Below are 125,289 nucleotides of genomic sequence, written 5' to 3' on the forward strand. Positions count from 1 at the left end.
GTCTTAGTTCCACTTTTCTGTTAGCCATTCTAATCCTTGATTTCTCCTGAAGCATTGTAGAAGATGCAAAGTATCCCATCAGGCTTGGCAGACAGAGCTCTTCCTGTCAAGGAGTTGGCTGAACTGAGGCTCTGGCTCAGGGACAATGGAGTGGGTGTGTAATTGCTGAACCATCAGGTCCGTTGAACGGTGCATAAAGAGTACAGATAGTGCCTGTTTGTCTGGTGGGTGCATAAAGACATGACCAGTGGTATTTGAAAGAAATAAAAAACAAGTCCATAAATGGACATGTGGAGAAACACATAGCAGCAGGACTGGATTGGAGGAACAGAGAAGTTTTTGGAGGATTGAAAGAAACTGGAGAGTACATCAGGAGTGATAATTCAGAAGACCAACCATTGCAAGGAAAAAGTAATTCCCACATCTGGTAAAATCCCTAATCACAAACCTGACCAGTTCACACTTTTATTGGTAATATCCCAGCACAGTATTAGAAAGTAAATGTAAAGTAACCCAATTATCCAAGGATTATTAAAGATCTTAAATAGCTGGCACCCGCCTGTAGTTGCTTCAGAAAAAAAGGTCATCTGTACACTTTATGGACTTGCCCTTGAAGCAATCTTGATCAATTAAAAATGTTTATAATCATTAACAAAAGAAAATCTGCAGATGCTGGAAATACAAGCAACACACATAAGAACATAAGAAACAGGAGCAGGAGTAAGCCATTTGGCCCATTGAGCCTGCTCTGCCATTCATTAAGAACATGGCTGATCTGGCCATGGACTCATCTCCACCTACCTACCTTTTATCCATAACCTTTAATTCCTCTACTATTCAAAAGTCTATCCAACCTTGTCTTAAATATATTTACTGGGGTAGCCTCCACTACTTCATTGGACAGAGAATTCCACAGATTCACCACTCTCTGGGAAAAGCAGTTCCTCTTCATCACCATCCTAAATCTACTCCCCAGAATCTTGAGGCTATGTCCCCTGGTTCGAGTTTGATCTACCAGTGGAAACAACTTTCTGCCTCTATCTTATCCATCTCTTTCATAATTTTATATGTTTCTATAAGATATCCTCTCATTCTTCTGAATTCCAGCGCGTATGTTACCAGGCGACTCAACCTCTTCTCATAGTCTAACCCGCTCATCTCTGGAATCAGCCTGGTGAACCTCCTGTACACTGTCACCAGGTTCGGATATGGCACCAAGTGCGGAGTGAGAGACACTGAAGCAGGTTGATGGTTCACAGACTTTAATGAGAACAATGTTAAAGGGAAAAGAAAACAATAAAGGCTTGGCCAAAACAGGGCTGTTAACTAAAACTCTCAAATGGAAAACTAAGTCTAAACTGCGGCTGAAAAGAACAACTAAGAATAAAATGAATACCGCTAGTCTTCAGAGTCAGGTGACCTGACAGTCCAATTTCTCAGGCAAGATGGAATGGGGACAACAAGGCATTGCTGTGTCCAAGTCTCAAAAAGCACTATGACAACAGGTATGGAGTTAAATACTATCACAATGAAATAATAATTAGCTGACGTGCATATTCACGAGTGTGATTGCCAAATCTGTGGTTGTGACATGTACTGCCTCCAAAGCCAGTATATCCTTCCTCAAATAAGGAAACCATAACTGCTGAACACACACAAAATGCTGGAGGAACTCAGCAGGCCAGGCAGCATCTATGGAAAAAAGTATGGTCGATGTTTCAGGCTGGAACCCTTTGGCAAGACTGGAAAAAAAAAGATGAGGAGTAGATTTAAAATGTAGAGGGAGGGTAGAGAGAATCACAAGGTGATTGGTGAATGCAGTAGGGGGAGGGGTGAAGTAAAAATCGGTGAAGTTGATTGGTGAAAGAGATACAGGGCTGGAGAAGGAAGAATCTAATAGGAGACTGAAGGCCATGGAAGTAAGAAAAGGTGGGGGGAGCCCCAAAGGGAGTTGATGGGCAGGCAAGGAGATAAGGTGAGAGAGGTAAAAGGGAATGGGGAATGGGGAATGGTGAAGGGAGGGGGGAGGGTATTACTGGAAGTTTGAGAAATCGATGTTTATGCCATCAGGTTGGTGGCTAACCAGATGGAATATAAGGTGTTATTCCTCCAACCTGAGCATAGCCTCATCTCAATAGTAGAGGAGGCCATGAATTAACATATTGGAATGGGAATGGGGAGTGGAATTAAAATGGGTGGACACTGGGAGATCCCACTTTTTCTGGTGGATGGAGCATAGGTGCTCAGCCAAGCAGTCTCTTAATGTATGTCGGGTCTCACCGATATACAGGAGGCCACTCTGGGAGCACTGGACACAGTATATGATCCCAACAGACTCATAGGTGAAGTATCGCCTCTCCTGGAAGGACTGTTTTGGGCCCTGAATGGTAATGAGGGAGGAGGTGAAGGGGCAGGTTGTTCCGCTTGCAAGAATAAGTGCCAGGAGGGAGATCAATGGGGAGGGATGAATGGACAAGGGAATCACATAGGGAAAGCAGAAAGTGGGAGGGGGTGGAAAAGATGTGCTTTGTGGTGGAATCCCATTGGAGATGGCGGAAGTTCCAGAGAATTATATGCTGGACTAATGTGTTGGAATTATGTGATGTTTATAATCATTATATATAACAATTCCTTCTCACAGGTGTACAAATGCATTTAGCATGGGAGTGAAAGAGAATGTTAAATTAACAGCTTATAAAGGTTATAGATTAAATGTTCAGAGTGCTTTGGTCTTGGGATCCTGTTATTCCATCATAAGGGAGAACAATAAATCTACAGTTGGACGATGAACACCCTGGAATATTTTGTATCATTACAGTTGTTTGAAATTTTGTTATTTAGATAGACATATAAAACAGTGAAGGCATCAAGAACATTGCAAGGATCCAGCAGAAATTTCTCTCAACTTCCAGCCTTGGCTGAACCAAATTATATGTGGATTTTTTAGGTCTCTTAATGGCAAAAGTAATGGCAGTAGTGATGGCAATAGTGATATAGCAAATTACGGCAGATAAAGCAGTTCCTATGAACATCCCAAAGTTCAAAGCAAATTTATTAACAGAGTACATATATGTCACGATATGCAACTTTGAGATTCGTTTTCTTGTGGGTACACTCAATTAATCTATAGAATAATAATCATAACAGAATCAATGAAAGACATCCCAACAGGTGTTCAACCAGAGTGCAGAAGACAACAACCTGTCCAAAAACAAAATGAAAGAAATAATAATAATAAATAAATCAGCAATAAGTATCAAGAACATGAGATGAAGAGTCTTTGAAAGTGAGTCCATTGGCTGTAGGAACATTTCAGTGATGGGGCAAGTGAAGTTAAGTGAAGTCATGAACTTTGGTTCAAGAGCCTGATGGTTGAGGGGTGCTAGCTGTTCCTGAACCTGGTGATATGAGTCCTGAGGCTCCTGTACTTCATTACTGATGGCAGCAATGAGAAGAGAACATGTCCTGGGTGATGGATGCTGCTTTCCTGTGACAGTGTTTCATGTAGATGTGCTCAATGGTTGGGAGGGCTTTACCCATAATAGACTAGGCCCTATCCATAACTTTTTGTAGGATTTTCTATTCAAGGGTATTGGTGTTTCCAAGCCAGGCTGTGATGCAGCCAGTCAATTTACTCTCCACAACACATCTATAGAAATTTGTCAAAATTTTAGATGTCATGCCAAATCTTCGCAAACTCCTAAGGAAGTGGAGGTGCTCTAATTGTGCCTCTTTGTAATTGCTCTTATGTGCTGGGCCCAGGACAGGTCCTCCGAAATGATAACACCGAGGAATTTAAAGTTACTGACCTCTCCACGTCTGATCCTCTGATGAGGACTAGCTCATGGACCTCTGATATCTTTCTCCTGAAGTCAATAATCAGCTCTTATGTCTTGCTAATACTGAGTGAGAGGTTGTTGTTGTGGTCCAACTCAGCCAGAATTTCAATCTCCCTACTATATGCTGATTCATCACCGCCTTTGATTCAGCCTACAACAGTGGTGTCGACAGCAAACTTAAATATGACATAGGACACTGCACATAATTAATGACATTTGCAGTTGGACAGGAATATCAGAACACATTTGGCAAAAACTGAGCTTAGTGTGACTGTAGGTTTCAGGAAGTAAAGAGAAATAACAACTTGAGCCAGAGCTTGTGAATTTTATTTTGAAGTAGTGGTTACTATAGTTGGATGAGACTTCAATGAGGAAGCAGCTTATCACAATATATAATTACCATAGAACTGTAGAACATTACAGCACAGAAACAGGCCTTTTGGCCCTTCTTGGCTGTGCCGAACCATTTTTCTGCCTAGTCCCACTGACCTGCACTTGGGCCATATCCCTCCAAACCCCTCTCATCCATATACTTGTCCAAGTTTTTATTAAATGTCAAAAGTGAGCCCGCATTCACCACTTCATCTGGAGGCTCATGCCGCACTCCCACCACTTTCTGCGTGAAGAAGCCCCCCCCATGTTCCCCTTAAACTTTTCCCCCTTCACCCTTAACCCATGACCTCTGTTTTTTTTCTCCCCTGGCCTCAGTGGAAAAAGCCTGCTTGCATTCACACTACCTATACCCATCATAATTTTATACACCTCTATCAAATCACCCCTCATTCTCCTACACTCCAGGGAGTAAAGTCCTAACCTATTCAACCTTTCTTTGTAATTCAGTTTCTCAAGTCCCGGCAACATCCTTGTAAACCTTCTCTGCACTCTTTCAACATTATTAATATCCTTCCTGTAATTCGGTGACCAAAACTGCACACAATACTCCAAATTCGGTCTCACCAATGTCTTATACAACCTCACCATTACATTCCAACTCTTATACTCAATACTTTGATTTATAAAGGCCAATGTACCAGAAGCTTTCTTTACAAACCTATCTACTTGTGATGCCACTTTCAGGGAATTATGTATCTGTACTCCCAGATCCCTCTGTTTTACTGCACTCCTCAGTGTCCTATCATTTATCTCGCATGTTCTACCTTGGTTTGACCTTCCGAAGTGCAATACCTCACACTTGTCTGCATTAAACTCCATATGCCATTTTTCAGTCCATTCCTCCAACTGGTCCAAATCCCTCTGCAAGCTTTGAAAACCTTCCCCACTGTCCACTACACCTCCAATCTTTGTATCATCAGCAAATTTGCTGATCCAATTTGCCGTATTATCATCCAGATCATTGATATAGATGACAAATAACAATGGACCCAGCACTGATCCCTGTGGCACACCACTAGTCACAGGCCTCCACTCAGAGTAGCAATCCTCCACTACCACTCTCTGGCTTCTTCCATTGAGCCAATGTCTAATCCAATTTACTACCTCTCCATGTAAACCGACATGAATCTTCCTAACTAACCTCCCATGCGGGACCTTGTCAAAGGCCTTACTGAAGTCCATGTATACAACATCCACTGCCTTCCCTTCATCCACTTTCCTGGTAACTTCCTCAAAAAACTTGGTTGGTTAAACATGACCTACCTAGATTGGTTAAACATGACCTACCATGCACAAAGCCATGCTGACTTTTTCTAATAGGTCCCTGTCTATCCAAATACTTGTAGATCCTATCTCTTAGTATTCCTTCCAATAATTTACCTACTACCGATGTCAAACTTACTGGCCTATAATTTCCTGGCTCACTTTTTGAGCCTTTTTTTAAGCAACAGAACTACATGAGCTATCCTCCAGTCCTCTGGCACCTGACCCGTGGATATCGACATTTTAAATATTTCTGCCAGGGCCCCTGCAATTTCAACACTAGTCTCCTTCAAGGTCTGAGGGAATACCCTGTCAGGTCCTGGGGATTTATCTACTCTGATTTGCCTCAAGACACCTCCTCCTCTTTAATCTGTATAAGTTCCATGACCTCCCTACTTGTTTGCCTTGTTTCCATAGACTCCATTCCAGTTTCCTTAGTAAATACAGATGCAAAAAAACCCATTTAATATCTCTCCCATTTCTTTTGGTTCCATACATAGCTGACCACTCTGATCTTCAAGAGGACCAATTTTATCCCTTACTATCCTTTTGCTCTTAACATACCTGTAGAAGCTCTTAGGATTATCCTTCACCCTGACTGCCCTGACATGTCTTCTTTTAGCCCTCCTGATTTCTTTCTTAAGTATTTTCTTACTCTTTTTATACTCCTCAAGCATCTTATTTCCTCCCTGTTGCCTATACATATTATACATTCTCTCTTCTTTATCAGAGTTCCAATATCCCTCGAGAACCAAGGTTCCTTATTCTTATTCATTTTGCCTTTAACCCTGACAGGAACATACAAACTCTGCACGCTCAAAATTTCTCCTTTGAAGGCCTCCCACTTACCAATCACATCCTTGCCAGAGAACAACCTGTCCCAATCTACACTTTTTAGATCCTTTCTCATTTCTTCAAATTTGGCCTTTTTCCAGTTTAGAACTTCAACCCGAGGACCAGATCTATCTTTATCCATGATCATGTTGAAACTAATTGATTGCACCATATTGGTTTCATTTGCAGAAGATTGGGATGATCGTGTATTGTAAAACCACTTAAGTCATCACACTGTCAAAAAATGTGTGGTTTGAGAATTTGCTGAAACATGAAGTTTTCTCATATTGTACTGATGTTCTGAAGGAGACACCTCAGAAAGGGATGCGTCATTCAGCACGAGTGAAGAAACTATCAGATGGATTAATCTCATACATATATTTGATCACTTGTTGCAGCATTCCATTTTTTGGTTGGATTTCACATATGCACATTTTCAGCACATTAAAGAAGAAGAGATGTGATACTTCTTTCAAAGATAAGGCTCTCTTACGAGAAGTAATTATGGTACAAACAATATCCTTTAATAGTTGAATGACAGCAGGAAATAAAATGAAAGTCTGCAAATGCTGGAAATCTAAATCAACACACACAAAACCCTTCTTCAGGACTGGAAAGGAAGGGGGAAGATGCCAGAATAAAAAGGTAGGGGGAGAGGAAGGAGGCTAGATAGAAAGTGATAGGTGAAGCCAGCTGGGTAGGACAGACACAGACAGACAGAAAGGCATACTTTATTGATCCCGAGGGGAAATTGGGTTTAGTTACAGCCGCACCAACCAAGAATAGTGAAGAAATATAGCAATATAAAACCATAAATAATTAAATAATAATAAGTTAATCATGCCAAGTGGAAATAAGTCCAGGACCAGCCTATTGGCTCAGGGTGTCTGACACTCTGAGGGAGGAGTTGTAAAGTTTGATGGCCACAGGTAGGAATGACTTTCTATGACGCTCAGTGTTATATCTTGGTGGAATGAGTCTCTGGCTGAATGTACTCCTGCACCTAACCAGTACATTATGGAGTGGATGGGAGTCATTGTCCAAGATGGCATGCAACTTGGACAGCATCCTCTTTTCAGACACCACTGTCAGAGAGTCCAGTTCCACCCCTATAACATCACTGGCCTTATGAATGAGTTTGTTGATTCTGTTGGTGTCTGCTACCCTCAGCCTGCTGCCCCAGCACACAACAGCAAACATGATAGCACTGGCCACCACAGCCTCATAGAAGATCCTCAGCATCTTCCAGCAGATGTTAAAGGACATCTTTAGAGGTAAAGGGCTGGAGAGGAAGGAATATGATAAGAGGGGAGAGTGGAAGAATGGGAAGGAGGAAGGGACCTAGCAGAAGGTGATAAGTAGGTGAAGAGGTAAGAGGCCAGAGTGGGTATTAGAAGAGGAGGAGAAGGGGAGGAAAAATTACCAGAGGGAGAAACCAATGTTCATACCATCAGGTTAGAGGATATGCGGACAGAATGTAAGGAGTTGCCCCTCTACCCTGAAGGTGGCTTTATCTTGGCATGAGGAGGCCATGAATCAACATGTTGGAACACGAATGGGAATGGGAATTAAAATGCTGGAAATAACATGGATTTGAAATAAAATGGCTTTGAACACAGAAGCATATATTGAAGAAAGAAACTAGACTTGAATATTGTTTACATAGACAAAATGGAAGGAAAACATGGTAATCAATTACTAAGGTATCTTACCTTGCCAAACTCAAGTTGCCACCCAATGGCCATCCTATCATCCAAAGTTCAGTGGGAAACTGAATGCCATCTTGTTACTCCTTTCATGCTCTTTGTACAAAAACTTAGAGGGAGCCAGGTGAGGGCCAGATATCCAATTCAATTTGATGAAGCAATATTTAGTCTTGTTTACCAAACTTCTTACATTGTCCTTACACCTTACATTGGGTGTGTTGTGGATTGTGTGGAGGACTGTCAGAGGTTACAGCAGGACATCGATAGGATGCAAAACTGGACTGAGAAGTGGCAGATGGACTTCAATCCAGATAAGTGTGAGGTGGTTCATTTTGGTAGGTCAAATATAATAGCAGAATATAGTATTAATGGTAAGACTCTTGGCAGTGTGGAGGATCAGAGGGATCTTGGGGCCTGAGTCCATAGGACACTCAAAGCTGCTGTACAGGTTGACTGTGTCGTTAAGAAGGCATACGGTGCATTGGCCTTCATCAACCATGGGACTAAGTTCAAGAGCCAAAAGGTAATGTTACAGCTATATAGGACCCTGGTCAGACCTCACTTGGAGTTCTGTGCACAGTTCAGGTCACCTTGCTACAGGAAGGACGTGGAAACTAGAAAGGTTGCAGAGGAAACTTACAAGGATGTTGCCTGGATTGGGAAGCATGCCTTATGAGAATAGGTTGAGTGAACTTGGCCTTTTCTCCTTGGAGCAGCGGAGGATGAGAGGTGACCTGTTAGAGGTGTATAAGATGATGAGAGGCATTGATCTTGTGGATAGTCAGAGGCTTTTCCCCAGGGCTGAACTGGCTAGCATGAGAGGGCACAATTTTAAGGTGCTTGGCAGTAGGTACAGAGGAAATGTCAGGGGTAAGTTTTTTACACAGAGAGTGGTGAGTGCATGGAATGGGCTGCCGGCAACGGTGGTGGAGGCGGATACGATAGGGTCTTTTAAGAGACTCCTGGATAGGTATATGGAGCTTAGAAAAATAGAGGGTTATGGGTAACCCGAGGCAACTTCTAAAGTAAGTACATGCTTGGTGTAGCATTGTGGGCCAAAGGGCCTGTATTGTGCTGTAGGTTTTCTATGTTTCTATGTCCAATGAATTTCATGTGGGATTATGAAGGCCAGTTTAGTCATCATACATCCAGTAAGTGTAATAGCTCACGGAGGACCCCCATCACCATGGACGTGCCCAGCTCTCATTGCTACCATCAAGAAGGAGGTACAGGAGTTTGAAGGCATGCACTCAGTGATTCAGGATCAGCTGCTTCCCCCCGCCATCAGATTTCTGAATGGACCTTGAACCCATGAACGCTATCTCACCACTTTTTTTTGCACTACTTACTTAATTTAACTACTTATATGTATTTACTGCAATTCACAGTTTTTATTATTATGTATTGCATTGTACTGCTGCCACAAAAACAGCAAATTTCATGAAATATGCTGGTGATATTAAACCTCATTCTGATTCTGAATCTACAAGGAAACTCTTTCTGAGGTTCATTCCAATAGGTAGTAACTCTAACTCAGACCATTAGAAACTGACCAATCAAAAGGGTGAGAACAATTTCCATATGTTTGCGTCATAATATATATGTGAATAATTCAGCAAGGTAAAAAATTTAAGTTCTTACAATCATCTTCTGGGCAACATGGCGCCTGCGTACAATGCTCCTTTGGTCAACATCCTCTGGATAGATCATGAAACCACCTTTTTCACTTCTTTTTTTGTCTTTTGCATTTGTTTCTCATCCTGAATGTGATTCTGGAACTGCTGGAGCCTGTGTTCTGCTGTTTGGATATCATCTGGGTGCTTCAGCGTTCTGTAGTCTTGAGAGGATTCTGGGAGGCAGTGTGTGTGAACCTCTTAGTGGGCAGGCTGCAGAATGGGGTGCTAGCTGATATTTGGCTCCATTTCACTGATTAAAACTTCCATTGTTCACTGATTAAAGCGATGAGGGAGATTGACACATCGAAGCGAGTGCAGAAGGTGAGCGCCAGCTGCATATCTTTTGGTCGGTTGTTCTGTACCGGAGAGGGGAGAGCCTACTAATGCGTCTGGGCCTGGGGAGTATTGTCCAGGTTTTTTCTGTGTTCTGGATGTGGACTATGGACTATAGACTCTAGTTTTTATGTTCTGTGTTTTTACCTCCGATCTTCTCATTTTTTTTGTCTGGGGAGGGGGATTTGGGGGTTAATGTGCCTGATCTGTTTTGTTCTTCTTTTCTGTGGGAGGAGGGATTTGGAGGTCGATGTGCCTGATCCATTTTTTTGTTTTTTGTGTGGGGAAAGGGATTTGGGGGAGGGTGTCAATGTGCCTGATCCACTTTGTTTTTTTGTGCAGCAAGAGTGATTAGGGGAATCAAGGTGCCTGATTCATTTTGTTGTTCTTTTGTGTGGCAGGAGGGATTTGGGGGTCAATGAGCTTAATCCGTTTTGCTCAGTTTTTGTGCAGGAGGAGTCATTTGGGGGTTGCTGTGCCTGATCTGTTTTGTTCATTTTTTTTATGCGGGAGGAGTGATTTGGGGTTGATGTATCTGATCTGTCTTTGTTCGATTTTTTTACGCAGGAGGAAGGATTTTGGGTTGTTGTGGCTGTTCTGTCTTTGTTCGATTTTTTTTACGCAGGAGGAAGAATTTTGGGGTTGTTGTGGCTGTTCTGTCTTTGTTCAATTTTTTTATGCAGGAGAAAGGATTTGGGGGTTGTTGTGGCTGTTCTGCTTTTGTTCGATTTTTTATGTGGGAGAAAGGATTTGGGGGGTTGTTGTGGCTGTTCTGCTTTTGTTCGATTTTTTATGTGGGAGAAAGGATTTGGGGGGTTGTTGATTGCGCTGCTTTTCTTTTCTTTCTTGGTTTCATGGCTACCCAGAGAAATGAAGAATTTCAGACTTGTATACCTTGATAATAAATGAACCTTTGAACCTTAGTCCAATTGTTTTTGTTAAATAGTCTCATCTTGTTTAGGGATTTGGGATTTCTTTATGCTTCATTTCCAGAGTTTTCTTCAACGAGAGCTTGTCTCAATGGTGTTCATCTCGACACTGCCAAACCATGAGTGTCCTTCAATGACTTCATCCTGTCTCTCCAACTCAGTCTGAGCAGAGAATCTGCTAACTTTTGATCTTTAAAAACTTTCATAACAAAATAATAAAAATGAAACCACTCCAGATCATCTTCCACTTTTTTTTGAATGAGAATTTCCTTCTCCTGATGGTCCCAGATCAAATCCTAATTTCAATTTTGCAGAAAACTCTTGTGCTTCAGTTGCCACCAACAGGAACCTAAAAGCTTAGCATGTGATTTATATATTGGAGACATTTGATGTGAGAGTCACTGTTGAGAAGAATTATTTATTTAAGTAGCGTAAATCAACCAGCTGACTTACATGAATGGTTTTCATTTAGTGCTGCAGATTTGTATTATGTTAAATGTTAACAAGTAATTCATTTTCCTTGCATGTGGCTTTTAAAGTCTGCTGGAAGGTATTTCACTTCCTCTCTGGGAAATACTTAAGATTTTATTTATTAATGCATTTTATTGACTATAACAGATTCCAGTTTCAGTAACAATGACTGGCTTGTTGACTGGAATCTAGTTAAACATCATGAGCATTTTTTCCCCTTTTTGCCAGAGTAACATTCGATCTTGTACTGAAGCCAGAGATGGTTCAGCTGCGGCATTCCAAGTGAACACACATCTCACTTATTTTCATCATCATATCCTGTCCTTTGGCGGTAACGGCTTCATTTTCTCTGACAAAACGTAGAATGCTGGAAGTATGTCGTGGGTCAAGTAACATCTCTAGAGGCAAAGATTGTATGCTGACATTTTAAGTCAACACCCTGCATTAGGACTCAGTTAGTGGGCATAAGAAAATAAGAAATAGGAACAGGAGTAGGCCCTCTGGTCCATCAAGCCTGCTCCACCATTCAATTAGATCATGGCTGATCTAGCCATGGACTCAACTCCACCTACCTGCCATTTTTCCATAACCCTTAATTCCCCTACTATACAAAAGGAGCAGGTTAATTGAGTCGGTAGTGAGGAAGGCTAATGCAATGTTATCTAGTTTTCATTGGATTCATTAGGACCTAACTTTCCACACCAACCTAACATAGAGTCATAGAGAAGTACAGCACAGAAACAGGCCTATATATAGCCAATGGTAACAACCACTTAAACTGCTACTCCAAATGATCTGCACTGGTATCATAGCCCTCCATATCCCTACTATCCATGTACCTATCCAAACTTCTCTTAAGCGTTGAATACCAGTTCGCATGCACTACTTGTGCTGGCAGCTTGTTCCATACTCTCATGACCCTCTGAGTGAAGAAGTTTCCCCTCATGTTCCCCTTAAAATTCTCACCTTTCACCCTTAACCCATGACCCTTGGTTGTAGTTGGCTGGTGGCACAGTGACATCAGCGCCAGACTCCGGAACGGAGTTTCTGGGCTTCGAATCCAGTCGGGCCATTCCCGAGTATGCTTTCCATCCATGCTGGGTTGAGTGTTGAGCTCGCAATTCGACCTTGTAAAATAGAGAAAAATACTGCAATATGTCTGTGTGAGGAGTGGCACGCCACACAGTCTTTCGTTCTGCACCTTGTAAGGCATGTAAATGCCTGACACTGGCCTCTCAGGCCTGAGTCAACGTCATCATCATCATCTGTTTGCAGTCCCGCCCAACCTCAGTGGAAAAAGCCTGCTTGCATTTATCCTATCTATACCACTCATAATTTTATACACCTCTATCAAATCTCTCAGTCTTCTATGTTCTAAAGACTACAGTCCTAACCTATTCAACCTTTCCTCAGAACTAGGGTCCTCCAGTCCTGGCAACATCCCTGTAAATTTTCTCTGCACTCTTTCAAACTTGTTTACATCTTTATATGGGACCATGTGAAAGGCCTTGCTAAAATTCAAATAAAGAACATCCACCGCACTGTCATCACCTATCTCTCAATCACCTCTTCAGAAAACACAAGGTTCATTAAGCATGAATTTCCACATACAGAGCCATGTTAACTCCTCCTAACCAGACTCTACTGTTAGAACTTGTAACTCAGAATTCCCTCCAGCAACTTCCCCACTACTAATGTCAGGCTGACCATCTGTAGTTCTCTGGCCTGTACTTGTTACCCTTTTTAAACAACAGAAAAACATTAACCACCTTTCAGTCTTAAGGGAATTCATCTATGGCTACCAATGAAGCAAATATCTCTGCAAGAGACTCCACAATTTTTTTCTGTAGCCTCTCACAAAGTCCAAGTATTTATCCACTTTAATGTGCTGTAATACCTCCTCTCTGGTAATGTGTGTATTCTCCATCCATCTCCCCTTCTCTTATCTCTTGAGCAACCATGATTTTTCTTCTTAGTTTACACTGAGGAGAAATATTTGTTAAAAACCTCACCTATTTCCTGTGGTTCGAGACATAAGAGGCCCTGATGATCTCTACGAGCACCTATTCTCTCCCTAACCTCCCTTTAACTCTTAGTATAGCACGAGAACCTCTTGGGAGTTTCCTTAAGCTTTCCTGCCAGACCCATCTCTTACCCTCCCCTTGTCCTCCTGATTTCCCTCTTAAGAGTATTCATAATCTTTTTATAGCCATTGAGGGATTCACTCAATCCTGTCCACCTAAACCTGATGTATACTTCCTCTATTTTCTTAATCAGAGCTTCAATATCTCTCCTCAACCAAGGTTCCCTAAACTTGCCAGGTTTACCCTTCACCCTAACAGGAACATATTGCTCGTAGACTCTTGATAAAACATTTTCAAAGCCTCTCACTTGCTATTTATTCCTTTCCCTTCAACTAGGCTCTCACAATTGACCTCTGCTAGATCCTGCCTAATCCCCCCCCAGATTAGTCCTGCAACAGTTTGGTACCTTAACCTTCCCTGTAGACCTATCTGATCCTTTTCCAAAACTGTTAAAACTAATAGAATTATGGTTACTAGAGCTAAAGTGCTCCCTGACTGTCACTTTAATTACCTGCCCTGCCTCTTTCCATAAGAGGAGGTTCAATACTGCATTTCCTCAAGTTGGGCCCTCTATAGATTGACTCAAAAGTTCAAAGTACATTTATTATCAAAGTATGTATACATTATACAACCTTAAGATTTGCCTCCTGACAGGCAACCACAAAGCAAGAAACCCAAAAGAACCCACTAACGAAAAAGAAGACCAACAAACCCCCAATGTTCAGAGAGGGCAAAAGAAACTGAGGAAACCTTCTGGACATGTTTCACAAATTCCACCTTGTCCAGCTTTAAATATTCTTCGTGGTCCAGTGAATACCAGGAAACATAAATTCTCCCACTAATAAATCCCTATTATTCTTACAACCAGGAGCAAGTGGCAGTACCTACACACCTGCTGTCATGCCTGTGGCAGCTGTATCCTGGAGGACTGATCTGCCAGTCCTGCCTTTCTCGCAGAATGTTTCTGTTATGGCTCTCACAATGAGTCCTCAGAGTCAATGCATGCTCTTAAGTTTGTTCGCCTTAAGCATTAAAATAAATGTAGTTCACTGAATATTTCTTTCTCTGCTTTTACTGTGCCCCTATCTGTCCTGATTATCAGACTTGCTTTCCCATGATTTGTTCCTATTCAAAGATCTGGCCTCTTAACGCCACCAGTCCAGTTTAAACCCCCATGTAACACTAACAAGTTTCCCTGCAAGAATATTGGTCCTTCTCTGGTTCAACTGCAACCCATCCCACTTGAACAGATTACCTCTAACCTAGGAGAGATCCCATTAGAACAAGAACTTGAATCCCTGCCCCTGCATCAGGTCCTCAACCGCAAATTCATCTGGCTTTTCCTTCTACTTCTGACCTCACATAGCACCAGGAGTAATCCAGAGATCACTACCCTCAAGGTCCTGCTTCCTAACTTATTACCTAAGTCCCTATACTTATTCTGCAGAACCTGAGATACCCTTGACCCTGGCACCTAGGACAAATCACACCATCTTGGCGTCTCTTATGTGGCTCAGGATCTTCTGTCTGACCCCTCACGATGAAGTGTCCTATCAACTTTTTCTTCTGAGCCTTAAGCTTTCAAAGTGCTAGATACCTGACTACTGCTAATCACCCCTGAAGGAATATTATCCCCCCCCCCCCCATCCCCAGACAGACTCCTATACCTGTTAGTGAGGGGACAGGACACAGCACAATCCTCCACTGACCTCATACCAACCTCAGTTTTCCTGATAGTCACCCATTATCTGGAGCCTGTTCCTTGGGTGTGACAATCTCAATAAAAGTCTCAACTATGAAGCTCTATGTTTCCCAGATAGTTCAGAGCACAGAGTTCCTTGTCCCCCATGTCAGGAGCTGGGTGCACTTCCCATAGCTGTAGTCATCAGGGAGTATGTGAGGTCTCTGTAATAAAGGTAACTATCAATAACCTCATTATTGTTATTATTATTATCATTGTTGATAATTATCTGGGCTGAAGTTTGTATAACAAAATGGAAATAATGTTTTAACTTAACATAGAAACATAGAAACCCTACAGCACAATACAGGCCTTTCAGCCCACAAAGCTGTGCCAAACATGTACTTACTTTAGAAATTACCTCAGGTTACTCATAGCCCTCTATTTTTCTAAGCTCCGTGTACCAATCCAGGAGTCTCTTAAAAGACCCTATCATTTCTGCCTCCACTACCTTCCCCAGCAACCCATTCCACGCAATCACCACTCTCTAGTAAACAACTTACCCCTGACATCCCTTCTGTACCTTCTCCCAAGCACCTTAAAATTGTGCCCTCTTGTGTTAGCCATTTCAGCCCCAGGAAAAAGCCTCTGACTATCTACATGATCAATTCCTCTCATCACTCCTCTATCAGGTCACCTCTCATCCTCCGCTGCTCCGAGGAGAAAAGCCCAAGTTCACTCAACCTGTTTTCATAAGGCATGCTCTCCAATCCAGGCAACATCCTTGTAAATCTCCTCTGCACCCTTTCTATATTTTCCACATCCTTCCTGTAGTGAGGTGACCAAAACTGAGCACAGTACTCCAAGTGGGGTCTGACCAGGTTCTATATAGCTGTAACATTACCTCTTGGCTCTTGAACTCAATCCCACGGTTGATGAAGGCCAATGCACCTTATGCCTTCTTAACCACAGAGTCAACCTGCGCAGCAGCTTTGAGTGTCCTATGAACTCGGACCACAAGATCCCTCTGATCCTGCACACTGCCAAGAGTCTTACCATTAGTACTATATTCTGCCATCATATTTGACCTACCGAAGGAGCCACCTCACACTTATCTGGGTTGAACTCCATCTGTCACTTCTCAGCCCATTTTGCATTGTATCAATGTCCCGCTGTAATTTCTGACAGCCGTCCACACTATCCCCAACACCCCCAACCTTTGTGTCATCAGCAAATTTACTAACCCATCCCTCCACTTCCTCATCCAGGTAATTTATGAAAATCACGAAGAGAAGGGGTCCCGGAACAGATCCCTGAGGCACACCACTGGTCACCAACCTCCATGCAGATATGACACATCTACAACCACTCTTTGCCTTCTGTGGGCAAGCCAGTTCTGGATCCACAAAGCAAGGTCCCCTTGGATCTCATGCCTCCTTACTTTCTCAATAAGCCTTGCATGGGGTACCTTATCAAATGCCTTGCTGAAATCCATGTACACGACATCTACTGCTCTTCCTTCATCAGTGTGTTTAGTCACATCCTCAAAAAATTAAATCAGGCTCGTCAGGCACGACCTGCCTTTTACAAAGCTATGCTGACTATTCCTAATCAAATTATACTTCTCCTAATGTTCATAAATCCTGCCTCTCAGGATCTTCTCCATCAGCTTACCAACCACTGAAGTAAGACTGACAGGTCTATAATTTCCTGGGCTATCTCTACTCCCATTCTTGTACAACATCTGCAACCCTCCAATCCTCTGGAACCTCCCCCGTCCCCATTAATGATGCAAAGATCATTGCCAGAGGCTCAGCAATCTTCTCTCTCGCCTCCCACAGTAGCATGGGGTACATCTCGTCTGGTCCTGGAGTCTTATCCAACTTGATGCTTTCTAAAAGCTCCTGCACATTCTCTTTCTTAATGTCTATATGCTCAAGCTTTTCAATCCACTGTAAATCATTCCTACAATCACTAATATCTTTTTTTGTAGTGAATACTGAAACAAAGTATTTATTAAGTACCTCTGCTAACTCCTCCAGTTCCGTACACAGTTTTCCACTGTCACACTTGATTGGTCTTATTCTCTTACATCTTAATCTCTTGCTCTTCACATACTTATAGAATGCCTTAGGGTTTTCTTTAATCCTGCCCACCCAAGGCCTTCTCATGGCCCCTTCTGGCTCTCCTAATTTCATTCTTAAGCTCCTTCCTGCTAGCCTTATAATCTTCTAGATCTCTATCATTACCTAGTTTTTTGAACCTTTTATAAGCTTTTCTTTTCTTCTTGACTAGATTTTCAGCAGCCTTTGTACACCCTGGTTTCTGTACCCTATCATCCTTTCCCTGTCTCATTGGAATGTAGCTATGCAGAATGATATGCAAATATCTCCTGAACATTTGCCACATTACTGCTGTACATTTCCCTGAGAACATCTGTTCCCAATTTATGTTTCCAAGTTCCTGCCTGATAGCTTCATATTTCCCCTTACTCCAATTAAACGCTTTCCTAACTTATCTGTTCCTATCCCTCTCCAATGCTATGGTAAGGGAGATAGAATTGTGTTCGCTATCTCCAAAATGGTCTCCCACCGAGAGACCTGACACCTGCTCAGGTTAATTTCGAAATACCAGGTCAAGTACAGCCTCTCCTCTTGTAGGCTTATCTACATATTGTGTCAGGAAACCTTCCTGAACACGCCTAATAAACTCCACCTCATCTAAACCCCTTGTTCTAGGGAGATGGCAATCAATATTTGGAAAATTAAAATCTCCCACCATGATAACTCTGTTATTATTAATCCTTTCCAGAATCTGTCTCCCTATCTGCTCCCCGATGTTCCTGTTACTATTGGGTGGTCTACTAAAAAATACCCAGTAGAGTTATTGACCCCTTCCTGTTTCTAACTTCTACCCACATACAATCCCTCCATGACTTCCTCCTTTTCTGCAGCCGTGACACTATCTCTGATCAACAGTGCCACACCCCCACCTCTTTTGCCTCCCCCCCTGTCCTTTCTGAAACATCTAAAGCCTGGCACTCTAAGTAACCATTCCCTCCCCTGAACCATCCACATCTCTGTACTGGCCACAACATCATAGCTCCAAGTACTAATCCACACTCTAAGCTCAAGCGTCGACTTTGCTTTTTTCCATAGATGCTGCCTGGCCTGCTGAGTTCCTCCAGCCTTTTGTGTGTGTTGCTTGGATTTCCACCATCTGCAGATTTTCTGTTGGTTGTAACTGTTTCTGAACCTGCTGGTGTGAGTTCTCAGTTTTCTGTATCTTCTTCCTGATGGCAGCAGTGAGAAAAGAGCTTGTCCTGGGTGGTGGAGTTTCCTAGTGATGGATTCTGCCCGTCATGTGACAGCATTTCATGTGGATATGCATAATGGTGGGGAGGGCTTTACCTGTGATGGACTGGCCTATCCACCGCATTTTTTGGATTATCCGTTCTAGGGTATGGGTGTTTCCATACCAGGCAGTCAATATATTCACCACTGCACATCTGTGGTTTACTATAATATTGGATGGCATAGTTCAAAGCTGCTGGATGGTCAAAAGGTAAATGATTTTGAGTTGTTGGTTCTTGCCTTGACTGCAGGTTTTCTGTTATTGTCCATAGAAGGAGAAATGCATTAATATCTAAGATGCCTTATTGCATAAACCTTTCCAATGTACATTCAGTCATGTGCCTTTCATGCTATTTCATGGTTTCATTACCCCTTTCAACAAAACAGCTGTTCTTTTGCATCACTGGTTTGTCTGTTCCTGTTCCTGTTCCCCTTTTGAGATATTTTCTTTCAGCACATAATGGATGAGTTTAAGAAACCAGGTGGTAATCTATTACAAAAAGAAAAATATCTGTAGCTGTGGTATCTGTAGAGAAGCAGTGAATGTTTCAGCCACCCTCCATGGCCTCTATCTATACTTCTCACCTCACTGGTAAAGCAGCCAACATAATTAAAGTTATCTTCTCACCCCCACCATCAGGCATTTGTTTATTACGTGCCGTGTCACATAACGTAGGTGATCATTGTCTTTCCATGACTGTGATTGTTCTTGGCAAATTTTTCTACAGAAGTGGTTTGCTACTGTCTTCTTCTGGGCAGAATCTTTATAAGGTGGGTGACTCCAGCCATTATCAATACTCTTCAGAGATTATCTGCCTAGCTTCAATGGTTGCATGACCTGGACTTGTAATATGCACCAGCTGCTCATACAACCATCCACTACCTGCTCCCATGGCTTCATGTTGCCCTGATCTTGGTGCTGGGGGGGGGAGGCTAAGCCAGTGCTACACCTTGCCCAAAGGTGACCTGCAGGCTAGCAGGGGGAGGGAGTGCCTTACACCTCCTTTGGTAGAGACGCATCTCCACCTCACCACCCATTACCATGAGGCAGAAGACACAAAAGCATGAATACACATAATAATAATAATTATTATTATTATAATTACTTACACAGACACAATTAAGTGACAAACATCTTTCTCCAAAATCTTGTTTTAAAATACAAACCCACAAAAGAATTCATTCTTTACTATAAATACAACCCTGATCCAGTTTTAGAGTCAGAATCCTACAAATTATATATGACCAATCTGTTATTACAAATAGGGCAATATTTAAAAACTGCCTAGATATAATAATACAGGATAATCAAGCAAGAACAGCTTACTTAAAAGATACAGCAATTCCAAACACACATAACTTACATAAATCAATGTGAAAAACACCAGAAATATGCTGAATTAAAAGAAGAAATTGAAAGCTTTGGAACATGAACTTAATTGTCCAGAGAGTGATATCTAGAACTGGCACTACATCCCAAGGGCATACAAAATAGTAGTAAGCAATTAGGATGACACAGCAATATCTATGTAAATCTTCAGAAAGCTATAATACTGAACACCACTAGAATAGTCCGAAAGTTCCTAGCATATTGAGAGATGAGTGTGCTAGTTTTACTAGCTTGAGCTGAGAGAAAAATAAATGATAATAATATTAACTTTATTTATATAGATGCAGGCTGAAAGTGCTTTACATAGATTGTAAAAATAAATTGGGTCATAACAGTAACGTAGTGGTTCATACACCGTGACCCCTGTTCAATTCCTGTCGCTGCCTGTGAAGAGTTTGTACGTTCTCCCTGTGACCACATGGGTTTCCTCCAGCTGCTGCAGTTTCCTCCCACAGCCTAAAGATATATGGGTTGGTAGGTCAATTAGTCATTGTAAGTTGTCTCGTGATTAGGCTAGGGTTAAATTGGATTGCTGGGTGGCGTGGTTCAAAGAGCTGATTCCACACTGTATATCATCAAATAAATACATAAATAAATAAAAACGTGAGACAAAATTAAAAAGCATAAGTAAAGACAAATATTTAAATATTGCAAAAGACAATTGTAAAAACAATTCTGTAAAGTGAAGATGCTTTCAAAAATAATGAAGAGAGATGTTTCTAAGCTTCACAAAATTACTATAAAGAGCAGTAAAGATAATAAACAGTAAAAAAAAACTTAAATCAAATCAATAATTAGTGTGACCACCCTTTTCCTTTAAAACTGCATCAATTCTCTTAGGTACACTGTTGTGCAGTTTTATAAGAAAATCGGCTGGTAGGTTGTTCTAATCATCTTGGAGAGCTTCCCACAGTTCTTCTGCAGACACTTTGGCTGTCTCGCTTGCTTCTGTCTTTCCAGGTAATCCCAGAGAGACTCGATGATGTTGAGCTCAGGGCTCTGTGGAGGCCGTACCATCTGAAACCATATCAAATGTCTAGCATGCCTAAGACTTTTGCATAGTTCTGTAATTGGAATAAAATGTAATTGAATATACCAAATTATATAAATGTGATTGGCATCAATAAGTTAAAAACACATAAAAATGTGGGTTTTTAGAAGTATTTTGAAACATTCCACAGTACTAACCTGGCATATCTCAGTCAGTAGAGTATTCCAGATATTTGGTGTATAAGAGCAAAAGGCTGCATCTTATATGCTTGGCTCTAGGAACACTAAGCAAACCAGTATTCATGGATCTAAACAACACACACAAGATGCTAAAGGAACTATCAGGCTAGGCAGTTTCTATGGAAAAGAGTACAGTTGATGTTTCGGGCCAAGACCCTTCGTCTAAAATGTTGGCAGTTCTCTTTTCCACAGATGCTGCCTGGCCTGTTGAGTTCCTCCAGCCTTTTGTGTGTATTGCTTGGATTTCCAGCATCTGCAGATTTTCTCTTGTTTGTTCATGGATCTATAGTTATGATTAGGGATGTAAAGGGATAGACAGTCCAAAATATACAGAGGATTTAGATAATTCAGAGCCAATTATACAATTAAGAGTATTTTAACGTTGATCCTAAAGGACACAAGCAGCCAGTGTAATGATGCCAAAACAGTTGAAATGTGCTCAAATTTTCTTTTTTTAGGTTGTGATTCTTGCTGCTGCATTCTGAACAAGCTGCAGCCGTTTAAATATATCTTAGGCAGTGCTGAAAGAGTGCTGAAAATTGGTCTCATCAGCTAAATACAAAAGTGTGTTTCATTTTTCTGTATTTTGAGACAATATAAGAAATCAAACTCTTTCAACATTCCTTAAATGAAAGAACACAGTCTTAGCAATATGGTTAATATGTTATTTGACATTTAACAGAGTCAATAATAACATTTAAATTCTTTCCTTCGGGCTTGGTTTGTACGGGCAGATGATTAAGTTTATTTCCAAGAATCACACTTCTTTTTATACTACCAAAAACCAAAATGCCTGTGTTTTTCACTTATTTGGTTTAAGAAAATATGAATTCATCCAGTCTGTAATGCTAATAAAACAACGGACCAAGGGGTTTAGAGCCTCAGGGTCACCTGACGTAATAGACAAATATAGCCCAGAGTCATCTGCATTGCTGTGGTAATTTACTCAACATCATGAAGTCAAAAGGAATGATATTTGACTTCAGGAAGGCAAGAGGTCCCAAACAAGCCCCACTATTCACAAATGGTGAGGTTGAGAAATCGACTCCAGTTTCAAATTTTTGGGATGAAAATCACCGAGGAGTTCTCTTGCTCCGCCGACACAAACTTAATAAGAACGAAGGCACAACAGCGAATATAGTACCTGAGGTGTTGAAGGAAAACCAGCCCTAAAAATTTTTGGCCAACTTTTATCGATATGCCAATAGAGAGCATACTGTCATACGGAATGGGAATGTGATACTCCGGCTGTAGTAAGATAGATCACGAAGCACTTCAAAGGGCGATTAGGACAGTTTAGCACATCAACAGGACTCAACTACTGGACCTTGTGCAGGAAGGCACAGAGTCGAATGTACTTCCTAAGAAGATTGGCGTCATTCAATGTCTGTAGTGAGATGCTGAAGATGTTCTATAGGTCAGTTGTGGAGAGCGCCCTCTTCTTTGTGGTGGCATGTTGGGGAGGAAGCATTAAGAAGAGGGACGCCTCACGTCTTAATAAGCTGGTAAGGAAGGCGGGCTCTGTCGTGGGCAAAGTACTGGAGAGTTTAACATCGGTAGCTGAGCGAAGGGCGCTGAGTAGGCTACAGTCAATTATGGATAACTCTGAACATCCTCTACATAGCACCATCCAGAGACAGAGAAGCAGTTTCAGCGACAGGTTACTATCGATGCAATGCTCCTCAGACAGGATGAAGAGGTCAATACTCCCCAATGCCATTAGGCTTTACAATTCTACCGCCAGGACTTAAGAACTTTTTAAAGCTATTATTAATGCCTTTTGAGATGGTGATTTAGATGCATATCATATTTTTTTTTACTGAGTTAAGTATTGTATGTAATTAGTTTTGCTACAACAAGTGTATGGGACATTGGAAAAAAGTTGAATTTCCCCATGGGGATGAATAAAGTATCTATCTATCTATCTATCTATCTATCTCTACAACTCTGCATGCCTACGGCGCGCTCGTGACATCATTAAAGCCCCATCCCATTCCGGACACTTGTCCGTTCAATCTCTTGCTATCTGGTAGGAGATACTGAAACATCCTAGCCAAGACCGTAAGACTGAAAAACAGCTTCTTCCCGGGGGCTGTTGTGCAGTTGAATGATGCTGCACCCTGACTTGCCAATGGCGTTTGAGTGTTACGGACTATCAAAGAGTCACTTACTTGTTGCATGTAAATATGGGATTAAAAAAATTATGCCGTATCGTTTGCATTGTAAATATCTGTTTTGCACGGACTGGAGTAGCACCGCAATCTCGTTTTGAGTAATGAAAATAAAGTTCTGTTCTACTCTATTTCTTCGAAATAATCTGATGAAATGGCGGCATTTAGATAAGAACAACAGCGGACCAAGAATTGATCCTTGCGGCACACCAAACAATATCATGGATTTTAGACGCTCAATCACCACGAGTTGACCAAGAATTTCCTTTACACGCCATCAGGCTCAAAGACGGATTCTATGCAGATTATTGAAGAGTCCTCTAGTTCAATGACCTCACCACTATCTACCTTGTTATGACTTCGCACCTTATTGTCTAACTGCACTGCTTTTTCTGTAATTATAACTTGTTATTATACACCCTGTTATTTCTTTCTGGGCGGCAGGGTGAAAATACGTCTGTACCAAAGAGGTGTAAAGCACTCTGTGATTAATTTAAGGTTAACCCTATTTCTCCAGAGATCCTGCCTACCTCACTGTATATCTCCATGAATTTCTACCTTTAATTTCATTTGATTCTTAACTTATTCACGTGGCTGTAGCACTTGTTGCCTTGTTATAATTATCCTTAGGAAGTTGGTGGTGAGTCGGCTTTGTGCACAAGGTTCTCAACGAGACGTTGGGGAAAATAAGACAGTATAGAAGACAAATAAATGCACAGATAAAACACGAGGAAATCTGCAGATGCTGGAAATTCAAACAACAACACACACAAAATGCTGGTAGAACACAGCAGGCTAGGCAGCATCTATAGGGAGAAGCGATATCGACGTTTTGGGCCGAGACCCTTCGTCAGGACTAACCTAAAGGAAAGATAGTAAGAGATTTGAAAGTAGAGGGGGGAGGGGGAAAACCGAAAGGAAAGATAGTAAGATTACCCAGAGGCCATTTTACCAGCCAAGTCAAGTGGCAGCAACTCAATGCCGACATGATGAAGAGGTTCAGTTGTTGTTCAGACCAATAATCAGAAAGCTGAAGAAAAATGTTCTACGTGACTTTGACCGTGGAATGATTGTTGGTGCCAGTTGGGGTGTTTCGTGTATCTCTGAAATTGCTGATCTCCTGGTATTTTCACACACAACAGTATCTAGAGTTTACAGAGGGTAATGAAAGAAAAACAAACAAAAAAATCCAGTGAACGGCAGTTCTTTGGGCAAACGCCTTGTTAATGAGAGAGGTCAGAGTTGAATAGCCAGACTGGTTCAATCTGACAGGAAGGCGACAGTAACTCAAATAACCACTCGTTATAACTGTATTGTGTAGTAAAGCATCTCTGGATGTACAGCATGTCGAACCTTGAAGTGGATGGGCTACAGCAGCAGAAGACCACAAGCATTTACTTAGAATTAGGAATAATGTGTCTATTTCTGTAGTCTGTTGTCTAACTTTTGTACTTACCTATAATAAAACCCTCTGAGAGTCACAGTGGCTTGGAGCGGTCACTGATGTTGATTTCCACTAATTATACCGTATTTAGCAATCCCAGGACAAAATCTCATATGTAATCTCTGCAATGTGCGATCAGTGGTTAGGGCGAGGAAATAGCTCGCACTGTAGAATTAATTTTCGCCGGGTTTCTCGCTTGTCGAAGCCTTAAGTACGTATGTATGGCTGATTTAGCTGTCAATTAAAAATCTGGGCTCTGGTTGGTGAATCAGTTTGATTTTTAATTCATGCCACTAGTCTATCGGTAGTACTTGGATTTCTGCTTCAGGCGTTGATTTAGGCATTTGCAGATAGTGAACACGTAGGAGGACTACGTTGTGTTAACAAAAGAACAAGGTTTAAAGATAAATTATAAGAAGTTTTATTCCTGTTAAGTAATTTGAGTGAACGGAAGTTTGGAGAACGGACTGTTACTACAACTTGAGTTTCGAAACTTTCACAAAACTTTTTGAAAGATGCTTCCAGGCACAAAGTTTCTGTGGATTTGGACGATGATTCCTTATAGTTTCAGTCTGGAATTCAAACACCACAACGCGGAAGAACTGGAATCGTTTTTACATCGGATCAACTCAAACTACTCGTCAATTACACACTTGTATAGCATTGGCAAATCTGTCGAAGGTAAGTATGGTTTAGAAGACATGTGCTATCATGAGAGGATGGATAAACTTGGGTTGTTTTTTCTGGAACGCCGGAGGCTGAAGGCAGATCTGACAGAGGTTTACAAGATTATGAGAGGCATAGACAGAGTGGACAGAGAGTATCTGTTTCCCAGGGTAGAAATGTCTTAATACCAGAGGGCATGCATTGAAGGTGAGAAGGTGAGAGGGTTAGGGTCAAAGGAGATGTGAGGGATTAGTTTTTTTACTCAGAGAGTGATGGATGCTTGGAATGCGCTGGCTGGTATGGTGGTAGAGGCAAATACATTAGAGGCTTTTATGATACGTTTGGATAGGCACATGGATGTTAGGAAGATGGTATGGATATTGTGTAGGTAGGAGGGATTAGTGTTTAGGTGCTTTTGATTAGCTTTTTAGCTGGTTTTGCACAACATCATGGGCCGAATGGCCCATTCCTGTGCTGATGTTCGGTGTAAGGGTGTGTATGAAAGAGTGCATCATCCGCGCATGGAAATACTTATTTACTGTACCCGTGTTTTAGTTTTACAGAGACATGACTAATGTGAAATATACGCAGATAAATAATGACCGGAACATTTAGCTCAGCGCTGTAATGTACGCCTGTAATAGGGTCAGTTCTCCTCTGTACTATCTTTTTACCAGCCCGCGATGTCCAACCTCAGCCCTGTATTTTTGTAGCTAACCTCCGATTCCTGTACACGTACAACTGAATACGTTGTAAAAAAATGTTTTCGATCCGAAATTGTTGCAAATTGATCTGTTTAAATATGTCGCTTAAAATTAAGATTTTATATTCTGTGCGTTTATTTCGCTCCAGTGACTTTTGAGCACAGGGAGTTAGGACGATGCTCTCCCTGAGTTTAACACACAAAATGCTGGAGGAATTCAGCAGGCCAGACAGCATCTATGGAAAAAATACAGTCGACGTTTCGGGACGAGACCCCTAAGCAAGACTGGAGAGGAAAAAAAGACGAGTAGACATAAAAAGATGAGGGGAGGGGAGAAAGAAATACAAGGTGAGAGGTGAAACCGGGAGGAGAATGGGTGAAGTAAAGAGCTGGGAAGTTGACTGGTGAAAGAGATACAGGGCTGGAGAAGGGGTAGTCTGGGAGAGGACAGAAGGTCATGGAAGAAAGAAAAGGGAGAGGAGCACCAGAGGGAGGCGTTGGGCAGGCAAGGAGATAAAGTGAGAGGGAAAAGGGAATGGGGACTGGTGAAGTGGGGTGGGGGGGGGGGGTCATTACCGGAAGCTGGAGAAATCGACGCTCATGCCATCAGACTGGAGGTTCCTCCAACCCGAGTGTGGCCTCATTTCGATATGTCAAGTAATATCCCCCCACATCAAAATGTACCCACTAATAGTTACATTTCCCCACGGGGGAAGGCGGATTAAGACTCTACCTACCCTTAGTCTCTAAGAATTTTGAATACTTCACCCCTTCAGCCTTCAGTGCCCCAGGGTAAGCAATCCAAGTGTGTCCAAGCTCTCCTAAAAGCTACTAATCTCTTATCCAAGCAATACTGTACCCTAGTAAGCCGATATTCTCTCTGAAGCCTTCACATCTCTTCAGTAGTGTGGCGACCAGAATTGCGTGGGTTACCTGAAAGTTTTACCAAAGTTTTACACAACAACAACATGACTTCCCAAATCGTATACAGTACTCACTGCCCGGACCCATGAAGGTTCATCATTCATTACGTGCTGTATGTTACGACGTGGGCGATCATGGTCTTTCCGTGACCATGATTGTTCTTGACAATTTTTTTCAACAGAAGTGATTTACCATTGTCTCTCCTGGGTAGTGCCTTTACCAGACAGGTGATCCCAGCCGTTGTCAATACTCTTCAGAGATTGTCTGGCGTCAGTGGTCGCATAACTAGGACTTGTGATATGCACCAGCTGCTCATATGAGCATCCACCACCTGCTCCCATGGCTTCGCGTGACTCTGATGAGGGGGTGGCTAATTAGGTGCTACACCTTGCCCAAGGTGACCTCCAGGCTAGTGGACGGGAGAGGCGCCTTGCACCTCCTTTGGCATCTCCACCCCGCTATCCGAAGGTTAGTATACTTTTTGCCTTTACCACCCTACCAGGGAGCTTTGGACGTGCACCTCAAGATCTCTGTCTATCAATGCTCCTAAAGATCCTTCTATTTATTGACTGCCTCATCTTTACAAAGACCAGGAGCTGGACGGTTGACAAACCATATTTGGGAGCATTGAACATGTCCGCATTACCACACCCGGCTATGAATCCTACTTAAAGAAAACTCGGTGGAACCGTTTCTATTGACAGGAGAAGGGGCAATGACGGGTTACTGACCCTTAAAGCCAGTCGATTCGGCCAATTGGAGCTCATCAGCCGTGGTTGGCAGCTCATCTAGGAGAAAGAAAATTCTGATCTCAAAACTCCGCAGCCTTGCGGCTATATCCACTCATGGGGAAGGCTTCGGGAGGCTGGGAGTTTGGGGGTAAAATCCGGAGCTGGAGTCCCTAAGACTGACTGGAAACTCCTGCGACACTGCTGGTACAAAAGTGCATCGGTTTCTGCCGTTCTTTTGGGTTCATCATTGCATGGAGATGAGAGCTTGCTAGGTGGGCAACAGCTTGCTCTCCATATTGTACTGACCAGGCTTGCGTTTCTAGACAGCTAGGACACAACATCCATGGTCGACCTGGACCGACGGAGGCTTCACTCACTCACTCACTCATTCTTACAAAATGCAACGCCTCAACATTCAATTGGATTACCACAAGCAGATTGCTCCACTATCAATATCACAATTAATTCAGAAAATTATCAAGATTGGCTATATAAGAACCGTTCAGACCTTGAGCTGATTTCAGCCCATTCCCTTTAAGGCATGTCAGAGATTCGATGGATTATTCTAATCTTAACCACTCTTCAGAAACAAGGCATCAACAGCAGCCTAACGGCGCACCGCGCTCCACTTTGTGCAGTCATTGCACCATCATTCTCTAAATTTGAGGAAGGACATTATTGCTATTGAGTGATTGCAGTGCAGTTTCACAAGGTTAATTCCCGGAGGCACCCTTATTTACAAAAGACAGGATTAAATATATAGGTGCTCCGAAGATGAAATAATTGGTTACTTGGGGAAAGAAATAAATATATATACTAAAGAATTCCATGGAGCATGTGGGGATCTTCCAATATCCAGGCATTCCTTTTTTTTCTTTCTTTCTTTCTTTCTTTCTTCTTTCTTTCAATAGGGATGTTAGGGGGGAGGGGTTAAGGGGAGGGGGGATGGGTAACACATATTTTCTTTTTCACACACTTTTATTCTGTAACTATTTGAAAACACAATAAAAAAAGTTTTTTAAAAAAGATTAATTCCCGGAATGGTGGGACTGTCATATGTTGAAAGATTGGAGCGACTGGGCTTGTATACACTGGAATTTAGAAGGATGAGAGGGGATCTGATTGAAACATATAAGATTATTAAGGGTTTGGACACGCTGGAGGCAGGAAGCATGTTCCCGCTGATGGGTGAATCCAGAACTAGAGGTCACAGTTTAATAATAAGGGGTAGGCCGTTTAGAACAGAGATGCGGAAAAACTTTTTCACCCAGAGAGTGGTGGATATGTGGAATGCTCTGCCCCAGAAGGCAGTGGAGGCCAAGTCTCTGGATGCTTTCAAGAGAGAGTTAGATAGAGCTCTTATAGATAATGGGGTCAAGGGATATGGGGAGAGGGCAGGAACGGGGAACTGATTGTGAATGATCAGCCATGATCACAATGAATGGCGCTGCTGGTTAGAAGGGACGAATGGCCTACTCCTCCACCTACTGTCTATTGTCTATTATCATACCTCAGAGTGAACTTTTTACAAGATAGACTGCAGCAAGTTCCCAAGTTTTATTATTCATCAGCATGTCATATCCACAATCTCAAGGACAAGAGTACATTGCGACTCTTCCAAGTCACACCCAATGGAAATAAATAACCTATTCGTCACTATTAATTTCATGGAAGCCCCAAATTAACAGCGGCAGTCAGGATTTCCTTCACCACAAGGACGAATGATTCAAAAAGGAACTCACCATCACATTCTCGGGACTAAATGGCGGTCCCCGTGTCCTGTGTATCAATTTAGAAAGCAGCCTCAAATGATACTGAAGACTTGTTGAAGTGTGATACCGCCTTTCCGCTGGGTCACTGTTCAAGAGAAAAAGCAGGCCTGAAGCCTGCTTAATGAATAGAAATGAATAAACAGCTAATGTTGTTACGAACCCCGTAACTGGGTCACTTACCAGCAAAGATAGAGAGGTCCGCTGAAGTCTTATGGTACTATTTTTAAACGTTTTTATTTATAAAGGGGCACAAAAGTAAGGTTAATACAAACATTCAGATAATATACGTCGTCAATACTCAATCTAAAGCGCGGGTATAGTAATAATCAACAATAAGAAATAGCTCTATCGTTTGTCTAGGGGTAAAACTATTGTCCGATGGAAATATAAAAGTCTCGCCAGTTCATGAAGGCTTTTAGCCATTTGAGGGACCGCTGGGTGTTCACAGGTTGGAGAGAGAAAATAAACTTGCCAGTCTTTTGGACTCAAAGCGTTGAATCGGGAACGTGAGTTCCCCGTTGTCAATTCGAACTCCTTTTCGGGGTTATCAGCCACTCAGTTCCCAAGCTAGGGGAACCGAATCACACGTGGCTCCCGAACAGCTTCCCGTCCTTACAGGAGCCTCCCTGCCCTCTATTGTGGACCTGTACTCTTCCAGGTTGAAGAAGAGGGCTGGGAACATCATAAAGGACTCCCCTCATCCTGCGCACGGACTGTTTGATCTGCTTCCGTCTGGTAGGCACTTCAGATCCCTCCAGACTAAGACTAATAGGCACTGGAGAAGTTTTTTCCCTACTGCGGTCACTTTGCTGAACAGTTAACTGCCGGTTAACTGTCGGCTAACTATTACTTGGATTGCACTACCTGTATGTATAATCTATATTTTCATTTATATTTATCATTATTATTGTTATGAGCAGAGAGACAACATCTGCCGGAAGTAAATTCCTTGTATGTGCATAGGTACTTGGCGATTAAAGTCTGATTCTGATTCTGATTCTGATATTGCGGATCGAAACCCTTCTTCAGAATCTGCATGATGCCGTCTCCAAACAAGTCCATTACAATGCATTTTAAATCATAGTCGGGGACTTCAACCAGCCTTGTTTGAAGAAAATCCTGCCCAATTGCCATCATCATATAACCTGTAGCACCAGAGGTCCCAACATACTAGACCACTGTTACCAACACACACAAAATGCTGGAGGAACTCAGCAGGCCAGGCAGCAACTATGGAAAAGGGTACAGTCGACGTTTCGGGCCGAGACCCTACCGAAGGGTTTGTGATTGGATAGACCACTGTTATACTCAGTTAAGGAATGCCTACCGTTTCATGGCCAAGCTAAAGAGCAAAACTCCAGAGATAAGGACAACAAAGAGGTGGTCGCGGGAGGCAGAGGATCGGCTATGGCATTGCTTTGAGCCAATGATCCGGGCCGTGTTCAAGGACTCATCTGTCGTTCGGAATGGACACGCCATGGTTGTCATGAACTTTATTGAAAAAGTAATGGACGAGTGTGTCTGTGGTAAACCATGTATACCTGTCTGGACAGGCCCCTCTGCTGACTGCTCCTGTGGCTCCTCCCACAGACCCCTGTATAAAGGTGATTGGGGTCTGCTTCTCCCACAGTCTTCAACATGGTCGTGCCCGTTTTCGCTGTTAATAAAAGCCTATCATTTTGTACTCTACTTCCAGTCTCCTAGAGTTATTGATAGCGCATCAGTGTCCCCACAAAATCATTCAGTCTTCCCCAACCGGAAACCCTGAATGAATCATGAGATCCGCCATCTGCTACATTCAAGTCCGGTGACCAAGAAAATTACATGAGGCTCAGGTACGATGTGAGGAAAGCCACCTCACGGGCGAAGTGGCAATTCCGGACTAAACTTGAATCAGGAACATGCTCAATAGTTGTGGCATGGCTTGAGTGCTATCACCTCTTATGAAGTAAAATCAAGCGTCACAGGCGACAATCGGACTTCGCTTCGAGGTGAGCTAATGCCTTATATACTAGCTTTTCCTGATAATCCTGTGATTTCAGTCTCAAAGGCCAACATGTGAGCACCCTTCAGGAGGGTGAACCCACGAAAAGCATCCGGCTTAGCCGGGGTATCTGGCCAATTACTGAAGACGTGTGATGACCAACCGCTGGAGTGTTCATGAACTTTTTAACCCCTCACTTTGTCAGTCTGAAGCACTCAACTGCTTCAAGCAGTCTTCAATTATCCCGTGGTAACCTGTCTCAATGACTACCATCCAGAAGCACTTACAACCACAGTTATTTTTTTTTATTTTTTTAAAACTTTTTTTATTGTTTTCAAATAGTTACAGAATAAATGTATATGGGAAAAAAAGTGTTACCCAGCCCCCCTCCCCTTAACCCCTCCCCCCTAACATCCCTATTAAAAAAATAAGAAAGAAAAAAAAAGGGAATGCCTGGATGTTGGAAGATCCCCACATGCTCCACGGAGTTCTCATTTTTTTAAATATATGTTAAAATTCTTTTTCTTTTTACTGGCCCATTAAGCCCATTAACATTAAAGCTTAAAAAATTTAGTAGATTAGTCATTTTTTTTATTATATTACTCCAATCTATAATAATACCTAATCTTTCCACTTTCGTGGTATCCTGGGAAATCTTTATAAAAATCTCCATGTTGCTATGTGTGTCCCCACCAATCATCCAGGCAAAAAGATAGAAAAAAATTAAAATATAAAGAAAAAAAAAACAAAATACCCCCCTACTAATGTTGTGGAAAAAAAACACAACATTACCCCCCTCTGTTGTACGGGTCATGGCAACCGCCATGATTACACATGTGAATCCCGCAGTAACCGATCCACAGCCTCCCAGCCCCCCCGCAACATAAAAAAGTATATGTATAAGAAGAGAAAAAAAATACTATTCTCATTTAGTATTTCTAAAATTTTGCTTTTCTCTTCTATAATATCCATAAATGTCCATCACTTCTGTTCCTTGGGTCTATCTTCATCTTTAATCCATTACGTTTGGAAGCCTCTATGTGTAATTAGCGAATAGATGGAAGTTCTTGTACAAACTCCTCCGCTTTTCAATAATCGGAAAAAAAAAATTTTCCCTCCTCCAAAAAAATTATCAGTGTTGCTGGATGATGCATTGTAAATTTATAACCCTTTTCCCATAAGGCTTTTTTCACTGGGTTAAATTCCTTCTTTCTCTTCAACAGGTTGTAACTTATATCCGGATAAAAAAGAACTGGTTTCCCTGCTATCATCAGTGGCCCATTTCTATTTTTGGCACTTTGGGCAGCGGCCTTCAGGATCTTTTCTTTGTCTTGGTATCGTAAGCATTTTATCAAAATTGATCGTGGGTTTTGATCAGCTCGAGGTCTTGACCTTAAGGATCTATGAGCCCTTTCGATCTCAATTGGAGTTTCTCTTTCCATTTTCAATTTTTTAGGGATCCATTTTTGAAAAAAATTTATTGGATCTTCTCCTTCTATATCTTCTTTAAGTCCAACAATTTTAATATTATTTCGTCTACTGAGATTTTCAAGCTTATCAATTTTTTCCATAAATTGTTTTCTTTCTGATGTCCAAGCAGTATTTTCCTTTTCCATTTTGTCCATTCTTTCAACCATGTCTTCCGTTGTAGTTTCCAAGTCCGTAATTCTTTTTTCCATTTTTTCCTGTCTCTTTGTCATTTTATCAAGCATAATCTCCATATTGGTAATTTTTTTTTCGAGTATTTTTTGATTATTTTTAATTACTTTTAATGTATCTAATTTACGCATTATTTGCCTCAAAGTCTTTTCTATATTTCTAGAAGGACTTTTAACTCCTTCTTCATCTGATCCTTCCGAGAGATTTGACTCTCCCTCCGATTCGCTATCACTTTCAGTTGCAGTGGTAGCTGGGCTTTGTAGTTCTTGTTGATCCCGTTTGCGCATGCTCCATCCTTCGCGTTTGCGCAGTTCACGATGGTCTTTTCCTTTGGAAGTGGCCAATGTTGCCACAGTCTCCTGTTCCATATCGCCGGTGGTATAATGTACCTGAGACCGCGGTTCCTCAGTAGACGTGGGCCTTGTTCTTGTTCCAACTTGCGTAGTCTTCCCGGTATTAGTTTTCTTCATCTTCCTTCCTTGAGGCATAGCTTGACACAGTCCGGAGTCGTTTATAAGTAACTTTTAGAAAGTATTGACTAACTTTTCTTCATTTAAACATTAATTTATTAACTTTTTACGGGAGAGCTGGGTCCCTGCGTCTCGATCCTACGTCATCACGTGATGTCCCTCACAACCACAGTTATGAAGTATTTTGAGAGGCTGGTCATGAAGCATATCAACTCCCGCCTAAGAAGGGACTTGGATCTGCTCCAATTTGCCTACGGGAGCACCAGAACCACAGTAGATGGCATCTAACTGGCTCTTCACTCAACCTGGGAACACCTGGACAACGAAGATGCATAGGTTAGGATGTTCTTTATTGACCACAGCTCTGCATTCAATACCATCACCCTCTCAAAACTATCAATAAATTTCAAGTCCTTGCAGGCTCCAGTCAGTTCAGATGGGCAATAAAATCTCCGCCACAATCTCCATCAGCACAGGTGCACCACAAGGTTGTGTGCTTGGGCTTCTGTTCTACTTGCTTTATACTTATGACTATGAGGGAAAATACAGCTCCAATGCCATAATTCGAGTTTCCTAATGGCACCACTGTCATTGGCCAAATCAAAGGTGGTGAATCAGTAGATAGGAAGGATATTGAAGATCTGGCTGAGTGGTGTCACAACAACATCTTCTTGCTCAATGTCAGCAAGAGCAAGGAGCTGATTAATGACTTCAGCAGGAAGAGACCGGAGGTCCATGAGCCAGTCCTCATCAGTGGATCAGAGTTAGAGAGGTCAGCAACTTGAAATTCCTGGGTGTTATCATTTTGGAGGACCAATTCTGGGCCCAGCATGGAAGTGCAATTATGAAGAAAGCACAGCAGTAGCTCTACTTCCATAGGAGTTTGCAAAGGTTTGGCGTATCTAAAACTCTGACAAACTTCAATAGATGTGTAGTGGGGAGTATATTTTCTGGCAGCCTAGTACAGAAACCCCTTCTTCGTAATCCTTTTCGCTCCTTATGGAGCATAGGGCCTTAACAAAAGTCCTCCACTTCCTGCGATCTCTAGCAGATGTTTTTGTAGTATCCCAAGTTTGGCCGGCGGCTTTCAGTTCATCCAAAAGCCTACGCCTTCAGGTTTGCTTTGGGCAACCTCTTCTTCTCTTCCCTTGTGGATTCCATTCAAGTGATTGTTGAGTGACATTCGACTGGCTCTTCCACAAGGTGTGGCCGACCCATCTTCACTTCCTCCTCCTTATCTGGAATACAATGGGCTCTTGGTTTGCTCTCTTCCATAGGTCTAGGTTTGACACTCTGTCGTACCACTTGAGGCGGAGGATCTGCCGGAGGCATTTGTTGAGAAAAGTCTGGATCTTGTTGCAGCTGGTGTTAGTGATTCTCCATGTTTTGGATCCATATAGCAGGATGGCTTTCACATTGGAGCTGAATGCCTAACCCTAACCCTAACCCTAACCCTCGCATAGTTTAGGGAGCTTAGTTTTGACAGAGATGGCCGTAGATCTCTAAACAGGTCGCAGGGTTGTGAAGGCATGTTGGGCTTTTCCGATCCTTGCTCTGATGTCCTCATCTGTACCTCCTGATTTACTGATTTTGCTTCCGAGGTAGGTGAATTTGTCTACATCTTCAACTATTTGTCCTTCAATCCGTAATGGCTCCTCTTGTTTGTTATTAATGCGTAGAACTTTGGTCTTCTCCTGACTGATCTTAAGGCCTACTCGCTGTGAGGTCTCTCCCAAGGAATCTACTTTCTTCTGCATATCTTGAAGCCGGTGTGAGAGAAGAGCGAGATCATCTGCAAATGCCAGGTCTTCCGATTTCCCTGTTAACGTCCACTGGATGCCTCTCTCTAAGCCAGCATAGGCTGTTCTTGTAGCCTAGTTGAGTACCACAAGAAAAAGTAGAGGCAACAGCAGGCATCCCTGTCTGACTCCAGTAGTGACCAGGAACTCTTCGGACAGTCTCCCATCGTGGATGACCCTGCATGAGAAGCCATCATAAAGCTGCTTGATGATATTCACCATCTCTTCCAGTACACCATAGTGTCATAAGATGCTCCACATTGACTTTCTGTCCAGGCTGTTAAATGCCTTCTCAAAATCAATAAAACACACATATAGTGGAGTTTGCCATTCTATTGTCTGCTCCACAATGACTCTAAATGTAGCTATCTGGTCAATGCATGATCTCTCTTTCCTGAACCCTGCCTGCTCGTCTCTAAGTCTCTGGTCAATGGCGTCTTTCATCCGCTCCAAGATGACCCTGGTGAGAACTTTGCTAGGAATGGACAACAAGGTGATCCCCCTCCACTTGCCATACAGTGAAAGATCTCCAGATTTTGGCAGCTTCACAAGGAGGCCCTTCTTTCAATCTGATGGGATCTCTCCTGTTCTCGATATCAAATTCAGCAGTATATGCAAATTGTCCACCATAACCTCTCCACCCTCTTTTAATGCTTCTGCAGGAATGTTGGCTTCTCCAGCAGCCTTGCCGTTCTTCAGGCTTTTCAGGGCTTTTCGAATTTCTTGCTTGGTGATTTCACCTATATTGATGTTGAGTGGGTCTCCAGGCTCCAGGTCAGGTGGGTTCTGTGGTGGTGGTCTATTCAATACTTCCTGGAAGTGTTCCTTCCATCTTGCCAGCTGATCTTCAACCGAATTGAGCAGATGGCCTGTCTTGTCTCTAACAGGTCTGTTGAAATTGCTTTTCTTCCCTCTCAAAAGTTTAGTTGTCATGTAGAGTGCCTTGAGGTCCCCTTTACTGGCCGTTGTTTCTGCTTGCTCTGCTATTTCATTGAAGTATGACCTCTTGTCCTTTCTGAGCTGTTTCTTCACCTCCTTGGCCATCATGCTGTACCTGTTGGTGGTGATTTGTTTCTGTTGCCGGGTTCTGGCCTGATTCAACTCCTGTTTGAGCTTTTTCCTCTCCTCCACCTTCTGCCATGTCTCGACCCTGATCCAAGGTTTACTGTTGACTGGTGGTCTTCCCAGTACTTCTTCGCAGGTTCCTACAGTGGCCTGCTTGAAGGTAATCCAGGCGTGTTCCGCTGTTCTCTCATCTTGTTCCTCTATTTGAAGAGCTCCAAAGTGGTTTTGCAAGGCGATGTGGAAATCTTTCTTGTTCTCTTCCGTCTGTAGTTTTCTAACATCAAACTTTATTCGCGTGTTCTGTTGCTTCTTCTTGGCTGACAGCTTCATCTTCAGCTTTGCAACAACCAAATAGTGGTCAGATCCAATATCTGCTCCTCTTTTGGCTCTCACATCTTGCAATGAACTTCTCCAGCGCTGGCAGACTATGATGTGATCAATCTGGTTCTCTGTTTGATGGTCAGGCGAGACCCAAGTTATCTTGTGGTAGCGTTGGTGGGGAAAGAGGGTACCTCCAATGGTCAGTTCGTTGAAGGCACAGAAGTCGGTAAAGAGTTCTCCATTTTAATTCATATTCCCCAAACCATTCTGGCCCATCTATCTCTCCCTGCCAGTGTTATCGCTGCTTACTTTGGCATTCAGATCTCCCATGACGATCAGCATATCTTGCTTAAGTACCTTTCCAACTACTGCTTGAAGCTGGGTGTAGAATAGATCTTTTTCTTCGTCCTCTGCGATGTTAGTTGGGGTGTAGCACAGGATAATGGATACCTTCTGGCTGTGATGATACGGTCGGACACTGGTTCCCATTCTATCAAACTTCTGGCTGCTTCTTTGGACAACATCAGGGCCACACCAGCCTTATGTGGGACTTCCTCTTTTTCTTTGCCGGAATAGAGCAGAGTTTCTCTCGTCTGCAGTTTGGTCTCACCAAAAGTATTCCACCTTGCTTCGCACATGCCCAGGAGTGTGAGGTGGTATCGGTTCATTTCCATATGAAAGATATGGTAAGATTTCCATGGAAGTCACTGGAGGAATTGGACTGATGCATTGCATTTGGAGCCAGCATGGATAATGGACCAGATGGTCTCTTTTTTGCAGACTAGTGTTCTTGTGTTTTTTGTATGACTGCTGTTATGAGTAATCAACAAAGGTAGTCTTGACATATCTGTATCATATTAAATATCATGGAGTTGCTAACCATTTATGTATCTTCACTTTCTGTTTAATATTATATTTTTTTGTAATCATACCTCTTTAATGTCAGGATATACCCCATCCATCAAATCCAAACCTTTCAGTAGTTCTAACAGTGCCACTCACTGATACTGGTTATCTCTGTTGAGCCCATGTATGTGACAAGACCCAAACAAAAATGCACAGTTCAAAACTTTTTTCTCAAAGTTTATTGAAATTAACACACACTATTACTAATATAAGTAAAATATAAGGATAGCAGGAAACTATAGAAGAATTGTGCGATAAGGTTATTTAAAACTATTATGAAGTACCACATACACAGCTACAGCTTTTAAGTTCCAACAGATTTGTGCAGCTTCTAACTCAGCTCCTGTAACTTCACCCCTATATAATTAGCTATAATTCTGATTCTGAACTCAACACCCTTGGTCTTTGTTCAAAGGTCCAATTTAATGTCAGAGAAATGTATGTGATATAAACGTTTGTACATCCTGAAATGCTTTTTCTTCGCAACCATCCACGAAAACTGAGGAGTGCCCCAAAGAATGAAAAACAGTTAAATGTTAGAACCCCAAAAACACCCCCCATCTCTCCTCCCTCCCACGCATAAGCAGCACCAAGCAACAATTCCCCTTCCCCCACTGGCAAAAAAAAGCATCGGCACCCGCGACTGAGCACCCTAAATGTGAGCAAAGCAATAGCAAAGACACAGCCTTGCAGTTACCCCAAAGACTTCGCGTTTCACCTGATATACAACATATCACAGGCTCTCTCTCTCTCTAAAATAAGGGAGAAGGAGGTGTCTCCATTTTTCCAGCGAGCGAGGAGACATAACAAACAACTCGCTGGTTTATGATGTTAAAGGTCTGTTATGTCGCATTTTTCGAGCTCTGTGCCCAAAGATCTCAAAGATCTTGGGTCTCCGGGCACATAGCCGTAGATATTTCGTCTTCCTTGGCAACACGTGGGTCTCCTACTGTGACACCGACCCTTGATCCTCCCGTCTCCAGTGCCCTGAGATCCCAGGTTTCCAAATCCAAGCAGGAATCTTAGACCAAGCCCTTGGCATGCCCAACAACAATGGCCGATTATGAAACCCCTGATCTAGAGTAATCAGATAGGGAGAGTAGGAACAAAAATAATCACAATTATTTGTTCCAAGGGTGTGCCATTGTGTTGGCAGGAAACTGTGCTTATAAGTAATAGCAAGTGGACATACTTGCTGGAGTGTAGAAGGATGAGTGAGATTTCATTGAAACATCAAATATTGAAAGGCTTGGATAGAGTGAAAGTGGAGAGGATGTTTCCAGTAATGGGAGAATCTAGGATCAAAGGACACAGCCTCAGAACAGAAATGATAAGGAATTTCTTTAGGCAGATGGTGGTGATCTGTGGAATTCATTGTCACAGGCACTGTGAAGGCCAAGTCATTGGGTATATATAAAGTTAATACATTCTCGATTAGCAAGGATGTGAAAGGCTAAAGGTAGATGGCAGGGGAATATTGTTGACTGGGAGTAACAAATCAGCCATGATCGAATGGTGAAGGAGATTCGATGGGGTGAGTGACCTAATTCTGCTCCAGTGTCTTATGACTTGTACATCTTCTTGCACAAGACATCCTTTTTCTGGCCACAAAACTGTAAAGCTTCCTGAAAGTCAAGTTCAACTTTGTTTTCACTTGGACTCTGGAATGCAATGCAGCTTCTTTTTCTTGTGATAGTTATTGCAGGAATGTATTTCTTCTGCAAAAGCAAGGCAGACTTATCAGATATGGATTAAACCAGCAGTATTTTCCAAGTTATTTAGCAGTCAAGTCCAGAATTACCAACAGAATAATAATCAGGTTTATTTTCACTGTGAGATAGCATGAAATTAGTTGTTTTCCAACAAAGGTGCAGTGCAAAGATAATAATATTGTACCAAAATATAGTACTGTGCAAAAGTCTTATATGTATATAGCTAGGGTGCTAGGTTTGCACAGTATTTGTCAGTGCAGAGCAGAGAGCGAGTTTGTAAATCTGGTAGGAGCAAAGGATGTTGGGAATGGTGAGGGCAGAGCACCACAGGAGGGGTATGGGACCTGGGAAGGAGTACCAGGGGCTGGGGGAGGGGAGTTGGTGGTGGTGTGGGAGCAGACATTCCCAGCCCTGAGATACCAGATAAGGTCAGCTGATTCTAAACAATTGGTTTATTGATCATTATGGAATGTTTCTCTGGTGCTTCCTGCTCCCTCCCCTCTTCCTTCCTCTTTTCCCAACAAAGATTCCCCTCTCCCTGCCCCCTTCCCACTGTCAGTCCACAATAGAGACCCATATCAGATTCAGGTTTATCATCACTCATATATCATGAAATTTGTTTTTTTTTACTTTGGCAGTACAGTGCAATACATAAAATTACTATAGTACTGTGCAAAAGTCTTAGGCACACTCACTTTATACTGTACATCTTCCTAACACTTTTGCACAGTAGTGTACATTGAAAAGCTTGTCTTGCATGTGGTTCATTACGTTGCATTGAGGTAGAACAAGGTAAAACAATAACAATGTAGAATTATGTGTAAGAGCTAAAGAGCAAGTGCAGTGCAGGTAAACTGTAAAGTGCATGGTCATAATGTGGTAGTTTGTGAGGTTAAGCACCTATCTCATTGTACAAGAGGTCCATCCAAGAGTCTGATAACGATGGGATAGAGCTATCCCTGAGATTGTTGGTACATGCTTCCAGGCTTTTGTATCTTCTGAGCAATAGGAGAGTCTGGTTTGTGTAGGATTTTTGATTATTCTGTTACTTTACTGCGGCAGTGAAGTGTAGACAGAGGCCATAGAGGGGAGGCTGGTTCCTGTGACCTGCTGAGCTATGGCCACAACTCTCTGCAGTTTCTCATGGTCACATGCAGAGCAGTTGCCATACTAAACCAGCATGATAGAGCTGAAGATGAGCCAACAGGTTTACATGTAGATGATGGATGTAACATGAATGTAAGGAAGGACAAGCTAATGACTGGATACAAATGCAGACAGAGCAAACAGTTAAATTGTACCACAGAGGCAAAATTCAAAACAATGAAGAATGCAGGAAGGAAGGTGCTGTATTTAAATGTGCAGAGCATTCGAAATAAGGTGGATGAACTGGTGGTAATTAGAGATTGGTTAGTATGACATTGTGGGCATCACTGAGTCGTGGCTGAAAGAAAGCCATAGTTGGGAGCATAACATTAAAGGATGTACTTTGTATCGAAAAGACAGGTAGGAAGGCATAGGCGGTGTTGTGGCTCTGTTGGTAAGAGATGGAAATACATCTTTAGATGGAGATGACATAGGGTCAGAGAGTGTTGAATCTTTGTGGATGGAGTTAAGAAGTTGGAAGGGGAAAATATCCATTATGGGAATTATATAGAGGCCTCCAAATAGTAGACAACATATAGATTTGAGATTACAAAGGGAGCTAGAAAGGGTATGTAATGAGGGTAATGTCACAATTGTAATGGGGGAATTCAATATGCAAAGGGATTGGGAAAATCAGGTTGCTGTCAGATCGCAAGAGAGGGAATTTGCTGAATGCTTACAAGATGGCTTCTTAGAACAGCTTGTGCTTGAGCCTGCTCAGGGAAGGCTATCTTAGATTGGGTGTTGTATAATTCTTTTAGAGAGCTTAATGTGAAGGAACCCTTAGGAGGCAGTGATTATAACATGATTAAATTCATTCTGCAATTTGAGAGGGAGAAGCATAAGTCACATGTATCAACATTGCAATGGAATAAATGGAATTACAGAGACATGAGAGAGGAGCTTGTCCAAGTGGATTGGAGGAGAATACTGGCCAGGATGATGGCTGAGCAGAGACAGCTGAAGTTTCTGTGAATAGTTCACAAGGTGAAGGATAGATATGTCCCACATAAGAAGTTGTTTTCAAATAGCAGCAAGACTTAGACAATTGGAAGAATGGGCAAAAAAGTGGCAGATAGAATACAGTTGTGAATTGTATAACTATGCATTTTGGTGAAAAGAACAAGAGTGTGAACTATAATCTAAACGGGGAGAAACTTCAAACATCAGAGGTGCAAAGGGACTTGGGAGTCCTCATGCAAGACTCCTGGAAGGTTAATTTACAGGTTGAATCTGTGGTAAAAAAAAAAAAAGGCAAATGCAATGTTGGCATTTATTTCAATGGGAATATAATATAAAAACAAGGAGATAATGCTGAAGTTCTATAAGACACTAGTCAGGCTGCACCTGGATTATTGTCAACAGCTTTGGGTCCCTTATCTCAGAAAGGATATGTTGTCATTAGAGAGCATCCAGAGGAGGTTCATGAGGATGATTCCAGGAGTGAAGGGGTTGACGTACGAGGAGTGTCTGGCAGCTTTGGGCCTGTTCTCACTAGAATTTAGAAGAATGTATGGGGATCACATTGAAACTTACCAAATGTTGTAAGGACTAGGTACGATGAATATGGACAGGATGTTTCTTCTGTTGGGGGTATCCAAACTAGAGGGCACAGCCTCAAAATAGGAGGGCAACCTTTTAGAACAGAGATAAGGAGGATTTATTTTAGCCAGAGAATAGTGCATTTGTGGAATGCTCTGCCACAGATTGCGGTGTAGGCCAAGTCCGTGGGTATATGTAAGGCGGAAGTTGGTTATTTTCTGATCTTTCAGGGATCAAAGGATATGGTGAGAAGGCAGGTGTATGGGGTGAATGGGTTTCCTCCCACCATCCAAGGATGTACCAGTTAGTACATTAATTGGCCATTGTAAATTGTCCTGTGATTATGCTAGTGTTAAATCTGGGTTCCCAGTCGCTTTTCGTTCTCCACTCTCCTGCATGTGAGCTTGCAGCTGATGTTTGGGCGCTCCCTTTAGTCTGCTTTTCAGGTCTCTGGATCACTTGGCCTTGAGTATGCAAGAATTCAACTTGAACTATGTTATTTTGTCTATGCTTGCATTACACCATAGACCTACAATTAACATTACACTGCATGTTTTAAGATACAGTGGATGATAGTTCAGGTCCTCCCTTACACAGCCAGCTTTATCCTGCTTATTTACATGAATTCGATTTTTTGATTTAGTGAACCTACCCCTTGACCTGAAACAGTAATTATCTGTCTGCCTCCACCGATGGTGCTTAACTTGCTGAGTTTCTCCAGCAGTTTTCCTGTTAGTCCTTTGTCATTCAAACCAGTCTCTCACCAGTCAGGAAAGTTCTCTGCTTAACTGTTGTAGTGAGGGAAGTTAACAAATTGAGACTTGAGAGATCTGTAATTTTTACTGAGGCATTGCAAAACTTATGAAAGACATGCCACATAAGTTCAGGGAAAGAAGCAAAGAGTTAAACTTCAGCTCCTTTAATATTTCCTTCAACTTTTCTGAGATATTACAAAGCCACTTAGTTCTGCTGACAATGCTGGGATTATTAAATTTGGTCACTTTATATGCACCAGCCTTAAAAACAGATTATACTGTACAGCTGCCTGGCACTTACTATTGACTCTGCAATCTCTTCACTTTCCTTGTAAAAGTCCAATAGTTAATATTATAGTTCTTATTCAGGAGCCCAATATCAATAGGAGGGAGAATGCATCTATCTATCTATTTATTTATCGAGCCACAATGCGGAATAGACCCTCCCTGCTCTTCGAGCTGCACTGGCAAGCAATACCCTGACATAATCCAAGTAGAACCACTAGACAATTTACAATAATCAATTAACCTACAAACTGGTACTGCTTTGGAAGTATCATTACATTATCAGTCTTGCTGAAGAGTGGTGTTTTCAAAGCTTCTCCGTTCAGAGCTTTGCCTTTTGTACTTCCATACTGTCTGTTTTATGCAATTATCATATCAAGATATAATCTGGGTACAAACATTATACCAGTTCAGATCAATTCATATATCTGATCATGTACTATGCTATCCTACACTGGAGAAAATTTTGCAGCAGTGCCTTACACATTTATCATTTCACTTGCTTTGTGGAAGAAGTTTGAGACAAACTAGTTTTTAATTTAGCTAGCTATCATAAGATTTTACTCTTGAAAGACGCTTTATGTTTGACTCGTTACAATAAAAATAAATATCTTTACCCAATTACAAAATGTTTTTGCACTGTAGTTAGATTGCTGAATCTGTCTTTAATTACTCCTCACTTAAGAAACATGGAAAATCGACAGCACAATATAGGTCTTTCGGCCTACAATGCTGTGCTGAACATGTACTTACTTTAGAAATTACCCAAGGTTACCTATAGCCCTCTATGTTTCTAAGCTCCAGTTACCTATCCAGGAGTCTCTTAAAAGACCCTATCGAATCCACCTCCACCACCGTCGCCGGCAGTCCATTCCACTCACTGTGTAAAAAATACTACCCCTGACATCTCCTCTGTACCTACTTCCAAGCACCTTAAAACTGTGCCCTCTCGTGTTAGCCATTTCAGCCCTGGGGAAAAGCCTCTGATTGTCCACACGATCAATCATCATCCTATACACCTCTATCAGGTCACCTCTCATCCTCTGTCGCTCCAAGGAGAAAAGGCCGAGTTCACTCAACTTATTCTCATAAAGCATGCTCCCCAATCCAGTCAACATCCTTGTAAATCTCCTCTGCACCCTTTCTACAGTTTCCACATCCTTCCTGTAGTGAGGTGACCAGAACTGAGCACAGTACTGCAAGTTGGGTCTGACCAGGGTCCTATGTAGCTGCAATATTACCTCTCAGCTCCTAAACTCAGTCCCACGATTGATGAAGAGCAATGGATCGTATGCCTTCTTAACCACAGAGTCAACCTGCGCAGCAGCTTTGAGTGTCACTTCATATGACACTTGTAGTGTATTTTCTTAAATGCCGTATACTATACCAGTATAGTTGTGTGGAAATAAACTGTATGTAATTCAAGCAACATTGTATTGACTCAGCTGAGGATAACAGAATTGGACATTAATGGACATTAATAAATACAATGATTCCTATTAAGCTGCTGCAGATACACCCAGTAGCCATTTTATTAGCTACAGGAAGTATGTAATATAGTGGCCACTGAGTGTATGTCTCCCTCAGTGTAGCTGAAGGACTTAAAATGGGAGGCAGATGTTACACACATTTACTGATTCATACAAACAGGCTGGATAAATGTTGACATTGCATTTCCGTGTGGCATGCCAGCACTAAAGATTGATCTGTGCTTCCAATTTTTCCCTTCTGGTAACAGTCATCAAACAGTACTATTTTAATCTAACATTCTCAATCTGTTCAACAACATCCAGCTGCATTTTTATTCCTTGAAGCCAAATAAACTAATTGCAGATGTGCCTCTATTAAGAGATGAGAGATGTTTTATCTATGTTGGTAAGTATTTGTACCTTCTAATCCCCAGGTTTAGGAGGGTTAGGCTAAGGTGGGATGGAGCCAAAGGGAAAATAATACGGGATGGGAGAAGTGAACACTAAGAAGCCCAGAGAAAACAGGACCAGAATTCTACACATTTACATTGAAGAGCATTAGATCATGAAGTGTAGGAGCAGAATTAAGCCATTCAGCCCTTTGAGCCTGCTCCACCATTTCATTGAGGCTGAACCAGGATTCCATTCAACCCCATATAACAACCCTCTCACCCTACCCTAACAGCCTCCACCAAAGTCTGTGGCAGAGATTTCCACAGATTCACCACTCTTTTGGCTAAAAAGTCACCAGGACCAGATGAGGTGTACCCCAGGCTACTGTGGGAGGCGAGGGAGGGGATTGCTGAGCCTCTGGCAATGATCTTTGCATCATCAATGGGGACGGGAGAGGTTCCGGAGAATTGGAGGGTTGCAGGTGTTGCTCCCTATTTCAAGAAAGGGAGTAGAGAAAGCCTAGGAAATTATAGATCAGTGAGTCTTACTTCACTGGTTGGTAAATTGATGGAGAAGATCCTGAGAGGCAGGATTTATGAACATTTGGAGAGGCATAGTATGATTAGGGATAGTCAGCATGGCTTTGTCAAAGGCAGGTCATGCCCTATGAGCCTGATTGAATTTTTTGAGGATATGACTAAACATATTGATGAAGGTAGAGCAGTGGATGTAGTGTATATGGATTTCAGCAAGGCATTTGATAAGGTACCCCATGCAAGGCTTATTGAGAAAGTAAGGAGGCATGGGATCCAAGGGGATCTTGCTTTGTGCATCCAGAATTGGCTTGCCCACAAAAGGCATAGAGTGGTTGTAGACAGGTCATATTCTATCTGGAGGTTGGTGACCAGTGGTGTGACTCAGGGATCTGTTCTGGGACCCCTTCTCTTCATGATTTTTATAAATGGCCTGGATGAGGAAATGGAAGGATGGGTTAGTAAATTTGCTGATGACACAAAGGTTGGCGGTGTTGTGGATAGTGTGGAGAGCTGTCAGATGTACAGTGGGACATTGATAGGATGCAAAACTGGGCTGAGAAGTGGCAGATGGAGTTCAACCCAGATAAGTGTGAGGTGGTTCATTTTGGTAGGTCAAATATGATGGCAGAATATAGTATTAATGTAGAGGATCAGAGGGATCTAGGGGTCCGAGTCCATAGGACACTCAAAGCTACTACACAGGTTGACTCTGTGGCTAAGAAGGCATACAGTCCATTGGCCTTCATCAACCGTGGGATTGAGTTTAGGAGCTGAGAGGTAATGTTGAAGCTATATAAGACCCTGATCAGACCCCACTTGGAGTACTGTGCTCAGTTCTGGTCATTTCACTACAGGGAGGATGTGGAAACTATAGAAAGGGTGCAGAGGAGATTTACAAGGATGTTGCCTGGATTAGGGGGCAACTTATGAGAATAGGTTGAGTGAACTTGGCCTTTTCTCCTTGGAGCAAAGGAGGATGAGAGGCGACCTGACAGAGGTGTATAAGATATTGAGAGGCATTGATCATATGGATAGTAAGAGGCTTTTTCTCAGGGCTGAAATGGCTAACGCAGGAGGGTACAGTTTTAAGGTGCTTGGAAGTAGGTACAGAGGAGGTGTCAGGGATAAGTTTTATATGCAGAGAGTGGTGAGTGCGTGGAATGGGCTGCCGGCAATAGTGGTGGAGGCGGATATGATAGGGCCTTTTAAGAGACTCCTGGATAGGTAGATGGAGCTTAGAAAAATAGAGGGCTATGGGTAACCTTAGGTAATTTCTAAAGTAAGGACATGTTCGGCTCAGCATTGTGGGCCGAAGGGCCTGTACTGTGCTGTAGGTTTTCTATGTTTCTATGTTAATAATAGACTCCAACATTTTCCCAACCACTGATGTTAGGCTTACAGGTTATAATTTCCTCTCTTTTGTCTTCCTCACTTCTTTAAGAGTGGAGTGACATTTGTAATTTTTCAGTCCTCTGGGACAATGCCAGAATTAAGTGATTCTTGAAAGATCATGACCAATGCATCCGTTATCTCTTCAGCAACCTCTGTCAGGATTCTGGGAGGTAGTCCATCTGGTCCAGGTGACTTATCCACATTAAGACCTTTCAGTAGGCCTAGCACTTTTCTCTTGTAATAGCAATGGCACTCATTCCTGCTCCCTGACACTCACAGACCTATGGCATACAACAATGTCTTCCACAGTAAAATCTGAAGCAAAGTGCTTATTAAGTTCATCTACCATTTATTGGTCTCACATTACTACCTCACTAGCATAATTTTCCAGTGGTCCAATATCAACTCTCACCTCCCTTTTACTGTTTATATAACTGAAAAAACTTACAGTGTCCTGTTTTATATTATCAGCTAGTTTGCCCTCATATTTAATCTTTTCCCTTTCTATAGCTTTTTTAGTTGCCTATTGTTCAATTTTAAAAGCTTCCTAGTCAACCAACTTTTAAATCACTTTTGCTACCTTATATGCCCTTTCTTTGGCTTTTATGCAGTTCTTAACTTCCCTTGTCAGCCATGATTGCCTGCACTTGCCATTTGAAAACAATCTTATGTGGGACATATCTATCCTGCGCCTTGTGAACTATTCCCAGAATTTAGGCATCGCTTCTCTGCCTTCATCCCTGCTAGTATTCTCCTCCAATCCACTGGGCAAGCTCCTCTCTCATGCCTCAGTAATTCCTTTTACTCCATTGAGATACTGATACATGTGACTTATGCTCCTCCCTCTCAAATTGCAGTATGAATTCAATCATATTATGATCACTGCCTCCTAAGGGTACCTTTACATTCAGCTCCCTAATAAAATGTGGATTATTCCACAACACCAAATCTAAGGTAGCCTTTCCCTGAGTAGGCTTAAGCACAAGCTGCTCTAAATAGCCATCTCATAGGTATTTAACAAATTCTGACTGGTTGCATCACTGCTTGGTATTGAGGCTACAACGCACAGAATCACAAGTGGCTGCAGATGGTTGTAGTTTCAGCCAGCTCCATTATGGGCACAAGCTCTCCCGCCATCGAAAACATCTTCAAGAGGCAGTGCCCCAAGAAAGTAACATCTGTCATTAAGGATCCTCACCTTCTGTGATATGCCCTTCTCCTCATTACTACCATTTGGGAGGAAGTACAGGAGCCTGAAAACCCATATTCAACAATTCAGGAACAGCTTCTTTCCCTCCACCATAATATTTCTGAATGGTCCTTTCACACTACCATTTTAACACACACAAATTGCTGGAGCAACTCAGCAAGTGAGGCAGCATCTATGGAGATGAATAAACAGTTGACATTTTGGGCCAAAATATCCTTTGTTTATTCCTCTGCTGCCTGGCCTGGTGAGTTCCTCCAGTGTGCTGCGTGTGTTACACCAGATTTTCAGCATTTGCAGAATCTCATGACTATATTATTCATCTTTTGCACTATTTACTTATTTATGTAATTTGTAGTAATTTTATCTTTTTTCACTCTTCTGATCCTGATTCTGTCCTGGATGACCTGCAGTGGACCAGTTGAGTCTGATTTCTAACTAAAGCTGAAACATACCGTAGAAACAGAAATGAGGACCCTGAACCACACCTGGCCACAAGAGATTCAAAGTACATCTATTATCAACGAATGTACAGATTGTACACTTCGAGATATTTTGCTTACAAAAGCAAGAACCAAATAAAACAATTAAAATAAAAAGAAAGACCAAAATCACTGCACAGAGAAAGACAAAAAACACAATCATGTAAACAATAGATTGTCCTTAGATCCTCTCCCTGGAACAGCCAGAGTAGGCCCGAGCCTCAGTCTCAGTAGCACTGCAACTGCGGCAGTTCACTGCAGAGAGACAAATGAACATCACGGAGAGCAAGTGAAATCAGCCTGAGCCTCAGCTCTGATCTCGACACTTGGGCTTTCCAGTCTATCTGGGCCAGTGTTTAAGTTCTCCAAGCACCGGGTAGTGTCTCGCTCTAGGACCCAGTCTCCAGCCTAATGGTACCCTTAGGCTGCTCAAGCTCGAAGCAGTTCTCAATCTCACCAAATCAGCTCAGTGCTTGAAATGATCCAACCTCTCACCCGGGTTATGTGAATGGACATTGAAACTCTTCCATATTGACTCCTCTCTGAATCGCTCACTCCAACTCCACGTCTGACAGTAATATCAATTTTGTCTGCGACCCCATCTCGAACAAGCTGTGCTTCAGCTTTTCAATACACCAGCACAGTTCATCCTTCAAATCAGCTTTGCCTGTGCTTGCTTCTTCATTGTTTGTAGTGATAGTTGATCATAATCTTCCTCAGAAAAGACCATAAGATATAGGAGCAGAAAGTAGGCCATTTGGTCTATCGAGTCTGTGCTCCACCATTCAGTCATGGGCTGATCCAATTCTTCAAGTCTCCCCACTCCCCTGCCTTCTCCCCATACCCTTTGATGCCCTGGCCAGTCAAGAATCTGTCTATATCTACCTTAAATGCACCCAATGACTTGGCCTCCACAGGCGTTCGTGACAACAAATTCCACAGACTCACCACCCTCTAACTAAAGTAATTTCTGTGCATCTCTGTTCTAAATGAATGTCCTTCAATCCTGAAGTCATACCCTTTTGTTCTAGACTCGCCTACCATGGGATATAACTTTGCCATATCTAATTTGCTTAGGCCTTTTAACATTTGGAATGTTTCTATGAGATTCCCCTTTATTCTCCTGAACTCCAGGGAATACAGCCTAAGAGCTGCCGGAGCAATGTTTTTAGTCGAATTTATGCCTTTCCAGCTACCAGTAAGCTGTTGCATGCCTTGAGTAGCGCCATCTTAAACAAGATGCCAATAGAGAAGGTTGCCAAGGGCAGGCAGAGATGGAGGACCTTCATTGCTGCCCTAAACGTCAGCGGCATTACAGGCAGTAACTAACTTCATGTATTAGCTCTCAACAATAATGATCAGTTAGGCACAGAGAAATCTGTATTAATTGAAAAGTACCTTTATTGGTTCAGTTAACAACAAGCTCGCGGATTTACAAAACACACATCCACACCCACTTGGTTTCTTTGATCATACCTGAACAGTCAAAGAAAAGAAAAGGCAATTTCTTGGAAAAGGAGTATGCGTGTATGCTGGCCAGCTATTCCTCTTGATCCTGATGTAATCTCTATGTTTATGACGTCGGGTCATCTCCTTCTGCGATGGTTGGTTTCCAGAGTTGTCACTGCTTGTAATCCTCTTAAGTAATATAAGAGGTAGATATAATGACATAGGTAGGAAAGGGGAAGAGGTCCTGAAACGAGAGTATAGGGAGTTAGGAAGGCAGTTAAGAAGAAGGACCGCAAAGGTAGTAATCTCGGGATTACTGCCTGTGCCACGCGACAGTGAGAGTAGGAATGGAATTAGGTGGAGGATGAATGCGTGGTTGAGGGATTGGAGCAGGGGGCAGGGATTCAAGTTTCTGGATCATTGGGACCTCTTCTGGGGCAGGCGTGACCTGTTCAAGAAGGACGGGTTACACTTGAATCCTGGGGGGACCAATATCCTAGCGGGGAGGTTTGCTAGGGCTACGGGGCAGACTTTAAACTAGTAAGATGGGGGGGCGGAAATCAATTTGAGGAAACTATGGGAGAGGAGGTTAGTTCACCAGTAGAGCAAGTAAGTAGACCGTGTGTGAGGGAGGACAGGCAGGTGATGGAGGAGGGATGCGCTCAGCCCGAAGTTGTAGGGGAGAAGAAAGAAAAGGATAATAAATTTGAATGCATTGCTAGGGATGAAAAGAGAGGAGGAGGTGGAGAGTATCTTAAATGTATCTATTTTAATGCTAGGAGCATTGTAAGAAAGGTGGATGAGCTTAAAGTGTGGATTGATACCTGGAATTATGATGTTGTAGCTATTAGTGAAACATGGTTGCAGGAAGGGTGTGATTGGCAACTAAATATTCCTGGATTTAGTTGCTTCAGGTGTGATAGAGTAAGAGGGGCCAGAGGAGGAGGTGTTGCATTGCTTGTCCGAGAAAATCTTATGGCGGTGCTTTGGAAGGATAGATTACAGAGCTCCTCTAGGGAGGCTATTTGGGTGGAATTGAGGAATGGGAAAGGTGTAGTAACACTGATAGGAGTGTATTATAGGCCACCTAATGGGGAGCGTGAGTTGGAAGAGCAAATGTGTAAGGAGATAGCAGATATTTGTAGTAAACACAAGGTGGTGATTGTGGGAGATTTTAATTTTCCACACATAGATTGGGAAGCTCATTCTGTAAAAGGGCTGGATGGTTTAGAGTTTGTGAAATGTGTGCAGGATAGCTTTTTGCAACAATACATAGAAGTACCGACTAGAGATGGGGCAGTGTTGGATCTCCTGTTAGGGAATGCGATAGGTCAGCTGACAGATGTATGTGTTGGGGAGCACTTCGGGTCCAGTGATCACAATAGCATTAGCTTCAATATAATTATGGAGAAGGACAGGACTGGACCTAGAGTTGAGATTTTTGATTGGAGAAAGGCTAACTTTGAGGAGATGCGCAGGGATTTAGAGAGAGTGGAGTGGGTCAAGTTGTTTTATGGGAAGGATGTAATAGAGAAATGGAGGTCATTTAAGGGTGAAATTATGAGGGTACAGAATCTTTATGTTCCTGTTCGGTTGAAAGGAAAGGTTAAAGGTTTGAAAGCGCCATGGTTTTCAAGGGATATTAGAAACTTGGTTCGAAAAAAGAGGGATGTCTACAATAGATATAGGCAGCATGGAGTAAAGGAATTGCTCGAGGAATATAAAGAATGTAAAAGGAAACTTAAGAAAGAGATTAGAAAAGCTAAAAGAAGTTACGAGTTTGGTTTGGCAAATAAGGTGGAAGTAAATCCGAAAGGCTTCTACAGTTATATTAAAAGCAAGAGGATAGTGAGGGATAAAATTGGTCCCTTAGAGAATCAGGGTGGTCAGCTATGTGTGGAGCCGAGGGAGATGGGAGAGATTTTGAACAATTTCTTCTCTTCGGTATTCACTAAGGAGAAGGATATTGAATGGTGTAAGGTGTGGGAAACAAGTAAGGAAGTTATGGAACCTATGACAATTAAAGAGGTGGAAGTACTGGCGCTTTTAAGAAATTTAAAAGTGGATAAATCTCCGGGTCCTGACCGGATATTCCCCAGGACCTTGAGGGAAGTTTGTGTAGAGATAGCAGGAGCTCTGACGGAGATCTTTCAGATGTCATTAGAAACAGGGATTGTGCCGGAGGATTGGCGTATTGCTCATGTGGTTCCATTGTTTAAAAAGGGTTCTAGAAGTAAGCCTGGCAATTATAGACCTGTCAGTTTGACATCAGTGGTGGGTAAATTAATGGAAAGTATTCTTAGAGATAGTATTTATAATTATCTGGATAGACAGGATCTGATTAGGAGTAGCCAGCATGGATTTGTGCGTGGAAGGTCATGTTTGACAAACCTTATTGAATTTTTTGAAGTAGTTACGAGGAATGTTGACGAGGGTAAGGCAGTGGATGTAGTCTATATGGACTTCAGCAAGGCCTTTGACAAAGTTCCACATGGAAGGTTAGTTAAGAAGGTTCAGTCGTTAGGTATTAATGCTGGAGTAATAAAATGGATTCAACAGTGGCTAGATGGGAGATGCCAGAGAGTAGTGGTGGATAATTGTTTATCGGGATGGAGGCCGGTGACTAGCGGGGTGCCTCAGGGATCTGTTTTGGGCCCAATGTTGTTTGTAATATACATAAATGATCTGGATGATGGGGTGGTAAATTGGATTAGTAAGTATGCTGATGATACTAAGGTAGGAGGTGTTGTGGATAATGAGGTGGGTTTTCAAAGCTTGCAGGGAGATTTATGCCGGTTAGAAGAATGGGCTGAACGTTGGCAGATGGAGTTTAATGCTGAGAAGTGTGAGGTTCTACATTTTGGCAGGAATAATCCAAATAGAACATACAGGGTAAATGGTAGGGCATTGAGGAATGCAGTGGAACAGAGAGATCTAGGAATAACAGTGCATAGTTCCCTGAAGGTGGAGTCTCATGTAGATAGGGTGGTGAAGAAGGCTTTTGGAACGCTGGCCTTTATAAATCAGAGCATTGAGTACAGAAGTTGGGATGTAATGTTAAAATTGTACAAGGCATTGGTAAGGCCAAATTTGGAATATTGTGTACAGTTCTGGTCACCGAATTATAGGAAAGATATCAATAAATTAGAGAGAGTGCAGAGACGATTTACTAGGATGTTACCTGGGTTTCAGCACTTAAGTTACAGAGAAAGGTTGAACAAGTTAGGTCTCTATTCATTGGAGCGTAGAAGGTTGAGGGGGGATTTGATCGAGGTATTTAAAATGTTGAGAGGGATAGATAGAGTTGACGTGAATAGGCTGTTTCCATTGAGAGTAGGGGAGATTCAAACGAGAGGACATGATTTGAGAGTTAGGGGGCAAATGTTTAAGGGAAACACGAGGGGGTATTTCTTTACTCAGAGAGTGATAGCTGTGTGGAATGAGCTTCCTGTAGAAGTAGTAGAGGCCAGTTCAGTTGTGTCATTTAAGGTAAAATTGGATAGGTATATGGATAGGAAAGGAGTGGAGGGTTATGGGCTGAGTGCGGGTAGGTGGGACTAGGTGAGATTAAGAGTTCGGCACGGACTAGGAGGGCCGGAATGGCCTGTTTCCGTGCTGTGATTGTTATATGGTTATATGGTTATATATAATACAATAAAGATACTGTATTTGTCAGTTAATGCAGGTTCTCTCTGTGCCTAACCGATCATTGTTGTTGAGGGTTGATACCTGTAACCCTCTGAGAAGATGTTAATGTAACACACACAAAATGCTGGTGGAATGCAGGAGGCGAGGCAGCATCTATAGGAAGAAGTACAGTCGATGTTTCGGACCAAGACCCTTCGTCAGGATGTTAATGTGCTGGGAGCAGTTAAGAGTCACTAGACTCAGTGTGAGGTGATACATTTCCAATCTACCAAAGGCATCTTAGACTACTTTCTCAAAAGTGAGATTAGGAGCAGTGGACAAAAGAATACTCGGGATAGGAGGGAGTTGCTATAAGGAAAGGTTGGATAGGGAATCTTGTATTCCTTTTGGACTAGTGAAGAACACTTTATCTGAAGCATAAGGTCCTGAGGGATCTTGGTAGATCGGATGTGGGGAGAACCTAAGACTAGTCAAAGTTTATTTATTGAGATACAGCGTGGAAAAGATCCTTCCAGACCTTTTCAGCCATGTCGCCCAACAATCCCCCTGATTTAATCCTTGTGTAATCATGGACAATTTACAATAATCCACCAACCGGTACATCTTTGGACTGTGGGAGGAAACGAGCATGGGGAGGAAACCCTGCAATCATGGGAAGAGTGTGCAAATTCCTTACAGGCAGCGAATGGAATTGAATCCATGTCACTGGTACGGTAAAGTGTTGTGCTAACCACTATGCTACCATACCATGCCAAGTTCAAAGTAAATTTAATATTAAAGTAGGTATATGTCACCATATACTATCCTGAGGTTCATTTTTTTGCGGGTGTTTACAGTAGATACAAAGAAACAATAGAATCACAGAAAAACTACACACAAAGATGGACAAACAACCTAGGATCCTCGGTGGGACTGGACAAAGAACCAATGTGCAAAAGAAGATTAACTGTGCAACTACAAAATAAATAAGTCAATAATACTGATCATGGGTTGTAGAGTCCTTGAAAGTGCATCCGTAGGTTGTGGAATCAGGGGTCATTGTGTTAAGATATGCAGTTGCCTTTTGAAGACACATGCACGTATTTTATTTCGGATGGTCCTAAGTTTTTGGAATTTTGTTTCTCAAAGGACGATGCAAGCAGAATTTTGAATATTTTTAAGGCAGAAATAGATGAACAAAAGGCTACCATGGACTGACTGAGAGATGCAGTTGAGTTATACCTAATCTTTTTGCATGGCGGATCAGGCTTCAGGGGTGAGGAACCTATTCCTGCTGCAAATTTCAATGTTCATAGCTTTATTTTATTTGCATTAAAAACTATCCACAGAAGAGTAATGCAATCTGGCTCTGGAGAAGGGACTTTAGATTGGAGAGGTTAGGGTTGTTCTTCTCAAAACAGAATGATGAATAAAAAATCAGAGATGAACAAAATGGCAGTGGACCTGATGGGGGTATTTAAAATCATGATGAAGTTACACTGTTTTTGGAGGTGGGGAGAGTGAGAGAGAGGGAGACTGGGGGGGAGTGAAGGGGGGTGGCGGGAGGGAGAGGAAGAGAGAATGATTGACAATGAGGGGAAATAAGGAGAGGGTGGGACTAGTTGTATTGCTAGAGCAACGTGGGCTTCCTCCCAGTCCCAAAGAAGTGCAGATAAGTTAATTATTTACTGTAAATTACCTCTTAGATTATAGAACAGTACAGCACAGTTTAGCCCACAATGTTTGTGTTGAGTGGAATGCCAAATACAATTGATCCTATCTGTCTGCACCTGATTGCTATGCCTCTGTTCCTTTCACATACATGTGTCTGTTTAAATGCCTTTTAAGCACCACCATCTTATCTGCTTCCACCAACACCACCCCTGTCAGTGTGTTCAAGGTACCAACAACCATTTACCTAAAAAAACAACCAAAGCCAACTCTGCTGCTAACGGCCAGATCCTGGGAGATGAGGGTCGATGTGGGAAGGAGGCTGCAGTTCCCAGAGGTGGTGCACACAACCCTCCGCCCGGGCTTTGTATTGTGGTCAACTGACTGGAAAATAATTCTGGTTGAGCTGATGGTGCCATGGGAGAAGAGATGGGACGAGGACCATGAGAGAAAGGCCTTGAAGTACCAGCCCTTAGTTCAGGAGTTCAAAGACAAGGGATGGCAGGCATGGTTGTTCCCTGTGGAGATTGGCTGCAGAGGTTTCCCAGCCAAATCAGCGTGGTGGTTGTTGTCAGCTCTGGGCCTGGACGAAAGGAGCAAAAAACAAGCAGCTTGTAGGATGGGGGAAGAGGCAGAGTGAGCCTCTTGTTGGATTTGGAGTAGGCGAGAGGAGGGAAGCTGGAAGCCAGTAGCAGATGGACAGTGATTTGGCCACCACTGCCGGCCCACCAACAGGAGAGCGTTGTGGTTAAGGGTTGAAACACTCTGTGAAGGTTGGGAACCACCTGATGACATCTGCTTCTGGCTGAAGGCTACGGTTACCCCATACAGTATCTGGAGAATGCACCCTAACAGGTGTATGTAAAAAGTGACACTTCTACTGTAGAAAGAGACTCTGACTAACCATACTCTCATAATTTTATAAACCTCTGTCAGGTCTTCCCTCAACCTCTGATGCTCCAGGCAGGGATTCAATAGACAATAGACAGTAGGTGCAGGAGTAGGCCATTCGGCCCTTCTAGCCAGCACCGCCATTCACTGTGATCATGGCTGATCATACACAATCAGTACCCCATTCCTGCCCTCTCCCCATATCCCTTGACCCCGCTATCTATAAGAGATCTATCTAACTCTCTCTTGAATGCATCCAGAGACTCGGCCTCCACTGCCTTCTGGGGCAGAGCATTCCACATATCCACCACTTTCTGGGTGAAAAAGTTTTTCCGCATCTCTGTTCTAAATGGCCTACCCCTTATTCTTAAACTGTGGCCTCTAGTTCTGGACTCACCCATCAGTGGGAACATGCTTCCTGCCTCCAGTGTGTCCAATCCCTTAATAATCTTATATGTTTCAATCAGATCCCCTCTCATCCTTCTAAATTTCAGTGTATACAAGCCCAGTCGCTCCAATCTTTCAACATATGACAGTCCCACCATTCCGGGAATTAACCTTGTGAACCTACGCTACACTCCCTCAATAGCAAGAATGTCCTTCCTCAAATTTGGAGACCAAAACTGCACACAATACTCCAGGTGTGGTCTCACCAGGGCCCTGTACAGCTGCAGAAGGACCTCTTTACTCCTATACTCAATTCCTCTTGTTATAAAAGCCAGCATGCCATTAGCTTTCTTCACTGCCTGCTGTACCTGCATGCTTGCTTTCATTGACTGATGTACAAGAACACCTAGATCTCGTTGTACTTCCCCTTTTCCTAACTTGACTCCATTTAGATAGTAATCTGCCTTCCTGTTCTTGCCACCAAAGTGGATAACCTCACATTTATCCACATTAAACTGCATCTGCCATACATTTGCCCACTCACCCAACCTGTCCAAGTCACCCTGCATTCTCATAACATCCTCCTGACATTTCACACTGCCACTCAGCTTTGTGTCATCAGCAAATTTGCTAATGTTTCTTTTAATCCCTTCATCTAAATCATTAATGTATATTGTAAACAGCTGCGGGCCCAGCACCAAACCTTGTGGTACCCCACTGGTCACAGCCTGCCATTCCGAAAGGGACCGTTAATCACTACTCTTTGTTTCCTGTCAGCCAGCCAATTTTCAATTCATGTCAGTACTCTGCCCCCAATACCATGTGCCCTAATTTTGCCCACTAATCTCCTATGTGGGACTTTATCAAAAGCTTTCTGGATTCCCAGTCTTTTTATTCAATGGACCCCTGTAATTAACTGAGGCGTCTGTAGACCCCAGATTGGGAACCCCTGCTCTAGAGAAAGCAATCTAAATTTGTACAATCCCCTTTGTCTCTCCATCTGTCTTCGCAATAAATTGGGTAGAGTGCTATGCTAGATAATGTTTTATTTATTTATCATGGCTAGTATTGTACTGTAGTGCTTAGAGTAAATAAAAAACTGATAGGACAAATGACACCCCCACTTGAGTTGTAAATATTTAAATAAATGTTGATTGCCAAAATTTGTTATGGGAATCTGTCTTTATTCCAAACAAAAACTGTAATTATCCAGTCAATAATGCCTTTTTTATGTTTTTTCTGATATAGGTGTTGACCTTTGGGTTCTGGCAATTGGAAAACACCCAGAGAAACATGTTGTAGGGATTCCAGAAGTGAAATACATTGGTAACATCCATGGTAATGAGGTAAGTTTTTCTTTTATATTTAACAGTTTCCAATTTAATTCACAACAGCATTTCGGCAAGATAAAATGTCAGCGACGGTGGTGGAGGCAGATACGATATGGTCTTTTAAGAGACTCCTGGACAGGTACATGGAGCTTAGAAAAATAGAGGGCTATGGGTAACCCTAGGTAATTTCTAAGGTAAGGACATGTTTGGCACAGCATTGTGGGCCGAAGGGCCTGTATTGTACTGCAGGTTTGCTATGTTTCTATGTAATGAATAAACAAAAATAAATTAGAAGTAATAATACTTTCGTCAGTGGTTTTTCTAGATCTGAATTCTTTCTTTTATACAAAGACTTACTATTTCAATTTGGTACATAAGCAATACATTTTCCAGCTAATATCAGAACTAACAGCCCAATCTGATTGACAGTATAGAGTTCAAATTTACGATATTGAATGTTGCTATGTATAGTTACATTTGAAAAATCAATTTAGTTTGCTAGTTTTGTTGTAGCTTTAATCCTTAGAGGAATATGTGTATTCTAAGTTACTACTGGCAATTCTGATAAATTGTTTCCAGTGCAGTTCTGTGGAAATAATATCAAAACACGGCAAATATCAGTACAAGGTATTAGAGTGGAAACAGTCTACTCTCCCTTTAAACCATAAAGTGCCTTCATGAACTGCAGGATCATGCTATCCACTGAGAGACTCATCGTTCAAATACATTGAAAATGATTAAGCTGCTGTACTTAGAAAAAGCTCAGCAGAAAGAATAAAGGCTCATCTATTCATGTGTAATTAAAGCACGGAAAGTTTTAGTTGCTCCCACATAATCCCCATTGAAAATGATTTTTAACAAGATTGGTGGGTAATTATTCACAATTTCAATTTTTGCTGGAATAATAGTTTTTCTTTTTAAATCTTTTTCTCATAATATAATTTTCCATATTTTTCTTAGCCTGACTTGCATTGAATTAAATATAACAATTTACACTTCGTGATTCAGCTCTTTAAAATTTTCTCTGAAATTGTTTGGATTATTGCTATGAAACTATATTTGCATGAGTGTGTTGGGTGGAGATGGTAAAGAGTTGGGATTCATATAAAAAAAATGGCCAGGTAATTACTTTTAGAATATAGAACATACAGAAACAGGCCCTTCCGCCAACAATGTTGTGCTGAAACAATTAAATTAGCCATCAAAAGGCCAACTAATCTCTTCTGCCTACACAATGTCCATATCTTTCCATTTTTGTCACATCATGTACCTATCTAAACATCTCCTAAAAGTCCCTAGTGTATCTGCCTTTACCACCACCCAGGCAGTACATTCCAGGCACCTGCTACTCTCTGCAAAAAGAAAATTCCCCTCACATCTCCTTTGAACTTGCACCCTCTCACCTTAAGTGCATGCCCTCTGGTATTAGACATATATTTAAAAATATGTCTAATTTTAAATATACTGTATATGAGATGTACGGGTGCGATGCAAAGTTAGAGCAAGGTCAAGGCATGTTTGAGAAGAAGTGGCCAGAGTGAAATCGAGAGGGAGTCAAGCGGTGTGAAGCAGAGGAAAGTCATAGTTTTGAAGCCTGTCACATAAATCAAGGGCGAGCTTTAATCGATCTAAGCACTGGGCCAATTTAGAAAGGTCAGGTATGGGCAGCAACATGACGGCAGGGTCCAGGCCCGGAGCATATCGATGCTACAGGGACTGGGTCTTAGAGCGAGGAATGACCCGATATTTGGATGATTTACACACCGGGCTGGATGGTTTGAAAAGGCCAGGTGTTGGAACAAGAGGTGAGGGTTGGACCAGTACTGCTTGCTGCTTCATGATGTTTGCTCTGCTCTTCTTTGCACTAAGGCTGAGGCTGTGAGGCTTCATGTCGATGGGCTCAATTTCATTCTGAATTCTGTTGCTTGCTTTTATTATTTCCACGATTTGTGTTTTTTTTCATCTCTCTGCGCACTGGGTGTTTGTTGGTCTTTTTTTTTGAACTGGTTCTTTTTAGTTTCTTGTCTAGTGGCTGCATGTAAAGAGACAAATCCCAATGTTGTTTAATATATACCTACTTTGGTAACAGATGTACTTTGAACTATTGAAAATGGATGTCAAATCTTATATTGAAAATAGCCTTATTATCCTTCACTTTAGCTTTATAGGATGACAAAATAAACAGATATTTGATCATTTAAAATTTAATTTGTAAGCATAATGGAGGAGTTACTGCTTTCTTGCTTTAGCTTTGCTTCCATTTCTATGTGGAATATGAGCCCAAATATTGATCACTTTTGTTCTGTGAAATGTATAGCATAACAAAAGTGATCAATAGTGATGGATGTCCATAAGATACATGGAATGAATTAGCACAATCTGTGCAATACATAGTTGAAGATCACAGTCTTTATATGTACTTCGTCAATAAATTTTATTTGATTTGACTTTGAACATTATCATTGTTTCTCTTCTAAAATGTCTTCTCTACACTCAAGTCTTTCTTTAGATGAATGATCACAAAATTTATCCACAGCAATGTCTCTTCTTTCTTTGAAGGCTAAGGAAATTCTGCAAGTCCATGGTGACTCTCACTGATTTTTGTAGATTTTTAACATTGTTAACAATTAACATTGTTTCCTGATGCATTACATCTTGCTTGATATGGCAACTGCTTTGCATAAGATCAAAAGAAGTTGAGTTGTGAGAACAGCCGTGTTTATCATTAAACCAGTCTAGCCTCCAGTAACTTTGTCTACACTTCTCACTGCCTCAGCAAAGCAGCTGACGTAATCAAAGACCCTTCCTACACAAGTCATTCTTGTTTCATCGGGTAAAGGACCAAAGAGCTTGAGAAACCCTACCACCAGGCTCAAGGACAGCTTCTATTCCACTGTTAAAGGACTCCTGAATGGACCCCTTGTACATTAAAAATGAACTTTTGATTTCTTAAGCTACCTCATTATGTCTCTTGCATCTTTCTTGTCAATAAGCCTGAACGTTCGGATATGGCCCAATTGCAGAGAGAGGGGGAGGAAGAGTCACTGACGCAGGTCGACATTTCACTGACTTTAATCAGAATCAGGTTTATTATCACCAGCATGTGATGTGAAATTTATTAGCTTAGCCGCAGCAGTTCAATGCAATACGCAAACTAAGAGAGAGAAAAAATAATAATAAAACATAATAATAATAAATTAACAAAGAATCAATTACGTATATTGAATAGATTTTAAAAACTTGCAAAAACAGAAATACTGTACAGTTTATAAAAAAAAGTGAGGTAGTGTTCAAAGCTTCAATGTCCATTTAGGAATTGGATGGCAGAGGGGAAGAAGCTGTTCCTGAATCACTGAGTGTGTGCCTTCAGGCTTTTGTATCTCCTACCTGATGGTAACAGTGAGAAAAGGGCATGTCCTTGGTGCTGGAGGTCCTTAGTAATGGAAGCTGCCTTTCTGAGACACTGCTTCCTAAAGATATCCTGGGTACTTTGTAGGCTAGTACCCAAGATGGAGCTGACCAGATTTACAACTTCCTGCAGCTTCTTTCAGTCCTGTGCAGTAGCCCCTCCATACCAGACAGTGATGCAGCCTGTCAGAATGCTGTCCATGGTGCAACTATAGAAGTTTTTGAGTGTGTTTGTTGACATGCCAAATCTCTTCAAACTCCTTATAAAGTATAACCACTGTCATGCCTTCTTTATAACTACATTGATATGTTGGGACCAGATTAGATCCTCAGAGATCTTGACACCCAGGAACTTGAAGCTGCTCACTCTTTCCACTTCTGATCCATCTATGAGGATTGGTATGTATTCCTTCGTCTTACCCTTCCCGAAGTCCACAGTCAGCTCTTTCGTCTTACTGACATTGAGTGCCAGGTTGTTGCTGTGGCACCATTCCACTGGTTGGCATATCTCACTCCTGTACACCCTCTTGTCATCACTTGAGATTCTACCAACAATGGTTGTATCATCAGCAAATTTATAGATGGGATTTGATCAATGCCTAGCCACACAGTCATGAGAACTGATGTAGAATTTAAAGGAAAAGGAGAATAATAAATGCAAGGTCAACAGACGCTTTTACTAAAACTTTCAAACTGAAAGTTAATGCCAATACTGTGGCTGGAAGCAATAACTAAATACTAAATGAATCACTAATAATACTCCTTTCAAGCATCAGTCAGAATTGTAGTCCTCTTTCCTGGAGTAGGATGGGGATAAGGAGGGACCATAAACATTGCTGTGCTTTTGGTCAAAACTCGATAAGACTACAATGAAAAGAAGGGAGTTAGGAAGACTAAGCCTGCACTGCTCCCTGTTACTACTGATAGTGAGAACATGGATGTGATAAGGACCTACATGCACCTGGGGGTGCACCTGGATGACAGACTTGAGTGGAGCACCAATAGAGGCTGTGTACAAGAAGGGCCAGAGTCACCTCTACTTCCTAAGGAGACTGAGGTCCTTTGGAGTATGCAGGCCTCTCGTTCACATGTTCTACCAGTCTGTTGTTGCCAGAACAGTCATCTACATGGTGGTGTGCTGGGGCAATGACTTCAACACAGGTTCTGCCAACAGGTTCAAAAAACTGATTAGAAAGGCTGGCTCTATTTTAGGAGCCGAACTGGACACACTGGAGGCTGTGGTCGAACAAATCTGGACAATGTTTCTCACCCTCTGCATGCCACCTTGGCTGAACAGAGGACCACTTTAATAATAGACTAAGACAACTGCACTGCTCCAAAGAGCATTATATGAGGTGATCTTACCCTCTGCCATTAGCCTCTATAATGAGACAACCTATAGCCGGGAAGTGATGACCCCCTCCAGTTAGACTGTTTATAAGTAACTTACTTTTTTTATTCTTTCTTACTTCTCTTCTAATATTTGTTTATCTGTGTACTTGTAATGCTACTGTAACACTGTAATTTTCTTTGGGATCAATAAAGTATCTATCTATCTAAATACCGCCATACTGAAACAGTAATTAGCTGGAACGTGCATGCTCATGAACACAATTACAGAACCTGTGCGCACCTGCCTGCGGGGGTGCGGAGAACCCGCAGCAGAGTCCGTGGCTGTGACACTACATGTACTGCATTTCCTCTGTAAGTGTAATACTATTCTGTTACCTGGAATCTTCTTTTAATGTTCTTGGGATATAGTTTCCTGATACAGTTTTCTCAGCAGAACATACATAGTTGTGGTAGGATTATTAGTTCCTCATTGCAACATGCGAGCATGGTTAATTAGCTTCCAGCTATCCAGCTTGTGTATTCTCCCATTTTAAAGCACACAGTTCCGACATTGTATTAGCCTGTTTTTTCTACTTTGCTATTTTTAACTTTAAAAGGAACAATTGATTCATTCTTTCCACTTTATTACTGTGCTAACTTGATTAGTAACTGTTGTTGGACATGTCTTCCAAATGTTAGTTTCCAGAAGTGTGGTAAAGGGGAATAAATCATGGTTGAATTAACTTGGTTAACTGCTTCAATGCCTTTGAAAACCATTTGTCCAGAACAAGCCTCACAAATTTATTGGTGTAACTGTAGATGGGCAATTAATCTGGTGGCAATTAATTTGGTGTTACCAACTAGATTGACAACCGATCGACAAATGGTGCAATAGCCATTGCTCTACATACTGTCCTTACACATCTGGAGAAGAAGAATGCTTATGTGAGAATGCTGTACTTGGACTACAGTTCAGCATTCAACACCATAGTTCCATCCAGGCTCGACAAGAAGCTCGAGACCTCTGCCTTGACCCTGCCTTGTGCAGCTGAATCCTGGACTTCCTGTCCAACCCTCTGACTCTCAATACCGGAGCCCCATAGGGCTGCATACTGAGTCCCCTCTTTTACTCCCTGTATCGTCACCCACAGCTCCAATCTGCTAATTAAATTTGCCAGTGATACTACATTGATAGCCTTATCTCAAACAATTGTAACACTTACCCAAAAGGCTGGTATATGTCTAGGGGAAAAGGAGATCCAGCCACACACCAACCCACCTCCCGTACACGCAGGTGCTGTGAAAATCGAGTTTATGCCTCGCACCGCCCACCGTACCAACTTCACACCAAATACCGTTATGAAATACACTTTATAGAGTTTACTAACATTAACTAAAGAAGTATTAGGCAATACAATATATATATATACAAGGAAAGAAAAAAACAAAAGGCGCCAACTTATCAAAGTTCAGTCAGTGTAGTGCACATCGTAGGAGCTCAATCAACGAATCATCCGACAGCCACGTTGTCGCACCTGGGACCACGCCGGTGGTCTTACGAGCAGTCCAGCGCCCGTCCGCCTTCCTCGTCCGTCTTCCTCCCTACTCTCTTCACACTCCAAGCCCCCGCAACCCCTCCCCCAAGTTCCCAGCCTCACAAAAACAATAACATTTCCCATTGATTAACAAATGAATACAATTACCATATCAGCCATTCTAATGCGAAACAACAGCGAGAGAAACATTTATCAGACAAAGAAGCATTCCTACTCGTAACAAACCAAAGAAGCCATTTTGAGTAACGTACACAGGACATTGTACACAATAATGAGGTGGCCTACAGGGAAGAAATCATCTCTCTGACACAGTGGTATCAAGAAAACAACCTCTCCCTCAATGTCACAAAAACAAAGGAGCTGATTGTGGATTACAGGAGGAATGGAGACGGGCTAACCCCTATTGACATCAATGGATCTGGGGTTGAGAGGGTGAACAGCTTTAAGTTCCTTGGCATCCACATCACCGAGGACCTCACGTGGACTGTAGACACCATCTATGTGGTGAAAAGAGCACAAAAGTGCCTCTTTCACCTCAGACGGTTGAGGAAGTTTTGTATGAGCCCCCAAATCCTAAGAACTTTCTACAGGGGCACAACTGAGAGCATCCTCACTGGCTGCATCACTGCCTGGTATGGGAACTGTACCTCCCTTAATCGTAGGACTTTACAGAGAGTGGTGCGGACAGCCCAGCACATCTGTAGTTGTGACCTTCCCATGGTTCAGAGCATTTACAAGGACAGGTGTGGAAAAAGGGCCTGTAGGATCATTGGGGACCCAAGTCACCCCAACCACAATCTATTCCAGCTGCTACCATCTGGCATAAAAGCCAGGACCAACATGCTCCAGGACAGCTTCTTCCACCAGGCCATTAGACTGATGAGCTCATGCTGATTTGAGTGTACTTTATATTACATTGATTGTTTTATTTGTTATAAATTACTATGATTGCACATTGCTCATTTAGACAGAGACGTAACGTAAAGATATTTAGTCCTCATGAATGTGAAGGATGTAAGAAATAAAGTCCATTCAATAGATGACAATTAATTAAAAGAACTTCACCACTAATCAGAATTAAAGAACACGTGATTTGCCCACATTTCATGAGGAATAAGCCATCAGCAGAAAATGGAAATTTAAATTATTCTTTTTTAAATGAGTGTATTTTTATGTTTGGTGACTCCAAAACATTAAGTGAATTAAAAGAAAGACATGGGATCAGGAATGCGAGTCTTAGCTTGTTCTTTAAGAGAAGCACACATGTATCACGTGATAATGTCTTTCCTGACAAGGGAGGTCACTCTTCTTAGCAGGTGAGACTTGTGGCTTGAAAACAATCTCAGGGTCTGGGGCCTCCTCTGTGGTATTGAGAGTATTCTGACTGGTTGCATCATGGCTTGGTATGGAAACACCAGTATTCTTTAATGGAAAAGCCAATAAAAAGCTTTTTCTTTCACGGATAAATCTATCCCCACCACTGAGCGCATCTACGAGGAGTGCTGTCGCAAGAAAGCAGCATCCATTATGAAGGACCCCCACCATGCTCTCTTCCTGCTGCTGCCATCAGAAAAGAGGTACAGGAGCCTCAGGTTTACGAACAGTTATTATCCATCAACTATCAGGATCGTGAATTACAGAATGGATAACTTCAGTCACCCCACCACTGAACTGACTTCACAACCTTTGGACTCACTTTCAAGTATTTTTCTATTTTGTATTTGCACAATTTGTTGTCTTATGCATTTGTGGTTTGTCTGTCATTGTGTGCAGTTTTCCCATTGATTCTATTGTATTTTTAATGTATTTACTGTGAATGCCTGCAAGAGAATGAATCTCGGGGTTGTATGTGACGATGTGTATGTACTTTGATACTGAATTTACTTTGAACAGTGAAGTATTCTGCACCAACCAACAAGCACCCATTTACACTAATCCAATCCTGTTCACCCTATATTGCCATCGGTCTCCCCAAGATTCCATCTTGACCTTATGTCCATTCATTATGTGCCGTGTGGTATGATGTGGGCAATCACGGTCTTTCCACAACTATGACTGCTCCTGGCAAATTTTTCGACAGAAGGTTTGCCATTGCCTTCTCCTGGGCAGTGTCTTTACAAGACGGGTGACCCCAGTCATTATCAATACTCTTCAGAGTTCGTCTGCCTGGTGTCAGCGGTCACATTATCAGTACTTTGTGAAATCCATCAGCTGCTCATACAACCATCCATCATCTGCTCCCATCCCTTCACATGACCCAGCTAAGAAGGTGCTACACCTTGCCCAAGGGTGACCTGCAGGTTAACAGAGGGAAGGATAGAATTAAACTGTTAATTATAACAAACTGTAAAGAGAATACAGAAGGAGCCTTACACCTTCCCTGGTAGATACATATAAAAAAAAACTGAGATATTTGACCTATTCCTACTCTGGATAGAGATGTTACCTTAATCAATCTTCTTAATTTTAACTGCCTGTACAAGCTGTGAAGGAATGCATAAAATCTTTATCTATCTTCAGGGAGTGACTAATATCCAACTGCCTCTAGCTGCTTCATCAGTGAGCTAACCTTCAGCACGTCAGAATGCACATGTCGGCTAACAGTGCCAGTTACATTTGCAAATTCTCAGATGCTAAAGCAGTAAGTGCCTGTGGACATTGGCATGGGACAGGCCAGACTGTTATTGCAGAGCGTCTTACCCAGATGAGGTATTGCAACATTCTCATGTGCTCTGCTTCAGGACACTTTCCAAACACAGAACATCTGATGAAGGGTCTTGACCTGAAACGTAGACTGTTTGTGACTGTCCATAGATGCTGCCAGACCTACTGAGTTCCTCCAGCATTTTGTGTATGGTATGTCAAGTACAAAGGTCGCAGGACACAGGAACACAATTATTTTCAGATCATACAACATGGTGACTTGGAAATGCTTTATAGATTGTCCACCGTCAATGGATCTGTGAGAGTACCTTCAGCACACGGGTTGTACTTGTCATTTTATTGAGCAATTGGTCATGGACAGTATAAAATGGTCTTGTCAGCAAACCTGCATTCCATGATTCATTTGTGTTGGTGATGAATTAGTTCCTCTCAGAAACCAATGCTTATGTATGTCGTAATTCACCCTGAACTCAATGCCCCAGAATCAGAATCAAATTTTGATTATCAATGCCTTACAGGATGTTAAATTTGTTGATTTGCATTTCCTTTTCTCCTTAGTTAAAATTTTCTCAATACAGAGATTCCCAGTTTGTTAATAGTATGGTAAAATAAACTGTTTGCTTAGATACCACACCCTAAATCAGGGGTTCCCAACCTTTTCTATGCCATGGACCAATAACTTTTAGATAGGGGACCGTGGACCACAGGCTGGGAACCCCTGCCCTAAAGCATTCTAGGAATAAAGAAATTAGCCATTTCATCATTCCTAGGCAAAGTACAGTCTGCAAACAATACACAACTAAGTAGTGAAAAATAACAGTGTGTACATAAGATTAAAGTTGATGGATTTAACTTTCCAGTATGTAGATCTTTTGTCATCACTGGGTCTATGTACTAGAATTTCTACCAGCAGCAGCATTGGGGTTCCTTCACTACAAGGACAAGATGGTGGTTCATGATTACTTACCCAAGGGCAATTAGGGATGAATCATAAATGCGGACCTTTCCTATGCCCATCACTGTCAGTAAATATTTTCAAATCCTTTCATTAATAACCAATGAATGTTTAAACACGAGAACATCTGCAGATGCAGGAAATCCAGAGCAACACACATGAAATGCTGGAGGAACTCAGCAACTCAGGCAGCACTATGGAAATGAACGAACAGTCTTTGCTTCGGGGCTGAGACCCTTCTTCAGGACTCTAGTCCTTTTTCAGGTCCTGAAGAAGGGTCTCGGCCTGAAACACTGACTATTTATTCATTCCCTTAACTGCTGCCTGACCTGCTGAGTTCCTCCAGCATTCAATGTATTTTAAGGTTTTTTTTTTTGTCTTGGTACCAGGATTTTCAGATTTTACAAGATCCAACCAGAACTATCCAATTGCTGTTTAATTCAGCTCCCAAATCTTCCCTGACAGATCTCTGTGAGAAGATACGCTGCCTCTCTGGTTGGAAAGCTTCTGCCTTCTTGTACACAGTTTGGTATTTCACTTCTGAAAATTGGGCAAGAGCCTGAACTTCGGTAACCCCGTCAGTTGCACTGCTAACAATGTTGCATGATGTATGGGAAAGAATTTTCTGTTGTGCACAATGAATTAGAAGTTAAATGCAGCACGGTAGCATAGTAGTTAGTACAGTGCTTTACAATACAGGCTACCCGGGTTCAATCCCTGCCATTGCCTGTAAGGAGTTTATACATTCTTCCCATGGTCATGTGGGTTTGCTCTGGTTTACTCCCACAGTCCAAACACATACCGGTGGGTAGGTTAATTGGTCATTGTAAAATTGTCCCGTGATTAGGTCAGGATTAAACTGGGGGATCAGGAACAAGAGAAGATCTGTAGATGCTGGAAATCCGAGCAACACAGGCAAAATGCTGGAGGAACCTAGCAGGCCAGGCAGCATCTATGGAAAAGAGTACAGTCAACATTTCAGGTCGAGACCCTTCAGCAGGACTCTTAAATTGGGAGATTGCTGGGAGGTGCAGCTCAAAGGGCCAGAAGGGCCTACTCTGCATTGTAGCTCAATAAATAAATAACTATAGAGGTGAACGAATTAAAGCTTGTCCCTGTTCTCACTGAAGTGAACACTTTGTTCCTATCAGGATATAATAATCCCAAAATGTAAAAGAAAATTGAGAACATATTACCTCAGTTAAATATTAGGAAGGCTAAAGGCATGTCTTGAGCTCCACAACTGAGACCTCACAGGCCATTCTCTTTTGGGCCAACATGTTTTCTTATCTCATGCACAGCTAAGTTTCTGGCCAACACCAAGATTGATAGTTTCCATGTATGTCGCATTACCGGTTTTCATCCGAGCTTACTTCAACTGCTGTCCAAATGGCCATCAAAGCCTCCAATATTCTTTGAATCTGCTTCTCAAATGTTTTCCTGGCTTGTCCCTTACTGTCTACCCTCATTCAGAACTTGCATCATTTGCTGTTTGCCCATCATCCAGGCACCAGTGACCCACAATGGCTTTGCCCCAATTCTTGCGTTTGTTTGTTTTTGCAACACTAATCTTCGTCTCTTTCTTTCCTTTTTTACCAACTAGACTTCCACCTACACCCTGTAATCCCTGCACTTCCTTATTCTTTCCCCTCTCTGCGAAACTGAGTTTGGTTACTTCGTCACTGGTGGTAGCTGTACACCATCGAATCCTTAATGCTCTTCTGTGCTCTCCACAAACCTGCCTCTCCACTTCTATCTCCTACTTTAAAGCCTGCTCATTTGACTGGGCATTCCACTGCCTGTTTTACTGTGAATAATGATATCTGATGACTGTTTCTGTAAATTGCTTTTTTTGTATTAAAGGACTATGCATCAATGCAAATTGCTCCATGGTTGAAAAATGTTTAACAATGCATTGCAATGCTGATACTTTCTCTAAAGAGGCCCAAGGACTCACACCATCAGGTTCAGGAACAGTTATTACCCCTCAACCATAAGGCTCTTGAACCAAAGGGGATAAATTTACTCAACTTCACTTGCCCCATCACTGAAATGTTCCCACACCAATGGACTCACCTTCAAGAACTCTTCATTTCATATTCTCAATATTTATTGTTTGTTTATTCATTTATTATTATTTCTTCTTTTTGTACGAGGGGTGATTGATAAGTTCATGGCCTAAGGTAGAAGGAATCAATTTTAGAAAACCTAGCACATTTATTTTTCCTACATTTACACTTAGCCCAGCGGTTGTGGAGCATACAGATCCCTTCTTTGTAGAAGTCGGCGCCTTGGACCTCCAGAAGTGGTAGCATGGGTGATTGATAAGTTTGTGGCCTAAGGTAGAAGGAGATGAGTTATTAACTTCAAACTTTCTGCATTTTCAGTTGAGTTGAACTGCACGTGTACGTAACAAAAGCTGTATAACTCATCTCCTTCTACCTTAGGCCACGAACTTATCAATCACCCCGCTGTGGACCACTTCTACAAAGAAGGGATCTGTATGCTCCATGACCGCTGGACTAAGTGTGTAAATGTAGGAAAAATAAATGTGCTAGGTTTTCTAAAATTGACTTCTCTACCTTAGGCCATGAACTTATCAATCACCCCTCGTATTTGCAGTTTGTTTCATTGATTTTTGGTTATTATTCTATAGATTTATTGAGTATGCCTGCAAGAAAATGAATTTCAGGATTGTATATGGTGACATATATGTACTTTGATAATAAAATTTACTTTGAACTTTAGTTAAATTCAGACTTTTGACGCTCAGTCAGATTTTCCACTGAGTAAATAAGCAGCCTTTGGAAGGGCACCTCTGTGACTTGTTTTTATAGCCCGTGCCAGTGTTATGTCCCACAATAGCTTCCTCCCATCACACTTTATCAGGCTCTTCATTCAGTTTTCCTCTTCCTTTCTCCATCATGTTCTTAACTCATTTCCTTCTGGAACTGAGGTAATCTTTCTGTGGGAAGTTCTGCACTCACAGGTTTATCGCAGTTTATATTTAGATTTAGTTGTTCCCATTTCAGCTTATAACTGGTTATCTTAATCTATATTTTTACATTCTGATCTTGTTTGCAAGGGAAAACATCCTCTCTCCTAATCATTTCATTTCCTTCATTCAGTAGCCCCCTCAGTCATAAGGTGTAACCTCTCAATTCTGATATCAATGGTTCAATGGTTCCATTTAATATTAGAGAATGTATACAGTATACAACCTTTCATAGACATCCACGAAACAGAAGAGTATCATAAAGAATGAATGACAGTAAGTCCAAAGCCCCCTTCCCCCTCCCACGCACAAACAGCAGCAAATAATCAACCCTCCCCCTCCACCACCCCCACTTATTCAACAGGAAGCATCAGCCCCCACCTCTCATCGAACAAGTAATCACAAAGCCCACAAAGAGAGACTATGATCTGCAATACAACAAAAACTAATTGTTCACCTTATAATTTGACATGCCACAAGTTCTGTCTGTCTTTCTCTCCCTCCCCCCAATAAAGGAGCAGAGAGCTGACACCCTTCCCACAGCGAGAGCTGAGACCAAAACCTTTTCAATATCTGTCTACCTCTGTCAACTAGAACCATTCACAATATTCCTAGTGTCCTAACCAAAGTCTGCACAATTACAACTTCTCTGCTTTTCAATATTATCTCTCTGGATATGAATAACAATATTCTTGTTTATTTTTGTTGCCTAGCACTAACCCTAATTCCTCAGTGCTGAACGGGCTCCAGGGCTGTGGGCTCACTATTGGGGTCTCTGCACTTCATGTCCCACGTGTCTTTGTTTGCTCTTTTTTTACTATTCGTGCGATTTGATCGAGGTGCTTCAGCTCAGCAGAACTGTGTCAGTGCGCTGTGGTCTGCCGCCAGGTACACAGTGCTGAACTGATTGACTGGCTGTGGCTACTAGACCATTTTGGGTTTGATGTTTAATGATGTTATTTGCTTGATTTTTTGCTGGTTGAGCAATTTACGAATCTGCTGGGGCCACCTATTATGTCCGGTACTCCCAATGCGGCCTATTGTTGAGACCCGTCATAAATTGGGGAGCGCTTTGTCGAGCGCCTCTGCACCATGTGCCACAAGCGGGAATTTCCGGTGGCCAAACTTTTTAAGGCCGATTCCCATTCCAGTTCAGAGGTGTCATTCGATGGCCTCCCCCGAGATGAGGCTGCCTCTGGGTGGAGGAGCAACACCTTATATTCCGTCTGAGTATCCTCCAACCTAATGGCATGAATATCAATTTCTCCTTCCGATGAAGAAATTTCGACACCCCTCCCCATCTCTATTCCCCACTCTGTCCTTTCACTTCTCACCTGCCTAAAGCTTACCCTGGGTTTCCTCCTCCTTCCCTTTCTCCTGTGATCCACTCTCCTCTCCTATCAGATTATCTCTTCTCCAGCCCTTGACCTTTCCCACCCATCTGGCTTCACCTATCACCTTCCAGCTAGCCTCCTTTCCCTACCCCATCTTCTTATTCCAGCATCTTTGCCAAGTCCTACGCCCTTCTCAGTCCTGAAGAAGGATCTCAGCCTGAAACGTCAACTATTTATTCTTTTCCATAGAAGCTGCCTGACTCTGTGTGTGTGTGTGTGTGTGTGTGTGTGTGTGTGTGTGTGTGTGTGTGTGTGTGTGTGTGTGTGTGTGTGTGTGTGTTGCTTTGGATTTCATAGAACATAGAACATTGAATAGTACAGCATATGTGGGTCCTTCAGCCCACAGTGTTGTGCTGACCCTCAAACTCTGCCTCCCATGTAATCCCCCACCTTAAATTCCTCCATATACCTGTCTAGTAGTCTCTTAAACTTCTCTAGTGTATCTGCCTCCACCACTGACTCAGGCAGTGCATTCCACGCACCAACCACTCTCTGAGTGAAAAACCTTCCTCTAATATCCCCCTTGAACTTCCCTCCCCTTACCTTAAAGCCATGTCCTCTTGTACTGAGCAGTGGTGCCCTGGAGAAGAGGCACTGGCTGTCCACTCTGTCTATTCCTCTTAATATCTTCTACACCTCTATCATGTCACCTCTCATCCTCCTTCTCTCCAAAGAGTAAGGCACTAGCTCCCTTAATCTCTGATCATAATCCATACTCTCTAAACCAGGCAGCATCCTGGTAAATCTCCTCTATACCCTTTCCAATGCTTCCACATCCTTCCTATAGTGAGGCGACGAGAACTGGACACAGTACTCCAAGTGTGGCCTAACTAGAGTTTTATAGAGCTGCATCATTACATTGCGTCTCTTAAACTCTAACCCTCGATTTATGAAAGCTAACACCCCATAAGCTTTCTTAACTACCCTGTCTACCTGTGAGGCAACTTTCAGGGATCTGTGGACATGTACCCCCAGATCCCTCTGCTCCTCCACACTACCAAGTATCCTGCCATTTACTTTGTACTCTGCCTTGGATCCAAATCTTCCAGCATCTGCAGATTTACTCTTGTTTGTGATTGTTCTTTTGTTTTGTGCATTGGGTGCTTGATGGTCTTTGTTGTGTGTGGTTTTTCTTTATTTCGTGGCTGCCTGTGGGAAGACAAATCTCATGGTTGTATACATACTTGCATAATAAATGTACTTTGACATTTTAATGTACTGATACTTATGATTTCTGTATTTATATGTTCAGATCCCTTTGTATCTCTACATCCCAAAGGACATGTGGCCTTTGTATTCTTCTTGCCAAAATGTAGTACTTTGCCTTTCTTTACATTGTGAAGCCCCCCTGCCCCCAAAGCTGGTGCAAAGTGTGTTGCCTATTCCAATCCCCACTGACAACAATATGGCAGTGTCCTTTCACAGAGCATAGCAATTGGTGCAACGCTCTTACACTTCTGGGCATTGGAGTTCGCAGTTCAGTTCTGGCATCCCCAGTAAGAAAGTTTGTACATCCTTCCGTGTGTGCATGGAATGCCTCTAGGTGCTCCATTTTCCTCACACATACCAGTTAGTAGGTTATACACACAAAATGCTGGAGGAATCAGCAGACCAGGCAGCATCTGTGGAAATGAATAAATAGTCGACGTTTCAGGCTGAGAGTCTTCATCAGGACTGGAAAGAAAGATGAGAAATCAGAGCAAGAAAGTGAAGGAAGGGTTTGTGATTCTGGTTAGTAGGTTAATTGGTCTTTGTAAATTGTCCTGCAATTAGGTTATGATTAAGTCAGTGGGTTGTTGGTTGGCATCGCCCAGGGGGCCGGAAGGGCCTGTTCTACTCTGTATCTCTAAACTAAAAATAAACAAAAAGTAAAAGATGTGCTGAGTGATCCACTCTCACTTTGGAAATTGGTTGCATAGTTCCCTGAAGTTGTCACACGTTCAATGAATGCTCTCAATAAAAACAATTATTTTGTACCAATGAGGCAGAGTCATAGACAAGTACAGCACCGAAACAGGCCCTTCAGCCCATCTAGCCCAAGCCATATCATTTAAATTGTTTAGTCCCATTGACCTGCACCAGGACCATAGCCTTCCTATCCATGTACCTATCCAAACTTCTCTTAAACGTTGAAATCGAGCCCCTATGCACCACTTGCACTGCCAGCACATTTCACACTCTCACCACTCTCTGAGTGAAGAAGTTTCCCTTCATGTTCCTCTTAAACATTTCACTTTTCACCCTTAAGCCACGACCTCTGGTTGTAGTCCCACTCAACCTCAGTGGAAAAAGCCTGCTTGCATTTACCCCTCATAGATAATATCCCTCATAATTTTGTATGCGTCTACCAAAACTCAATGGTCTGAATGGTGGCTGTTCGTTACAAAATGATTTGAGCAAGATTCCTTTTCAGTTGAGTATCCATTTGCAAAGACTGGCATTTTTCATATAATCCTCCACACTTTGAATTACCCAATCTACAATATTACTGTCACTATCCAATTCCTTTATCTGGGGTGTTAAAGAAACAAGTAAAGAAGGTTGAGAAGATTTTGACAGATACACACCATGACTGCTTTTGACTGGGTAAATGGAATGTTGCTATTTCCATAAACAGATGATTCCTCAATCAGGGAACACAAAATTTAATGTTTTTGGTAAAGGTGTAAGAGGATATGAAGAAAAACTCTTTACCCTCTGAGGAGATTTTCAAATCACTGGCAGTGACTGTGAAAACAGAAACATTCAGATATAGGTTAGCAAATTTAGAGTCACGTTGATTGTCCTATTCTCACACCAGCATCATTTCCCCTCTCTGCTAACTGAACTTTATCCATTATTATCCTTCGGCTTGTAATTTTAGATTTATAAATAATGATATTTATGCATACATGTTAGAGACCTTAAAGATTAAAAAAAATACTGCTGCCTTTTGATGTTCTATTAGTTGAACACAAAGGCACGGTAGCATAGTGGCTAGCACAATTCTTTACAATATCAGCTACCTGGATTTAATTCCCACTGCTGTCTGTAAAGAGTTTGTACGTTCTCCCTGTGATCACATGGGTTTCTTCCAGGTGCTCCACTTTCCTCCCACGTTCCAAAGACTTACCAGTTGATAGGTTAACTGGTCATTGTAAATTGTCCTGTGATTAGACTAGGGTTGCTGGGTGGCACGACTCGAAAGGACGGAAGGGCCTATGCCACACTATCTCAATAAATAAATAAACAAACCAAAGTTAATGTCAGGTTTACTGCCGTATGCACAGGTGCAGTGACAGGCACATCGCATGATATAATCATGTCCATGATCTGCAGCTGCACTCAAACTGCTGTTCTTCATGGCGGTGGGCTCTTGCTGTTAGAGCTCGCCAAATGGCCTAGCATTTTCTATATCTCCAGGAGCAGCCTAGAAGACATGCACAACTGGGGTGCGGCTCTGCAGACGACCTGATTCCTCGCCGATGTCGCCAACTGAAGCGTCGCAGGAGATCGGAATTTCAGGACAGCAGTGTACACTGCTGTTGAAATAAGCGATGCTTCAGACTATAACATTGGAACAGCAAATTGTTGGTCTCCCACGCACTGTGGCAGGAGTGATACCTCTGTCTCCTTCATTAGTGAGAGAGAAAGGACCTGGGGAATGTCAAACTGTTGGGATGAACAGTAGTTTTTGATGGACTGTAGTTCTTGGTCTTATTCTGGGCTTTGCTATTGTTATGCATGCCAGGTGCTAGGGAGCTGATTCTTGTGCTGAGGTGGGGGTGGAGGAGGGGTGGGAAAGAGGAATGGGAGAGCGTAAATGCTTTGTTGCTGTTTGGGCATGGGAGATGGAGAAAGGCTTTGGGGTTCCAATGTATTTCTGTCATTCATTCATTTCCTGTTTCGGGGATGTCTGTGAAGAGTAAGAATTTCAGGTTGTATACTGTATACATTCTCTGATATTAAATGGAACCAGAGAACCATTGAAAAGCAGCATTCACAAGAAAAGCATCAACGAAACATAAACACAATTCTACAAGAAAGAACACAATCAGAACAAAAAGTAAATCCAATTTTTAGTGCAAATCATAATTTAACCTTGCCAGAAAGTAAACATGATCATTGTGTGATAAAAGTGTTGAAGACATACACAAAATGGCCACTTTATTAGATACCTTCTGTACCCTATAAAGTGGCCACTGAATGTATATTTGTGATCTTCTGTTGCTGTGACACACCACTTTTGTAACCTCTGGTTATTTGAGTTACTGTCGCCATCCTTGTTGCTTGAGCTAGTTTGGCCATTTTTCTCTGAACTCTCTCACTAAAAAGCATTTTCGCCCACAGCACTGCTGCATACAGATGTTTTTTATTCTGTTGCACTATTCTCTGCAAACTCTAGAGAATGTTGTGCATGAAAATCCCAGGGGAGCTGCAGCTTCTGAGATGCCCAAATCACCCTGTCTGGCACCAATAATTATTCCACAGTCAAAGTCACTTAAATCACATTTCTTCCCTATTCTGATGTTTAGTCTGAACAACAACTGAACCTTTTGACCATGTTTGCATGTTTTTATACATTGAGTTGCTGCCACATGATTGGCTGATTAGATATTTGTATTAATGAGCAGGTGTACAAAGTGTGTCTAATAAAGTGGCCACAGAGTGTATTTTGAAGCATATTCAGATTAACACAATATTGTGATCTAATACAGATAGTGGGCAGAGAAATGTTGCTCCACTTAATTGACCATATGGTTGAAAAGTATGGAGAAGATTCTACCATAACTCAGATAATAAACAGTACCCGGATTCACATCATGCCATCCATGAATCCAGATGGCTATGCAGCAACTAAAAATGCAGAATATTGCAAACCCACTCACGGCAGGTAAGAACATCTTCTTTAGTTGTTTTTTACTTGATCAGAACATGGTTGATTTGCAAGCCAGCATCTCTGTTTGTCATTCATGTGTTACAATCTTTTCTGCAGCTGGTAAGTCTCATGGATCTGTAACATACTACAACATAGAAACAGGAATCTTGTCCCAAATTGTCCCAACTTATCTAACTTAGCCCCATATGCCACATTCGACTCATACCTCTCTAAGACCCATGAACACCATCACTTCTTTCCCCCCTCTTTTTGCATTACTTACTTAACCTTTTTAACAAACACAATAAGGAAACCGTGCTGTTTTATTTATTTATTTACGGAGATACCACATGGAATAGGGCCTTCCAGTCCATCCACCCAGCCCAGTAATCCCCCCATGAAATCCAAGCCTAATTATGGGACAATTTACAATGACCAATTAACCCGTTAACTGGCAAACGTGAGGAAATCTGCAGATGCTGGAAATTCAAGCAACACATACAAAATGCTGGTGGAACACAGCAGGCCAGGCAGGATCTTTAGGAAGAAGTATAGTCAACGTTTCAGGCTGAGACCCTTCGTCAGGACTAACTGAAAGAAAAGATAGTACAAAGTTGTGCCGACCATGTACCTACCTTAGAAATTACTAGGCTTACCCATAGCCCTCTATTTTACTAAGCTCCATGTACCTATCTAAAAGTCTCTTAAGAGACCCTATCATATCCACCTCCACCACCATTGCTGGCAGCCCATTCCGCGCACTCAACATTCTCTGAGTAAAAGACTTACCCCTGACATCTCCTCTATACCTACTCCCCAGCACCTTAAACCTGTGTCCTCTTGTGGCAACCATTGCAGCCCTGAGAAAAAGCCTCTGACTGTCGACATGATCAATGCCTCTCATCATCTTATACACCTCTATCAGGTCACCTCTCATCATCCTTTGCTCCAAGGAGAAAAGGCTGTGATAACTCAACCTATTCTCATAAGGCATGCTCCCCAATCCAGGCAACATCCTTGTAAATCTCCTCTGCACACTTTCTATGGCTTCCACATCCTTCCTGTAGTGAGGTGACCAGAACTGAGCACAGTACTCCAAGTGTGGTCGGACCAGTGTCCTATATAGCTGCAACATTACCTCTCGGCTCCTAAATTCAATTCCATGATTGATGAAGACCAATGCACCGTATGCCTTCTTAACCACACAGTCAACCCATGCAGAAGCTTTGAGCGTCCTATGGACATGGACCCCAAGATCCCACTGATCCTCCACATTACCAAGAGTCTTACTATTAATACTATGTTCTGCCATCATATTTGACCTACCAAAATGAACCACTTCACACTTATCTGGGTTGAATTCCATTTGCCACTTCTCAGCCCAGTTTTGCATCCTATCAATGTCCCACTGTAACCTTTGACAGCCCTCCACACTCTCCACAACTCCTCCATCCTTTGCGTCATCAGCAAGCTTACTAACCTATCCCTCCACTTCCTCATCCAGGTCATTTATAAAAATCACGAAGAGTAAGGGTCCCAGAACAGATCCCTGAGGCACACCACTGGTCACTGACCTCCAGGCAGAATATGACCCATCTACAACCAATCTTTGCCTTCTGTGGGCAAGCCAGTTCTGGATCCACAAAGCAAGGTCCCCTTGTATCCCATGCCTCCTTACTTTCTCAATAAGTCTTGCATGGGGTACCTTATCAAATGCCTTGCTGAAATCCATATACTCTACATCTACTACTCTTCCTTCATCATTGTGTTTAGTCACATCCTCAAAAAATTCAATCAGGCTCATCAGGCACGACCTGCCCTTGACAAAGCCATGCTGACTGCTCCTATTCATATTATATCTCTTCAACTGTACATAAATCCTGCATCTCAGGATCTTTTCCATCAACTTACCAACCACTGAGGTAAGACTCACTGGTGTATAATTTTCTGGGCAATCTCTACTCCCTTTCTTGAATAAAGGAACAACATCCGCAACCCTCCAATCCTTGGGAACCTCTCCCATCCCCATTGATGATGCAAAGATCATTGCCAGAGGCTCAGCAATCTCCTCCCTTACCTCCCACAGTAGCCTGGGGTACATTTTGTCCAGTCCTGGCGACTTATCCAACTTGATTTGGCCTATTTTTTCATGTGCCTCCAAGTTTCCCAAAATTTTATCCTTAATAATGGACTCCAACATCTTCCCAACCATTGAAGTCAGGCTAAGTGACCTATAATTTCTTGTATGCCACCTCCATCCAGTCTTAAAGAGTGAAGTGACATTTGTAACTTTACACTCCTCCAGATCAATTCCAGAATCTCGTGAATCATGAAAGATCACTACTATAGTCTCCATAATCTCTTCAGCTACCTCCTTCCAAACCCTGGGTTGTGGTCCATCTGGGAAGCCAATATGGGGTTTGATAGCCTTTGAATTTTTTTGGGAGATCAGTGTTGGAATATATGCCAACATTGCATTTGCCTTTTTTTTACCACAGATTCAACCTGTGAATTAACCTCCCAGGAGTCTTGCACGAGGACTTCCAAGTCCCTTTGCACCTCTGATGTTGAATTTTCTCCCTAATTAGATAATAGTCCACACTCTTTTTACCAAAATGCATGATCATACATTTCCTGTCACTGAATTCCATCTGCCACTTTTTCGCCCATTCTTCCAATTGTCCAAGTCCTGCAGCAATCGCATTGGTTCCTCAGAACTACCTACCCCTCCACCTATCTTTGTTTCATCCACAGGCTTTGCCATAAAGCCATCATTGACAAACAATGTGAAAAGTAGCAGTCCCAATACTGACCCCTGACAAACACCACTAGTCACTGGCAGCCAACCAGAAAGTCCCCTTTGTTCCCATTTGCTGCCTCCTGCCTATCAGCCATTCCTCTATCCATGCCAGTATATTTCTTGTAACACCACAGGATTGTATCTTGTTAAGCAGCCTCACCTGAGGCATCTTATCAAATGCCTTCTGAAAATCCTTTGTCCACCCTGCTTGTCACTTCCTTGAAAAACTCTAACAGATTTGTCAGGCAAGATTTCCCTTTACAGAAAGCATGCTGACTCTGAAACTTTATCCTTAATAATAGACTCCAACACTTATCCAACCACTGAGGTTAAGCTAACTGGTTATAATTTCCTCTTTTCTCTTCCTCCCTTCTTAAAGAGTGGAGGACATTTGCAATTTTCCAGTCTTCTGGGACCATGCCAGAATTAAGTGATTCTTGAAAGACCATGACCAGTGCATCCGTTATCTCTTCAGCAATCTCTTTCAGGATCCTGGGATGTAGTCCATCTGGTCCATGTGACTTATCCACATTAAGACCTTTCAGTTGGCCTAGCACTTTTTCATTTGTGATAGCAATGGCATTCACTCCTGCTCCCTGACACTCATGGACCTCTGGCACACTGCTAGTGTCTTCTACAATAAAGACTGATTCAAAGTACTAATTAAGTTTAAAGCCATTTCTTTATCCCTCACTAGTACCTCACCAGCATCATTTTCCAGTGGACAAAATATCAACTCTCACCTCCCTTTTACTCTTTATATAACTGAAAAAAACTTGTAGTATCCTGACTAGTTTGCCCATATATTTCTTTTTTTCCCTTCTTATAGCTTTTTTAGTTGCCTATTGTTGTCTTCTAGAAGCTTTTTAATTATCCAACTTCCCACTCACTTTTGCTACTTTATGTGTCCTTTCCTTGGCTTTTATGCAATCCTTAACTTCCCTTGTTAGCCATGGTTACCTACCCCTGCTATTTGAGAACAACCTTTTCTGTGGGATATATCTATCCTACGCCTTGTGAACTATTCTTAGAAACTTCAGCCACTTTTGCTTTGCCAACGTCCTGGCCAGTATCCTCCTCCAATCCACCTGGGCAAACTCCTCTCCCATGCCTCTGTAATTCCCTTTATTCCATTGCAATACTGATACATGTGAGTTATGCTCCGCTCTCTCAAATTGCAGTATGAATTCAATCATATTATGAATACTGTCTCCTAAGGGTTCCTTTACATTAAGCTCCCTAATAAAATCTGGGTTGTTACACAGCACCAAATTTAAAATAGTCTTTCCCCTAGTAGGCTCAAGCACAAGCTGCTCTAAAAATCTATCTTGTGTACATTCAACAAACTCCAGCTCTTGCAATCCAACCCCAACCTGATTTTCCCAATCCCCTTGCATATTGAAGTCCCCCATTACAATTGTGACATTGCCTTTATTACATGCCTTTTCCAGCTCCCTTTGCAATCTTAACCCTACATCTTGGCTACTATTTGGATGCCTATATGATTCCCATATTGTGTTTCTTTTTACCCTTGCAGTTTCTTAACTCTATTCACAAAGATTCAACATTCTCTGAATAGAACAAAGCAGCTGTCCAAATAACTATTGCATTGTGCTGTTAAGAAAAAGAGGAAAACACAATCTGAAAAACAAGATACAGGCATAAACACAGCTGTACAAAGAAGGAAATATTTTCTTTTTATTTATCCTAGAACCGTTCTGGAAAATTAGATGGCATATTAAATTTTCGTTTAATGCGCAAAATCACTGTAGACTTAATCTACTATTTTCTTGGCATTTCCTCGAAGATCAGTTAAAAATAATCAATGTCATACATCTCTTGTCATCAATAATAGCCATTACACATTTGGCATTTTGCAGATTCTACTAAGTGCCCATTTTTGTTGGAAGACTGATACTGTATTTTTAAATGAAAAATAAAGGTATTGTTAGACCTGTTGAAATGATTAAAAAAAAGAATTTGGGGATGTTATTTAATGTCGTAGTGAAAGCAATTTAGTCTGAAACTCGCTGATTTAACAGAAGGTCACTTTGTTATCTTCCACTTCAGAAACAACAAAGCAGACATTGACCTGAACAGAAACTTCCCCACATTTCCTGCAAAGAACTCCTCATCAACATTGCAACCAGAAACGAAAGCCGTAATGAACTGGATTTTGAACGAAACGTTTGTACTGTCCTTAAGTTTGCATGGAGGAGCTGTTGTAGTCAGCTACCCATATGACAGCTTTGTAGGAGGTAATGTTGTTGAAATATCTGCCTGTTCCTTCAAGAAACAATTTTATGTACAGTGTTGGTCTAAATACTAGTGATGGAAAGTACCTTGAAGATTCATTCAGAGTAAAACTTTTACTGGGGGCCCTGGTTCCTGTGTCACCACTAACACTCTGAGACCCTGGTTCCTGTCTCACCACTAACACACAGGGTCCCTGGTTCCTCTGTTATTACTAACTCACTGAGACACTGGTCTCTGTGCCACTGTTAACACAGTGGGACCATGGTTCCAACCTACCATTAACTTATCGATGCTTAGTTTTCTGTGTTTCCTTAAAGTTGCCCTGGCTTCTGTCTTTAAATTTGCAAGGGCCTCAATTCCCATGCTCTGTTAACTTGGTGCCTTTAAAGTTACTATAGTCCATTTAAACTCACTTTTGCCACAGTTCCCTTTGTCCCCGCTCCATTATCTTCATGTTCACAGGGCCTCACTGTCAAGGCTTGCTTTGATCTTATTCGTGCCCAGGGTCCCTATGCTCTCTACCGGTTTACTAGGGTCTCGGTTCCTGCACTTTGTTTAAGCTCACCATGATTCCTGCTCCATACACTCCCAAAATTCACTAACACAAAGTACACTGCAGATGCTGGGGTCAAAGCAACACGTACAACATGCTGGAGGAACTCAGTAGGTTGGGCAGCATCCGTGGTTTCCACAGATGCTGCCCGACCTGCTGAGTTCCTGCAGCATGTTGTACGTGTTGCCCAAAGTTCACTGGTGTCTGTTCAATAAGCTCTTTGAAATTGACTGAGCTGACTACAGAATGTATTATGCTACTGTGTATAATTGAGAAAAACTCATGAATTAAAAATGTTTTGGCAGGGTCAGGACTTCTCAAGTTGTGTCCACAGCATTTTTAAGAGGGATGAGAGCAGCCAGATTTCTAGGCACATATTAGTACTAATAACATAGGGAGGAAAAGCAAAGGGGTCCTGTTGAGAGAATTTAGAGAGTTGGGCAGAAAGCTGAGAAGCAGGACCTCCAGGATAGTAATTTCTGGATTTCTACTTGTGCCACATGCTAGTGAGGGTAGAAACAGGATGATTTGGTAGAGATGCTGGTGCAGGGTGCAGGGCTTCAGGTTCTTGGATCATTGGGATCTCTTCTGGGGGAGGTATGACCATTTGGCAGGCGGTGGGAACTGAAATGAAAGGACTCAGGATAGGACAGATGGTAAAAAGCAAAGATAGCATGCAGTCAGACTGTCAGGAAGGACAGGCAGATGATAAGACAAAATTACAGCCAGCAGGGTGAGTATCAGTGCATTAGGTATTCAGAATCAAAAAGGGTTGCAAATACAGTACTCAAAGTGTTATACCTCAACGCACGGAGTATAAGAAATAAGGTGGAGGATCTTGCTGCACTATTACAGATTGTCAGGTATGATGTTGTGGCCATCACTGAATCGTGGCTGAAGGATAGTTGTAGTTGGGAGCTGAATGTCCAAGGTTATGCATTGTATTGGAGGGATAGGAAGGTGGCCAGAGGGGTGGTGTGACTCTGTTGGTAAAGATTGGCATCAAATCAGTAGAAAGATGTGACACAGGATTGGAAGGTGTTGAACCCTTGTGCGTTAAGTTAAGAAACTCCAGACGGCAGTTATATACAGGCCTCCCAACAGTAGCTGGGATGTGGACCACAGATTACAATGGGAAATAGAAAAGGGCAATGTTATGACAGTCATAGAAGATTTTAACATGCAGGTCGATAGGGAAAATCAGGTTGATAATGGATCTCAAGAGATTGAGTTTGCTGAATGCTTACGAGATGGCTTCTTAGAGCAGTTTGTCATTGAGCCCACTAGGAGATCAACTATACTGGATTGGGTGTTATGTAATGAACTGGAGGTGATTAGGGAGCTTAAGGTGAAAGAGCCCTTAGGAGGCAATGATCACAATATGACTGAGTTCAACTTGAAATTTGATAGGTGAAGTCTGACATAGCAGTATTTCAGTGGAGTAAAGGAAATTACAGTGGAATGAGAGAGAAGGTGGCCAAATTATATTGGAGGGGGATGCTGGCAGGAATGACAGTAGAGTAGCAATGGTGTGAGTTTCTGGGGGAAATGAGGAAGGTGCAGGATATATGTATTCCAAAAACGAAGAACTACTCAAATGGCAAATATCACAACCATGGCTGACAAAGGGAGTCAAAGCTAATGTGAAAACAAAAGACAGGGCATACAACAAAGCAAAAATTAGCGGGAAGATAGAGAATTGGGAAGCTTTTAAACACCTACAGAGAACAACTAAAAGAATCATTAGAAGAGAAAAGATGAAATATGAAAGCAAGCTGGCAAACAGTATCAGAGTAGACCGTAATAGCTTTTTCAGTATATAAAAAATGAAAGAGAGATAAGAGTGGATATAGGACCACAAGAAAATGAGGCTGGAGAAATAATAACGGGCCAAGGAGATGGCAGGTGAACTAAATGAGTATTTTGCATCAGCCTTTACTGGGGAAGACACTAGCAATGTGCCGGATGTTGTGTGTGTGGAGGAGAGAAGTGAGTGTAGTTACTATTACAAGGGAGACCGTGCTCAAAAAGCTGAAAGACCCAAGGGTACATAAGTCATCCAGACCAGCTGAACTGCACCCTAAGGTTCTGAAAGAGGTAGTGTTAGAGATTGTGGAGGCATTAGCAATGACCTTTCAAGAATCCTTGGACTCTTGACAATGGTGCCAGAGGACTGGAAAATTCCATATGTTGCTCAATTCTTCAAGAAAGGAGGAAGGTAGCAGAAAGGAAACTATGGACCAGTTAGCCTGACCTCAGTGGTTGGGAAGAGGTTGGAGTTAATTGTTAAGGATGAGGTGACACTGGACAAGAAAGGACAAAGTCAGCATGGTTTCCTTAAGGGAGAATCTTGCCTGATGAACCTGTTGGAAATTTTAAGAAATTCCAAGTAGGATAAATAAAGGGGTTACAGTGAGTGTTGTATATTTGGACTTTCAGAAGGCCTTTGACAAGGTGCTACACATGAGGCTGCTTACCAAGTTAAGACCTCATGGTATTACAGGGAAGTTACTAACATGATTAGGGCATTGGCTGATTGGTAGGAGGCAGCTAGTGGGAATAAAAGGATCCTTTTCTGGTTAGCTGTCAGTGACTAGTGGTGTTCCGCAGGAGCTGGTGTTGCGACCAGCTCTTTTTATGCTGTATATCAATGATTTAGATGATGGAATAGATGGTTTTGTTGCCAATTTGCAAATGATATGAAGATTGGTGGAGGGGCAGGTAGTGTTGAGGAAACAGGTAGGCTGCAGAAGGACTTAGACAGATTAGGAGAATGGGCAAGAAAGTGGCAAATGAGATACAATGTTGGAAAATGCATGGTAATGCACTTTGGTAGAAGAAATAAATGTGCAGACTATTTTCTAAACAGGGAGAAAATCCAAAAATTTGAGATGCAAAGGGATTTGGGAGTCCTTGTGCAGAAAACCCTAAAGGTTAACTTGCAGATTGAGTCGGTGGTGAGGATGGCAAGTGCAATGTTGGCATTCATTTCAAAAGGTCTAGAATACAAGAGCAAAGATGTGATGCTGAGGCTTTATAAGGCACTGGTGAGGCTTCTCCTTGAGTATTATGAACAGTTTAGGGCTCCTCATCTAAGAGAAGATGTGCTGGCATTGGAGAAAGTCAGGAGGCGGTTCACAAGGATGATTCTGGGAATGAAAGGATTATCAAATAAAAGAAGTTTGATAGCTCTGGAATTTAGAAAGCTGGGGGGTGATTTTATTGAAACCATTTGGATATTGAAAGGCCTAGGCAGAATAGATGTGGAAAGGATGTTTTTCCATGGTGGGGGTTTCTAGAGCAAGAGGGCACAGCCTCAGGATAGAAAGGCATCCATTTAAACCAAAGATGTGGAGAAATTTTGTTAGCCAGAGGGTGGTGAATTTGTGGAATTTGTTACCACAAGCAGCTGTGGAGGCCATGTTGTTGGGTGTGTGTAAAGCAGAGGTTGATAGATTCTTGATTGAACAGGGCACCAAAGGTTACGGGGAGAAGGCTAGAGAATGAGGAGAGGAGAAAAGTATCATCCGTGATTAAATGGTGAAGCAAGCTCGATGGGCCAAATGGCCTAATTCTGCTCCTATGCCTTATGGTCTTCATAAGTAAATAATATCCAATAGTCTGGAAATCAACTAGTCAAACATAAACAAAGTCCCAAACATGACAGATTAAAGGAAATTTACTCAGCCAGTTCAAAAAACAAGGAAGAAATCTAAAGAATACAGAGGGGGAGTTTACATTATTAATTATGACAGACAGACAGACATACTTTATTGATCCTGAGGGAAATTGGGTTTCGTTACAGTCGCACCAACCAAGAATAGTGTAGAAATAAAGCAATATAAAACCATAAATAATTAAATAATATATAATAAGTAGTAAATAATTATATAATATGGAATTTAAAATAACTTACGATGAACAATGTTGGTCATAAAACCAGTGATTTGTATCAAAACCCTATTGGGAATGGGGTTCCTTCACAGAAAGGATGTACCTGCATGTGACTTCTTGTCACTAAATACTACTTTAAGGACTATAGCAATAAAAATTGAACCTACTTGGAATTTGATGAGCAAGCCACACAGTTAATTAGTGTTCAGGCAATAAATCCCAGCTTTGCAAGCATTTCTCATACCTTGTAAAGGAGTGACAAAGAGAGATGAAACTCCCCATTGTGTTAATTGAGATTTTTTGTTGGAATTGTCATGTTAACTCTGGTTTATGTCTCTCTGCAAAATACTCCAACTCCAAAGAGACCAGCAGATGCCCTGACAATGATGTCTTCGTTTATCTTGCAAAGAACTTCTCTTATAGCCATGCAGGAATGCACTTCGGAGATGAATGTGTAGAAACACCAATTTTTATCGATGGAATTACCATTGGAGCTGAATGGTATTCTTTGGAAGGTAAACTATATGCAAATAATTATTTCTAAGTGGCATTAAGTTGTTCTTAACTTGATATAAACATGAAAAATAAGGGGAGGTGTTTGAATGGAAGGTTCCTCACTTCTTTTAATCCTTGTCTCTACATATTATTTTAAAACAAGTATTTCAGAATAAATATATAAATAAATATTGATAGATTTTCCATTTATTGACCTAAACAGAATGATAAAGGGAGTGTTTCAGAATTTGTTTGGGTATTTACTGTACATGACCACTCTTAATTTTCTTTAGGCCACCCTGCTGTGTGCTTGAGATGAGTCCAGGCCTGATTTAAGTATTTATTTATTGAGATTGAGTGCAGAATAGACCCTTCCAGCTCTTCAACCTGTGCTACCCAGCAACCCCAGATTTAACTCTAGCTTAATCACAGGACAAATTATAATGACCAATTAACCTACTAACCGGTATGTCCTTGGAGTGCGTGAGAAAACCGGAGAAAATCCATGCATTCCATGGGGAGGATGTACAAACTCCTTACAGATGATGCCGAAATTGATCTCCAAACTCCAACACTCCCAGCTGTAATATCGTCATGCTGACCGCTATGCTATCATGGCACCAAGGGTCTATTTTGGAATGCACCCACAACATTCATCCCAATAGAGCAAGCTGGCAGCAGGTTGAAATCTGACCATTCCTTTGTTCCACAACTACTGCTTGACTTGCTGAGTTCTTCCAGCAGCATACAACAAATGCTGGAGAAACCCCAGCAGCATTATAGACAAAATTAAATAGTCAGCTTGAAAACTTGCCTGGCCTACTGAGATCCTCCAGCAGTTTCTGTGTGTTGCACAAGATTTCCAGCATCTGCAGAATCACTTTTTTGTCTGAGTTTTCCCAGAATTTGTTTTTTCATGCTCCAAATTCCAGCCTCTGCAGTTACTTCTGTCACTGGGTCAAGCAACTACATCTGTGACAGTTCAGGCAACCATTTTTGAATACAGTAGATTCTGGTTAATGAGCTGTTGGTTAATTGGGATGGCCACTTATTTAGACAAGTCAAAGTTCAAAGTAAATTTAATATCAAAGTCCATATATGTCACTATATACAACCCTGAGATTTATTTTCTTGTGGGCATACTCAATAAATCTGTAGAATAATAACCGTAACAGAATCAATGAAAGACTGCCCAACTAGGGTGTTCCACCTGAGTGCAGAAGACAGCACATTGTGCAAATACAAAAGGAAAATATAATAATAACAACTAAGCAATAAATGTCAAGAACATGAGATGAAGTCTTTGAAAATGAGTCCATTGGTTGTGGGAACATTCCAATGATGAGGAAGTGAAGTTGAGTAAAGTTATCCCCTTTGGTTCAGGAGCCTGATGGTTGAGGGGTAGTAACTCTTCCTGAACCTGGCGGTGAGAGTGTTGAGGCTCCTGTAGCTTCTTCCTGATTGCAGCAGTGAGAAGAGAGCGTGTCCTGGTTTGGGAGGATCCCTAATGATGGATGCTGCTTTCCCAGTACTGTGTTTCATGTTGATGTGCTCAATGGCTGGGAGTGCTGTACCCATGGTGGACTGGGCTGTATCCACTACTTTTTGTAGGATTTTCCAGTCCTGATGAAGAGTCTCTGCTTGAAATGTTGATTGTTCATTCCCTTCCATAGATGCTGCCTGACCTGTTGACTTCCTCCAACATTTTATGTGTGTTACTCTGGAATTCTAGCATTTGCAGAATCTCTTGTGTTTCTGATTCTACATTCTCTGTATTCACCTATCCACTCTCCTTCACACTGGGGCATAATTTACAGTGGCCAGTTAACCTGCAAACTTATGTATCCTTTAGATTTGGAAAGATGCTGGAGAAACCGGAAGAAACCTATGTAAACTGCAGACAGGTAGTATCTGATGTCAGGATTGAACCAGGGTCTTTGACACCTTTGCTCCAACTGCCACATAAAGCAGGATCTCCCGGTGGTCACACTTTTCAATTCTACTTCCCATTCCAACATGTTGGTCCATGGCCTCCTCTACTGCCATGATGAGGCCACACTCAGGTTGGTGGAGCAACACCTTATGTTTCATCTGGGTAGCCTCCAACTTAATGGCATTAACATCAATGAATCAAGCTTTCAGTAATTGCCACCCCCCCGCCCCCACATTCCCCATTCCCATTTTCCTTTCTTGCTTTATCACCTAACCTGCCCATCACCTCCCTATGGTGCTCCCCCCTCCCCTTTCTTCCATGGTCATCTGTCCTCTCCTATCAGATTCCCTCTTCTCCAGCCCTTTATCTCCTTCACCAATCAACTTCCCAGCTCTTTCTCTCCCTTCTCCTCTCCTGGTTTCACCTATCACCTACCACCTTGTACTTCTTCCTCCCCTCCACCTTCTACTCTGTTCTCCCCTTCCTTTCCAGTCCTGAAGAAGGGTCCCCAGCCCAAAATGTCAACTGTTTAATCTTTTCCACAGATGCTGCCTGACCTGCCGAGTTCCTCCAGCATTTTGTGTGTGTTGTCTTTGATGCTGTAAGTCAGCAGTTCAGGTAGACTTGTTCTTCACTGGCAGGGACAAAGTTTAAGTTTGGGCCATAAGAATATTTTATCTAAACTATAACCCTTTTCCTTAGGTGGAATGCAAGACTTCAACTATATTCAGGCACAATGTTTCGAACTAACTGTGGAGATGTCGTGTTGTATGAATCCACCGCCAGACACACTGAAGAACTTCTGGAATGAGAATAAGATTTCCCTGATTAATTTCTTCAAGCTTGTCCATTTAGGTTTGTGCTGTATCTTGTACTATTTCTGCTAATAATACTTGCTTTAATGCGTAAAGGAGAAAATCATCACAGTATTCAGCATTCTCTGCAGTATTTTTCAATGTTAGCTTCTGAGCTACTGATCTTCATTGGCTGGAGCTCTGAAGAGCACAGCATTTTCAAAGATTTATTTATTACCAAAATATACAACTCTGAGATTCTTCTTCTCCAGATAGCCATGAAACCAAGAAAAAAGAACAGCAACATGATCATCAACCCCCAAACCCTCTTCCCCACTCAAAATGCAACAAGAACATCGACCTCCAAATACGCCTTTCCCCAGACGAAGAAATGAACAAGAACATCCACCCCCAAATACCCCTTTCCCCACATAAAGAAATGAACAAGAATGCAACAAGAACATCGACCCCCAAACCACCTCCCCCACAGAAAATGAGAAAAGAACATTGGCCTCCAAATCCCCCTCCCCTGCACTAAAAAACAAGAAAGCACACGTGAAAAACACGGAATATAAAAAACTATGATTAAAAACATCCATAGTCCATAGTCTAAATCCATATCTAAAATGCAGAAAAGCCTTGGTAACATCCTCCAGACATAGTGACTGACCTCACAGGCTCCCTTCTCTGGCAGCAGAGAGATCCCATCAGCAATCCAAAGGCAGGCAGCCGACGCTCATCTTCCGCTTTCGCCTCGGTGTTTCAAATTCCCTCGTCGCTTCAATTGGTCCACAACAGAAGCTTTAAACGGTAAAATGGAGTCGAACATCGGCTTGCACCCCTACCCCCGCAGCCTCCCTGTCTCAAATTTTAACTCAAATAATATTTTAACCTGCTGGAATATAACTTAGTACACTTAATTCCTCACTTATTGTACAGGATGACTTCTCAGTAGAGCTGAGTGCTAAAAGGAGTCATTATAGGGCAGAAGTGCTATAGACGGTGCTACTGTGTATGGAACTGGTACAAATCCAGTGCTGAATCACTCCACTACTGGCTGTGGAATGGCTCCATCAAAGTTTGAGTCTTAGATGGGTTCCAAAGAGATGGGCTCAGTACTGTGATGACAAGCTCTGAGTATGGACTGTGGGGTGGAGGGGGAGGGCAGGTTGTAGAGGGTGCGTCCCATTCCTTCTTCCTGCTCCGTTGATCTAACAGCCTGATTCTAAGAACCTTCCTGTTAAAAGGCTGTTTGACTGGCTCCACCTCCGGAGATTTAAGTTAATTGGCCAGAAACCAATCTGAATGTGGCGGCATGGTGCGCAGTGGTTAGCACAACACTTTACAGTACAGGTGACCTGGGTTCAATTCCTGCCACTGCCTGTAAAGACCTTCTATGTCCTCCCCATGACAACGTGGATTTCCTCCAGGTGCGCCGGTTTCCTCCCACAGTCCAAAGATGTACATGTTAGTAGGTTAATTGGTCATTGTAACTTGTCCCATAATTAGGCTGGGATTAAATTGCAGGATTGCTGGGCTGCACAGCTTGAAGGGCCTATTCCATGTTGTAGCTCAATAAATAAATGAATTAACATGGGAATGCTGACAGAAGAGGCAAAATGCAACACACAATCTGGAATTTTAAGAAGCACTCAGTCAGTCAGGACTGCAGTACACTTTCTCTGTAACAGTAACACTTTGTGTTTCATTTGTACAACATCAATGTGCTGATGTTGTGAAATGATCTGCAAAATAAAGTTTTACACTACGTGAGATCATAATGATCCTGTATGGAGAGGCAGTCTGAGTTAAAGTTAAATGCCTACACATTCTGTTCACCATCCAAGGGTACTACAGCGGCAGTGGAAAAGCTGCTGTCAGTCAAATCAAGTCAAGTCTATTGTCATTTAACTATATACATGTATACCACCAAACGAGAAAAAAGTTTCTCCGAACCAGGATGTAAAGCATTGTAGTATAGATAGCACACAAAGCACATAGCAACTTATGAAAGTAAGGATGAAATCGACAGATGGATTACACATTAACAAACAAAGTGTGAAAACTAACTATCGTAAGGTCCAGAACGGATTAACTAGTGACTTGAATCCGATGCAGCAGGGAGATCAGAAGCGAAATGGCCTGTCCCAGCCTCACTGATTATGCTGGGTTTTGGTATAGGAGAGTCATAGAACCCTACAGCACAGAAACAGGCCCTTCGGCTCATCACCCTCCTTAACTGAGGACACACTTACACAATTAGAGAAATTAAGCTCACTACAGCAGCGTACAGAAAACCGAGGCAAACCTGCCGAGTTTCCTTCAGTATTTTGTGCATCTGCTCCAGATTTCAAGTGTCTGCAGACTGGCCTCTTGAGGTCTCTCAATCAGTGGTGCAGCAGGCAGATCCCCACTGCAATAATCTGAGCACTGGCTACAGTTTGTACTTTTGATCATTAAGTCTATTTCTCCAACTTTATACTTATTTCTTAATTGCAGAATTAGAATAGATTAAAATGAGAAAACACAGAAAATTATCTCAGCAATGTGTGCTTTTGGAGGGGTGCTTGCCAGAACTGAAGCATGACTCACTCTTTGCATGTTGAGATTCAGTCATGTACAAGTTAAGATCATAAAACATTGGAGTAGAATTAGGAAATTCAGCCCACCAAGTCTCTTCCTATTTTGTCATGGCTGATTTATTACCCCTCTCAACCACATCATCCTCCCTTCTCCCTGTAACATTAAAGCCCTTACTAATCAAGAACCTATCAATCTCCACTTTAAATCCAGTTATGTACTTTATCTCCACAACCATCTGTGGCAATTTACCACCCTCTGATTAAAGAAATTCCTCCTCATCTCTAAGGACTTCCTTGTATTCTGAGGCTGTGCCCTCTGGTTCCATGCCCTCCCACTATTAGAAACATCCTCTCTGTGTCCTACTATCCAGGTCTTTTTCAATATTTGATAGATTTCAATGAGGTCCCTCCGTAGTCTTCTAAACCCCAGTGAGTATAGGCCCAAGTACTCCCCATATGTTAACCCTTCTATTCCTGGATTCATTGTTGTAAACAAGAAATCTCTGGACCTCCTCCAATGCCAGCACATGCTTCTTTAGATACAGAACCTAAAACTGCTCACTATACTATTGAATAACTAATTCATGATGTTGTACCTGAAGCATACATGATTTTGCAATCATAAAATAATTAGTTTGGAGGATTCCAAATGATACCTACTGGTACTGTGGCTACATCAGATTGGAGTGGTTACCTCAAATATATACTGTGAGTGTTTGGGTTTAGGTTGGGTCCAAACACAACTTAATGTTTGGGTTGTGTTAATTTGTTTCTAATATTGAACCAAACGCTCATCTAAAAGGTTTATTGCTTTCTTACAGAACACACCTCCACATAAATGGTTGAAATCCATTGTAGCTAAGTTGATCTTGCCCATTTTAGATAGATTAAAATAGTTTTATAATTTTATTTTTAAATAATTTCTATTTGTATAGGTGTGAAAGGACAAATCCTGGATGCTTATAATCAACCAATTAAAGATGCAATTATAAAGGTGCACGGCAGGGAAAACCTTATTCCTTTTAAAACTAATGAACTTGGAGAATATTATAGGCTTCTGTTGCCTGGAACATACACCCTGGAGGTAAGTTCAAATTAGTTATTTCTACTCCTGGCCTCACTGATTATGCTAAGTTTTGGTATAGAAGAGTCATAGAACACTTCAGCACGGAAACAGGCCCTTTGGCCCATCTAGTCTGTGGCGGATGATTAATCTGCCTACTACCATTGACCTGCACCTGGACCATAGTCCTCCTTATCCATCTCATCCATGTATCTATCCAAATTTCTTTTAGATGTTGAAATTGACTCCACATCTCCCATTTGCGCTGTCAGCACCCTCTGAATTAAGAAGTTCCCCCTTAAACATTTCACCTTTCACCCTTAACCTATGACTTCTATTTGTAGTCTCACTCAACTTCAGTGGAAAAAGCCTGCTTGCATTTACCCTATCTATAATCTTCATAATTTTGTATACCTCTATCAAATCTCCTCTCATTCTCTTACGTTTCAGGGAATTAAGTCCAAACCTTTGCAATCTTTCATTATAACTCAGATCCACGAGTATATTTAATAGCAAATGTCCAAAAGCACAGGGAATGACGGCACAATCTGTTCACCTTGTGTAATGAAATGCAACAGCTTAATTGTAGCTATTGAGTAGGAGGCAAGGAAGCATTTACAGGGAGGCTTTGTGCTGTCCATTTTTAGGTATTTAAAAGGATCATATATATAAATAATACTGGCAAGACAAACTACTCTTCGACCATATGACATTGGTAAAAATTTGCACATTAAGTGTCAGTTTCATGGAACAGTCAGTCTACAATGATTACTGTGTGACAGAGAATGGAGTTCTCACAAAAATCATGTGCTAAGACCGTAAGACCATAGGATATAGTAGCAGAATTAGGTCATTTGGTCCATCGAGTCATCTCCACTATTTCAGCATGGCTGATCTATTTCTCCCGCAGCTTCAATCTCTTTCCTTCTCCCAATATCCCTTCATGCCCTGTCTAAACGAGAATCTATCAACCTTTTCTTTAAATATACCCAATGACTTGGCCTCCATCTGGCTGCTGGCAATGAATTCTACAGATTCACTACTCAGTGGCTAAAGAAATGCTTCCTTGTCTATAAATTGTACTGAAGACTATCCACTTTGAAATAAAGTTTGTAGTATTGTCCAGAGAACAATTAAAGGAATGGTCAAGCTGTTTGAAAGAGTTATTCAGATATCTTTATCTTTCTGCTGAGCTGAAGAACCTTTCAAAAAGAGGAAGAAATTGGTGTTTGTAGTAAGCTAAAAATACTTAATTTTTTGAGCAACATTCAAGAATGTTTATTGTCATTCATGTACACAAATGTAAAGAACAAATGATTGTTACTGTGGATCAGATGCCACATACAAACACAATAAGCATAAAGAACAGAGTAAGAAAAACACAATAAATTGCAGCACTTTCCTCTAGCTTACATGTTTTATCACACTGCATTTGTTCCCCTCATATTTGAGCCTCACTCCACCCTCCCAAGCAATAAATAATGAGAACATGAGTACAAAAAGAAATGAAATGAATTGAAAAGAAATGAAAATGAAATGAAATGAAATTTTTAACATCCTTTACATACATGGAGTAAAAATCTTTACGTTACCTCTCCGTCTAAATGTGCAATGTGTAATCATAGTAATTTATATTAATTTATAATAAATAGAACAATCAATGTAACATAGAAATACACTCAAATCAGCGTGAGTTAATCAGTTTGATGGCCTGGTGGAAGAAGCTGTCCCAGAGCCTGTTTGTCCTGGCTTTTATGCTGTGGTACTGTTTCCTGGATGGTAGCAGCTGGGATAGACCAGGGTTGCAGTGACTTGGGTCTCCAATGATCCTTCAGGCCCTTATTTCACACCTGTCTTTGAAATAATAATAATAATAAAAATAATTAAGCAATAAATATTGAGAACATGAGTTGAAGTGAGTCCATAGGTTGTGGGAATATTTCAATGATGGGGCAAGTGAAATTGAGTGAAGTTATCCCCTTTATTTCAAGAGCCTACTGGTTGAGGGGTAATAACTGTTCTTGAATCTGGTGGTGCAAGTCCTGAGGCTTTTGTACTTTCTATCTGATGGCAGCAGTGAGAAGAGAGCATGACCTGGGTGGTGCGGATCCCTGATGGTGGAGACCACTGATGATGGATAGTGCTTTCTTGAGACAGCATTTATGTAGGAGTGCTCAATAATTGGGAGGGCTTTACCAGTGGTGCACTGGGCCAAACCCAGTACATTTGTAGGATTTTCCATTCAAAGGCAATGGTGTTTCCATACCAGGCTGTGATGTAGCCAGTCAATAACTATCCACTACACTATAGAAGTTTGTCAAAGTTTTAGGTGTCACACTGAATCGCCACAATCTCCTAAGGAAGTTGATGCATGAAATACTTTCTTCACAATTGCATTTATGTGCTGGGCAGATTATCTATGAATTTAAAGTTGCAAACCCTCTCCCTCTCTGATATTCTGATGAGGATTGGCTCATGGACCCTCTGGTTTCCCTCTCCTGAAGTCTACAATTTTCCTTGGTCTTGATGACATTGAGTGAGAGGTTGTAGTTATGACACCACTCAGCCAGATTTTCAGTCGCCTTCGTATATGCTGATTCTTCACCATCTTTGATTAGACCTACATCAGCAGACTTGAATATGGTATTGGAGTTGTGCTTAGCCACATAGTCATAAGTGTAAAGGTCCTCTTATAAGGCCTGTAACAGTTCCAAAAGTTACCATGGTTGTGGAGATCTGTTACGTTTTGTAACTTCAAAACATTAAACTAGTTCAAAAGGACACACAGGAGTCCAAAAGTGCAGGTCTAATTTCAAGTTTTCTTTGTGAGGTGCCCACGTATTGTGTTTTGGCATGATGACATATGCAATTAACATATTTTTACATAAAACCCATAACTAATTATTTAAATGAACAACAATATTTAATCAAACTATATATATATATATATACACACACACATGCACAAGATTACTCAAATATTACTGAAATTTTCAATACATTACAAGATTCATAATTATTTGTGAAAGGTAATGCATTCTTAACATATACCCTGAAGAAGTTTAAATCTTCTGTTCGACGGGAGTTCAGTGAGACCCTCTGTCACTGCTTCCCACCCCCAGCCCGTGACCCCTGCTTCCAGCATTGGCAAAATCTCTTGTATCGGTATCTACTTATTTTGATTTGATAAGGAGAATGAGATATGTCCGAATTTTCTTGACTTCAAAAGGGAAGTACACTTTTTGGTAGTTCAAGTTGAATTAAAAAAATAAGAAGCCAATTCTTGTAACTTTTTTTCTTTCAGGTCAGCGCAAAGGGATTTTACCCAAGAACTGTTCAACTGGAAATTCCCAACAACTTGTCAAATTTCTCTGCTTTAGTCTATAACATTCGATTGGATGATAAAAATCAGTTTCCAGAGGAGAGAGTTGGTGCTGGTGACAGAGCTAGTACAACAGACATAAATGTCATTCTGTTAATCTCTTCTATATTTTTGTCACTTAAATTCACATTCAATTCTTCAGACAAGGATGTTTTAATGTTGTAATATGATTCACAACTAAATTCATTTACAAAAATATCTATCAGAATCTCATATTCTGCTGATTATACATCTTAACTGGACAATCAAGATGACTAAAATATTAATATTTTAATGAAGCTTCAACCAAATTTCACCTAAATGATAAAATGTATGCATTTACACAACATTACCACATATCTATCATGGTGGTTTAAATGAAATTCTATTGATTACATGCTTACAGCCATCTTTCTTTATCTATCTATTGCCAAAATTAAAGTCATACCATGGAAACAACAAATATAAATAACTGAGGCCAATGCTATGTTTTACTTGCCTAATTGTTTTCAAAATATTGTATGGACATTAAAGACAAAAGGTAACATAGAAACTGGAACGTAGAACAGAAACAGAACACTGAAAGTACCCAATGGGTGATCAGGGCCTGATCTGAAACATTGACTTAGTATACCTGTTGCCTTCATAGATGCTACTTGATTCATTGTGCTCTTCTGTGTTTTTCCTCTCCACACCTTATGGCACATTGGGTGGCAACCTTGCTGTCTCTTAAACACATCTGTTTCTACCATGCCGAGTTGCTAGCTCAATGCTCAACCCAGCACAGACAGAAAGTATGTGAGGAGCCAGCCGGGTTCAAACCCAGGACAACTTGCCTCGAAGTCTGGTGCAGGTGCTACTACATCACCGGCCTGCCATTAAGCTCTTCTAGCATTCTGTTTTTTGTATGGGATTTCCTGTTTATGAGCATATGACTTGCATACATTTGCTTTAATGCTTTTGACTCCTTTGCATCTAATTTAAATTTATATCCTGTGATTTATATCCTGTAAGCAGTCATTACGAATTTGGTTCCAGTTTTGTAATTTTTTTAATCTCAAAAAATTTAAACTTTTTAGTTTAATTTAACAAAATTATTTATTTAAACCTTCATTAGGTGATCCTACCTTTCTTCTTTGGAGGAATAAAGGAGTTTATTCCTTCACGGATCTGTTCCAAGATGGCCGATTGATGTCTTTTGAGAAATTAGTACCGGTAACTAAATGCTCTCTCTCGTATTCACATTTCCTGCAATATCTTCAGGTCAGACACTTACAAAAATACTTAAGTAATTTTCCATATATACAGGATTCTGACCTGTTAGATATTATTTTTAAAATGAATCCTTTAGTGAAGGGTTTTATTGGGAAAATTTATAATTTATTGTTACAACAGCACAATTACCCTTCACTTAAGATTAAGCAAGATTGGGAGAGAGAGCTTAACACGACCCTGATAACAGAAGATTGGTTGCGGATTTTGAAGTTGGTTAACTCTTCTTCGATTTGTGCCAATCACTCTCTAATTCATTTTAAAATTGTACATCTTTACTATTTGACAAAGGAGAGACTGTCTAAAATGTTTGCTAATGTTGATAGTCAGTGTGACAGATGTAAAACCGAGACAGCCACATTGACGCATATGTTTTGGTCGTGTTCTGTATTGAAACATTCTGGAAGTCTATTTTCTCTACAATTTCTAAAGTTTTAAAAATTAATTTACAACCTAATAAATTGACAGTTTTATTTGGTATAATCCCTCAATATATTCATGGTATTTCTCCATCTGACCAACATGTAATTGCATTCGTTACATTATTGGCCAGAAGGGTTATTTTGTTGAAATGGAAAGATGCTTCTGCTCCTACTTTGATACAATGGTTTTCTCAGGTGATGCTATGTCTTAGTTTGGAGAAAATCAGAAGTCGAACTTTTGATCCTCGATTTGATTTTGAGAAAAGGTGGGGTTTAATCGTCCGCTACTATCATCTGATTTGAGATAATTAATATGGTTTCCTTCCGAATTTTCTTTAAATGGATTTGAGTTGGCGGATTGAAGTTTTTTTTACGGAAGCTTGTATGATGTATAGTTCCAGGGTTGTGCTCCCAATGGATTTTTATTTTTCAGTTAGTAGGGTTTTTTTTTTCCTTTTTCTTTCAAAAAAAATCCTTAACACTTTACTTTTTATTATTATTGATATATTGCTTAGCTTTGTTAATCAGTTATTTGCTAATTTAATTCTTTATTGTACATAATGACATATTGACAATGTATCTTTTTTGTTAATCTTCAATAATAATTAATAAAAAGATTTTAAAATGAAAATGAAATGACTGCATCCTGACTTGCAGGGCTCTGTTCACTATAAAAAGGTGTGTTTATCTTTGCTCATTTGGTGAACCATTTTCTCCCACTTATTTCTTGAATATTGCTGCAACTAATCTAAAAAAAAATCACAGGATGCAGTAATTGTTGATACCAAACTGAACATAACTGGTAGAAATGAAAGAGGAGAGCACTCGCCCCAGTTAACAACACGGACAAATTGAAAGACAGTGTCCAAAGTCTTATCCTTGGAAGTACTTTGTATATTACAAGGCAGAATGGAATAGGTTTATTAATTAGAAGACCCTACTCCCATTACATACACCCCCAAGTTTGGTGATGATCCAGGTTAAGGCACAGCACTTTACAGTACTAAGCGACCTGGGTTCATTTCTTGCTGTTGTATGTAAGGAGCTTGTACGTTCTCCCTGTGACTGCGTGAGTTTCCTCCTACAGTCCAGGTTGGTGGGTGAATTGGCCATTGCAGGTTATCCTGTGATGAGGATAGGATTAAATTGGGGTATTGTTGGGTATTGTGGCTTGAAGGGCCTACTCTGTACTGTATCTCAATAAATTTTAAAAAATGAAACTGTTATTGGCAAGATTTAATTGGAAAGGATGTAAAGGGATGATGAATCTTTTGTAAGTACCAATATGTTGAAATCGAGCCATAGTTGTTTCAAGAAATGTGCAATCCGGTATTACATTTATCTTGTTGGTGGAGGCAGCAAAATTTTCCATAAACCTAAAAATAAATCAATGGTTCAATTTAACATCAGAGAATGCACACAGTATACAACCTGAAATTCTTATTCTTTGCAGACATCCACAAGCAGAGGAAAAAAACCCAAGAATGAATGACAGAAAAATATTAGAACACCTAAGCATCCCTCTCCCTTGCACAAGCAGCCAAAGCATCAATTCCCCCTATCTTTACTCCCACTTATTCCAACAAAAGCATCAGCCCCCTCATCACCCGCCATGCAAGAAATAGCGAGCCTCCAGAGACAAGATTTAGAGTCCATCAAAAATTACTGTCTATCCCAACACTTTGACAACTGAAAGGCTCTCTCTCTCATCGCAGGAGAGATATCACTCCTGCAATATCAAGAGATGAGACCAACAGCTCGCTGTTTCAATGTTATAATCTGCAGCATTGCTTATTCAAGTTCTCCTAACTTGAGAACCAGCATACTCTTTCTCACCATCGAGAGAGAGAGATTGCTCAAGTGTAGAAGCTTCCAACAGCTGTGGCCACTGTTTCGATGTTCTGATCTAACATGACTCTTCAGTTGGCGACATCGGCAAGGAATCGGGTCATCAACAAGGCTGCACCCCAAAGGTGCACATCTTTCAAACCACTTCTGGAGATCCTGAAACATAAGCCATTTGGTGAGTTCCAAGAGCGAGAACCCACTGCCCGTAAAGAATGTAGTTTGAGCGCAGCTGTAGATCAGGGACTACAACAGGACCTCAGTCATCCTGAAAAGGAAAAAAAAGAATGAGAACAGGAGATTTAAACTATATTGTGGGTGGCCTGGAAGAAGTCACCCAGGACCTCAAAAACCTCTGGTGCCATTTTTTGCTCCTCCCATTCCGACGATTGACTATTTTCTGTGTTTAAGAATAACAGGATGGGTTCCTTTGGAAGAGGAGACCCCTCACAAAAGTTCATCCCAGGGATGAGAAAATTGCTTCAGTTTTAAGAAAGCTAAAGGTCACCTTATTCTTCTTGAAGGCAATACGGAGGTTCACGTAAACTTAAAATGGAACGTGTGGAGAATCTGAGTGTTTTAAAGACCAATATTCCAATGATGTGGTTATCTGAGAAAACACTTGGGTGATGATACTGCTTTTCTGAGTTTGGGTTATGCATTTTCTTTGTCTCTTCATTGGACAATATTTTGTGGGGAATAATCTGGACAGTAAAAACCTTGTTTATTGTCATCAATGCTCAATATGACTGCCAACATCAAGCTAATGTTTTTGCTGCTGCTGCCACCCCCCCCCCCCCCCCGCCAACTCCCATTCCAATTGATTGCTGCAAACCGTGAAGCAAAATGTGACTACAGTGTTGGAAGATCATATGAAGTGTGCACCGTGTCATTTTGGAGTCTCTCACCATAGAAACATAGAAAATAGGTGCAGGAGTAGGCCATTCGGCCCTTTGAGACTGCACCACCATTCAGTATGATCATGGCTGATCATCCAACTCAGAACCCTGTACCTGCTTTCTCTCCATACCCCCTGATCCTTTTAGCCACAAGGGCCATATCTAACTTCCTCTTAAATATAGCCAATGAACCGACCTCGACTGTTTCCTGTGGCAGAGAATTCCACAGATTCACCACTCTCTGTGTGAAGAAGTTTTTCCTCATCTCGGTCCTAAAAGGCTTCCCCTTTATCCTTAAACTGTGACCCCTCGTTCTGGACTTCCCCAACATCGGAAACAATCTTCCTGCATCTAGCCTGTCCAATCCCTTTAGAATTTTATACGTTTCAATAAGATCCCCCGTCAATCTTCTAAATTCCAATGAGTATATGCCTAGAAGATCCAGTCTTTCTTCATATGAAAGTCCTGCCATCCCAGGAATCAATCTGGTGAACCTTCTCTGTACTCTCTCTATGGCAAGAATGTCTTTCCTCAGATTAGGGGACCAAAACTGCACACAATATTCTAGGTGCGGTCTCACCAAGGCCTTGTACAACTGCAGTAGAACCTCCCTGCTCCTGTACTCAAATCCTTTTGCTATGAATGCCAACATACCATTTGCCTTTTTCACCGCCTGCTGTACCTGCATGCCCACCTTCAATGACTGGTGTACAATGACACCCAGGTCTCGTTGCATCTCCCCTTTTCCTAATCGGCCACCGTTCAGATAATAATCTGTTTTCCTGTTCTTGCAACCAAAGTGGATAACCTCACATTTATCCACATTAAATTGCATCTGCCATGAATTTGCCCACTCACCTAACCAATCCAAGTCACCCTGCATCCTCTTAGCATCCTCCTCACAGCTAACACCGCCACCCAGCTTTGTGTCATCTGCAAACTTGGAGATGCTGCATTTAATTCCCTCGCCTAAATCATTAATATATATTGTAAACAACTGGGGTCCCAGCAATGAGCCTTGCAGTACCCCACTAGTCACTGCCTGCCATTCTGAAAAGGTCCCGTTTACTCCCACTCTTTGCTTCCTGTCTGCCAACCAATTCTCTATCCACATCAATACCATACCCCCAATACCGTGTGCTTTAAGTTTGCACACTAATCTCCTGTATGGGACCTTGTCAAAAGCCTTTTAAAAATCTAAATATACCACGTCCACTGGCTCTCCCCTATCCACTCTACTAGTTACATCTTCAAAAAATTCTGTAAGATTCGTCAGACATGATTTTCCTTTCACAAATCCATGCTGACTTTGTCCGATGATTTCACCTCTTTCCAAATGTGCTGTTATCACATCTTTGATAACCAACTCTAGCATTTTCCCCACCACTGATGTCAGACTAACCAGTCTATAATTCCCCGGTTTCTCTCTCCCTCCTTTTTTAAAAAGTGGGGTTACATTAGCCACCCTCCAATCCTCAGGAACTAATCCAGAATCTAAGGAGTTTTGAAAAATTATCACTAATGCATCCACTATTTCTTGGGCTACTTCCTTAAGCACTCTGGGATGCAGACCATCTGGCCCTGGGGATTTATCTGCCTTTAATCCCTTCAATTTACCTAACACCACATCCCTACTAACATATATTTTCCTCAGTTCCTCCATCTCACTAGACCATCGGTCCCTTACTATTTCCGGAAGATTATTTATGTCCTCCTTAGTGAAGACAGAACCAAAGTAGTTATTCAATTGGTCTGCCATGTCTTTGTTCCCTATGATCAATTCACCTGTTTCTGACTGTAAAGGACCTACATTTGTCTTGACCAATCTTATTCTTTTCACATATCTATAAAAGCTTTTACAGTCAGTTTTTATGTTCCCTGCCAGCTTTCTCTCATAATCTTTTTTCCCTTTCCTAATTAAGCTCTTTGTCCTCCTCTGCTGGTCTCTGAATTTCTCCCAGTCCTCAGGTGTGCCGCTTTTTTTTGCTAATTTATATGTTTCTTCTTTGGACTTGATACTATCCCTAATTTCCCTTGAAAGCTATGGGTGCACTACCTTCCCTGGTTTATTCTTTTGCCAAACTGGGATGAACAATTGTTGTAGTTCATCCATGCGATCTTTAAATGCTTGCCATTGCATATCCACTGTCAACCCTTTAAGTATCATTTGCCAGTCTATCTTAGCTAATTCATGTCTCATACCTTCAAAGTTCTTTAAGTTCAGAACCTTTGTTTCAGAATTAACTATGTCACTCTCCATCTTAATGAAGAATTCCACCATATTATGGTCACTCTTACCCAAGGGGTCTCGCACAACAAGATTGCTAACTAACCCTTCCGCATTGCTCAATACCAAATCTAGAATGGCCTGATCTCTAGTTGGTTCCTCGACATGTTGGTTCAGAAAACCATCCCGCATACATTCCAAGAAATCCTCTTCCTCAGCACCCTTACCAATTTGGTTCACACAATCGATATGTAGATTGAAGTCACCCATTATAACTACTGTTCCTTTATTGCACGCATTTCTAATTTCCTGTTTAATGCCATCCCCAACCTCACTACTACTGTTAGGTGGCCTGTACACAACTCCCACCAGCGTTTTCTGCCCCTTAGTGTTATGCAGCTCTACCCATATCGATTCCACATCCTCCAGGCTAATGTCCTTCCTTTCTAATCTCCTCTCTAACCAGCAATGCTACCCCACCTCCTTTTCTTTCAATAGACCATAGACAATAGATAATAGGTGCAGAAGTAGACCATTCGGCCCTTCAAGTCTGCACTGCCATTCTGAGATCATGGCTGATCATCTACTATCAATACCCGGTTCCTGCCTTGACCCTTTGATTCCCCTATCCATAAGATACCTATCTAGCTCCTTCTTGAAAGCATCTAGAGAATTGGCCTCCTCTGCCTTCCGAGGCAGTGCATTCCACACCCCCACAACTCTCTGGGAGAAGAAGTTTTTCCTTAACTCTGTCCTACCCCTTATTCTTAAACCATGCCCTCTGGTACTGGACTCTCCCAGCATCTGGAACATATTTCCTGCTTCTATCTTGTCCAATCTCTTAATAATCTTATATGTTGCAATCAGATCCCGTCTCAATCTCCTTAATTCCAGCATGTACAAGGCCAGTCTCTCTAACCTCTCTGCATAAGACAGTCCGGACATTCCAGGAATTAACCTTGTGAATCTACGCTGCACTTCCTCTACAGCCAGGATGTCCTTCCTTAACCCTGGAGACCAAAACTGTACACAATACTCCAGGTGTGGTCTCACCAGGGCCCTGTACAAATGCAAAAGGATTTCCTTGCTCTTGTACTCAATTCCCTTTGTAATAAAGGCCAACATTCCATTAGCCTTCTTCACTGCCTGCTGCACTTGCTCATTCACCTTATCCCTGGATGTTGAGCTCTCATCCTTGGTCACCTGGGAGCCATGTCTCTGTGATCCCAACTATATCATATTCATTAATAACTATCTGCACATTCAATTCATCCACCTTGTTACGAATGTTCCTCGCATTGACACACAAAGCCTTCAGGCTTGTTTTTACAACACTCTTAGCCCTTATACAATTATGTTGAAAAGTGGCTCTTTTTGCTTTTTGCCCTGGATTTGCCTGCCTGCCACTTTTACTTTTCACCTTACTACTTTTTGCTTCTACCCTCATTTTACACCCCTCTGTCTCACTGCACTTGTTCCCATCCCCCTGCCACATTAGTTTAAAGCCTCCTGAACAGCAGTAGCAAATGCTCCCCCTAGGACATTGGTTCCAGTCCAGCCCAGGTGCAGACCGTCCTGTTTATACCGGTCCCACCTCCCCCAGAACTGGTTCCAATGCCCCAGAAATTTGAATCCCTCCCCCTTACACCATTTTTCAAGCCACATATTCATCTGAAATATCCTCCTATTTCTACTCTGACTAGCACGTGGCACTGGTAGTAATCCAGAGATTATTACCTTTGTGGTCCAATGACAAACCAATCAGTCCATAAAACTGGAAAAGGTAGAAAACAAGATAGCCATAGATTACATAAGTACCTCTTTGGGTAGTGCAACCCATACAACATTGAATGAGCTATGGAAGACATTTTGGCCAGTGTGTACATGACTCTTGTGAGTTTACAAACCTGAAAATGTATCTATAATAACATTGCCAAGATGGTAAATAAGGTGAAGTTTGACAAAACGGGTGATGCTGTATCTTAGTGGCTATCATAAAGCTTAACAGCACCAGTGACTGGGATTCCTGTAACAGTCTATAAGGAATTTACATGTTCTCCTTGTGACCATGTGCTATTCCTCCAGGTGCTCTGGTTTCTTCCCACATTCCAAATATGTATAGGTTAGTAAGATGTGGGCAAGTTATGTTGCTGCTGGAAGCATGGCAGCACATGAAAGATGTCCTTCACACATCCTCAGATTATGTTTGTCGCCGATGCAAATGGTGTATTTCACTGCATGTTTTAATGTACATGTGACAAACAAAGCTAATCTCTTTATCTTTATAGTTGAAGTAGAATTATTAGAATTACATGATGACAAGCTTACAAATGAGAACCTGGTGGAGCTCAAGCAACAGAGGTCATAAGAGGAATAAAATACAATCAACAGCATAGCCCCCCCAAAAGGCTTCACTACTAAATGGATTTTGGAAATATTCTTCTGCAATGAGCAAATAAAAACCATCACCAAAAGTGACAATCCCTATAGAAAGCATGAATTTAGTTGATGTGGCATGATAGAAATCACCCTGGTCGGTTGTAAGTAAATGAAAACAATAATTCTCTAGGTTTCTGTTTGTTCAGTTCTGGTCACCTCATTATAGGAGTGATGTGGAAGCTTTAAAGAGGGTGCAGAGGAGTTTTACCAGGATGATGTCTGGATTAGAAAGCATAATTTATGAAGATAGGTTGAGTGAGATAGGGCATTTCTCTTTGGAGAGAAGGAAGATGAGAAGTAACTTATTAGATATGAACAAGATGATAAGTGGTTAGATCAAGTGTTCAGCCAAAGCCCTTTCCTGGGTGGAGATGGCTAATACAAGGGGGCATAAGTTTAAAATGTTGGGAGTAAAGTATGGTGGGGGGGGGGGGGGATGTCAGAGGCAGTTTTTTTCACACAGAGTGGTACGTGTGTGAAACACATGGCCAGGGATGGTGATAGAGGCAGATACATTAGGGGCATTTAAGAAATTCATCGACAAGCACATGGAATAAAGAAAAAATGGAGAAAAGAGATTGATCATGGATTAGGCTAAAGGGTCAGCACAATGTTGTGGGCAGATAAGCCTGTACTGTACTAGATTCTGTTTCCATTGACACCTTCTTTAAGCTTTGCTTATCAGCTTCTAGCAACAGCCATCAGAGTTAGCCCTTGCTATCTACAAGCAAACTCCATTAAACCTGATGTCATCACCACCATCATCATCATCCAAATTTCTAATGTCTCTTCTCTCTACTATCACTTCCTTGATGTGCAAAACCAGTATACCACTTATGTATGAACAAATGACTCAGAAAAGGAGATCACTTGGCTGTTGATGCTGGTTCATCGTTCAATAAGATCATGATTGATCTATTGAAACCTCATCTCCAGATCTGTACCTACTCACTGTAATTGTTCACTCTTTTGCTCATTAAGAATCTGGTGAAAATTACTTCCACACACCATACACCATTGCCTGTTTTACATTATTCACAAGAATATTCTGATTCCACCATCAGCTACTGACATAAAAAGACCTGTTCATTGTCAGAGTGATAAAAAAGAGCTGAAAAAATTATTACTCCACCCACCCTGGCACGTCACCTATTCACCAAATTGTCATCAGGGAGACACTACAAATCCATCATCACCAGGACTACACATCATCTTCAAAGCTTCTTTCTTGTAGCTATCCGGCTTCTCAATAAAACTCACTTAGGGTAATACCTTAACTATCCCTGCACAACATCTGTTAAATGGTATTTCCTGCTCTGCTCGTTCTATATAGAAACATAGAAAACCTACAGCACAATACAGGCCCTTCGGCCCACGATGCTGTGCCGAACATGTACTTACTTTAGAAATTACCTAGGGGGACCCATAGCCCTCTATTTTTTTTAAGCTCCACATACCTATCCAGGAGTCTCTAAAAGACCCTATTGTATCCGCCTCCACCACCATTGCTAGCAGCCCATTCCACCCACTCACCAACCTCTGCGTAGAAAACTTGCCCCTGACATCTCCTCTGTACCTGCTTCCAAGCACCTTAAAACTGTGCCCTCTTGTGTTAGCCATTTCAGGCCTGGGAAAAAGCCTCTGACTATTCACACAATCAATGCCTCTCATCATATTATACACCTCTATCAGGTCACCTCTCATTCTCCAGCGCCTCGTTAGTCCTGATGAAGTGTCTCGGCCCAAAACGTTGACAGTGCTTCTCCCTATAAATGCTGCCTGGCCTGCTACGTTCCACCAGCGTTTTGTGTGTGTTGCTTGAATCTGCAGATTTCCTCATGTCTGTGGCAATAAAGTGATTCTGATTTGAGCAAGAGCGTTCCAAAAACTTTAGACTGTCCAAGAGTAATTTATTTTGCCCTAAATGAGACACTGGCCCCTTTCTTACAGGAAGGTGTCCATGTTGCCAAGAATCTAATCTTCAGATTTTGAAAATAATATAACTGCAGTTGCTAAAAATCTGAAATAGAAACAGAAATGGCTACAGGTCATGCAACTGGAGGCGGGGGGCAGCAATGTTTGGGAAGGTTGAACCCCACTATTAATAAAATAAATGTCTTCTATGTGACCCAGTCAAAAGTGTCTAAAGTATGAAAGCATTCTGAATGTTTTTGAATACTTGATACCTTTATGAGTTCTCACAATTTATAATGTAAGTACACACAAATACATTAATGTTAGACTTAATAGAATGTTTAGAAAACAAAAGCTTTGAGTCTCTTTCACGTTCATCAATGGCTGTTCAAATATCATTTACAGAACACTAGAAATCCATATGTCTCCAAGAGGACCACTGCCTTTTCATAAGGTCTGGAGGCTTGCATGCCTCAATGACCTGGAGAGCTATGCTGGCTGGAGTCAGGGCTTTATGTTTTGACACTTGCTAGAGTCACCCATACCAAACAGGTCAAAGGGTAGAGAACACACCAAGAGTCGTCCACCGGGTTCAGGAGTTCAACTCAGGGCTAACAACCCTGACTGGTAAAAAAAATTGTTATGGAAACAGCAATGAAGAATCCTTCTATATCTGTGTGCGATGGTCTCTACCTGGAACTTGAATGGCTGACAGTAGTGAAAACCAAGAGGAAGCTACTGGCACAATGAAGGAAGCCCTGAACACTGCCAAGACTAAGAACAAAATTGTTCTTTGGACAGACAGAGATGGAGGACCTTCATTGTTGCCCTAAGTGCCAGTCACATAACAGGTGGTAAGCAAATAATAAATCAACTTTTCTGAAATAAGAAGGCAATCGAAGTTGTGGTGATTTAAATTAAATTGAAGAACCTCAAGTAAAAAGTAACAGAAAGGAGATTTTTCTCCCTCCCCCCCATAGACTGAATCATGTCAATAATCATTTACCCTGAAGAAATTTATATTTTCCCTTCGATGTGAGATCAGTGAAACCCTCTATCACTGCTCGCCCTCCGTGATCTCTGCTGTCCTCCGACTCTTTGACCATATGCTCACCCAGATCCGCTACCACAGGCACGTACGTATCCTTTCCGGGAACTTGTCTTTGCCGCCATCTTGTGCTGCCCCTCTCCCATTTTCTCCTATCACACGCCTCCTTGTACTTCTTCCTCCCCCTCTCCCACCTTCTGAGTCTGACTCCTTCCCCCCTTCCTTTCCAGACCTGATAAAGGGTCTTGGCCTGAAACATCGGCTGTTTACTTTTTTCCATGGCTGCTGCGTGACTTGCTGATTTCCTCCAGCATTTAGTGTGTTGCTTGGATTTCCAGCATCTGCAGATTTTTTCATGTTTGTCATTAATTCAACCCTCATTTTAAATGTAACTTTGGGTTTTCATTTTTTAAAAATCATGAATCCTTTGTACTGGAGACACTGAAATTAATAGAAAATGTCTTTTTTGATTTATACATTTTTATTTAATAAAAGATTTCCTGGAATGCAGCTTTTTGTAAATGGAGAAATAGTGGAACTAGGCACAGCAACAGCTCATCAAGTCTTTTTGAAAGGCCTCTCAAACTCCTGATGACTTCCACCACCATCTCCAATATCTTTTCCAAGTTGAGAGCTTCTCTGACCTGAATACATATTGCAGTTCCTTCCTCTCTGGATTAAAACAATGCAAATTTCCAACCACAGGATCTGCTGCAGTTCCTTCATCATGGATTTCACTGGGTATGCAAGCACTTAACAATATGCAATAGATTATACTTTTGCTAATAGCACAATTTATCTTTGGTCAGGTTATAGAAATGGAAGAGTTCCAAGACATAGCTTGGTGCAGTACATAACCCTTTTTATCTGCTTCATTGCAGAATAACATCGATCTAACCATTTCCCCCTTCCAGGATTTTCCTGGAAGAGCTTATACGGCACGGTTGCCTAGTGGTTAGCACAACGCTTTACAATAGCTGCAACCCGGGTTTAATTCCTGCTGCTGTCTGTAAGAAGTTTGTATGTGACTATGTAGGCTTCCTCTGGGTGCTCCAGTTTCTTCCCACAGTCCAAAGACATACGGGTTAGTAGGCTACTTGGTCATTGTAAATTGTCCCGTGGCAACAGTTAAGTCAGGGGTTGCTGGGTGGCACAGCTCAAAGTGCCTACTCTGCACCATATCTCAATAAAAATAAATAAATACATTTGATGGAAATTCAGTGTGTGTGTCTTTACTAAGAAATATGTCACCATGAATCAAAAGCAGTAAACAATTCTTTTGGCTCTAGTTAATGAGGTTAAGTGACTGATATTTTCACTATTTTAGTTATGGTATCTTTTGCTGTCTTGCTGAACTGTATAATTGGGTGAAGCAGTGAAATCTAAATATGAAACATTTAGAACAAAGAAGAATACAGAACAGGCCCTTTGGCCCATATTGCCTATACCAATTAAAACTAATTAAACTAAACATGATCCATAGTTCTTCATTCCATGGATATTCTTGTGCCTATCTATAATACTACTTACTGCGACTATCCACTTCCACCACTACCCCTCACAGCCTGTTCCAAGCACCCATCATTCCGTGTGTAAAAAAAAATCCTCTGCACATCATGCTTAAATTTAGACCCCCCCCCCCCCCAACCTAACATTGAGTTAACTCTGCTGGATGAGAATATAGGAGTGGATTGGTCCAAATACTGTGCTAGCAATTTGGAATATAAGTCTCATTGTAAGTTTTGAAATTGAATTCATTTTAATTTTGGGTTTGTCAACAGAAAAACAATGAGAGCTGAAGTGTCTGATTGTTGCAATGGTTCAATACTGTTGCTATATCTGATCTGGTTTGGACATGATCTCTAGAATGTTTCTGCATTTTCTAAATGAGCAAGCAGACTGAACACTTATTAACTAGGAACCTACCGTAAATCTGCTCTCACCTGCATGTGTCATTATTCTGTTTGTACTGATTCTATTAACATTTTATTTCAATTGCTATTTATTGTTTGGTCAAATTATTCAGTTATTGCAGTTTCAGCTAAGGAAGGAATAGGAAGCAATACTGTAATGCTTCTACATTTTAAAAGAATACCCACACAGTAACTCTGAGGTTGTGATCAGATATCATGCGCCTGCATCATCACCAACCTGCAAAGTAAGTTAAAGCTGCTAATTTCCCCAGCTGGAAATGGAAATGTGACCTGAGAACCCTGGGTGGGAAATTGGTGGGGGGTGAACCCCACCATTAATTTAAAAAAAATGTTCTCTTATGTGACCCAGTCAGAACTGTCTAAAGTATGAAAGCATTCTGAATACTTTTGAATACTTGAGACCTTTATGAGCACTCACAATTTGTAACGTAAATACACAGAAATACATGAATGTTCCATACTTAATAGAATGCTTAGAAAACAAAAGTTAAAATTCTAAACAAGATTAAGATAACTAAAGACCCCTAAATACCTAATACTAAAAATCCATTTTGTGTTTATCATTTTGAAACCTTTATCACCTTTATGTACATAGTAGTGTTGATATGTTGTTTAAAACAAATTTTAAGTCTTCCAAGCTTTCTAGAATGCTCAGTGATAGCATTCAAACTCAGATTCCCTCTGGAGTATATAGTAATTATAATAATAAGTACTTTATTGATCCCAAGTGGAAAATTATTTCGTTAGAGCAGTAACATTTTAAAACACTCTTAGCAATAATAAATAATAGTAATATAATATTAATGAATAATAAGTATAGAATAATAATATACACAATACTGTACAATAATAATGTATGAAATAATATAACAGAAACTATTTTACTATGATATGTGTTCTCCTGTCACAGAGATGAACTGTTGTATATGCTTATTGATAGATAGATAGATAGATACTTTATTCATCCCCATGGGGAAATTCAACTTTTTTTTCCAATGTCCCATACACTTGTTGTAGCAAAACTAGTTACATACAATACTTAACTCAGTAAAAAATATGATATGCATCTAAATCTCTATCTCAAAAAGCATTAATAATAGCTTTTAAAAAGTTCTTAAGTCCTGGCGGTTGAATTGTAAAGCCTAATGGCATTGGGGAGTATTGACCTCTTCATCCTGTCTGAGGAGCATTGCATCGATAGTAACCTGTAAAGATTTTCTGTAACGATCCTTGTGACAGTGGAGCTGATTGAGCCTGTTTGAAAAGGTATGGAGAGAAGGGACAAAAGGAGTGGCTTTGGACAAATTATTTTTTTGGGGCAGGTCAGTTTTTGACAGCTCCTTGTCTGAGAAAGACAGATTATGCAAAGGTTAATGACATCGCCTATAAATAACTTTGAGACTCAAGTTCTTGACTTCTAAAGCTCAGCTGAACCATGCCAGCCAATTTTGCAACTTTTCGATCTAATATTGCATTGGACAAGGTGACTGCAAGGAGCTTTCAGCTTCTTGAGTAGCATCTTTGGAAGGGAAACAGAATTATCATTTCAGGCCAGTTTCAATCAACTCATTTATTTTGGTTTAAAACATGGATGAAATTATGCTTGTTAAATACAGTATGAACATAACAAATGCCATCCCCATCTCTCAATTCCGCCATCTCCACCACATCTGCTCTCAGGATGAGGCTTTTCATTCCAGAATAAAGGAGATGTCCTCCTTAAAATAAAGGGGCTTCCCTTCCTCCACCATCAATGCTGCCCTCAACCGCATCTGTTGCATTTCACATACATCTGCCATCACCCCATCCTTCTGCCACCCCACCAGGGATAGGGCTCCTCTTATCCTCACCTACCACCCTACCAGCAACCATGTTCAGCACATAATTCTCTGTAACTTCCAACATTTCCAAAGGGATCCCACTACCAAGCACACCTCCCCTCCACCCCACTTTCTCCTTTCCACAGGAATTGTTCCCTATGTGATTCCCTTGTTCATTCATCCCTCTCCACTGATCTCCCTCCTGGTAAGCGGAACACCTGCCCCTACATCTCCTCCCTCCCTACCATTCAGGGCCCCAAACAGTCCTTCCTGGTGAGGCGACACTTCACCAGTCTGTTGGGGTCATTTACTGTATGCGGTGCTCCTTGTGTGGCCTCCTGCACATTGGTGAGACCCGACCTAGTTGTGAGACTGCTTCACCGAGCACCTACACTCTTATCTCCCGGGCTACTCATTTTAGTTCCACTTCCGATTCCCAATCTGACACGTCAGTCCATGGCCTCCACTACTGATGCAAAGAAGCCACACTCAGGTTGGAGGAGCAACACCTTATATTACATCTGGGTAGCCTCCAACTTGATAGCAAGAACATCAATTTCTCAAACTTCCGGTAATGCCTGTTCCCCCTTCACCATTCCTCTTTCTCACCTGATCTCCTTACCTGCCCATCTCCTCCCTCTGGTGCTCCTCCCTCTTTTCTTCCTTCCATGGTCCTCTGCAGATTCATAGAAACATAGAAAACCTACAGCACAATACAGGCCCTTCGACCCACAAAGTTGTACCAAACAAATCCCTACCCTAGAAATTACTAGGCTTACCTATAGCCCTCTATTTGTCTAAGCTCCATGTACCTATCTAAAAGTCTCTTAAAAAACCCTATCATATCTGCCTCCACCACCTTTGCTGGCAGCCCATTCCACGCACTCACCACTCTGAGTAAAAAACTTACCCCACCATCTCCTCTGTACCTACTTCCCCAGCACCTGAAACCTGCGTCCTCTTGTGAAAAACCATTTCAGCACTGGGAAAAAGTCTCTGACTCTCCACACGATCAACGCCTCTCAACATCTTATACACCTCCATCAGGTCACCTCTCATCCTCCGTCGCTCCAAGGAGAACAGGCCGAGTTCATTCAACCTATCCTCATAAGACATGCTCCCCAATCCAGGCAACCTCCTTGTAAATCTCCTCTGCACCCTTTCTATGGATCCACATCCTTCCTGTAGTGAGGCGACCAAAACTGAGCACAGTACTCCATGTGGGGTCTGACCAGGGTCGTATATAGCTGCAACATTACCTCTAGGCTCCTAAATTCAATTCCACGATTGATAGAGGCCAATACACCGCACGCCTTCTTAACCACTGAGTCAACCTGCGCAGCTGCTTTGAGCGTCCTATGGATTTCAACCCCAAGATCCCTCTGATCCTCCACAATGGCAAGAGCCTGATCATTAATGCTACATTCTGCCATCATATTTGACCTACCAAAATGAAGCACTTCACACTTATCTGGGTTGAATTCTATCTGCCACTTCTCAGCCCAGTTTTGCACCCTATCAATATCCCGCCGTTACCTCTGACAGCCCTCCACACTATCCACAACACCTCCAACCTTAGTGTCATCAGCAAACTTACTAACCCATCCCTCCACTTCCTCATCCAGGTCATTTAAAAAAATTACGATGAGTAAGGGTCCCAGAACGGATCCCTGAGGCATTCCACTGGTGACTGACCTCCATGCAGAATATGACCCGTCTACAACCACTCTCTGCCTTCTGTGAGCAAACCAGTGCTCTGCTCTTCCTGTCTATTCCCCTTCCCTCTCCTGACAGTCACCCAGCTACCTGTCTCCTGACTTTTCAGGGTGACTACCTCCCTGAAACTCCTGTCTATTTCTGCCTCTGCCTCACGAATGATCCGAAGTTCATCCAGCTCCAGTTCCCTAACTCAGTTTGTCTCTTCTCCAGCCCTGTACCTCTTTCATCAATCAACTTCCCAGCTTTTTACTTCACACCTTACCACTTCCAGTTTCACCTATCACTTTGTGCTTCTTCCATCCCTCCCTCCAGCTGTTACTCTGGCTCCTCATCTTTTTTCTTCAGTCCTGAGAAAGGGTGTTAGCATGAAACTTTGACTGTACTCTTTTCCGTAGATGTTGCCTGACCTGCTGAGTTCCTCCAGCATTTTTGTGTGTTACTTGACTATATCCTCAACAACCTATTAACATTTATCTGTGGTAATCTTTCAGTTTCTCATTTCCTTACTTATCACTCTGGTTCCTTCATTTTTGAGGAAGAGAGTTCCAAAGTGTTGAGATATTTTGGGAGAAATTCCTTTAGCTCACCTCCTTTTTAATTACCCCCCGCATTATTTTTATGGAATGACTCCTACTTCATATTATGTCAGGATCCAAAGTTTCATTCAAATTCTCTCTCAGTCCTCCAAATTCCAGTAGACGCAAGTAAAACCTACCCATGCTTTTCTCAGAAGAAAATCCAGACATACCAAATATTAGGTCTACCCTCCTTGAACTTCTTTCAGGTCCTTTCTTAAGGACTTTTAAACTCAGTGCCTTGACTGATAAAAACAAGCATTCCATGAGTCTTCGTAACCACTTTATTCACCTGTGTAGCCACTTTAATGGAGCTATGAATTTGGACTTGTTATGGGTCTTGCCCTTAACTGTGCATTGTCTCTTTGCATTTACCATACCAAGGTGCAACACCTCATATTTTTCTGGGTTAAGTTCTATCTGCTATTTCTCTGCCCATATCTGCAACTGATTGATATCACAATTTATTCTTTGTCAGTCTTCTACATTATCCACATCTCCACCAATGTTAATGTTGTACACATAAATGCATGGTTGATTTTTAAAAGTCAAAGAAATTATTTTGTGAAGCTAGAAATAAGTGTTTATGTTATCCTAGACTGAAAATTTTGTTCTTGGGAAAGGAAAATCTTTTTAAAATTAAAAATTAAAATTTTTTTAAAAGGTTTAAAAAAAAAGACCGCCATATACAACGGCCATTGTGGTAGAGGTATATTAAGAGCAGAAGGATAGTAAGGGATAAAAATGGTCCTCTTGAAGATCAGAGTGGTCGGCGACATATGGAACCAAAAGAAATGGGGGAGATCTTAAATGGGTTTTTTGCATCTGTATTTACTAAGGAAACTGGCATAGAGTCAATGGAAATAAGACAAACAAGTAGTGAGGTCATGGAACCTATATAGATTGAAGAGGAGGAGGTGTTTGTATCTTGAGGCAAATCAGAGTAGATAAATCCCCAGGGCCCGACAGGGTATTCCCTCGGACCTTGAAGGAGACTAGCGTTGAAATTACAGGGGCCCCGGCAGATATATTTAAAATGTCGGTATCTACGGGTGAGGTGCTGGAGGATTGGAGGATAGCTCATGTTGTTCCGTTGTTTAAAAAAGGCTCTAAAAGTATTCCCGGAAATTATAGTCTGGTAAGTTTGACGCTGGTAGTAGGTAAATTATTGGAAGGAGTACTAAGAGATAGGCTCTACAAGTACAGGGACTTATTAGGGAGAGTCAACACGGCTTTGTGCGTGGTAGGTCATGTTTAACAAATCTATTAAGAGTTTTTTGAGGAGGTTACAAGGAAAGTGGATGAAGGGAAGGCAGTGGATGTTATCTACATGGACTTCAGTAAGGCCTTTGACAAGGTCCCGCATGGGAGGTTAGTTAGGAAGATTCAGTCGCTAGGTATACATGGTGAGGTAATAAATTGGATTAGACATTGGCTCAGTGGGAGAAGTCAGAGAGTGGTAGTGGAGGATTGCTTCTCTGAGTGGAGGCCTGTGACTAGTGGTGTGCCACAGGGATCAGTGCTGGGTCCATTGTTATTTGTCATCTATATCAATGATCTGGATGATAATGTGGTAAATTGGATCAGCAAATTTGCTGATGATACAAAGATTGGAGGTGCAGTGGACAGTGTGGAAGGTTTTCAAAGCTTGACGAGGGATTTGGACCAGCTGGAAAAATGGGCTGAAAAATGGCAGATGGAGTGTAATACAGACAAGTGTGCGGTATTGCACTTTGGAAGGAAAAACCAAGGTAGAACATACAAGGTAAATGGTAGGGTACTGAGGAGTGCAGTAGAACAGAAGGATCTGAGAATACAGATACAAAATTCCCTAAAAGTGGCGTCACAGCTAGATAGGGTAGTAAAGAGAGCTTTTGGTACATTGGCCTTTATAAATCAAAGTATTGAGTATAAGAGTTGGAATGTTATGGTGAGGTTGTATAAGACATTGGTGAGGCCGAATTTGGAGTATTGTGTGCAGTTTTGGTCACCGAATTACAGGAAGGATATTAATAAGGTTGAAAGAGTGCAGAGAAGGCTTACAAGGACGTTGCTGGGACTTGAGAAACTGAGTTACAGAGAAAGATTGAATAGGTTAGGACCTTATTCCCTGGAGCGTAGAAGAATGAGGGGAGATTTGATAGAGGTATATAAAATTATGGTGAGTATAGATAGAGTGAATGCAAGCAGGCTTTTTCCATTGAGGTTAGGGGAGAAATAAACCAGAGGACAAGGGTTAAGGGTGAAGGGGGAAAAGTTTAAAGGGAACTTTGGGGGGGCTTCTTCACACAGAGAGTGGTGGGAGTGTGGAATAAGCTGCCAGATGAAGTGGTAAATACGGACTCACTTTTAACATTTAAGAAAAACTTGGACAGATACATGGATGAGATATGGACCAGGTGCAGGCCAATGGGACTAGGCAGAAAAAATGGTTCGGCATAGTCAAGAAGGGCCAAAAGGCCTGTTTCTGTGCTGTAATGTTCTATGGTTCTATGGAAAATTAAACTTCATTGGAGTGGAGTTTCATGTCCATGAGCCCATCATTTTCAAAGGTAAAGGGATGAGGGTGTTGGCTGACAACATATTAGAAACTGCTGACTTTTATATTTGTAATGTCCTGGTTAAGATTTCTACTGCTATGCTGCAAGGTATTTTACTTTAGCAGTTTCCTGTAAAAGCAGTATCCTGCTGGAAAGAGTGTTTTGGCTTCAGCTAAAGATAAAGAGCCATATTGTCCAACTTAGGAATGTGTGTCAGCCAGGCAGGATTGTGGGATGTGAAAGAAGACTCTAGAGAGCTGTGGGGAAGTTTTCTGAAGGACAGTAGTCTGGTTTGGAGTCTTATGAAGCTATCAGGCAAGAACTTGGAAGCATAAATTGGGAACAGATGTTCTCAGGGAAGTGTACAGCAGAAATGTGGCAAATGTTCAGGGGATATTTGTGTGGTGTTCTGCATAGGTACGTTCCAACGAGACAGGGAAAGGATGGTAGGGTACATGAACCGTGGTGTACAAAGGCTGTTGAAAATCTAGTTAAGAAGAAAAGCTTATGAAAGGTTCAAAAAACTAGGTAATGATAGAGATCTAGATTATAAGGCTAGCAGGAATCTTAAGAATGAAATTAGGAGAGCAGGAAAGGGCCATGAGAAGGCCTTGGCGGATAGGATTAGGAAAAACCCCTAGGAATTCTCCAGGAATGTGAAGAGCAAGAGGATAAGACGTGAGAGAATAGGACCAATCAAGTGTGACAGTGGAAAAGTGTGTATGGAACCGGAGGAGATAGCAGAGATACTTAATGAATACTTTGCTTCAGTATTCACTACGGAAAAGGATCTTGGCAATTGTAGGGATGACTTACAGCAGATTGAAAAGCTTGAGCATACAGACATTAAGAAAGAGGATGTGCTGGAGCTTTTGGAAAGCATCAAGTTGGATAAGTCACCGGGACCAGATGAGATATACCCCAGGCTGATGTGGGAGGCAAGGGAGGAGATTGCTGTGCCTCTGGCAAAGATCTCTGTATCACAATGGGGACAGGAGAGGTTCCGTAGGATCAGAGGGTTGCAGGTGTTGTTCCCTTATTCAAGAAAGGGAGTATAGATAGCTCAGGAAATTATAGACCAGTGAGTCTTACTTTGATAAGTTGATGGCAAATATCCTGAGAGGCAGGATTTATGAACATTTGGAGAGGCATAATATGATTAGGGATAGTCAGCATGGCTTTGTCAAAAGCAGGTTGTGCCTTATGAGCCTGATTGAATTTTTTGAGGATGTGACTAAACACATTGAAGGCAGAGCATAGATGTAGTGTATATGGATTTCAGCAAGGCATTTGATAAGGTACCCCATGCAAGGTTTATTGAGAAAGTAAGGAGGCATGGGATCCAAGGGGACCTTACTTTGTGGATCCAGAACTGACTTACTTACAGAAGGCAAAGAGTGGTTGTAGATGTTCTGCAAGGAGGTCGGTGACCAGCGGTGCACCTCAGGGATCTGTTCTGGGACCCCCTTCTCTTCGTGATTTTTATAAATGACCTGGATGAGGAAGTGGAGGGATGGGTTAGTAAATTTGCTGATGATACAAAGGTTGTGGAGGGCTGTCAGAGGTTATAGCGGGACATTGATAGGATGCAAAACTAGGCTGAGAAGTGGCAGATGGAGTTCAACCCAGATAAGTGTGAGGTGGTTCATTTGGTAGGTCAAATATGGTGGCAGAATATAGTATTAATGGTAAGACTCTTGGCAGTGTGGAGGATCAGAGGGATCTTGGTGTCCGAATCCATAGTTTGAGGGGTGGAGTTTGAGGAAAGTTGCTACGCAGGTTGACTCTGTGGTTAAGAAGGCATACGATGCATTGGCCTTCATCAACCGTGGGATTGAGTTCAAGAGTCGAGAGGTAATGTTACAGCTGTATAGGACCTTGGTCAGACCCCATTTGGAGTACTGTGCTCAGTTCTGGTCACCTCACTACAGGAAGGACGTGGAAACAATAGGAAGGGTGCAGAGGAGATTTACAAGGATGTTGCCTGGATTGGGAGTATGCCTTATGAGAAAAGATTGAGTGAACTTGGCTTTTACTCCTTGGAGTGGTGGAGGATGAGAGGTGACTTGATAGAAGTGTATAAGATGATGAGAGGCATTGATCTTTTTCCTAGGCCTGAAATGGCTAGCAGGAGAGGGCACAGTTTTAAGGTGCTTGGAAGCAGGTACAGAGGAGATGTCAGAGGTAAGTTTTTTTTATGCCGAATGTGGTGAGTGCATGGAATGGGCTGCTGGCAATGGTGGTGGAGGCAGATACGATAGGATCTTTTCAGAAACTCTTGGATAGGTGCATGGAGCTTAGAAAAATAGAAGGTTATGGGTAACCCTAGCTAATTTCTAAAGTAAGTGTATGTTTGGCATAGCATTGTGGGCTGAAGGGCCTGTATTGTGCTGTAGGTTTTCTATGTTTCTACATTTGAGTGGGACAGAGGGAAGATGGCACAGAATGCTGTAGGAAGGAGAGTCTCCGCTGCAAGAAGTGCTTTGTGCAGATGAATGGCTCCTAAGAGGAAGGGCCAATACTCCTGAGACACACAATTCATTTGAGATGGTCTTCAAGGAAAGTGCGGAATGCAGCAGGTGCTTTCACGCAGAACATGGGTCCAGCGTGCAAGTAAAGAGATAAACCCCTGACTTCTCTGGAATCAGCTCCAACGTTTATGTGCACATTGGACTGGTTTAACTGTAATGGGTCCTTTTATTTTTCTGGAATTGTTTGTTAAAATTGAAAATTTGGTCAATATACTTTCTTTATAATTTTTATGCTGGCGTATGATCTGTCATTTCTGGTCTACTGGTAACAGTGTATGGGCAGTACTTACACAGCATTCGCCAAAGCCTATGCTAGTGTTCTTATTTTGATGAACCCCAAATCCTATCAGCCCTAGGCATACATTGCTTATGAAAGGTGGCTGTCTCACTGTTGAGTCATGTGGCTGTTAGCAGAATTAGCTAACGAGCCAAGTTGGTGTACAAGCCCCGGTGAGAAGGTGGCTGTAATGTGATCTGGTCTTCAGGAGGAACAGGTAGCAGTCAGTGATAACAACAACACACACAAAATGCTGGTAGAACACAACATGCCAGGCAGCATCTATAGGGAGAAGCGCTGTCGACGTTTCGGGCCAAGACCCTTCGTCAGCAGTCAGTGATGTTAACTTGGCTTTTACAATTTAACAATCTCAATTCACGGAGTACTAATGGAACTAGCTAATGAGCCAAGTTGGTGTATGAGACCTGGTATGAGAGTTGCATATTTAACTGAAATGTGATCTAGTCCTCAGGAGGAAAAGGTTGCAGTCAGTGATGTTAACATGGCTTCTACAATTTTACAATTGCAATGCACAAAGTATTAGAAATAAGGTGAATGATCTTGATGCATTATTACAGATTGTCAGGTATGGTGTCGTGGCCATCAATGATGGTTGTAGTTGCGAGCTGAATGTCCAAGGTTACTCATTGTATCATAAGGATAGGAAGATAGGCAGAGAGGGTGGTGTGGCTCCATTGGTAAAGAATGGCATCAAATTAGTGGAAAGAAGTGATATAGGATCAGAAGACTTTGAATCCTTGTGAGTTGAGTTTAGAAACTACAAGGGTAAAAGGACTCAGATGTTAGTTATATACAGGCATCCGAACAGTAGCTGGGATATGGACCACAGATTACAACAGAAATAGAAAAGGTGTGTCAAAAGGGCAATATTATGATAGTCATGGAAGATTTCAACATGCAGGTCAATTGGGAAAATCAGGTTGGTAATAGATCTCAAGAGAGTGAGTTGGTTTAATGTCTACAAAATAGCTTTTTAGAGCAGTTTGTTGTTGAGCCTACTAGGGGATCAGCTAAACTCGACTGGGTGTTATGTAGTGAACTGGAGGTGATTAGGTGGAGTTTAAGGTAAAAGAAGCCTTAGGAGCCAGTGATCACAATATGATTGAGTTCAACTTGAAATTTGATAGGAAGAAAGTGAAGTCTGACATAGAAGTATTTCAGTGGAGTAAAGGAAATTACAGTGATATGAGAAAGAAGTTGGCCAAAGTAAATTGGAAGGAAATGTTGGCAGGGATGACAGCTGAGAAGCAATGGTCCAGGATGGAGGTATTGCAAAACCCAAGAACTACTCAAATGGCAAAATAGTACAACTGTGGCTGATGAGGGAAGTCAAAGCTAATGTAAAAGCAAAAGAGAGGGCATACAACAAAGCAAAAATTAGCCGGAAGATAGAGGATTGGTAAGCTTTAAAAACCTATGGAAAGCATCTAAAAGATTCATTACAAGGGAAAAGACAAAATATGAAAGCAAGCTAGCAAGTACTATCACATGTGGATAGTAAAAGCTTTCTCAAGTATGTAAAAAATAAAAGAGAGATGAGGGTGAATATGGGACCGCTAGAAAATGAGACAAGAGATATAATAACAGGGGACAAGGAAATGATAGATGAACTAGGTGAGTATTGTGCATCAGTCTTTACTGTGGAAGAAACTAGAAGCGTGCCAGATGTTGAAGAGTGTGAGGGAAGAAAAGTGAGTGCAGTTATTACACAAGAGAGCAGGTGCCCAAAAAGCTGAAAAACCTAAGGGTACATAAGTCACCTGGACCAGATGAGTTGCACTCTAGGGTTTTGAAAGAGGTAGCAATTGTGGAGGCAATAGTAATAATCTTTCAAATCTCATTGGACTCTGGCATGGTTGCAGAGGGCTGGAAAATTGCAATTATTACTCTACCATTTAAGAAAGGAAATTATAGACCAGTTAGCCTGACCTCAGTGGTTGGGAAGATGTTGGAGTCAATTGTTAAGGATGAGGCTATGGAGTACTTGGTGACGCAGGACAAGATAGGACAAAGTCAGCATGGTTTCCTTAGACTATGGTATTTCAGGAAAGTTACTAGCATGGTTAGAGCACTGGCTTATTAGTAGGAGGTAGGGAGTGGGAAGCAAAGCATCCTTGTCTGGTTGGGACTAGTGGTGTTCCGCAGGGGTTGATGTTGAGACTGCTTCTTTTTATGCTGTATATCAATGATTTGGATGATGGAATAGATGGGTTTGGTGCCAAGTTTTCATATGATATGAAGACTGGTGGTGGGTCAAAGAGTGATAAGGAAACAGGTAGGCTGCAGAGGGACTTAGTCAGATTAGGAGAATGTGCAAGAAAATGGCAAATGAAATACAATGTTGGAAAATACATGGTCATGCACTTTGGTAGTAGAAATAAATGTGCAGACTATTTTCTAAATGGGGAGAAAATCCAAAAATCTGAGATGCAAGGGGACTTGAGAGTCCTTGTGCAGAATACCCTAAAGGTTAACTTGCAGGTTGAGTCAGTGGTGAGGAAGGCAAATGTAATTTTAGTATTCATTTCAAGATGTCTAGAATTCAAAAGCAGAGATGTGATGCTGAGCTTCTATAAGGCACTTGTGAGGCCTCACCTTGAGTACTGTGAACAGGTTTGGGCTCTTCATCTAAGAAAAGATGTGCTGGCATTAGAGAGGGTTCAGTGGAGGTTCACAAGGATGATACTGGGAATGAAAGGGTTATCACACAAAGAATGTTTGATGGCTCTGGGTTTGTATTCGCTGGAATTTAGAATGATGGCGGGGGGGGGATCTCATTGGTACTTTTCGAATGTTGAAAGGCTGAGACAGAGTTGATGTGGAAAGGATGTTTTCCAGTGTGGGGGTAGTCTAGGACAAGAGGGCACAACCTCAGGGTAGAGGCATGTCCATTTAAAAGAGAGATGTGGAGGAATTTCTTTAGGCAGAGGGTGGTGAATCTGTGGAATTTGTTGCCACGGGCAGTTGTGGAGGCCAAGTTATTGGGTGTATTTAAGGCAGAGATGATTGGTTCTTGATTGGACATGGCATTAAAGGTTGCATGAGAAGGCCAGGGAGTGGGGCTGAGGGGAGAAAAGGATTATCCATGATTGAATGGCAGTGCAAGACTTGATGGACCAAATGGCCTAATTCTGCTCCTATGTCTTATGGTCTTAACTGTGGGTACACAGGCATCTACTTCAAGTGAAGAACATACCAGCTTCAGGATATATGAAGACATATGTCAATAAATGCTTAATTCTCACAGCTTGTTTCTTTCTTACCTTCAGAAAAAGTTTAGATCATGATACTTATGAAAATTACTTTACTTTAGAAGCCTGACCCATCAAATGCCAATGTACCAAAGCAATTACTGCTGATACTGGCAATCTGTAAAGAAAACAGAAAATGTTTGACATACATACATCCAGGCCTGCAGAAAGGAAAAAATAGTGAATGTTTCAGATTAGAATGATACTCAAATCTTGAATGACAATGTCACCTGCATTTTGTGCATTTAATCATTGCCTACAGCTTCCAAAGGCAGAATCTGTGGGCAGCAGATTGTGACAAGCAATCACATGAGATGGATCATAATGAGGACTTTACTATCCCAACCCATATTGAGGTGAATAAAAAGAGATGATAGCCAGCTTTACAAATGGATAATTCCCATCAAATAACATTGAATGGTTGTATACTCAACCCACATAAAGCTGTGGAAACAAATTTAAACACTCAAAAAGAATACAATTATTTACATTTGAAAAAAAGTCACAAATCTCATTTGTGCTTTAATCCCACATATTCATGTTTTCTACTTATAACCATATAACCATATAACAATCACAGCACGGAAACAGGCCATTCCGGCCCTCCTAGTCCGTGCCGAACTCTTAATCTCACCTAGTCCCACCTACCCGCACTCAGCCCATAACCCTCCACTCCTTTCCTATCCATATACCTATCCAATTTTACCTTAAATGACACAACTGAACTGGCCTCTACTACTTCTACAGGAAGCTCATTCCACACAGCTATCACTCTCTGAGTAAAGAAATACCCCCTCGTGTTTCCCTTAAACTTTTGCCCCCTAACTCTCAAATCATGTCCTCTCGTTTGAATCTCCCCTACTCTCAATGGAAACAGCCTATTCACGTCAACTCTATCTATCCCTCTCAACATTTTAAATACCTCGATCAAATCCCCCCTCAACCTTCTACGCTCCAATGAATAGAGACCTAACTTGTTCAACCTTTCTCTGTAACTTAAGTGCTGAAACCCTGGTAACATCCTAGTAAATCGTCTCTGCACTCTCTCTAATTTATTGATATCTTTCCTATAATTCGGTGACCAGAACTGTACACAATATTCCAAATTTGGCCTTACCAATGCCTTGTACAATTTTAACATTACATCCCAACTTCTGTACTCAATGCTCTGATTTATAAAGGCCAGCGTTCCAAAAGCCTTCTTCACCACCCTATCTACATGAGACTCCACCTTCAGGGAACTATGCACTGTTATTCCTAGATCTCTCTGTTCCACTGCATTCCTCAATGCCCTACCATTTACCCTGTATGTTCTATTTGGATTATTCCTGCCAAAATGTAGAACCTCACACTTCTCAGCATTAAACTCCATCTGCCAACGTTCAGCCCATTCTTCTAACCGGCATAAATCTCCCTGCAAGCTTTGAAAACCCACCTCATTATCCACAACACCTCCTACCTTAGTATCATCAGCATACTTACTAATCCAATTTACCACCCCATCATCCAGATCATTTATGTATATTACAAACAACATTGGGCCCAAAACAGATCCCTGAGGCACCCCGCTAGTCACCGGCCTCCATCCCG

The 125,289-nt window shown here is 41.7% G+C and overlaps 1 protein-coding gene across 1 annotated transcript; it reads left to right on the top strand.

The window, feature by feature from the left end:
• Nucleotides 1–25,098: 25,098 nt before the first annotated feature.
• LOC140734959 (carboxypeptidase M-like) lies at nt 25,099–99,237 on the top strand. The gene is made up of 8 exons (XM_073059702.1): nt 25,099–25,478; nt 57,990–58,087; nt 77,074–77,249; nt 82,105–82,292; nt 87,100–87,252; nt 89,868–90,020; nt 93,477–93,625; nt 96,909–99,237. Exons 1-8 carry the CDS (start codon nt 25,313–25,315, stop codon nt 97,149–97,151), a joined length of 1,326 nt encoding a protein of 441 aa, XP_072915803.1. The 5' UTR covers nt 25,099–25,312; the 3' UTR covers nt 97,152–99,237.
• The last annotated feature ends 26,052 nt before the right edge of the window (nt 99,238–125,289 follow it).

The sequence above is a fragment of the Hemitrygon akajei genome, chromosome 10 (genome assembly GCF_048418815.1).
Source record: "Hemitrygon akajei chromosome 10, sHemAka1.3, whole genome shotgun sequence".
NCBI classification, from domain to species: Eukaryota; Metazoa; Chordata; class Chondrichthyes; order Myliobatiformes; family Dasyatidae; genus Hemitrygon; species Hemitrygon akajei.

Bases quoted from the DNA above. Each gene is read 5' to 3' on its own strand.
- LOC140734959 (XM_073059702.1), top strand. From the start codon at position 25,313: ATGCTTCCAGGCACAAAGTTTCTGTGGATTTGGACGATGATTCCTTAT. The intron at 25,479-57,989 runs GTAAGTATGGTT...TTTCTGATATAG, and splicing joins CATTGGCAAATCTGTCGAAG to GTGTTGACCTTTGGGTTCTG. The intron at 77,250-82,104 runs GTAAGAACATCT...CTTCCACTTCAG, and splicing joins TGCAAACCCACTCACGGCAG to AAACAACAAAGCAGACATTG.